The 144,179-nt window shown below is 43.7% G+C and overlaps 1 protein-coding gene across 4 annotated transcripts; it reads left to right on the forward strand.

Annotated features, from left to right (window-relative positions):
• Positions 1–39,024: 39,024 nt before the first annotated feature.
• Positions 39,025–114,004, forward strand: VRK1 (VRK serine/threonine kinase 1). Of its 4 annotated transcripts, none has more exons than XM_059373932.1 (13): positions 39,025–39,122; positions 74,139–74,303; positions 76,978–77,033; positions 85,155–85,224; positions 86,040–86,127; positions 88,384–88,492; positions 88,611–88,703; positions 91,178–91,310; positions 92,089–92,209; positions 92,507–92,565; positions 96,895–97,073; positions 108,809–108,896; positions 113,562–114,000. In XM_059373932.1, the coding sequence occupies exons 2-13, from the start codon at positions 74,144–74,146 to the stop codon at positions 113,591–113,593; spliced, it is 1,188 nt and encodes a 395-aa protein (XP_059229915.1). In that variant the 5' UTR covers positions 39,025–39,122; positions 74,139–74,143; the 3' UTR covers positions 113,594–114,000. The 4 variants fall into 4 exon arrangements, with proteins under 4 accessions (XP_059229915.1, XP_059229919.1, XP_059229918.1 ...); XM_059373935.1 differs by lacking the exon at positions 39,025–39,122 and adding an exon at positions 39,470–39,565 and having other exon boundaries at positions 113,562–114,004; XM_059373934.1 differs by lacking the exon at positions 39,025–39,122 and adding an exon at positions 70,841–70,945 and having other exon boundaries at positions 113,562–114,003.
• Positions 114,005–144,179: the final 30,175 nt, after the last annotated feature.

Below are 144,179 nucleotides of genomic sequence, written 5' to 3' on the forward strand. Positions count from 1 at the left end.
AGCACCTGCTCTGTGCCAGGGCTGTAAATTCCTCAGCGAAAGGCGGTAGACTCACCCAGCACGTTGACTTTGCTTTCTTTCGCTCAATCCATTCTTCATTGCAGGCTGGCCCTTGGTAAAATTGGGAAGTCCAGGAAGTTTCTTTTAGATGACCTTGTCCCTCCTGTTTTGGAATTTCTCTTCCGTTGCTGGGGACTCACACTCACCCTCCCTTCTATCCGACAAGCCTTGTCCAATAGGACATTCTGTGATGCTGGAAACATTCCGTAGTCTGAGCTGTCCGGTACGGTAGCCGCGAGCCACGTGGGACTACGGAGCACTTATGCCGTGTCTAGTGCCACGGAGCGACTGAATTTTTAGTTTAATTTAATTTTAATTAATTTAAATTTAAATCAAATAGCCACATATGGCTAGTGACTGCAGTATTGGACAGTGCCGCTCTATAAAAACCTGTCCTCAGTTCTGCCTCTGGTCTCACTCAAACTCAAATCTATCTTTTATAACCACATGGTATGAGCTCTCTAAGGCTCAGCTGGATGCCGCGTCCATGGTGTGCTGGAGCCGGCTTGTCCTGGCCACACAGGCCTGTCCCAGTGCTTGAGAGCTGGGACTTCTTATTATAGCTTGAAATCGGTTGTCGTGGGAGTCTTTGTACCACAGACGTGGGCCAGTGCTGTACACGAGGTCTGTTCTCTCCATGGGGCCAGTTGTTTGGTATTTACCAGCAGGTGACAGGGTAATGGCTTGCATGCTCCAAAGAGCCAGGACCCCCTTGAATTTTGCTCGCTGGACATACCGCTGCTCTGGCTCTGTTGAGTAACCTCTCGCCAGCTTCCCGGGGCAGATGGAGCCCATTGTCTGGGAGCCAGGGACTTGCAAGGCTTGCATCTCTCAGTGGACTGTCCCACGGCATCTTTTTGTCTGTCTCCTCCGTTAGATTCAGAGTTCCTTGAAGGCAGGTAGTGGCCGTGTCCTGCGAGATGCTGAAGCTCCAGGGCCTGGTGCACAGAAAGGAGTTGATAAGTGCTGGTCGGAGTCACAAAAAAGCTTCATGGAAGGACTTTGGAGCCCCAGTTGGAGTCTTCCTCTGGCTCTTCCCAGCTCTGCGATGTTGACTCTGTCCTCTCTGAGTCAGGGTCTTTGTGTGTTCCTTGGGCATAATGAACGATCTCTTTCCTGCCAAGCATACTGTAACAAGGTTGGTAGCATAGAAGGAGCGCTTTGAAAAACCATGCAAATAGATAACTTGCTTTTGAATGTCCTAGGGCACTTTGAAGTCTCTGTGGTCTTTTGCCTTCTTAGGTTTGTGGGCAAAGAGGACCAAAGGGGTCTGTATTCTTCCCCTGGTTTAAATGAAATGGGCCCAGGGCAGCAACCCACCAGGGAGGACCAGGACTCCGGACGCAGGCTTGCATTTGCAGCTCAGCCGACAATGCTCTCCCGGGAAAGGTTGCAGCACGTGGTTTTCTCTCCCTCACCAGGGAAGGTAAACTTGGCTTCGACCGGAGAGCATTCTTTCTGTTTGTGGACTTCCGTGAGGAGGGGCGGGGCATGGATGGTGAAGGCTGAACTCTCGGATGAGAAATAGTTTTCTTCTGACATTTAGGGAAGAAGTTCTCTTTTTCTAAAGCCCACAAATATTTGTCAGTTATTTTTCTCTTTGAAACATGTTTTTCTCAAATCAGCAACGCTAAAGACCATCATGGGCATTTCAGCTTCTGCGGCCTGTGAAAGTTGACTGCTTCCCAGGGCTGCTCCAAAGGGGTTAATTGCATGTAAGCATTGGAAAGTGATTATCTAATTAAACTTTGAAATGGAATGGTAAAAACACTGGGTGACAGACTGTCTGTAGGAGGGTCCCCTGAGGTGCTCTCCATTTATTGCTAATCATCATCCCTGCCCAGGCTGTGCCTGTTTCCAGTTGAGCCCAAGCTCAGACCTCGCTCTCCGAGCTCAGGATTCACTCAGAGATTTGCCAGGCAGATTTCCCACCTCCATGTTCTGTGCCCTGCCTGCCCTCTTGCTGAAGTGCCTGGCTACCCCGAGACTTCCATCACTGGTCTTTGGCTCTCTGATTCCTATTTCAAACCAAAAGCTTATTTCTATACTTAGGAACATGAAATCAAAGAAATTGGACGTGTTCACAGTTAGTCTGGATATTTTTGGACACTGCCCAGGGAATGGGGGTCCAAGACCAGAGCGTACGTGTCGTATCCCTCGTGTTTAAAATCTGCTGGGTATATTCAGTCCTGCGGAGCGAGGTCCCTGGAAGGCACCTGCTGGATGCAGGGGTGACTCAGAAAACCGCGTTCTCGAGCAGCTTGCAGGTGGGAGGGAGACTGGCTGGACAGGCAGGCATTAGGATGGTCATTGTGGCTCAGAGAACTAGTTCGTCCGCTCCTCATTCCTGCCTTGTGATGTGGTTATCTGCAGTGCTGAGGTGGAAACTGAGGCTCAGGCTTCTTCCCCTGAGCTGCTTCCTCAGATGCCTTCCCCGGGGCCCTCAAAGCAGGGTTTATGACGCTGGGATCCACGTCTCTTCACCCACCGCCCAAGATCAGCAGCAGCCTGTGCTGGTCCAGACCTTGAGAAGGAGGGGGTCATCTCCCCTGGGGGCGAGGAGGAGAATGTCATAGAGGAGGTGGCGTATGAGGACAATTTTCACAGATAGGGCTTGGTCCGTAAGAGGGGAGTCACGGAGAAAGGCCAGTGGCATTCAGTTTGGGGACCAGCAAGTTGGCAGGAGTGACCTGAGACTTTGTGCTTTGTTTTGATTTCTTATTTTTGAATGATCCCTTTATCCAGCAGTGAATGCTTCCTGAGCACCTGTCTCGTGCCACATGCGGGGGCTTTAGAGATAAACTGAACAGTCAAGGCTCTGCACCTTGGGGGGACAGTGGCCGTGTTTTGAGCACGGGAAGGTGTGCTCAGATCTGAGGGTTAGGACCATCACCTTGGTGGCAGCTGGGGGGAGGGGCTGGCGGTGGTGGGGTTAGAAGCTGGGAGACCTTGAGGAGACTTCTGTGTGATAGGCTAGGGAGAGACGGGGACCTGCCCTGGGGCCATGGCAGCCTGGACAAGGAGGAGGGGACAGATCTGAGAGAGGCTTAACTTCTAGACAAATTCCTTTGTCTAGAATCAAGGCGCTTGAGTGACTTAAATTCCCCTTTAGAATTGCGTCTGTGGACCAACACTTTAACATTCTGTCCTCAGCAAAGATTACACGATGGTGTAAGAAGAGCCACCCAAGGAACATCATTTCTTTTTTTTGAAACGACTATTGGGGACATCACTCATTACAGTGCTCAATGCCACTTATGCAAATGTCCCTATGACAAATGCATCCTAGGGCACTGGGCCAAGGAAAATCGGTCCTCCTGCCATGCAGGCTGGATCCTACCTCTCGACGAGAAGGACCCCGGGGTCGGCCATCCTACCCTCTAGACTCCAGGTGTCGGGAGCTGAGAGGGCAGTTTGGGGCTTAATTTCTTCAGTGTCACCTGGACTCTTGTAGCCCGCGCTCCATTAAACTGCATTCTTTTTTTTTTTTTTTAAAGATTTTATTTATTTATTTGACAGACAGAGATCACAAGCAGGCAGAGAGGCAGGCAGAGAGAGAGAGAGAGAGAGGGAAGCAGGCTCCCCGCTGAGCAGAGAGCCCGATGTGGGACTCGATCCCAGGACCCTGAGATCATGACCCAAGCCGAAGGCAGCGGCTTAACCCACTGAGCCACCCAGGCGCCCCCATTAAACTGTATCCTATTTGTATTGTAAGCTGCCGTTTGGAAATGGAGGTGGAGAGAAAGCCCAGTGATGCAGGCCGTCAGCACATGGTTTAATACACCTTCTGGCAGCATTAAACGGAGTTTGCGAACACCATTTCCCAAACTCTGTTCCGTGGCATACGAAGGTTCCAAAGGAGGGACATGATCACGGCTGGCGATGTTTTTCATCTTCCACTTATTTTAAAGTAAAATGTTAGAAAAAGGCTAAGCTTATCGACAGAGCTGTTCTAATGGTTAAACAAGAGAGGCTGGACGGCATGACGGCTCCGAGTGCAGGCTCTGGACCCGGAATCCTCAGGCACAGCCTGACCTGGGAAGTTCCTCGACTTGTTCGTGACTCAGTTCCTTCATCTATAAAATGGCACCAGGGGTGGGAGCTGCACCCGAGGACTAGAACAGTGCCTGCCCCTCAGCGATCCTCCGACTTGGGACAGCTGTTCTTGCTAAGCGATCATCTACCTTTGGGAAGGAGTCTGCATCACCTGGCAACCCCTGGAAGTCCCGTGGCAGATGGCCGCAGGAAGCGTGAGTTTTGGGAGCACGTTGTGTACTTGCCTCCCCGCTGCCAAGCTGTGTGTTTTCTATTTGACAATTGCTGGTCTTTCTTAGGCATTTTATCTCATAATTTTAACATTTATGGGTGCAATTATTCAATGTTTACTTTATTTAAGCATATGGATCACATTTTGATCATTTCTTACCGCAATTAATTCAACTGCGAGACCATTTTGGTGCTGTCGACTTTCATTTAAAAGATATCGCGGGAACTTCCATTGGCGCCCCGACAAAACAGTATGATTTGAGTCATCTTCATGGTCAAACAAGTTTGGGAAATAATGCCTGAGGTTACATCTTTGTTGCGTATCATAGTCTTTGAGCAAGAGTGCTCAGGTACATGACTAGACAACTTGGACCTTCAAAGCCTCACTGCTCTTCATCATGAAAATTTGATCTATCTAAGCCATGGGTGTTCTTACCATGGATTTGATAGATCAGATTTTCACCACCTTTAAAACAATGCCTTTGTGTTTATCACTGGTTCATTCACTTATTTAATAACTATCGAGTCCCTGGGAGGTGCCAGATGCCATGCTATGCATTGTTTTCTATCATCCACATTCTAGATCTGTATTGTCCAATATGGTAGCCATAAGCCACACAGGGTATTGAGCACTTGAAATGTTAGAAACACATAAAACTTCGAAGACTTCATGTGAAAAGGGATGCAAAATATGTATTTTTAAAGATTTTATTTATTTATTTGACAGAGATCACAAGTAGGCAGAGAGGCAGGTGCTCGGGTAGGGGAGGCAGGTTCCCTGCTGAGCAGAGATCCCGATGTGGGGCTCGATCCCAGGACCCTGAGATCATGACCTGAGTTGTAGGCAGAGGCTTAACCCACTGAGCCACCCAGGCACCCCTGGAATGCAAAAATCTTTAAAATAATACGTAGTTCATGTCATATTGTTATACATTAAATATATATATAAGTATAGTTTAATATCAGTTACATTTTGAAATAGTAATATTTTAGGCATATCAGGTTAAATAAAATTTACTATTAGAATTAATTTCAGCTGCTTCTTTTTACTTTTTGAATGCAGCCATTAGTTAGCTCACATTCTCTTTCTACTGGACAGAGCTGGTCTAGAAGGTTTGCAGACATGAAACTGGTTGATTAGAGAACAAGGGGAGTGCTGTCATTTTCCACACCTCCCTGGAGCTGGAGCCTGACATCAAGAGGCTTCTGAAAAGGCAGGCAGGGGAGGGCAACAGAAGCCCTAGCTCTGTGAGAAGCCTCGAGGTGCTCACTGGGGTTGGGGTGAGGAGGTTGGAATTGTAACCCACGGTGCGGAGAATGAGCACCAACATCCTGGGATCCGATGGTGCCTTGAGAGTATATATGTCTGCTTTTGCTGTGTAACAAACAGTCACAAAACCCTGAAGACATACAGGATTATGCATTTTCTTCTCATTCATGGGATTCGACGGGGCTTCTGCTGATCTAGGCTGGGCTTGGCTTCTCCCTGACAATTGGGCTCAACTTCAAGGCCGTTCAGTTCAGGGCCCAGGCTGAAGGGGCAGCAACAAGCCGAGAGAAGCAGTCACATGATGGTGTAGGTTGTGCAAGTGCTTCCAACCCTCAGCTCAGTCACACTGGCTAACATCCCATCAGCCACAGCACGTCACATGGCTGTGGCCCAATGTGGCAGCAGAGAAGAGTACTCTGTGCCTGTGTATCTGGCAAGGGCAAGTCATAATGGCCAAGTCCTACACGTGTTGAACAAAGGAAAATACTCCTTCCTTGATGGTGGGGGTGAGGCGGGGAGTGCATTCTGTGCAACTATAATCAAATCTCTGAATGTGGGGTCACGATTAGGGGTGGGGTTGGGCAGGTCTGTTCTGAATGGCTGGGATAAAAGGGGCAGAGGACTCAAGGTCCATGGGAAGGATGACCATGTGGTTCACCAGTCCTTCTGAGAGTGAAGGGGAGCTATTAGTGATTCCACTAGGATAGGGATAAACGGGATGGTCCCAGGACCACAGTCACTATGAGCCAGATCCCCAGCACAGATGTTCTTTGCTTTACTGAAATATTTTCATTTTTTCTTTAAGAATAAATTTGAGGGGCATCTGGGGGGCTCAGTCAGCTAAGCGTCTACCTTTGGTTCACATCGTGATCTCAGGATCTAGGGATCCAGCCCCTCATTGGGCTCCCTGCTTAGCAGGAAGTCTGCTTCTCCCTCTTCCTCTGCCCCTCCCCACTGCTTATGCTTTCTCTCTCACCCACCCCCAAATACATAAATAAATAAATGAAATCTTAAAAAAAAAAAGAGAGAGAGAGAATAAATTTGAATGTTCTTTAGGGAAGCCTGTGTTCTCAAGCTCCACACAGCCCAGGCACTCTGCTTGGTCTTCATCAGATCACCTGCCTGGCTGGCACCCGAGTTGGGGCTCCCGATGAAACAGCCGTGGCTGCTCTTAGCGGCCACACTGCGCAGTTCCCGCATTGGATCCCCAGGGCTGCTGTACCAATTACTGCACATTTGGTGGCTAAAACAACAGAAACTCATCTTCTCCCAGTTCTGGAAGCCAGAAGTTTAAAATCAAGGATGCCAGCAGGGTTGGTTCCTTTAAAGGCTCTGAGTGAGAATCCATTCCATGCCTCTCTTCCCACTTCTGGAGGTGGCCAGGAATCCTTGGGGTGCCTTGGCTCATGGCTGCATCTCTCCCATCTCTGCCTCCACCTTCATATGGCCTTCTCCCTGTATCTTCCTGTATCCCCGTGTCAAATTTTCCTCTCCGTTCTCTTATAAGGACACCAGTCTTTTCTCAGGAGCACAATTCAACCCAATACAGGTGGACTGCCAGGTGCGCTGGGGGGAGCACAGCATGTGCAGGGGTGAGTGTGAAGCAGGATGGTGGTGGGAAGACTGTCGGCTCCCCTGGGAGGGCTGGGGAGAGCTCTCCAGGAAGAAGCCCTTGAGATGGGTCTTGAAGACTGAATGGAGTTTGGAGGCCGGAGCGAGAGGTGGTGGCAGCAGAGGAATAAGCAAACCACAGAAGGGTGGAAAGGCCCAGGGGGCCACTGGTGCAGGGTGTGTGTGTTGCGGGCGGAGGGCTCCTAACTCGCTTGCAGTCCTGGAGCAGAGGGTGTAGAAGGGAGAACTGGAAAGGGCAGTTGGCCAGGCAGGGCTTTGGGTGTCGGGTTATGGTGTTTGGCCTTTATCGGGAGCACGCAGAGGACGTGAATGCCTGACTCTACGTCCTCATTGCTTTACATACAAGGTCCTAGATGGAAGTGGCAGAGACCGCGGGTTGTCCACCCACGGAATCTTGTTTCCTCCCGGGCACATTAAGTGAACTACAGGCCCCAGGCTCCCTTGCTGTCTGATGACCGTGTGAATTCTGGCCAATGAAACATGGGGGAAGCCATGTATGCCCCTTCCAGACCTGGCCGTGGAAATCGGCCACGCAATCCTGCATCCTCTCTCCCCTCCCTCGTCGGCCTGCCAGCTGCAGATACAGGGGCGTCTTGGAGATCAGACAGAAGAGGCCTGGGTGGCTCACAGACTGCACGAGCCGGGTGCCCCACCAGCCCGTGCTGGGCTGCACTGTGGGTACAAATAAACCTTATTCCGGGAAGCCACTGACATTTGGGAGTTTATAACTTCCGAGTATTCCTAGGGCACAGTCCCCTACAGACGACGGGAGCCCGTGAGCAGAAATCCGCGGGATTCAAGAACGGGGCCAGCCGGGGGCTCGGAGGGGGCGGCCTTCAGACCCCTTACTCCTGCCCTGTTTGGACCAGGTGAGCTCACCTGGTAAGACGAAGTCTCTAGGGACTGGCCACGGCAGGCACCCTTCCCAGGGAGGTACGTGGCAGAAAGACCAGAGGGGCCAGAAGCATTTGGCGGGGCGTCGGGTCCGCAGGGAGGGAGGCCCCTGCCGGAGGGCGCGGTTGCTGGAAGCACGAGCAGAAGCCAGGGCTGGAGGCCGAGGCGGGGAGCTCAGCGCGGCTCAGGTGCACAGTAGGACCGTGAGGAGGGGCCGGGGCTGCATGCGGGAGTCCAGCCCGCGGCAGCACCTGCTGGCTGCGAGGCGACGGCGCTGCGACAAGAGGTGTGCCGGGGGTCCTCACGACACGGGACGGACACGGCGCGGAGCCCCTCCGGAGGCAGCCGTGGTCTCGGCGCTCATTCACTCACTCACTGATTCCTTCCACCCGTGAGCCGGCGCGGGCCGCTCACACAGCCGGGCCTCGGGGCGCAGCTGGTCTGGACGGAGGCTCACAGGCCACCGGGGGGGGGGGGGTCCTAGAGCGGAGCATGCGCGCTGCCCCGACAGAGGGCGGACCGGGGTGCGGAGGCGGCTGTAGGTGGCCCCTGTCCAGAGCCCCGGGGCAGGGCGCTTCCGGTCACGGTGGCGGAGTGGACCCCGCCCTCACCTCCGGGATGGCGCAGGGGGTGCTCTCCAGGAACAGAACTGTGCCTTCCTAATTGACCAGTGAAAGCCTCCTCTGTCCCTCTTCCTTAGGAAGGACAGTGTCATGGTCTGGTCCCCTTGTGCTCAGGGACCGGAAGGCTCTTGGTGGATGTTAAATGCAGTAACACCCACTTATTTTAGCAGTGTCTGCTTTGGTGCCCACTGGTAGCTCGAGAGCTCAAGAACACACACACACACACACACACACACACACACACACACACATTTTAGCAGTGTCTGCTTTGGTGCCCACTGGTAGCTCGAGAACACACACACACACACACACACACACACACACACACACAGCCCGTGGGGTCTGGCAGATGCAATTAGCCTCTGGGTCCCTCAGAATTAGATGCAGGTGGCTAATTGTCCATGCCAGGAGGCAACTGTGGGCACAATTAGTCATGTCTCTCCCCCCACTCGGGGCTAATAATGGGTGGGGAATCTGAGGGGGGAGGGAGAAAATCCGATGGGGCTCGGTCTCTCTCTTAGCCCTGGGCTCTGACAGGCAGCCTTGAGTGGGAGTGCTCATCCTTTGGGCCTGGGGAGGAATAGGGTTTCCAGGGCAGGGGAGGGGGAGGGAGGCAGCTCTTCTGAGGGTGCAGGGGCTCCTCACCTCCCCTTCCCCGCCCTGCTGGGCAGACTGGAGTCTCCACATCCCAGTCTGCTAATGATGCCAACCCCCTGCTTTTGTGTAGCTTGTTAGGGCTTTCAAAGCCCTTTTGCATACATTATTGCATCCAACAACCCCATGACTGGGAGGGGCTGTGATTATTACATCCCACTTTACAGATGAAGAAGTGGAGGTTCACTTGGCCATAGGCAGAGCCTCGGGTAGAACCCAGGCCTGGGACACTCTGCCCCCGAGCTGCCTTTGTCATTCTCCTTTTTTCCCCCAATGGGGGCAAAGAGGCAGCTCCCCAGGGGCCAGAGAGAGCTGCTTAGAGCCAAGCAGGCTGTGGAAATTCCAGATGTAAAGTTCTATAAATTTTAAATGATTGTTCAAGCAATGAAGGTCTTTCCTGTCCAAGACCTGTTCAAGGAGCCATGGGGGTCTTGAGATGGGGCAGGCACAGTTCCGGCATGTACGGTCCAGCAGAGAGAATAAGATATGGGCATCATATCCATCACCCCAGCCTGAATGCTTCCCTAATGAGCCCCCTAAACTGCGGGGTGACTTTGGTCACTTCTTCTTGTCTCTCTGGGCCTCTGTTTCTCGAGTTGCTAAAGTAGGGTGTTGAACCTCAGTAATGTCTTGGGCTCTGACCGGTTCTTCCAACTGACTTCTAACGGTGCAATGCAATCAAGAAAGATAGAATTCCTATGACTGGGGAGGAGAAACTGGAGAAGGGGGTGCACTGAGAAGCATATTCCATTTGGTCTTGGCAGGTAGGATTTCAACACGGAAGAGGGCAGAGCAGGTCTGTATTCTAATTCAGGCTCTGCTCAAACTTGCTTTTGGTTGCAAGTAGTGGAAATTTAACTCAGAGGGCATCAAAGGGAATATATTGGCTAGCATATTGTGGTAACCAGTGTCTAAAACTGTGGTCTCAGCAAATCAAGCCTGTCAGCACACATGCCTTGTGTAGCTCCTCCTGTTGAATCTAGGTTGATCCAGAAACTTGCTTGCAGCCAGAAGTGGCAGAAAGGACACTGCCTGGCTCCTGAGACTGAAGTGTTGGAGCTTCTGCCTTCTCTTGGAACCACTCATCCCAAGGAAAGCCAGACGTTGTATGAGGTTCACCTCTGATGATACTTCCACACTGTGATGAACCCCAAACCAGCCACGTGGACAGGCTGTGTGGAGAGAGATGTCTGACCAGCCCGCAGAGGTCCACCTAGCCAACAGACATGTTGGTGAAGATGCCATTTTACATATTAAGTTTGCTTGATATTTGAATACAACAACATGAATGATTCCGAATCAGAACCACGTAACTGAGCCCATCAACCCACAGAATCCTGACAGTAATGATGAATTACTGTCATAAGCCACTAAATTTTGGGATTGTTTCTTAAGGCAGCAATAGATGACCAAAATACGTATGTAATGCAAAAGTCCAGGGAAGTTTGGTTTCAGGTATGGCTAGATCCAGAGGCTCAAATAATACTGCTGGATCTTGTTTTTCTCTCTTTTTCATGTCTTTTTCTCTTCCATGATAGCTTCTTTCTAAAACACTTCTCTCCACTGATATTGTCCAAAATTTTCAGACTTGTATCATCCCTGCTTCCAGAAATCCCAGGAACACACTTGTTCTGTCTCAGTAGGTACATGAAATTCCTGGAAATACATCCCATCAGCCTAGTACGTGATCTTCCTTCAGGTTAAGGGTGCAGAGGGAGCATTCTCCCCCTCTAGAAGCAGGACTAGGCAGCATCCAAAGCCAAAACCATGCTTGAGCATGGGGGGTGACACTCTCTAAAAGGATCTTTAAGGGGAATATTATCATGGGGGAGTGGGAAACGGATCCTGGATAGGCACAACATAGGTTTCATTTCTGTCATCTTGTGTAAGATACAGAACTTCCCTACATCTTTGTCTCCTTCTGTTTTAGAAAAATTCAGGGAATAATTCCTATTCTGCCCAAGTTATGGTGAGGCTCTGGGTTGGGAACCATGTGCTGGTAGGCTTGTGAAAGCTGTCCATGGAATCTCTCTGGAAGAGGTGACCATCAGCACTAGTGGCAACCTAGGGATGCCTTAAGAGCTGAGTAAAGCAGGGCAAGATGTGGCTCTCCCAAACCCAAATCCTGTTTCTAGATCAGAAGGCAGATGTTTGTGTCACCAGACACTCTGCCTTTCAGGAGTCTTTTACCCCATGTTCCTTGGGTCATGCATTTCTTTGCACTAACCGAGTCTGTGGATTTTCTGAAACTGGGGTCCCAGCTTGAAGTAGGGGTGAGGAGAGGTCCACCTGTTCAGGTTTTCCCTAAACCTGAGATCAGAGACCCAGCGCAGGAGGCCCCAATCTAGAATGATCCATGTTACCTGAGAACATATGTACTCTCTTCTCTCTAGCCATCAATATCAAAAGGCCAGGAACATACCTAAAGAAAAGAGACTTTTCCATTAGTCAAGGGCACAGGGCGAAAACACAAGGCAATATAAAAAAATAATAAAAAGAACTGAATGCTAGAAGTAAGAAAACCAACACTCTTTCTACTATGAAAGCAATTCAGTTCTTACAATCTGGTGTGCACTCAAATGCTATCGTGCGTTCATCCATGTGTTGATGTGTTCACGCATCTGTCTTTCCCTCTAGCCTTTCACCCTTGGCTTTTTTAACATGGTCAACTATGCCCCTAGTCATATCCATACTAGCCTCAGTCAGAGAAAAACTCCAGTGCCTGGTAGAGGCCTAGAGAGAAATTGTCAGAGCAGAGAAATAGTTAAAATAAATCAAAATAAAATCGGAGTTGGCTGCGGTGCTTATTCTTAATGACACACAGGAAACTATAAACCAGCCATGCTACATAATTGACCACTGAGGATTTTTCGCTCTCAGTCAGTTTGAGATGTACCGAATCCAATATCATATCAGTGATTTGATTTGTTAATAATCAAATTGCAAATACCTTTTCATTTGGCTTCAAAAAGCAAACAGCCATTCGGAATAATTTTTATGGGTCTCGGAAAGCAATATAAACTTAAAATATTGTGTTTGCAAGTCCTATTGGCATGACCATATTATAATTTCTATTGGCCTATTTTGATGTACAGTGGCATAATGAAACTTTAAAAAATATATTCTGCAAAGCTGCCTCTAAGCCCAAGCTAGCAGCACAGATTAGTGTGAGAACGTCATGGGGATTCTTTGCATATTTCCTTAAGGAGATTTCTAGGGAATGATGGTTCTACTCACCAAAATTCTAACTGAAGCAGAGATTGCAAAGTGTTTCAGAGTTTTGCCTCTTGTCACCTTTTCAGACCCCCTGTCTAACACTTCTCCTCTTGCCCTATGCACCTGCACCCCTGCCCTACTACTTGCTTTTTCCTGAATGTATTGTATTTGTACATTTCCATGTTCAGTTTCCCGTTCCCTCTGTCTGGATTGTCCTTCCCCTCTTCTCTGCTTGGAGAATATCTCTCAGATATTCTTCAGCTCCTGGGTACAATGTCGTCCCTGCTGAGAACTTTTTCTTACCCTCCCCATGGTTATTACTTCCATTCTCCTATAGCAATTTCAAGGGGACTCTATTATAGCACTTGTCACAGTGTGTTATTGTTATCTGTTTACACACACAAGTATCTTGACCAAGATGGATTCAGTTTGAAAGCCCCAGTGTCTACCACTGTGGTGCATAATACATGCTCAGTAAGTGTCTGTAGAATGGTGCTGTGGATGGGTAGATGGGTGAATGGGTGGCTGGGTGGGTAGTAGGTGTGGGGGTAGGTAGATGAATGGGCGGGTAGATAAATGGATGCATGGGTTGGTGGATGGATTGAAGGAACAGATCCTCCTAGAGGATAATGTTTTCTTTGGCATTGGAAGCATTCCAGCACAGGTTGTAGAGAGCCTTCAGGAACTAGATGCGTTGTCAGACAAACTAATCTGTTAGATTTCTTCCACCCAGAGAGCCCCTGATTCCATTATATTCCTGTAGGGTTTTGCCTCAGCACAGAAATGCAGTAGAGACTTACTTCCCTTTCAGAAACTTAGAAATCTCCTTTTGCTCTTGTAATAGATAGATGTGTGGGATTCCCGATTATAGCTGAAAAAGAAAGAAGGGAAGGAATAGAATTTACTGAGTGCCTACTATATGTCAGGCACAGGGCTAGGCATTTTCCAGTCATTTTCTCATTTAATCTTCATGAGAATCCCATGAGGAACTATTATTCCCATTTTGTAAGCAAGGAACTGAGTCTCAAAATCTCTTATATTTTAGCACTTATAGAAATCTCTTACCATTTCTAGTCGTTCTTAGTAGGAAAGCAGATAATGTTGCCCACACATAATGGAAATCTTACTTTTCCTTTCTAAGAGTTATTATTTTTTCTCACATAATTGCTAGGACATGGCTAGGACATCCAGCAAAATGTTGAATAATACAGAGAGCAGGTATTCTTTTCTTGTTCCTGATTTTAATGAGAATGCTTCTATGATTCACGACTTAAAATTATGTTTGCGGTGACTTACAGTAACTACTGCGTTCCCATGCTGGTTAGGGCCTTGGTTACCAGGCACAACAAAGCGAGTCTAGACTTCTGTGGCTTAAGTAAGATAGACGCTCATTTCTCTCCTACGTAAGAGTTCACGGTGATGGTCCAGGTTAAGCAGCCCAGGGCTAGTTCCTCCAGTCTCCCTAAGAAGCTTCCACACTCTCCAGGAAGTGACATTTTTCGGCTAGCTGGAAGGGGAAGGGGAAATTCAAAGGAAAACAGACAGTTCCCTCTTTAGGGCCATAACCTAGCAATTGCAGGTATCACTTCTACTCACATCCTATGGGCTTGAAGTGAATCACCTGATCACACCCAACTGCAAGGAATGCTGGAAAATGTAGTCTCTGACACAGTGGCCATATTGCCCTCTAACACTGGGGGGTTAGTTAGGTACAACTGGTGAAACGGAGAATGTTTGATGGGGGACTAGAACAATGTCTGCCACAATACCTTTTATCTACTCACATAAATCTTCTTCTATTTCTAGTTAACAAGCAGTCTTGTTTTATTTTTTAAATGTAGGATTAGATGCTTGGTTTCACCTGATGATTTTTCAGTAACTTTTGAAGCGACCGTATGAATTTCTACTTTAATCCAGAAGTGAGGTGGACTTCCTCATGTTGAACCATATTTGCATTTCTAGCATCCGACTCTACTGGATTAAACTGCATTGCTCTCTTAAGAGACCACTAATCATGTTTTATTTAGGATTTGCTTCTGTATTCATAAGACATATTGACCTATAGTTTTAATGCATCATTCTTGGTTTTAGTATTGGGACCACCCCATCCTGAAAGGTCGAACTTGGAAACTTTCTGTCCTTTCCCACACTCAGTAACAGAGGACTCTGGAGAATGTATCCCGAAACACTCTATTTCTTAAAGGTTTGGGATAATTTGTTCATAAAATCATCCAGCATGGTGTTTTAGATTTTGTTGTGGTTGTTTGTTTGTCTGTTTTTAGAGAAAGATCTTTGGCTCCTGTGGCCCACACTGCTGGTTGTCCACAGTATGTGTTCTCTCATTTTTCAATTTTTAGCTGGGTATAAATGCCTGGAATGAGACAACTTTTCCTAGATTCTCTTAATGGCTGGATGTGACTAAGTCCCAAAGTTCAGGTTGGGGGAGATTTCAGAATCCAGGTTGTAAAGGAAGTGAGGTTTGTGTGCAATTCCTGGCACGTGCCTTTAAATGTGGGAGTGTTTACCTTCTTTCCCCAATGTGCTGCTTGGAAGGGCCACTGAGAGCTGACAAGGAGCTGAGATGAGGATCAATAGAAGGAGCCCAAGGTGAGACCTTAGTGATAAAGCCTCTTTGTTTTTTGCTACAACCACTGACCCATATCTAATTAATATAAGCTACATTTTCAAAAGCTTCTATTTAAAAACAAAAAACCAAAAACAAAATAAACCTCCTCTTTGCCTCTATGTTGTATATTTTTTCTCGCCCCCCTCCCGCTCCCCATCAGTATCTTTCTTGCCTCCTTTGCAAACATACCAGGTATATGCCTCCTTGAGGGTATTTGCACTTGGTCTTCCCTCTGCCAGGAATAGTTTTCCCCAGATATCTTCAAGGCTTTGTTCCCTCCTTCCCCCTGGTCTTTTCCCAAATGTGCCTTCTCAGTGAGGCCTGACCATCCTCTTTGTAATTGTGAACCGACCCAGCCTAAGGTTCTGTATCTTTATTCCATGCCTTTTTCCTCTCTAGAACATTCATCCTCATCAGACATTTTAAATTGACTTGCTTATTAATTTATTGTCTCCCCACTTCCACTAGAGCATCATCTCTACAAAGGTAGGGGCTCTTTGCTCTGCTCAATTTCTTTTCCAGTGCCTAGAACAATACCTGGTTCAATCCCTATGTTCCAGAATCTTCAGTGAATCTCTGATGAAACATACTTGCCGAAAGTATTTCTATTCCATCTGCCTCTCTAAGTGCAAGTGTTTGTTTTTACTGACTGCCTATTTTCCGGTTTTCTATTTAACTAATTTCTGCTTTTGTGTTTATTAATTTCTTCCTTCTGCCATTTTTTTGGTTTATTTTCTTGTTTCTCCCAGCTCTTCAGTCTCCTGAGTTAAATGTTTAGCTCATTTATTTTCAATCTTCCTGATAGAAGGATTTTCAGATAGAAGATTTAGGACTATAGGTTTTCCTCTGAGTATTAATTTGGCTGCAATCCATGGGTTTTTATATGTTGTGCTCTCATTATTGCTCATTTCTTAACAGTTTTTAATTTTGGTTTGCTTTTCTCTTTTATTCAAGAATTACTGAAAATGACATTTTAACATTTTGCAGCAGTTTGACTCTATTTAGCTATCTTCATAGTTGCTGTTAATTTCTAACGGTATTGATTTGTGGTCAGAAATGTGTTTGTGTTCCCCTTTTTTTTTTTTTTAAAGACTTTTTATATGGCTTACTATATGATCACATTTTATGAGAATTCCTTGAAAAGAACATGGGTTCTCTGCCTGCTGGTTCAGATTTCTATGCTTCTATTATATGAAGCTTGTTAATTGTGCTATTTGAATCTTCTACACATTTCTTTCTTCATTTGATCCCTTCATTTTTGAGAAAAGTATGTTAAAGACTTACAGTATGATTTTATAGGAGTAAATTTCCTGCTCTGCATCCGTCTTTTAAAATACCGTTGTCAGGTGCAAAAAAAAGTCGTCACTATTAACATTTTCTTGTAAATTATACTTTTTATTAATATGAAATATTGATTTGGCTTGTGTTCAATGTAGTCTTCTATTAACATTATTACCACAATGGCCTTCATTTTTGACTCGCTGCTGGTCTTATGTCTTTATTTCAGTCTTTGTGTGCCATTTTTAAATTGTACCTCTTGAACATGATAGGTATTTGCATCGAAACAACTCATTCTGAGCTTCTGACTTTTAACGTAAGAATTTAATGCATTTACATTTCTTTTTCTGCAGACAGGATTTTATGTTTTTGAGTTGCCACGCTCCTTTCCGCTCTTTCCAGACTTTTACTGAAAAGATTGGGTTTTCTTTGTTCCATTCCTTTTTCTTTTCCTAGCATTTGGAAGTTCTGTGTCTCATTCATATCTAATAACTTTCACCCTTTAACCGCAGTGTGTATATTTAAACATATAGCCCTGGCATCACTAGAATGGATATTTTCCTTCCACACAAGACAAGAACTGCTGTTGATTTGATGTGTATCCCCGCAGAGCCTTTCCTGGGCATTTATAAACATGTGGATAGTCTCCTACAAGGTAGACAGACGTCTAAGAATGACCGCTAATCACCCTTTTCCTATATGCGCCTTCTGGCCTGTGATTGAAACCCGCCAATATGGTGAGCTACAATTGTGTCCCCTTCCTTGACAGAGGGTGGTTACCAGGGTGAGCTTTTAAAAACAGAGTTTTCTCCGGCCAGTGGCAGAAGACAGATCTGAGGCACAAGAGGAATTTAATTTGCTGTAGCTGATTTGAGAATGGAGGGGACCCCTGGCAAGGACCAGAGAGCGGCCGCAATAAGCTGATGTGACCTCCCAGTCCAAGACAATAAGGAAATATGGGTCTTGGACTAAGAACCATAAGGAACTGAATTCTGCCAATAACAGAAATAGCTTGGAAGAGGACCTGAGCTCCAAAGGAGAAGGCAGCAGACCAACACCTTCATTTCAGCCATGAGAGACCCTGAGCAGAGAGCCCAAGCACAACATGTGTGACATCTGACCTACAAAGCTAACTCCCTCCTTCCTCCCCACTTCCCTTTCTCCTTCTCTCCTTCTTTTCCTTCCCTCCCACCTTCTCTTTCTTCTTTCTTCTTCCAAGGTCATATTACACAAGACACCATCTACATATGCCATTGCATTAGACCCCAAGGTGCTATTAAAATGCTCACAGCTTGGGAGGGAAGGCCCCAGAAGGCACACTCAGGTGCCTACATTAAATGGTACAAGACAGCATCCTCCAGCTTCAAAGCAGGTGGGCCTTGACTAACCGGGAGCGGGGAATGAAGATTCTGGTCCATTCAGTGACCTGCCTTTTGGGTGTATCCTTCTGGTAGGGCCACAATACCAAAGCACTGCATGCTGGAAGCTTAAGCCACAGAAATGATGTCTTCCCGGTTCTGGAGGCCAGAAGTCTCAGATCAAAGTGTCAGCACCAGCGAGGCCTGCAGGTGCTCTGGGATGGCTGACACTGCTTCCTGGGGTGGGCGTTCGGTGCCGTGCAAAGCTATTTGAGGTATGGTCTCCTGGAAGTCACACGGCTGACCCGTCTGACTCTCTGTCCTGGACCCCCGGGGACTGGCTTTTGAGTTGTTTTATGGTCCCTTCTGTTGATGAAATACACACAATGTTATGTCCTTAATAAGGATGCTTCTAAAGAAAGCTTTGAGTAAGGACATTCTCCTCAGATCTGAGCTTCCTTCTCTCCCTGTCAACTTCAGCTCTTCAAGTAGGTGGATAAAGGGGGTTTTCCTGAAAGGACAGGACTCTATGAAAAAACAAAGCCACTCTTTGAACACTTTGAAGATCTGTCTGGGGCCAAAGGCAAGGCTCTATCTTGACGTGCACACACAGAGGTGTGTATGTGTGTGTGTGGGTCATGGCCAACCCACCTGGAAAAGTCGAAGTCCCAATTTTACAATTTCTCTGGTGCAGGTTTTACTTTTGAGAGTATTATACGTGAATAAACTGACATACAGCGAGGAACTAATAAGGAAAATGAGGTAAATTAACATAAAAGATCAATTCATAATAGGCCTCCATTTCACAATAATGTCTATGCACAAAGGCCCCAGGTTAGAGCATTCATTTTGAATTTGTTACTCAAAAAGAATAACATAGATGAGGCTTGAATAATTGAAAATTCCCAATTACAGTTCCGACGAGTGGGGTTTTCCAGCCTCTCGTGAGTGACGTGCGAGACAGTCTCTCTAAGCCCAGTCGTCACGGGAGAGGGAGATGCTATCCGTCCTACCTTTCTTCCTGCGAACAAAAGCCATGATGGCTTTGTCAGGTCCCACTTGGAAACACAATATCAATCTTGCCTGATCCATGTTATTGATGGGTTGTGGGTATTCTACTGTAATTATGTCAAAAATGAAATATTTCAACATGTGATTGGCAGGCTGATTACAATAATGCATGTGATTAAAGCCAGGGCTTGCTTCTGTAACTAAAGGGAGAATGTCAGTGGCAATTAACTGTATTTTCTTTAAAGTTTGCCAAGATTTCTCTTGTTTTTCATTGTGTCGTTGGGAAATAACCCACCGAGGCACCTGGCGGTAGACACACTCAGTATTCTTCCTCGGAAGAGCCAATGGGATTGGAGGCAGCGACAAAGGGACTCCTTAGCTCCTGTCTCCGTCCGGAAACTTGGACAGCCTCAGGAAGGGACTAGAACCAGGGACAAAGACCATTCAAATTCCCTCTCCAACTCTCTCTCTCTCTCTCTCATTCTCTGTTTCTCTCTTTCTCTGGGTCTTCATTTCTCTCTTGGGCTCTCTTGGAGTCCATCTGTCTCTTTCATTATCTCTTTTCCTCATCTCTTTAGTTGGAAACCCTTGGAAAATGTACTCCCTGGGTTTATCAGTGAGTATAATGCATCAGGTCCAGCTGCCCGCCATTTTGCATGATGCACCATCTCCCTCCTACTCTCGTCCATCGCATTGGCCACGGATGCGTGGACATGATGATTAGGTCCACAGCTGGCAGGAAGGAGCAGGTGGTCTACGTGAGCTGTGCAGACACTCCTAGGCCCCTTGGAGCCCAGTGACCCCGGGAATGGGCTGGCCTGGAGTTCAATTCTGCTCTCATTTCAGTTCAGGAAACACCTTCAGAGAACCTACCATGTGCCAGGTTCTGATCTGAACGCTGTTGGGCTTAGAGTCCATGTGCTACAAACCTTCCCTGCCCCAGGGAGTTCATATGGAATCGTGAAATCACTAGGAGTCCTCACTGACCTTCTCCAAGCTTCCAGCTGTTCCCTCTGCTAACAGGAATCCCTGTGTAGAAAAAGGATTCTTGGCTTGGGTACATCTTGCCACTTGAGGTTTTATCTTGAGATGGAAGAGCATGAATGAAGTGCCAGAATCCTCCAGGGGAAACATAGCAGTGGGGCTTTTCAAGTGGGGAACCTGTCCCTCACAGCCTGATGGGTTCCTCAAATCTGCTATGTCACTTCCTCGCGGAGCCTGCCCCGACCCCCTGGGCTGGGGGAGGTGCCTCTTCATGGCCACTTTTGCTCCTGAACTGGTTTTGAACTTAGTGTGTGGCCTTGGGATGAGGTTTTCTCTTTGGAAGGCCCTTGAGTGCAGGGAAAGGGGTGTGTCTTGGTTGTCTCTGTGTATGAGACCTGATGTGTAGAAGAAACGGGGAACACAAGTTTATCAAATGAATGGCCCATTGTATGCATTTCCTCTGGCTGCCATAACAAAGTACCACCCACTCGGTGGTGTACAACAATAGAAACTCACATTCACGCTTCTGGAGGCTGGGGCTCTGAGGGCAAGGTGTCTACAGGGTCATGCTTCCTCTGAAGGCTCTAGAGAAGGATGTGTTCAGGGCCTCTGTCCCAGCTTCCTGTAGATCCTTGGCTTGTGGCAGATTAACTCCACTCTTTATGTAGCATTCTCTGTGTGTGACTATGTGTGCATATTTCTGCTTTCTTTCTTCTCTTCCCCCTTCTCCTCCTCCTCTTCCTCTTCCTCCTCCTCCTCCTTCAGTAAGTAGGCTCCACACTCAGTGGAGTGTGAACTTGAACTCATGATCCTGAGATCAAGACCTGAGCTGAGACCAGGAGTCAGATGCTTAACTGACTGAGCCACCCAGGCGCCCCCATACTTCTGCTTTTCTGCAAAGATACCAGTCACATTGGCTTAGGGGCCCACTGCGCTCCAGTATAACCTGGTCTTAGTGTAACAAATCACCTCTACAATGACCCTGTTTCCAAAAAAGGCCATCTTTCTAGGCACTGGGAGTTGGGACTTTAACATGAATTTTGGGAAGATGCATTCCAGCCTGAACAACCCTCAAGGAAGATGATCTCAAGGCTCCTTGTCCCGGACAGAGGGTTTGCAACCTTGCCTCTTTGCTATGTTCCCACAATATCTCCGAGACAGGTAAACAGCTGTCATGTTACAGAGACCCTTAGGTTCAGAACCAGAACCTGAATTCAGCTCTCTTGATCACAGAGCAGGGCCAGGGCCTCTCTGGGTTTGGTCTGGTAGGGAGGATGCTCTCTGCAAGGTCCTCTGGGACTATGCTTCTCCCTCCTGCAGAGGCCCCCCCCCCCCGCCCCCAGTCCCAAGGCCTCTCTCAGCCCCTGCATTTCCAGTACAGAAAGCCAGGGTGAAGCTGAGCTTTGCCTTTGGCTATGCTAGGCTGACTTTGAGCCTTGGGAGGAGATGAATGGCTTGAAATTCCCCCAAATACCTTCCTTGAAGGGAGGTTTTTGCTGGCTTTGCACTGAGGTCTTGGATTTGACCCAGGAACATAAGAAAGTGCTGCAGAGATGATCTCATCACCCCGACTGACATGCTGTTCTTGCTGGGCTCCTGGAATTGCACTAAATTCTTATCAGCGAGACCCACCTACTAATAACACTCTCCATATTTACATTGTGTTCCTTGTCCAATTGGCCACGGTCCCTACACCTTCAGAATTGTGGCCACAGAGAGACTCATGCCGGAGTGGAGGTCAGAGCAAGAAGGAACTATGACATAGGAGCTGTGTCTGAGAAGTGTGAGTACATATGTGTGCACGTGTGTGTGCACATGTGTGCACTACTTCCTATTTGTTTCAGGATATATATACATGTACATATATATACATGTATATAGTATATATACACACATATATACATGTATATATACATGTATATATATCCTGTATATGTATGTACATGTATACATATGTACACATATATGTATACATATACATATATACATATATGTGTGTGTATGTGTGTGTGTATATATATATATATATTTATTTATTTATTTTACTAGATCTGATGCTTTGAGCTTGTCCAGTGCTCTATTTAGCTCTTGCTGTATAACAAACCACCCCAAAACTTAATGGCATAAGACAATAGCCATTTAATTAGATGCACAATTTTGTGGGTTAGAAATTGGGGCAGAGAGGCATGCAGGACAGCTGGTTTCTGCTCCACGGTGGCTTGGCCTCAGCCCAGAGGACTTAAGCAACTGGAGATAGCTGAGCAGCTCGACTGGGGCTGTGGTGCTTGGCCTTGGTCCTCCCTGCTGGCTGGGTTCCTTTGGTTCTTCACATTGTATTTACTTAGGCTGGATTATCCAAGATGGCATCTGTCCTCACATGTCTGATGACTGGGCTGGGGTGACTAGAGCAGCTGGGGAGGCCGGCCATCATGCTCTCAACACACAGCTCCCCACATGGCTAGCTTGGGCTTCCTTACAGCATGGCTGTCCTCGGGGAGTTGGACAGCTGGTCTCCCTCCAGAGTGAGTATTCCAAGAAGGCTAAGTGGAAACCCCAAGGGCTTATACGACCTAGACTTAGAATTCACATGCTGTCCCTTCTTCCATGTTCTATTGGCCGACAAGTCACTACGGACAGTCCTGATTCAGGAATGTAAATGCACCCCACCTCTCAGTAAGAGGATCGACAGTGAATTTGCAGCCATCTTTAACCATCCAAGCACACCCTGCCTGTTAGCCATTGTCCAATGCTTTAGTTGTCTTTCCAAGCCCTTCTCCATGGGGTTTCAGAGCTATCTTTTTTTTTTTTTTTAAGATTTTATTTATTTGACAGACAGAGATCACAAGTAGGCAGAGAGGTAGGCAGAGAGAGAGAGGAGGAAGCAGGCTCCCTGCCGAGCAGAGACACCAATGCGGGGCTCAATCCTAGGACCCTGAGATCATGACCTGAGCCGAAGGCAGAGTCTTAACCCACTGAGCCACCCAGGTGCCCCAGAACTATCGTTCTTAATCACAGATCTAATGATGCTGTTCCCCTGCCCCTTCACACACACACACACACACGCACACACACACACACACGAGCACACACACTCATAAATATGCAGCTCTTTACTTCCTCTGAAGGATTCCCACGCTCCCTGGCACACATGCTCAGAAAATTCTTCATGGTCCGGCCCCTCCTCACTTTTGTACTCCTTTCCCCTCCTCCTCTATTCTCCATCCTAATTTTATTACTTGTAATTCCAGAAATCCCTTTATCTTCCTCCTGGGCCTTTGCACATGCTGTCTGTGCAGTATTCCTGCCTCCTCTGACTGTTTCTTTGGGCAGCAACTCGTTCAAACAGCACTTTCCTGACATCTGCCCTGCGCCCTATCCCACCCCACAAGGTGCACATTTATCCCTGGGCCTTGTCACTCTGAATTATCTGTCCAGGTGTCTGTCTTCCCTTTTAGACAATGGGTTCCTTGCAGCCAGGAGCTGAATTTGGAGGGTGTTCTCTTTGCCTCGGAGACACATGGGAAGCCGAGAATGCTCTGTAAATATGGAATACATGCGTGAAAGAATGCTTTGGGAATGGACGGGTGGTGTGGCCCAAGGAATGGCTTCATTGCGAAATACCTGAATGAAGTATTGGCAGGGATAGCACAACTATGAAATAGCAGGAAAATTCCGTTTCTGCTCCTGAAATCTTGGAGCCTTGTTCCCCAAGTGTGCTCTGCCCTCCATGAGTGCTGTGGATCGGTGACAGATGTTCCATGGTGGAGTTTGGGAAGCCCATATTAAACAAAATGAATTTTTTCCCTTTGACTATAAAAGCTAATTGGAGATCTCACAGAAAGTATGGCATGCCATGCTTCCCAAACTTATTTCACCCTGGAACCCTGAAAGGGCCACTGGTCCGTGCTACATTCTCCGGGAAATGTTGTTCAGTTGCTCCGACTTCTCGCTGCTCTCTGACCACAGCTCCTCTCGGGGACACCCCTGCCTTTAGCCCCTGACAACCAGGGAGTGAGCCAAATGTCCCTTGTGCTCAGCTATTAGCAAAGCTCGGTCAGTGGCCGAGAAGTACTAATCATATTCCTCGTTTCCATGGCAGGTGACTGAGCTGGAGGCTCTCATGGAGTCATGGTTGCAAGTGGCCATATTGGCCCATGCACAGCATGAGTGACCATCACAATTCTGTGACATATTCGACTGTCCCTTTACAACAAGGAAGGGGGGGCTTAGAGAAGGGAATGACCTGCCCAGGGTAAAGCTGAGAGATGGGTGGTCTCTGGGCTCCAAGTGTGGGGTTCTTCCCACTACACCACGGCTCCTGGGGGGGACTAGGGTTAGGGTTAGGGTTAGATGTTGAAGAAAGCCTCAGTTATTGAAGAATCACACCCACCGGGACAGGGACCCCACATTCACAGAGCACCTATCTGTACCAGGCTTCTTAGCAACTGTACTCAACTGACCCTTCACGGGGACACTGGGAGCTGGTCCTGCTAAACTTACTTTGTAGATGAAGTGACCCGGTGAACACAGGGAGTGAAGGGGACTGAGAACTGGAACTCTGGGCATTCCGCATGGCTGGGGGTTTTTAGCTTGAGCACTGTGCTTGAAGAAGCTCATTACGGTCCAGCCAAAATGGCTTCAATATCTGCAAACAGGTGCACGGGAAGTGTGTCTCACTCCCTAGCTGGAGGTCCAGCTCCGCCATGGGATTTGCTACCGCATGGGCTGCTTCCAGAGTGGTCTTCTGGGGAAAAGGATCAATGGCAAAATTGGTGGATCCAGCAAGGCATTTGCAATAAAAGCTCTTTATGCCTCTTGTTCAAAGCGTTTAAGTGCCTTTTAGATCACAGATTGAACCATCGACATTATAAAGTGGAGCCTTTTAATACCAAAATACACTTCCAGAGTAAAATTCCATTATGGGAAAAAGCATTTCACGGCACCGGGCTAGATAATAATTCTCTCACGTGTAATAGGATGTATGAAATGTTTGATGATAAACAGAGTTTCTCAGCATTGTAATAAGACGACTCACACAGCAGTGTGTGTGTGTGTGTGTGTGTGTGTGTGTTGTATACACATAACAAGACACGTCTCATTCTGGATACCATTTTCTTTATCTGTAAAGAGTGGAATTGGACTTGATGGGTCCTGAGGTGCTTCCTGCTGTCAGATTACAAGGAAAAGCCACTTTCCACTCCCAGCTTCCATTCCTCATCCTTAAAATGAAGGCTTTTGTATCAATCAGGACACTTAGTTGCAATGACAACTTAAAGTGGCTTCAGACACCACGTGGGGACTAAGCAGCTATTGTAACCACGAATCTCGGAGGTGTTGTGGGTTCAGGCAAAGGTGTGTCAGATGCTCCAACAGGCTTCCCAGGACTTGGTTTCCCTCCCTCTCATGACATCTCCGCTCCTCAGACACACAACTTTGTGCTGCCCTCTCTTCGCGTCAGGCTCACATTCTCACGCGTGGCAGAAAGAGAACTTCTTTCTCTCAGTATCCAACCCTGGGATTGGATCTACTGGCTCTGATAGAACCACACTCCTGTCCCTGAACCGCTCCCCGTTTTCAGGGTGCAAACTGCTCCGAGAGGTCAGACCTAGGTCACAGGCCCACTCGGGGGCAGAAGCAGGAATGGGGTCAGTCCCTCCCCACCGTAAAGTCAAAGTTACAGAGAGCAGTTCCCCCTTGGAAGAGAGAGGGACTGCTCTCAGTGGAAGGGTGGAAAGATGACATACCCAACACCAGACATCTACTGGGGGATTGAACCAGGTCTATTTGGCCCTGAGGCTTGCACACATTCTAGAAGCTGATGAACAACAAGGCAATTTTGAGATGATTAAATTCAACATTTTTGTTTCAACTTGAGGAGACTGAGGGAAGACGTGACCTGCTCAAGGTCACTTGATTTTTTTTTGTAGCAGGCCTATCCCTAAGACTCAGGTCTCTAACCCTCAGTTCCCTGCTCTTCTCCTCTCTGAACTCTGCAGGGAGGGAGGCCTTCTGGGAAGGGTCAGCCCAAGGGAGCCTTTTGGCCGAGTCTGGCGAGGACCTCGCTATTCCCACTTCCTTCCACCAACAGCGAACCTTTGGCACAGCCAACACAGGATATGCCAACCTGGATGATGTTTCCAGGTTTTCTTGTGCAGAATCAGGACTCCCGGCTGTGGTTTCCGGTTAGGCTGCTGAATTGCTGCGTATTCTTGCTCAAGTCACTTAACTTCTTTATGCATCGGTCTCTCAATTTGCAAACTTACCCTCCTCCATAATACCTCTCTCCCCACATACACACTCTGGGATCTCTTGTGTTCTTAAAGAGGTGAAATATGCATCTCTACAATCTGGGGTTCTACAAAGGCTTGTGTAACTTCTGTCAGGAAGTGTCTGCATTTTAGCAAAGGGGTTTAAAGAATATGGCGACTCTCAGGGTGCCTCGATGGCTCAGTCGGTTAAGGTCTGCCTTCAGCTCAGATCATGATCTCAGGGTCTTGCAATTAAATCCTGCGTTTCTGGCTCCCTGCTCAGCAGGGGGGTCTGCTTCTCCTTCTCCCTGTGCCCCTCCCCACTGCTCATGCTGTCTCTCTCTCTCTCTCTCTCTCTCTCTCAAATAAATAAATAAAATCTTAAAAAGAAAAAAGAGTCGGGTGACTCTCTAATAATGGGAGTGTTTCAGGCGGTATGGTATGGAATCTCGCTGGCTTTGGAGAGGACATACCTAAGGTCAACCTTGACTTCAGCATGTGTGTGACCTGGAGCAGCTGATTTAACCTGTTTGGCCTCTGTTTCCTTCTGTGGAGAGTGGAGACCTTGCAGAGTGGAGGTACATGAGCCCCTCCAATTTGGGGAGGATGCGTTGCAGCAGAACATGCCCAAAGCGCCTGGGGGTCAGTGGGCAATTGTCAGAGCAGGCTCCTGTCTTGATTCCATTAAAGGGACTGATGGCAGCGACCTTGGCCATGGCTGTTGTAGTGGGTTCAACAGTGTTCGCCCCAAAGATATGTCCAAGTCCCAATCCCCTCCTGGGATTGTGACCTTGTTTGGACATAGGGTCTTTTTGCAGGTGTTACCAAGGTAAAGATTTCAAGATGAGATCGTCCTGGATTTAGGGTGGCCCTAGGTCTGATGACTGGTGTCCTTAAAAGAGGAAGGAGAGGCCGATTTTGTAGACACAGAGAGAAGGCGGCCATGAAGACAGATGCAGACATGGGGTCTATGCAGCAGCAGGCCAGGAAATGACTGGGGCACTGGGAGCTGCTAGAGACGAGGAAGGATTCTCCCCTGGAGCCTCCAGACAGGAGCACAACCCTGCGCACACTTTGATTTTGGACTTTGGGCCTTCAGAACCGTGTGAGAATAAATGTCTCTTAGGTCACCAAGTTTGTGGTCATGCACGTGGCAGCCACAACCTGTTTATGATAAAACAGGAACTTCGGAAGTTCTGTAGCATTGACTCAAACTGCCTTTCTGACTACCAAAAAAAAAAAAAAATTCTTATCTCTGTCTGTCTCCCCCCCACTCAGTCTCAGCATGCCCTATCTTTATGTTCAGTCTGATTACCCATGGAAATTTTCCCTACTGAGCTGATTAATCAAAATACTGAGTCATTCCTATTACGCTTAGAAATTCCTGATTGTGCTTAAAAATAATTGGTAGCAGATATGTACAAATAAGCCCAGCTACAAACCAGAGTGTTTATTGGTGATTTAATTCACTCCAGGATCATAAGGGGGTGTGTGAAATTACATGGCAGGAAGGCATTTTTAATCATATGTCTTCACTAATAACAAATATATTAATGCATTATACACATGCAGGCTTTGGTGAGTCATTTATGTGTTCCACAGGTACGTGTTGGACAGTGTGTCAGGCGCCTGGCTTGTAGGGAGCTTTGGTTCCGTGTGAGGGATGCTTAGCAATGTCATCGGGTGTTGAATTTGGTGACGAGTGCCTTAGAGGAAGGATGTGGGCTGCTTGGGTTGAGGGTTGAGGTGGAGGGCTTGAGTTCTGGAGCCGGGGCCCCTGGGTTTGAATCCCAGCCCTGCCTGGACAAGCAGGGCTTGTGGGGTCTCTGTTTCTTAGCTCTCCAGTCCTTGAGCCTTGCCTTTCTTCTCAAGACACGGTCTTTTGTGAATTTCAGTGGGGGGACAGTCTGACATGTTGATCAAATGCCGCCAGCTTGGTAAGACTGGAACCCCTGACTCAGTCTCCCCTGTGGTGGGCAGCAGCTGAGGTACCTGCCTGTTCTTCCAGCCTGCCAATTGTGCCCCCCCCCCCCCCCCCCCCGCCGCCTTGGGCTTCTTGGAGTCTTGCTCCTGCAGATGGAATTCATTAATCAGCCAAAGATTTCAGGGGTCTTTGTATGGGAGTCTTCGGGCTGCCCCTGGGGCTCTCTTCTGCTGTCCTTCCCCATTTCCAAGTGCTCCAGCATCCAGATCCCATCTTCCGACTCCTCGGGCTCGTGAGATTGCAACTTTCCTTTGGAGTTCTAGCCACCTCGTGGTGTATAGACCGGGGAATGTCCTCAGCGGAAAGGTCAGAAAATAAACACGGATCTTCCTTTTCTTTCCAGGATCACATCCCCTTCAGTTTCTGCGTACTTTGGCTGCCATCCCGTGGGAGGTTAGTATGCAACAAGCTCCTCCCCATTACCAGCAGGACTGTCTGACTTCCTTCAGTCTTTACCGGCTCCTTAGGTTAGTTCCCCCATCCTCACAAATAACCCATTCTCATTTCTAACGAGCCAACTATGTGCTGGTGACCTCCAAGTTTTTATCTCCACCCTCTGAAATCGGTGTGGATTTGAACAGAATCTCCTGGAAGACTCAGAAATTGGAGCCAAAGAAATGCTAGCAAAAGGCACAGAAAAGAAGTTTTCAGGAAAGGAAACAGAAACCAGGGCCGAAGTGTATTCTAGACACCAAGAGGAGAAAATGCCTCAAGAAGAGGAGATGGCAGCTATGGGAGCGCTGCTGTGAGGAGGCCCAGTGACCTGAGCAATGGTCACCATGATTAGTAACATGGGGTCATTGCGACCATCACCAGGATGCTTTTGGTGGCATGAAGGAGGCAGAGGGCATCAGAGAGGGGTCAGAGAGAGGGTCAAAAAGGAGATGAAGGAGCAAAGACACAGATGTAGAGAGAGGGCCACAGGTAAGGAAGGTGTAGCCCATGGAGCATCATAAGACAAGAGTAGCTTTTTGACTGTTTCTCAAAAGCACCAAGCCTCATACTCCCATGCCTTTGCATATGTCCTTCCCCTGCCAGGAACTGCCCTTCCCAGCACTGTCTGCTTGATTCATATCTAAACCTCCTTCAAGACTTCATTCAAGGATCCAGGTTTGGCTGCTCTCCTACTCTCCCTGCTTGGTTAGATATTGCTATTCATTCATTCATTCATTCATTCATTCATTCATTTTTATTCTCCTTCAGCTCCTCCTTCTTACCCCTGGTCACAGCTACTGGAGTTCAGGAATCGAGTGAACGAATGCCCCATCTCTTTTCTTCTGAAATAAATTAGAATATAGACTTAGGACCAAACAGATGAAGAGCAGGGTGCCACCTTTACAATTGGTAAAGCTTCCCTGGAGAATGCGGTTTCACCTGGGGACTTGTGAGCTTCCTTGAGACTTTGGTCCCCAATCTAAACCTTAGCTTGAGCTCGCTGAGCTGCAGAGAGCCAGATGCCGGGGTGGGGGGGTGGTCTCTAGCCCACACCTGTTAGCCTCAACAGAGAGGTTCGTGCTTCCAGCCCTGAGTCAAGAAGGCAAGGCCAGCTAGGACCTGAACCTTCTCCCTCATTGGTGGCAGGAGCAGTCAGATCAGAGAGAAAGGCCCCGAGCCCTATCTTCGTGCTTAGCGACTTCTCAGTCTACCCACCCGATGAGTCCCTTCTTATTTGCGAGGAGTCAGTTGGGGAGAGGGCTGAAATTCCTTCCTATTGCTGCTTTTCCTGGGATGTGGGATGGAATTGTCCTCGTGGGAATTTGAGGGAAGGAATAGCAACCTCATTTCCTAATGTAGCCATCACTGTCCTGTAACAGTCACTTTGTGTCCATCCGCCCCAGCAGAGCATGGCTTCTTGGGGACAACAATCTCATTCTGTTCCTCCCCATCCTGAGAACCAACACTGTGCCTAGGGCATAATAGGAGCTCAGTAAACTTTGTTCAACAATGCGTGTGTAATATTAAGCAGGCAGTTGCATCAAAGGTATGCTACAAATGGACGCCAAATGTCCTGAGTCCTCTTAAAGCTGCTTGACAAATTTTTAAAACACCTGAGTCCTTATCATTGCGCTCACCTAAGACCAATGACAGTTGGGGGGAAGAATGATCACATTCACAAATTATCCTTTGGCTTGTATTTTCATTCCCAGAGATAAATGTTACCACAGTTAAGTCATGCCTTATGCTTCTGTTGCAGGTGTTAGCTTATGAAAATACTGGCTGAGCTCAGCTCCCTGGTGTGAAATGCAAATCCGGGGAAATTCAAACATACTGGTGGATTGCAGCCCGAGCTTCTTTTATTAATGGTCACTAATGGTCTGCAATCAAACCACACCTGCTGGCACAAAACGATTGGCTTGTTTGCTTGAAGTGAGTATAATCTATCAACCTGCTGATTCTTCATCTCTCTCACGGCATCAGCCAGAAAAAGAGATGAAAAAAGTCTACTTACCTCGTTTCAGTGGGCGGTGTGGAGTTACCATAGTTCTGGAGTCAGACCGTCCTGAGTATAAAGCCCCATTCGGTCACTAACTAGCTACAGCCACAGTCAACAGGTCGGTGCCTCATGTGCCAGGTTATGATAATCACACCTGCCTTTCAGGGTGGAGAGTAAGGATTCAAGAGGTCAACACCCTCTCAAAGTCTCCCTTAACAGACATATGGCGCAGAGCAACAGGAGAAGCACGGGCGCTTGGGCTGGTGGTCAGCGGGGTTGCTGCACCTGCTGGTGCCCAGTAGAGACAGAGCGCTCAGCCCAGAGCCGGGTCCTGGAACCTCAGGAACGGGCAGGAGAAGTACCCTGGTGCTGCGGGATTGGCAGCCCAGCTTTGCAGCTCGAGGGCTTGGTTACAGTGTGTATTCATTGGCTTGAGCTGCTGGAGCAAAACACTGCAGACTGGGCTTCAACAGAAGAAGTGTATTTTCACTGCAGGTTCAAGATTAAAGTGATGACAAGACTGCTTTCTTCTGACGCCTGCCTCCTTGGCTTGTAGGTGGCCCCCTTCTCCCTGTGGCCTCACGTGGTTGCCCTTCCGAGCTTGTCTGTGTCCTAACCTCCTCTTCTTACAACACCAGTCGTGATGCCTGGGTAGCTCAGTGGGTGAAGCGTATGCCTTTGGTCAGGTCATGATCCCAGGGTCCTGGGATTGAACCCTACGTTGGGCTCCTTGCTAAGCATGGAGTTTACGCTCCCTCCCTCTGCTGTTTCTCCAGCTTGTTTATGCTCTTGCTCTCTCTCTCTCTCTCTTTCTCCCTCTCAAATAAATAAAATCTATAAGAAAAAGAGGACACCAGTCACATTGGGTCAGGGCCCACCCATATGACCTTATTTTAACTTAATCACCTCTTAAAGACCCTATCTATAAATAAAGGCATATTCCGAGATGCCAGGGGTCAGGATTTCCAAATATAAACTTTTGGGGGACCCCCAAATCAGCCCAGCCCAGAGCACCATGGAGGCAGTGTCCAAGATCCAACAAGCATCCCAGGGTTTGGGAGACAAGGTGGGCTCCCATGCTTTGAGGCACATCAGATTTGTCCCACATGGGGTTCTAACACACTCACTGTCTGGGGCAGGTCTTGGGAAGGGGCAGGACACGCACAGGACCCTTCTCGGGGACACCTCGGCACCTCATCCTTTCGCTTTCCTCTGCCTTCTCTGCTTCCTCCACCCTCAGTGCTGGTCTTACCTCCGAGACCTTGACCTTTGACACTAAAAAACCCAACCTTTTGAAACTCACAAATCTTTTCTGAATTATATTGCCTCGGCCATGAGTTTCAAAAGTTAAAATTTTAAAATTAAAAAGCTGAGAATTGCTGTCTCCGTTCTCTGGCTCCCTTCCTTGTGACCTCCTGCCCCTGAGGCAGCGGGTACAGAGAGATTAATGGGGGGAGGGAAGAGGAGGAAAGGAATTCATATTAACAACATCCAGCCCGCTGTACTCGGTCTTCTCAAAGAGCCCTGGCTCACTCAGATTTCTCCTGCGGCTGACCTTGACATTTACCTCAATGACCAGATCCCAGATTTCTGAAGGTCAGGGGCCCTGTGCCAGTCTACACTGTGAGATCCCACATTCCCTTTAACATACAGGAAAAGCACAAGCATTGACATTGTACAGCTGAGTTCAAATGTGCCTCCATCACTTACCAGCTATATGACTTTGGGCAAGTGGCCCAACTTCTTTCTCCAAGACTCAACTTCCTTGCCTGCAAAATGGGTTAATAATGGTACTTACCTCACAGAGCTCCTGGGAAGACCAGATGAGATGGATATATATCGTGTACTTAGGACCATGCCTGGCACAGGGTAACTGCTAAAATCTTTCAGTTATTTTTTTAAGGATTTATCTATTTTATTTTAGAGAGAGTGAGCGAGCACATGCGTGTGTGCGTGTGTGCAAGTGGGGGAGGAGCAGAGGGAGAAGGAGAGAGAGAATCTCAACAGGCTCCCCACTGAGCACAGAACCCAATGCGGGGCTCGATCAGGACCCCGAGATCATGACCTGAGCCGAAATCAAGAGTTGGTTTCTCAATTGATTGAGTCTCCGAGGGACCCCATCTTTCACTTAATATTATTGAAAAATATTTGCCTATAGATTAATTGACAGGCTATGGGTTTAGTTAAAGCAAGGTGGTGGTGATGGTGATGATGTGTGGAAAATGGGAAAAAATGCATTTTCCCGGCAACGACTACATTGGGAAACAAGTCTCTCCAATTCTTTGTGATAAAATGATTTTGTTTTGCTCAGGGCCCCTTTGAGTCTCATAACAATACTCACAAATAGTGTCTTTTGTTCCGGAATCTTGGAGCAGCCCTGAAATCAAAACATAATAAGAGTTGGATGTCTGAAAAGAAAAGCAACAATTTGCTTTTGTATTGGAAGAGCACTCCTTCCTTTCCTCGTTTGCAACCTGGCAGCTGATATGAACATGTATGTGTATTGGACTTGAGTCTGTGGCTAGTCACCGGCAATCAATGATGACAGCCTCTGGCAGGGGTTCCTGGAGGTGTACCTCCTGATGTTTAGAAGGAGAGAAGTAAGAGAGGGATGAACAGGAGAAGGAAAACAACTTTTAACGAGTGGCCAAGGAGACATGAATTTGGCAGGCACTGTCTCATTCAATCCTGACAACTACAAGCAGTTCCAGAAGAAAGAGGCTCAGTGAGGTTAATAATATCTACAAGGTCACCCAGCAATTAAATGGCGGAAGGAGGTTCCAGACTCCGCTCTGTCTCAATCACAACACCCATGCTACTATCATCTTACCACCCTGCTTCTCTAAGGACATTTGTCTTCACTTTCAGAAAGTGTGGAGTGGAGAAAGGAGGAAAGCTCATGCCCCTGAGTGTTTCAGAGTGTCAAATCTAGTGTGCGATGTGGGAAGTGGAGTGATCTAGAGAGAAGTTCTAATGAAGCAAGCACCGGATACCCTGGAATTTATTCAAATCCACCAATCATAACATGCCCCATTATTTTATATGGAACTGGTAAAGAAAAAGATGAAATCACTGCCAACTACAATTGGCATTGATCATGAGACATATTCTGGTTTCAGAGATGTTAAATAGTGAAAAGCCTTCATATTAGAATTGATAGGAGAGGCCCATTACCAAGGCCAGCTCCTGTCCTGTCTTTAAGTCTAACACAGGACACAACAACCATTCAAGGTATTTTAAGCACAAAGCGGTTTTTAAAAAAGATTTTATTTATTTATTTGAGAGAGAAAGCACAAGAAGGGGAAGGGTCAGAGGGAGAAGCAGATTCTCCACTGAGCTGGGAGCCCAACATGGGACTCGATCTCGAGACTCCAAGATCATGACCTGAGCCGAAGGCAATCGCTTAGCCAACTGAGCCACCCAGGTGTCCCAGCTCAAACTGATTTAATACAAGAGGTTAGTGCTTTATAAGATTTTGGAAGGGGTGGACTAGCAGAACTAGCTGGAACTCTGCAGAACTGCCTTGCCAGTTGAAGAGGGGGAAGGATGAGGAAGATGCCATTGGGGCTTGCAAGTTTAGATAAAGTTGTGAGAGTTCTAGCCAATTCATGGTATACTCATGGGTAGGATACAGATTAAAATTGCCAAGGGAACGAGCAGAGCCCAGGATTCCAAGTGTAGAGCATCAGTTATCCTCTTCCCATGGGGTTAGGAAAGCATGGCTTCCCAGCATCAATATGGGATCATACTGTTAGTTTTGCCCACCAGACATCCAAGTCTCAATGTCCAGAGTTCTTATTGGGGCTCGGCCCCAAAGTGTGATCGATGGCCCACATGGCTGATCTCGGTCTCTAAACCTTCTGGGGGTTGACTGATATTGCATGACCCAAGGCACCTGCCGTAAGTTGTGTTGTTGGTACTTCCAACATGGCCCTACCCTAAATCATATTGTTGGACCATCTGGTGACCCAAGGCTCCCAGGCAAACAGAGACACTCCTATCAAACATGGCAATTCAAGGTCTTCAAGATCACCTCCCAGAAGCTGGGATGAAGGTCAGAGCTCTTTTGGGCAAGGTTAAATTCTTTACTACACATACTCAGAACTGTAGCTGCCATCCAGGGATCAGGAAACTGCTCCTGCCACCAGAGCAACCGCCTTCTGACACTTGTGAAATAAGACACGTGGGATTGGAACGCAGTGGCATGAAATCCCAAGACTCCATGACTGGGTTGATGCCTCACTCTTGTCCTCCAAACCTTCTTGAGGAGTTTCGCCTGGTAGAGCCTAATACACATTTCGAGTCCTAAACACTTAGGGGGTTGGGCAATGCAGGTTTGAGCTTTGCAGCCTCTGTAGTAAGAAGGGGCCACAGATGATGGTAGATGTGTCTGCTGAATGTCCGTGACCCTATTTGTCACTCCTCCCGAGTAGGCAGACAGTAACGCATCTACCAGCGTCCTCCACTGAGAGCTGGTGAACCAGGACACTGAGAACAGCACACATTAAAATCTCCTGTACCATTAATCTCTCAAAACTTGGGGAAGACAAATAACTATGGTGTCTTGAAAACTGGCTGAAGAGATAGAAGCACATGAAATAATAAATGGTTGGTGCGCTGCAGGGGAGGTGGTTAAACATCCAGTCTTCTGAGTTGGTTGAAACCTGGCTTAAAGTCCACTGCATCACTCACTAGCTCTGTGAGCGTGAGCCAGTTGCTTTCCTTCTCTGAGCTTTAGTTTCCTTATCTCTGCAGTGGGGGAGGGAGGGGTAATACTAACATCCAAGGGCTATTGTGAAGATTGCTTAAAATTTGGTTGGGAAAGTATTAGCACAATTCCTGGAAAATGCTCAAAACAATGCATGGAAACGGTCATCCTCACCATCACCTCCATCGTCATCATCATCAGGATAAAGACAAGGAGGAGGAGGAAGCAATTTCCCAGGCCTTTAAACGCTCCCTTGTCCACTTCTGACCTTGGAATAATATATAATCATCAATTATTGTGTCATTAAATCCAAAAGGACCTGTTTCTACTGTGGTACTCACCAGATTAGTTCAGTAGAGTAACTAGGTCAGTGTCTGTCACCTTGTTTATGGAGCTTGGCAGAACAACGTGCCCTTCTTCTGGGTTCTCCCTGCAGAGTCTGTGTGCCACCCGTAGTTCGTCCTTACATCATTACCTTTTCCAGTACCAGCAGCTGTAACTGCTATCAGGATGAATATGGAGTCAGACCGCTCTATTGGTCAGCAGCAGTGACCTTGAACAAATCAGTTCATTTTTCTGGGGCTTTGTCTCCTCACCTGGACACTGGGGATCGTATTATGCACCTCTCAGGGTTATTGGGAGGTAGTTTTCCCACACATAATGCATGCTCATAAAGACTCATGGCTCCTAGAATTTGTAGACATGTCTGGCTTTCCCACTGGATTATAAATTTTTTAAGGAAACATGTGCCTGGCACATGGTAGATGTTCAAAAGCCCTTGACAAAATGGAAATAATGGCTCTGGGAACCTGGGATGAAAGGAGACATGGAAACCAGGGGCAGGGGACGCAGAAGACCCTCATACACGTTCTACCCTTCCCTCTTCTCCCTTTCCCCTCCTCTCAGGAGGTAATATTCCCTGGGGTTGTTGTTAGGTTGCCTATATTAACTAATGATGCCCCAGCAGCTTTGTTCCAAGTAGATCAAAGTCCTCTCAAAGTACTGGGGAAGGCAGAGAACTGGTTGGCCCAGGATGATTATTCCCATCCTACAGATGAAAGCAACAAGGACCAGGACTCATGAACTGACTCATGAGCAGAACCAGCGACTGCTGGGCAGCCTGCCAGGGCAATGTTTCCTCTTGGTGATTATATTTGTTTGAACTTTGCAGACCGTTTCCACCATGATCTAGCTAATACCAACGTTCTCTCTCGTTGTCAAAGTGCTCTGCTCTATTGTTATCTTTCTATGCCTTTGTACCAGGGTTACAGGGGCTGGCAGGTCTCCTGGAAATTTAAAAAAAAAAAAAAAAAGGGCAATCTGGGGCATGGCTATCTGGCAAATCAATAAAGATCCCATGCATAGATTTTTGGCTGGTCTCCCTTTGCTAGGACGCTGGAAAATTTTTATTCATTGAGCTAAGCCCACTTACGGGTCACCCTGCTTTATCTATGATGATCTGTGAGCCAGGAATCCTATTAACTGACTATGACAGCTTTTTGTACAAATCTCTATTCCTGCATTGAAAATATTTCTTTCTAAGAAGTTTCCTAATATATACTGGGGCTGTGCATAAGGAGGCAGTGAAAACAATACTTAGTAGATTCAGGGGACCTGGAATAATTTAAAGTCTTGGAGATATTTTTTCCCCCTTTAAGAACTGAAATAATGGATGTGAAAAAGCACAGTGTCTAACAGGTGATAGAGGCTCCTTAAACATTAGTTAAAACAGAATCCCTAGAGTCCCCAGAGGTTATCTCATACCCTGGCTCAGAGTAAGAGCTCAGTAAGCATCTGTTTGGACTGTAGATGATTTTTGCATAGATGGGAGGGTTATATTCATGAATCTGTCCTCTCTAGTTCAGTTCTGAAGTTCTAAAACCCAGCCATACCAAGTTCTCATGGGTCGACTTTCTGCGCAGCCCTGATCTTGTTACCAAGCTACCAACTCCTCAGAATTCAGTGATGTCCCAGGGGTGTATCCCCATCTATAGAGGTATATCCCAGGAGTGTATCCCTGGGATACCTATGTCCCAGGGGTGTATCCCCATCTACAGCATTTCAGACACACTGTCTCCATGACGGCATCTTGGACTGCTCCCTTGCCACGCTCTGCACTGGAAGGACATCTCAGCATGTGTGGGTGGTGTTGGAGGTGTTAGCAACTGCCTTGGAACACAGCTGCACTAGAGTAGCATTTAACAGTAAGCCATCCAACTTCGGGTGACGTAACTACAAGCTCCAGAATAAATATATTCCATTCTCACCTTGGAACACTCCAGACACTGCTGCTGGCTTAACTGTGCTTTAAGGCCAGCCAGTTGTGAACCCAGCATGGAAGCAGGGACAGTCCTTCTGTGTGTGTATGTTGAAGTTAGGGGAACATGGTCACAGTGTGACAGATAAGTCCTCTTCCAAGTCTTAGCAGAGGAGTGCATGTGCGTGTGTGTGCAGAGTGTAATTTTCTCAATAGATTCTGAACATATTGTCTTGTTGGGGAATTCCACACTCATGAGATGTGTGATCTTGAGACCTCTTTGGTGACAAATATTTGAGTGCTCACCTTGTACATGTGTTTCCTTTGGGGTCTCAACAGAAAGCAGATGACACCTTTGAGATAAGATGATCTGAGGAGGGTTTATTTGCAAGGAGACTATTAACAAAAGTGTGGGTGTGGGAACCACAGGGGTGGGACAGTAACTTGTGGCTCAGAATAGTTGTGGTGCTTGTCTGCAGATCTGAGGTACAGAGGGAAGAAGCTGTCATTGTAAGCTGGAGGGGAGGGCTGGGGATCAGTGACCTTCCACTGAGGCACCCAGCCAACTGGAGGTGCCTTGCCAACAAGGATCCAGGGGAATACCCACCCTCCTCAACAAACCTCCTCACCAATATCCTTCTGCCTATGGCTTTGGTGATTTTGAGCTAGAACATTGTTCCAGTCCGCAGTGAGCTTACAGCCGCATGGTTGATGGAGGTTTAGACAATTTATTGTAAATATAAAGGAAACCATGGCCTAAGATAATTATAGATGAGATGATACAGAAGGTTAGGTAGACATTGAAGTAGGCTTTGAAAGACAGGATTTAGATGTTTGACAGTCGCTGGGCAGAATAATATTAATACTATCTACTATTTATTGAGCACCTACTATGTGCAAAATAATGTCTATAGATCATTTAATTTAATCCTGACAAACAGGAAAGCGAGATTTACAGGGGTTAAGTAACTTGCCTTAGGTCACAAAGCTACAAAGTGAAAGAGCTAGGGTTTGCATTGCGCGGGCTGTCCTCTTCCAGATCCAGGCCCTGGTGCACTGACCCAAGCTGGGGAGATGAGATGGTGGCGGGGGACGAGTTTTCCAGGGTGCTGGAGCAGAAGGTGGGAAAACACGCGCGCAAGTAGGCAGAGGAGACCCTTAGTCCACGGGACTATAGGGCTTCTTTTACATCCACCCTTTGCAAACACACTTACTTAACAAATCAAGCAGCTGCGAACACTGGCAATACTTATATCGATTCCAACAGCATTGGAGGGTACAGTATCTGATCAGGATTGACTCCCAAGCTGTAAACCACACTTCCCGGAATCCCAGGCGCGCGAAGGGACCCGGATCGCCTTGGGCCTGGGAAAGACTCCATTTCCCAGCATACAGTGGGAGCGCCGGCCCACAACTCCCGGCATGCATGAGGAGGGGGCACGGGCTGGCGCGGGCTCCGCCCCGCTCCGCGGCTGCCCCGCCTCTCCCGCTCGCCCTCAGCCAATGGGAAGGCTCTATACTGCAGGGTGTGACGGGGCCGACGCCGCCGTGGAGTTGCAAGTCGGCGAAAGCGGCGGGAAGTTCGTACAGTGCAGAAGGCGACGCATCTCCGGCCCGGGGTAGGGAGGCCGCGGGCGGCGGGGTCCGAGAGCGCGGGCGCCGAGCGGGGGCCGCGGAGGGGCGGCCGGAGGCTGGGCCGGCGCGGGGCGTCCGGGCGTCCGTGACCTCGGGCGGCGCCGCGCGGGCGTCCCTTCCTGCCGCTTCCCCTCAGGCCCAGCGGCGGCCCCGGCTTCGTGCACCCGCCAGGCTGCCCTCTCCCACTCCACCGCTCCGCGCCTGTTTGCTCGCTCTCGCGCGCTCAGACCCGCCTCGCGTCCTGGGCACTGGGGGCCCGGGGTCAGAGCCGGGGACCAGGGGCCGGCAAGGACCGAGGAGGTCCCGCTGGCATCGTGAAGTTCACATTCGGGAGGGGAAACACCGAATGGAAGCAAACGCTGCAGTTTGCAGACCCCGGAATCTCCTTTGAAACCAGGACAGGCCATTGGAGGCCAGAGTGGTGGGGGTGAGGAAGGGCAGCCCAGAGGAGCCGAGGTCTGACCGGAGAACCGAGGGCGGGGGAAGGAGCCTGTTCCCCTGAGGAGAGCGTTCCGGGCTCGGGACACTCAGGGTGGGGGACGGGCTCCTTAGCACCCAGTCAAGGTCCGGGGAGGCCGGGTAAGAGCTTGCCTGGGGGGCGTGGGGCCGGGCGCGGAGCTCGGTGGGTCGTTTACATTCTAAAGCATTTCGTGGGCCTCCTGCCCTGGCCGAGCCGGGGCAGCCTTCACTGAGGCGGTTGTATCCGAGGGCACCCCACAGTGTTTCCTACCGCCGAAATAGGGTTTTTGGTTGTAGCCTCAGAGCGCTTCGGTGCTGCAGTTAAATCCCCCGGACAGTGCCAGAGTCGTTGGGCTGAGAGGTAGAGAGAGGCAGACACTGGGTTCCTCTTGAGGCCATCCATTTTTTTAAACCTCTTTTTTTGTCAAGTCACTCATTTTTTGTCTTTCTTTGTATCGACTCTTCCTTTCCTCCCCCCAACTCCCTTTCTTGCAGCAACTTGGAAATAGCAGTTTTGCTGTTGGAGAGGCGGTTTTAGGGAGCTGTCGAACGGCCCTAATCCACCCACGCACCCACCCACCCATCCTCTCTCCCCGACTCCCCCTCCTTCCTTCCCTCCCTCCCCCCTCGTCCCTCCCTTCCTCCCCGAATTGCTCGTCTGTTGAGTCTGAACGCACAAGAGGGGGAAAAAAAGATGTCATGATTTATTTTTCAGAGTTCAGAATCAAGACACCTTTTTACCATATGCTGAGCATCTCTTTGGGGAGAATTTAATCTACAACGTTAAAGCAATTTCAGAGGAAAGCTAGGGTTCTTTATGTAATCATTTTATTTAGATTATGCTGTTCAAAATGGTGTGTAGTGATAGGAATTAAATTTCTGGGTAGATAAGGTTATGTTCATGCACCCATAGAAGGAATGCGACTTAAGTAGTCACCTAATAAGAGCTTTCTCTGCTGAAGCGATCCCAGATGGTTATTCTCTGTGCATCTCAAACATTGCTGATCCGGTTCTGTTTTAATACAGTAGAGCCACTTGAATTTAATAACAAAAAACTTGTGTGAAGTATCACTGGAAATGTCGTGCTAGTATCTGGTACAGATACCAGGTTCATAGTGTAGTGGCTTCTTGTTTAGTACTGCAGCAATTATGAGAGAGTATTTTTTTTTTTTTAAAGATTTTATTTATTTATTTGACAGAGAGAAATCACAAGTAGGCTGAGAGGCAGGCAGAGAGAGAGAGGGAAGCAGGCTCCCTGCTGAGCAGAGAGCCCGATGCGGGACTCGATCCCAGGACCCCGGGATCATGACCTGAGCCGAAGGCAGCGGCTTAACCACTGAGCCACCCAGGCGCCCCTGAGAGAGTATTTGTTAAACAAATGGGATAATGGAGTAACGTGTGGAGCATAGAACCTGGCATAGAATAAGTTACTAAGTGCCCAGGAAATGGTTCTGTGGAAAGCTTAGGCTACGTTCTATTCCAGGAAGCAAGTGTATAAATAAAACCAGCAGTACATTCCAAATGTTGACAGACCCTAACATTTCTTAAATAGGCCACTTTTTTTTTGGGTATTTGAGAACTAATATGAAATAATGAATATATAAGTGAATGCCTAAATGTCTAGAAAAGAAAAAATAAACGATTTTTATTTTGACAACTGTGTATTTTGCCTTAAAGTCATCGTAGTAACAGTGTACTATGAATAGAATTTTGAATTGAACAGTACAATTTTGAAAGGATTTTTGATTTGAAAAATAAACCTTACTGGAAGCTTTAAATTTACCTTATATCAAATGAAGGGTGATTCCTGAATTTATGCAAATGTGCAAATGCTGATAACACCATATATCCGGCAGTGAACCTAATGGGAGTTAGGTGTGGGTGAGGCTTTCATGCAAATTGGTCTTCTTGGGTTATGAGAGTGGATTGATAACTGAATAGGACTGGAGGGTAGTTTTTGGAGTTGTAGGGTATTTTCCACACTTGCCGAGGTTATTTTTCAGAGTGAGCGGAAGTGGACTCATCAATTCACCTGACATCCCGTACCTGCTCACTGTATGTCGAGAACGGGGCTAGGAACAGCCTGTTCTTGTCATTGGAGAGTTGTGTTTAAACACTTTATGTTTGTTTAAGTTAATAGAGGTCATTTTTTCATTTCAGTTGTCTAGCATCCAGCACACAAGAAGTTATATGTTTAGGACATATTTTAAAAACTACATTCTTATTGATAAATTTAGAAAATATGCAATTTTTAATAAGGATATAATTTTAGTTTAGAAAGTGGCAATCTTGACAAAGCACTTAGCTAGGATGTGTTTGTAATCTAGAATACGTTTGTCCCTTTGACTGAAACGCCTGTGAATATGTTCTTACTTGGCACTGTAAATATGAGAAGAAGGCCAGACCCTTTAATTTTTTCCCAGCTTGGTTCCTGAATGCTGTTTACCTAGCATTGAGCTTGCTGTTTTGAAGTAATTTCATTCACTTTCCCAATTCCTTCTGCCCCACCTCTCCCAGTGTCGTCTTTCATCTCCGCACTCAAACCAAGCACAGTCCACTACAATTCTTTTTTTTTTTTTTTTAAAGATTATTTATTTATTTACTTGTCAGGGAGAGAGAGAGAGAGAGAGAGAGAGAGCGAGCGTGTGCCAGTGAGAGAGGAGACACAAGCAGAGGGAGTAGGAGAGGGAGAAGCAGGCTTCCCGCCAAGCAGGAGTCCAGTGCAGTGCTTGATATGGGACTAGATGTGGACTTGATCCCAGGACTCTGGGAGCATGACCTGAGCCAAAGGCGGATGCTTAATGACTGAGCCTCCCAGGTGCTCTAGGACTTACTACCCTTCCTTCAAAAAGGAACGCTCTCTAGAGAGCCTAGAGAGGATGAGATGTGTCCTTCCCTCCCAGTAGGAGTTAGAGTTTTAATATTCATCAGTAAATACTAATGACAGAAAAACTACTTAATAGTAGCATTCTCCAGTAAATTTATTAAGACATTTGTTAGCCACAGCATCTTTCTCAACTTGGGAAAATACAGTGTGAATCATATTGTTTCTTTAGTCTTCATGTAGATACATGGATTTTGATGATTCTTTGCAATAATTCCTGTCTCTCCATGGGTTTCTGGCCTATTGGATGGGAACCAGTACTCTAGGATTAAATTAAGATTGACACTGTTCACACTGGCTGATATTTAGGAGGAATATTAAACATACGCACATACCAAGATATTAACCAATAAAGCCATATACATTAAATGCGATGATGTCGTAGGTGGAGTCATATAATTAAATTGCAGGGTTCTTAGGTGGGAGGTTTAGGAGTGTTCCAACCTCTACCTTTTAAAGAGATAATACACTTTATTGGAAAGGCACATTTGTCTTAGGACCTCACTATCTAGTTGGTCCCACAAGGGACTGAAGAACTGGATAGTCATTAGGAATAAGGACAACAGTCCCCCCCCCCCCCCCCCCCCCCCCCCCCCCGCCCCATCTCCCACTCTTTCAGGGGAAGTTAGAGTTCTTTCTGGGCACTTTTTTCATCTCTTTGCAGGCTGGCTGTCTTGCTGCTGTTTGCACGTGGATGTCTGCTCCGCAGCTAGCTCCTTGTTTTAAGAACCCAAAAGAGACTCCATTATCCATCTTTGTCAATTATATTTAAAATTTTAAAAAATCATGAATTTGGAAATTTTACAGCTAAGATAACTTTAGCTTTATTTCAGATTAATTGCTTTTTCTCAATTGTTTTACCAAGTAACAGCTGAACAAGTGCCATTGTTTGATGATACTATGTATAAATGCATTGTGAACACATTTCACAATACTAAGAGTTGGAAAGTGCTTTTAAACCTTCAGTCTTCAAAAGCTATGTCTGGAAGACATAGAAGCAAACTTGTACTGTTTCTGTTGGCAATCTCGCCTTTTTTTCACTCCTTATTGCAGCTTACTATATAATATGGCAACAGAGCTTGCTAGCAACAAAGGGATTTTATCTAACTATGAATTTTTTTGTGAGAGGTAGTAAGGAAAAGCCTTTTATTTGGGAATCAAGATAAAAGTTTTAAAAATTCATTTTTTACAAACTAAGCTCAGGTTAAGACACTTTAGAGGCTTAGTCTTCCTGGTTTTTCAGGAAAGTATTTTAGAAACTGTGACTTTGCAAATTTATGTTACCTTTCATGCTGCTGGTAGGAATGTAAAATGGTACAGCCGCTCTGGAAATGAGTTTGGCAGTTTCTTAAGAAGCTAAACATACACTTAACAATTGCATTCTTAAGTATTTATCCTAGAAAAATGAAAACTTTTTCACACAAAGACCTGTACATGAATGTTCATAGCAGGTTTTCAAATAATAGCCAGAACCCGAGAACAAGTCCACCTGTCCTTCAGTGGGTAAACGGTTCATTAAAATGTGGTCTAGCCATATAACGGAACACCCACTCATAATAAAAAAAGGAACAATATTGTCGACATGTGACAGTTTGGGTGGAGCTCAACGGGCATTGTACTACTGAGTGACAAAAGCCAATCTCAGGACTGCCTGGATGGCTCAATGGGTTGGGCCTCTGCCTGCAGCTCAGGTCATGATCTCGGAGTCCTGGGATCGAGTTCTGCATCGGGCTCTCTGCTCAGCAGGGAGCCTGCTTCCTCCTCTCTCTCTGCCTGCCTCTCTGCCTAGTTGTGATGTCTCTCTGTCAAATTAAAAAAAAAAAAAAATCTTAAAAAAAAAAAATCTTAAAAGAAAAAAAAAAAGCCAATCTCAGAAGGGTGTGTGACTGTATCATTTTGTTTATATAGTATTCTTTTAAAAATTTTTTTTAAAAAAGATTTTATTTATTTATTTGACAGAGATCACAAGCAGGCAGAGAGGCAGGCTGGGGGTGGGGGGAAGCAGACTCCCCACTGAGCAGAGAACCTGGTGTGGGGCTCGATCCCAGGACCCTGAGACCGTGACCTGAGCCAAAGGCAGAGGCTTAACCCACTGAGCCACCCAGGCACCACTGTTTATATAGTATTCTTGAAGTGATAAAATTGTAGAAATGGAGAACAAATCATTGTCTGTGGGGTCAAGGCTGGTGGGGTGGTGTGTTAACTCTGAAGAGGTGGCACAGAGGAGTTTCTATGTAGTAACAATTCTGTATCCTGATTGTTGTGATGGTTACAAAAGTCTTTACACATGATGAACTGTTCTAGGACTATATATACACTCAGAAAAAGAATGTGAAAACTGAAATTCAAATAAGTAGTTTAATCACTAATACTGTATCAATGTCAATTTTCTGGTTTTGCTAATAGTACTGTGTGTGTCCAGTGTATGGCTCAGTCACATTTCATTTAACTGTTAACCCACTGAAGGAGCTGTGGATTGTTTCTGGTTTTTCACAATTAAAGATAAAGCTGCTATGAGCACTTATAAGTTCAGGGTTTGGTCCGCACCCCCCCCCCCATTTATTTGAGTATAATTGACACAATGTTACATTAGTTTCAGGTGTACAAAAGTTGTTGGACATATTATGGATTCCACTGCCTGCACCACACATATAGCTACCATCTGTCAGGATGCATCGCTGTTACATTATTAACTATATTCCTTACAATGTGCCTTCCTGTGACTCATTCATTCCATAATTGGAAATGTGTATTCATGTACAGGTTTTAGTGTGAATTTAAGTTTTTATTCTTCTAGGATAAATGCCCGGGAGTGCGAGTGTTGGGTTGTGGGGTAAGTGAGTGTTTAACTTAAGAAACTGCCAAACGTCTCCACTATAGCTGTACCATTTTACAGTCCTATCATCACTCTATGAGAGATGCAGTTTTGTCACATTCTCGCCAGCATTTGGGGTTGGCAGTATTTTTTATGTTAGCCATGATGATAGGTGTGCAGAACTATCGCATCATGGCTTTAATTTGCATTTCCTAGTGGCTAATGATGTTGAACATCTAGCTTTTTTGGTGATTTGTCTGTTCGTATATTTTGCCCATTTTTTGTTTGGGTTGTTTGTTTTCTTACTGTTGATTTTATTTTATTTAATTAATTTATTTTTTAAAAAAGATTTTATTTGTTTGACATTACAGAGATCACAAGTAGGCAGAGAGGCAGTCAGAGAGAGAGGAGGAAACAGGCTCCCTGCTGAGCAGAGAGCCCGATGCGGGACTTGATCCCAGGACCCTGGGATCATGACCTGAGCCAAAGGCAGAGACTTAACCCACTGAGCCACCCAAGTGCCCCTTATTGTTGATTTTAGAGTGTCCTTTGTATATTGTATATTCTGAATACGAGTGCTTTGACAGATAAGTGATTTGTAAATCTACTCTCTCAGTCTGTGGCTTGTCTTTTCCTCTATTAATATTGTCTTTTGTAGTCCAAAAGATTTTAATTGATGAGTTCCAACTTATTGATATATGAATTGTGTTTTTGGCATCATGCATGTGTCAGAACTCTTTAATCCTAGGTCAGAGAGATACTTGGAATTTGATGTCTTACATTTAGATCTGTGATCCATTTTGTATTAATTTTTGCACAGAATAGGAGGTTTATGACTTTAGTCTTTGTTTTTCTTTTCCTTTTGCCTGTGGATGTCCAACTGTTCCCAAATCACGAGTTGAAAAGACTACACTTGCCCCATTGAATCATATTTTACCTTTATGAAAAAAAATCAGTTGGCCATACACAGTAAGCTTCATACCAAAATGAAGATAGGGAGTGTGCAGTGAAGTATGAAAATTGATACAGATTTATATAAGTATGGCATGGCTTGAGTCTTAAGTATGTACAGGTTTGAGAGGAGTGGGAAAACGCTCTGAGAATAGCATGAGCAAAGACAAGTCCTAGAAAACATAAGAACTGGCTGTTTTCGGGAGTAGGCAAGTGAAGGGGAGGAAGGAAATGGATAGTTTTTCAGGAATGTAACTGTTGGCTAGATTATAGTGTCGCTAACTGGTTTCATTTGATCCTGTGGGTTCTTGAGCAGGAAAATGGTACAGCAGAAATGGCATGCATAGAGGTTGTTGTAGACCCTATGTGGCGATAACAGGTTCACAAAGAACAGGGTATAACCATGGCCCTTGGCTTAGTGCTTTGTGTCACAGCTGTCTACTGGAAAGCTCGAAAAGTGGTGTAATGTCAGAGTATGAAGTCCCTGGAATTTTCTGGAAGAATCCTGGTAGATTTCAGACTTTTGCCACTGTCTTTGGCAAACAGAACTCTGCTGCACTTCCAAACTCTTTCAAATTAATGCTACTTTCGGTACATTTCAGTACACGTGGGAGGAAGAGTAGTTTCTATTGACTCATTGTTGACATGGTTGACATTTCTTATCAACCTGAGGGTCCTTGAGGTGAGCAACTGAAATGGTGAAAACAAAGAGTTATTAATAAGTTGGCCTAATGAGGAGAGCTAATGGCACTGCCTTTATTTCATCACGGCTGAGAGGAGACTTGGTTTATTTGGTCAGTGTGTCCTGCCGCTTGTATATGAAGAGCTCTACAGAGAATGAGGGCCAGCAGTCCTAAATTACTGAAGGCTAAACAAGGACACGTTTCAAATTGCAGCATCAGGATGAGTTATAGGTCAGAATCTGGAAGAATTTCCAGACGATTAAAAACATTAGATACTTCATAAAAGCGACCCGACAGCTCCTTAAGGTCAGAATAGGAACCTCCCTGTACTTCGGGGGCGTTTTCCTTGAGTCAGAGGATGTGACAGGGACAGGCCGTGAGTTCTCATTTGTTAATTTGTGACCCAGATTACTCAGTTTCTGTTTCTTAGCTCCCGTTTCCTTTCTTGATTTCTTTATCTAAACAAATTATAGCCCCCCACCCCCTGCCATTCATCTGATGGAATCTCTTTTGGTTTCTGCTTTCTTTCTTGCATTTAAAAGATTATCTTGGATATTGATTGGACTTCTGTCATTTAAAAAATAATCACCGAACAAATAAATCTTAATCTCAGGCAAATTGCCAAATATCAGTGCATTTCTGCTTTTTTTTACTTAGAACATGGAAAAGCATGTCATCCCATTTTCTAAAACAACGATGACTTCTTGAGCAAGAATTTACTGCCTAAAAGATCACTGTGACGTGTGTTAATGAACGATTGGCAGTGTGAAAAGCTTTGGTGCAACCGCTTGTCTTCAGAGTACCTTTCCTGTTTGATTTAATTTCTTTAGTCTGATTTTTTTCTACCAGTCTAGATCTTTTTCCCATTGATGTGTTGAAATTGACCAAGAATATTTCATTTGTGATTGCAGCCCTTCAGTATTGTCACGGAGGTTTTTTTTTTTTTTCCTCCTCCTTTTTCTGCAGAAGAGCAAGCTCTTACAGTGCTATGCAAGCTGCCCATTTAAAACTATCATTGCTTGGCACCTATGCCCTAGTGACAGTTTGACCAACATGTGAGCAGGCACACTGCCATCCTGACAGATGGGCGGGCGTATAGGCAGCCAAGAAAACATGTATCTGCATCTAGTGTATTTGTTAAGGGCAGGATTCCCAGTCGGGGATGTTCAAACGTCTGTCCATCCTGAGCTTTCACGCCTATGGATAAAGGGATGTCATCATTAATTTCAGCTTCTGACTGAGATTCCATGGGTATATAAGAGCTTCTTGGCTCTTACAGAAGTAGGCAATTGGGGACAATCAGGATAATTGTTCTCTCCTTCATCATAGGACTACTACAAATAATCCTTTCCTCTTTCTTCTGGCCAGCTAGGTTTGCAGTGAGTACAAACCTGTTCAGTCCCTATACTTCTAGAATATGTGCTATTTATTTATTTTCTAGAGAACAAAAGCTTTGAAAGTCATTTAATATTTGTGCTTTGGACAGCAAGGTATATGATTGAAGTCAGGTAGATCTGGGCTCAAATGTTAACCCTGTATGACATTAGGGCCACCTGATTTTACCATCAAATCAAGGTAAAATAATACCTGTTTCAGCCTGGCTGTGATCATGAACTGTGAGATGTGTAATTGAATTACTTGGTATACGGTCTGGCCCACAGTGTGTGTTCAGTCAGTGTTCATCATCACTACCATCATCGTTGCTTTAACATACCTGAGGGAATATTTCTCTGGAGAATTTTTTGGAAACAGGAAATCTTTTTTTCAGCTTATCTCCCACCATTTTTTAAAGTCATGTATTGGATATTAGTAGATTGGTCTATAATGGAATGCTTCCAATGACAGGGAACTCACTACCTCTAGAGCAGGTTATTCACCCACGGCATTAGTGACATTTTAGGTGGGTCATTCCTGGTTGGGGCAAGGGGTTCTTGGAATTGTAGGCTGTTTAGCAGCATCTCTTGCCATGGGGACAAAATCATCCCAGGTTGAGAATCCCTGCTCTAGAGACAGCCTATCCTGTTTTTGTTTTGTTTTTCTGAAGGTTTTATTTATTTATTTGAGAGAGAGCAAGAGAGAGGGAGAAAGTACAAGATGGGAATCAGAAGTACAAGATCAGAGGGAGAAGAAGACTCCCCCCGAGTGGGAGTGGGAGAAGCCAACGCAGGACTGAATCCCGCGACTCCTGGATCATGACCTGAGCCGAAGGCAGACACCCAACAGACTGAACCACGCAGGTGCCCCAAACTGCCCTGTTTTTAATCAAGTTAGCAAGCTTTTTCTTATATTGAGTGGAAGTCGTCTTTCTGATTTCTGCTACCCAATTCTGTCTTGTGGAGACACTAGAACAAGTGGTGTCTCTGTTCTGTGTAATGTCTTTTCAAATACTTGAAGATGGTCATCAGGTTTTCTCAGTCTTCTTGAGCTGAGACATCTCTAGCTCATTAGCTGTTCCTTACAAAGCATGTTTTTGTGTCATTTCACCCCATTGGTGGCTTTCCTTTGATTTAATTCCATTTTTAGACTCTAGTGCATAGGATTGAATGCAGTACTCTGGGGCTGGTTTGATCAGTAAAAATAGAGTCGTATCTCTTGTTTTGGATATAGCATTTCTATAAACTTGTATTACTGTGGGGAAGAATAATACCTTTCTTCTACATACTGTGTTCTTATTATCAGCTATATAATAGCTTTGATGACCACATCATCGAACTTGGGTGATGTTGAGTAGATAGATCTAAGCTGTATCTTTAGCCTTTTCTCAGGCATTAGTTTTGGGGTCCAACACGGGAGCTTATGTGTATCCTGTTAATTTTTTTTTTTCAATTGGATTTAGCTAACTACAGTATTAATTCTTGGTTGACTTGGAAGTTTTTTTTTAAAAGGAAGTAGGTGATGATGCCATCAACTAAGATTGAAAATACAGGAGCAGGGTCTTTGTGTTCGCATGTGTGTGCATTTGCGCATGGAGATTGAAAGGGGATTAAGATGGAAGCCTGGGGAACCCTGATACTAAGAGGCATCTGGGCGAAAGGAAGGAAAAAAGGCTAGCAAGGGAGAGGTGGGTAGAAGGTAGGATGAAAATGAGAGGAGTGTCTTGGAGGCTGGAGTGACTGTGTGAAGGACAGTGATAGATACTTGAATACAAAATGAATAGGAGTGGTCTGCTTTCTCTGCGCATTGGTATTTGCCCTGTCATTTAACTGTTCAGTTAATGGCATTACCTAGTCAGTTATAGCTGGAAAATTAGACTCATTCTTCATTTCTTCTTCACACTCTTGCATCTATTTGAGTTACTAAGTTCTACTGATTAAAAAGAAATTTTTTCCCCCTGAAGTATAATATACATACTGGAAAAAGCACACATATTAAGGACCTAGCTCAGTGACCTTTTTTTTTAAACAAAGTGAACATACTAAAATCACCACCACCCAGAGCAAGACGTGCACTCTTCTAGCACTCCTCATGCCCCCGTTGTGCCTCTTTCCAGTAATTGCTCCCACCCAAGTCAAAACCAGTAGTCTGACTTCTGTAACTATAGCTTAGTTTTGCCCGCTAAGGGAAATCTTACTGTATGTAGTCCTTTTTACCAAGCTTTTTTCATGCAGCGCCGTGTCTGAGGTTCATCTTTGCTCTGTGTAGTTTGTTGTTTTATAGCTCTGTTGTTCTGGTTATCTTTTACTGTACAATCATTAGTTTTGGTTTTTGATTACTGCATAATGCACCACTCCAAACTTAGTGGGGTGAAACAGCAGCCGTTGTGTTGGCTCATGGATTCTGTGGGCTAGGAATTCGGTGGGCCTAGCTTGTCCATGCGCTGCGGTAGAAGCGCATACACTATGTTAGAAGCTCCTTCACTGACATGCATGGTACCTTGGCTGAGGTGTCTCAAAGACGAGGTTCATGTGGGATTGTTGACCACAACAGCTGCACATAGAATTCTCCACCAGGCCTTGGGTTTTCACAGCATCTCGGCTGGGTTCCCAGAGGAAGCTTCCTGAAAGTGACTTATCCTTGAAAATCATACAGTGTCACTCTGCTGTACTATTGGTTGAATTAGATACAAGCCTGCCTGGATTCAAGAGGAGGGAACATAGACCTCGTGTCTTTCTGGGAGAGGTGTCTGAAATTGTGGCCATTTCTAAAAGTTATCACAAATTATATACTACAGTTTATCCACCGTTTTGCAGATGAATTTGAGTAATGACTACTTTGGAGCAGTTATGGATAATGCTGTCTTAATAATTCTTACTCATATCTTTGGGTTCACATATATATTCATTTTAGTTGGGTATGTGAGAGCAGAGTTATTGACCATAGTGTGTATGTATTTCAGCTTTGATGAATATATACTGCTGACAGTTTTCCAAGGCGGTTGTACCTATTTATATTCCTACTGATAATGTATGTGAGATCTAGTTGCTGTGCAGTCTTGCCTCTACTTGGTATTGTCATTTAAACATTTTAGAACTTTTTTGAACCGTTCCTTGGTTGTGTAGAAGATCTCAGTGTGATTTTAATTGGCATTTCCTTGATAGGCATTTTGCGTAATTTTCCTATACTTGTTACTCATTTGGTTATTCTGTGTTGCAGAGTGACTGTTCAAGTCTTTTGCCCATTTTAGATAAGTTGGGTTGTCATTTTCTTATTGAACTATTGGAGTTTGCATATGTTCTGCATATAAATTCTGTGCCGAATACATGAATTGTAAAAAATCTCTTCCCATCCTGTGGCTTGCCATGTCATTCTGGTAATATGTCTTTTGATGAACTAAAATTCTAAATTTTAATCAGTTCCATCTTACCAGTCTTTTTTTTGTGGTTTGTGCTTTTTGTGACCTGTTTACTTTTGCCACCCAACAGTCGTGAAGATTTTTTTTTTTTAAAGATTTTATTTATTTATTTGACAGAGACAAAGTGAGAGAGGGTACACAAGCTGGGGAATGGGAGAGGGAGAAGCAGGCTTCCTGCCGAGCAGGGAGCCCGATGGGGGGCTCGATCCCAGGACCCCAGGATCATCACCTTAGCCAAAGGCAGAGGCTTAACGACCAAGCCACCCAGGGGCTCCGAAGATTTTTTTTTTTATGTTATCCTCTACTGGCTTTATTATTTTACCTTTCATATTTAGATCTGAGTCTCCAGGAATTGATTTTTGTGTGTTATGAATTAGGGAGGTCAGGATCCTCTACCCTCCTCCCCCTGTATATTTAACCATACAAGTAGTAGCCAGTAGCATTGGGTCAGGTGGACACAGCTGGGAATTAGGGTTTCTATATTGCTAGCCTTAACCTACCTTTCATACACCTTCTGAACTCTGGCTTATTATTAAACCCTTCTGGCCTTAGCTTCATCTGTAAAAGGAAGGATTTGAAAGAAACGTGTTCTGATTTTTGTTCTGACTCTGGTTTATTAGATCATTCTGTGTAGTTCTACAGTTTTATTTAGGCTTGTTAGACTCTTAGATCTGAATTCTATCTGATGTGTTCCTGGTAACTCCCAGCTTTCTGCTATTGCCAGTAGTGATGAGTATGCCATTTAGAGCTTCATCTAAGCTACCGATGAAACACAGATTTTTGATCATGTTGGCAAGTCACTGCCCAGACATGGTCTTCTGATCTTCTTGGTATTTTTTGTCCCTTGCCAGGAACTCATTATTCTGTTTTAGTAAGCCATGGTTCAGGACACGAGTTCAATTTTTGAAAGCCTTTTGCATATACTATTCCTTATGCTTGTCCCTTACTTCGGTTTCTACTTGAACTTCTAAGAGTCACAGATATGGTGTAGAGTTTCATGAATCATCAGAAGTCATTTGTGACTGGTGAGTTCTAATCTCAACAGTCTCCCTTCCGAACATCTTGCATATGTGCTTCTGGAAAGTGGTGTGCCTTTGAATGTCAGGTTTACGCACTGTAATTGTGTCCTAAGTAGAGTAGTCAAGAACCACCTGGATGACAGAACAGGAAATCTGTCATTTGCTGATTCCTTTGTGTTCTTAGGGCCCTGCTTTGGGGTAACTTCTACCCTTCTTTCAGGAGGTCAAGTTCTGTTTCTACAAAACAGTATAACTCCAGTATAGATATATTGTTCCTTCCTTCATTATCCTTGATACTGCATTTTTCTTCTCATTAACTTCTTTAAACACCTTTACTGAGATGTAGTTCACATAACCTATGATTCCCTCATTTAAGGAGTATTGTTCAGTGGTTTTTAGCATCTCCCCAGGACTGCAACTATCGTCATAATCTAATTGTACAATATTTTCATCAACCTTTAAAGAAACCTCCTACCCATTAGCAGTCACTCCATTCTCTCCTCGCTCCCCACAGCCCTAGGAAACTGTTAGTCTGCTTTTGTCTCTGTAATGCCTATTTTGGAAATCTTGCATAATTGGAGTTGTAAAATACGGGGTCTTTTGTAACTGGCTTCTTTGACTTCATATAATGTTTTCAAGGCGCATCCATGTTGTAGCAGGTGTCCGTCTTCATTTTTTATTGCTGGGCAGTAGCCCATTGTATGGGTGGAGCACGTTGGTTTATTCATTCATCCACCCAAGGACATCGGAGTTGTTTCCGAGTTTTGACTATTATGGATAATACTGTTATGAAGACTTATGTACAGTTTTTTTGTGGATGTATGTTTTTATTTCCTTTAAGTTATGTGCCTACCAGTAGACATGTAGTGTCATGAGATAACTCTGTGTTTAACATCTTCAGAAGAACTGCTGGAAGAACTGCCGGATTGTTTTCCAAAGTCAGCTGCACCATTATACACTTTCAGTAGCACTGTAGGTGGGTTCAGATATCTCCATATCCTCACCAGTGCTTGTTATATTGTCTCTTTTTGTTAGAATCTTTGTGAATATGAAGTGGTATCTCATTGTAGTTTGGTTTTCATTTCCCTAATGACTACCATTGTCCAGCCCCTTTTTGTGTGCTCTTGGCCATTTGAACATCTGTTTTGGAGAAATGTCTGTTTAAATCCTTTGCCCATTTTTAAATTGGGTTGTCTTTTTATTATTGAGTTTGTTAGCCTTTTAACATTTAGTTTGATTTACTTGCAACTAGAAATATTCTTTTGCCTTGGTTTTCTTTCCTTTGTTTTTCTTTCATTTTGTTAAGGGACCATTCATTCTTTTTGTAGTAAGGGGAGAGCGTTAAGAAGGTTTTCAGGCCTTTTGCATTCTCTTGGCAGCAGCTTCCCTTGGCAACCTACAGAATTGTGGAATACCTTAGACTGGAAAATGTACATCTCCTGATTATTGGAATAGATCCTTTATAGTTCATACTGGTTCTAAAATGAACCATGCTTCTTTCTGTACAAATCAGTAGGTACAACTCCTGGCTTAGATTTTAATCCAAGTAATTTTATAGGTGAGGAAAAAAGACCTGGAGAAGTTGGATCATGTCTAGGTTCACAGCAGATAGACCTGGAGCATAGCTTTAATTCATTCCGTTCTTAAGAAAAATCTGTTGGTTTCTCACAAGGTGACACTTCATGTTAGACTTGGGATACCAGGGCTAGGGTCTTTAATTTCCAGATTCTCACAAAAAATGTCAAAAGAGCGTGACATATATGCAATTAATGGTAATATAGTATCATAGTGCTGTGAGATGTGGGGTTAGTGCTCTTAACACCACTCAGTGCTGAAATTTGCATTTTACTTTCCTTTGCATGTAGGTAAAATTAGATTTTTGAATTGTTGATTTTGTCTGGACCACCTAGTAAAGAATGGTAACAAGAGTGGCCGTCATTCAGATGCTGAGTTTGCGGGAGAAATGGACTTTAGAATGTTTTGGGTTTTACACTGGAACCTGAAGATAGTCTCATCAAGTACAGTGTTTCTATACATATACCATTAACTGTTTTTTTCAAATACTCTGCAGTGGTTTATAACATTTTTTACCCCCTGAGTTTATGTCAATATTTTATGTTAAAAACAACAACTAAAAACTTCTTTTTGAAGATCTTTACATCAGTGATTTATTTCATTACTACTTTTGTTCTTTTGATCTTTGGAAGTCATTCTTTTTATTCAGAGTTGGGCTGGGTATTTATAGTAACGTGAATATATTTCTGTTTAATTTTTTATATTGTTTTGATGGTGTTTGTAATAGTATTCGGTTGTAATATTAAAGCAAATATTTTACTACCTTAAGACTTTTTGTTTTGCAAATGATTTATTCCGTGGTATGTGCTCTCTTTTAATGCTTGTGTTAAGTAACTAAAAGGCATTTTTGCAAAAATTTTATTTTTCATACACGTGTTTTGAATCTCGGTTGGCCCTCTTAACTTATTGGTTGAAAAGCCATGGACAAATTATTTAACTTTTCTTATTCCCAGTTTTGTTATATGCAGTCAAGATAATGCCACCTTTGTTTTGTGGTTTTTTAAGAGTCAGAGATCATGCATTTAAATTAGCCAACACAGAGCCTGCCATATAGGTGCTTAATATTGAGGGAAGCTGTTGTTACATGTTAGTTCATTCATATGTAGGAACTGTAATTAATGGTTAATTCTTTCTCGTATAGATTCAGTCATCTATATTTTTACTCATTTAGGATTACTTGGGCAAAAGTAAATGATCATATTAATGTAATAACTTCATGTCCGTATTCACTTTCAGTCAGTAGTCTTTCAGATTGTGTTGCTCTTTAAAGACTGACTTAGGCTTTACCTCAAAACCATAAGGTATTGTCTTGTCTGCTAATTTAGGCACTGAGAGTTGTTTCTCTACATAGTCGATTGCTCTGTTTTTAATTTGAAGCCGTGGCTGGGCTGACTTAGGCAGATCTGAGTACAGGCAGATTCCAAAGTAACAACACTAGAGAGAGCTACTTGGTATTTTATGTAATACAAGTTCTTTCATTATTCATGAAGAATGCTTTAAAAATATTTTAATTGAAAAATAAATGCAGAGAATGAGAAATTTAGACAATATAGGAGGATAAAGAATGGAAATTAAACCTACCATGAAAACATCTTTCCCTTATTGATTATATAGGGTACCAGTAATATGCTGTCCCCAAGCATGGTGCGTTGTTGCACAATCCTGGGAGTGCTGGTCATATATATTCAAGCATATGCAGCATACATTTTTCACTTAACTGTATCTTGGAGGCTGTTCCATACTGATGTATATAGGTTTACCTCATTTTTTAAGTTGCATGTTCATTCTGTGGATATGACATCATTCACTTAATAAGTTCCCTTCTGATGTAAATTAAGGATGTTTCTAGTCTTTTGTTATATTATGCTGCAGTGAATATCCATGTACATGTTAACCTTAAAATAACATTTATTTTACTAGCAGAAATGGATTCTTTCAGAAATAATTGTAATTCAGGACTAGCAAACTATGGCAAAACCAGAGGGTAGTTCCACAAAGGAGAGGAACATTATTTTACGGAGAAGAAAGAGGAAGCTGGCAGAGGTTGTTCTGAATGAAAGTCTGCTGGAGAGAAGCAAGGATTCTGGGTGCTGAGGTTCCTCATTGGCTGAACTGGGCTGGTGACTATTTCTTGTGGGAGATATAATGTACGTCTATTCCTGTGGGGTCTGTAATTGATGGTTTTTTCTGTTGACCATTCTTTTGTTGGGTCTGTCATGGACAATTCTTCTAGTAATTGGTGTTGAGTGGTATGGCTCCCCTTCTAACCCCCTGACTCCACTTCAGTGAGATTTCCCTTCACTAATTTTCACACACATTTGACAGGATGTGAGTGTACCTATAGGACGAATTGCTAGAAGTGGACTGAGCCATAGGGCTGTGTATGTAACATTTTGGTAGCTAATGCTGTAAAGGGATGGGCCTCATACTTCTTGTCAACCCAGTGTATTTTCTAACTCTTTGAATCTGGCTAATCTGATAGCTTAACAATGTGATTTTAGTGCTAAATTAAGTCTTACTGTAATTTTATTTTGCATTTTATTAATGAATGATGCTGAGCCTATTTGCTATTGATCTTTAGGATATAGTGTTAGTAAAAGAAATCATGATGGCAGACAAGGTATATAATATTTTGTCTGTTAACCTAAGACACAGGTGATACAGATAACTGTATTTTACTTGCTGCTTAAAAAGAAAAAATGAAGGATAAACTAAAAACTAATAAAAACAGTTACGTGGAGGGAAAGGACAGGAAGGCTGGGGAATGGAAGAAGATTTCTGAACACACCTTGTGTTGTTTTAGTTTTGGAAATGTAAATGTTTTACAAAATAACAAAAATTTGAAAGGAAGAAATGTGTATCAGTTAAGTATTTAGGTTAATGTTTGGAATGAAGAATTTTGACACATGAGAATAGAGACAGAAAGACAAAGAAGTTATGCAAAAACCCTTTAATCTTAAATTTGAATAGAATATATCAATATAAACTTGTGAGGTGTTTTCTCGCTGAAAAGAGTTATTCTAGCTTATTCCACTAAAAAGATCTAGAAATAATGACAACCTGAGACCAATGAATATTGTAGGGCCCAGATTTTGGTCTCTAATCCATTTTCCACTAAAAGGAGACAGGCTTTTTGTAGAAGTGATTGATTTTAGGTTTGGGACAGGAAAATGTGCATGAGGAACCTGGAACATCTTATTCTAGAAAGCAAGGAAAATATCCAGGACCGTTGGGGTTGAATCAGAAGGGTACAGTGGCCAGCCCAAAGGGCTTCCATTGTTCAGTGCAAAAAGGAAAGAGCAGCCCTGGCTGCAGAAGCTGCCCGACATTCACAGACAGGCCATGTTGTCCTTGGATTAAATGTAAGCAGTCTCACAGAATACCTCAGACAGGGTTTCACTCACGTTATGATAAAATGAAACCAGGCACAAAGCCAAGGTCTCTGCGTCATCCACAAACTTCTTGACCAAAATGAGTGATGGCTACCTCTTTACCACTTACAGCTTTATCTTCATTCTAGTGTCCCCTCCCTGACATAGGATTTATGGAGATACCTTTCATAGAATTACCCCACTTTCTGACATCTAATTTAGGGAAACTCCTGCTTCCTCATATCCTTCCCCAAATTACCCAACCAAAGCCTGAATCCTATAATAGATTCTTTTTTAAAAATTATTAACATATAATATATTATTTGTTTTAGGGGTACAGGTCTATAATTTACCAGTCTGCCGCAATGCACAGCGCCCAGCACAGCACGTACCCTCCCCCGTGTCCGTCACCCAGTCACTCCATCCCTCCCACCCCGCTCTACTACAGCAGCCGTCAGTTTGTTTCCTGAGATTGAGGCTTACGGTTTGTCTCCCTTTCTGGTTTTATCTTGTTTCATTTTTTCCTCTCTTCCCCTATGATCGTAGGTTTCTTTATAACATAATCTTACTGAGCCACCCTGGTGTTCCCTGTGGAATGTGTTCTCTCACCTTGTTTCACTCTAGGTGTGTTCCTGGTGTTCTTTTACCGAGGGGCTCTGACATCAAATAGATGGCAGAGCAGTTTGTGCAAAGACAGTAACAAAGGAGAGGGGGAACACATTCAGTGACAGTAGAGGGACCTAGTTAGCAAAATTCACAAAGGGGGAAATTTTACAAAACAAATGACAAGGGAAGGAAAAGAAAATAAAAGAGGGAGGTGGCATTTGTCCATTAAGGAGATTGAAAGACTCGTTTGCCAGATGTGGCAAGTAAAAAATAGCTATACGAAGACACTTCTTGGGGCACCTGGGTGGCTCAGTGGGTTAAGCCTCTGCCTTAGGGTCCTGGGATCGAGCCCCGCATCGGGCTCTCTGCTTAGTGGGGAGCCTGCTTCCCCCCCACCCCCGCCTCTCTGCCTACTTGTTATCCCTGTCTGTCAAATAAATAAATAAAATCTTTAAAAAAAAAAAAGACTTCTTGAGACAATTAGAGAGTCTGAACTTGGTAGTAGATCATATTACAGAATGATTGTTAATTTTGTTAGGTGTGATGATATTTATTGACTATATTTTTAAAAAGTAAGTTAGAAGAATTTGCGTATGAAATGATGTAATGTGTGGGGTTTACTTTGAAACTGTTTGGAGGGGCGAGTGGATTGGGTAAAGGGAAGAAACAGATTGGCTGTGTGGGTTTAGTTGTTGAAACTAGGTGACGTGTATGCGGGAGTTTATCATACCCCTTCTCTGCTTTGTATGAATTTGAAAATTCTCATAGTAAGGAGTTTCTAGAAGTCTTTTGTATTTGTTTTTCTGTGAATTTCTGTCTGCACCTCACTTCTCCATTTTTCTCTTGGATTTTTGTCTTTTTTATTCTTCCTTAGAAAGTAATCTTTAAATACTAGGAAAGTTAGCCTTTTTTCATGTTTTACAGATTTCATATGTCTTTCAGGTTTGTTTATGCTATTTTTAACCTGTGGAGTATTTTTATTTTGTCAAATATATAAATTTTCTTTATGGCTTGACTGTTTTATTTTGTTGTCTCAGAAAATCTTCTTGTCTCTGGGAGTCTTTAAAGTTTTTCTTTCATGTTTTCATGAAGACTTTTTAAATGACTGGACTACACTTCTGAGATGCTTGTACTATTTGGTCATCCTAATTTCCTTTCTGAGTATTTAGAGCTATTCTCCCCTTAAGCCCTGCTGCAAGAATATATAAGGAAAAATGTTGTGCAGTTGCTATCCAGTGTAGATTTAAATGTGAACATCCAGTAAATTAACTCTAAACAAAGCTTGGTTGTTAATTTTGCCCCCAGACCAGAGAACTAATGGGAAATCTATCATTTACAAAATTCCCAAACATGCTAAATGCTGTATAAACATAAACACTATATAGTTCAACATTTCCAATTTTAGAACAGTTTCAGTGTTGGCTTAACATATGGAAGCATTCCTTTTAGTTCCTTTCTTAGGGCCTATGGGTCACCTACCTTTGAAGTCAGCGTCTTCACACTTGCTCCCCTCTTAGATGCTGTGCTTTATTATGGGCAGAGCAGGACGTTCCCAGCATCTGCTCTCTGTAGGATGAACGAGTATTACTGTAAAGTCTTCTTCATGATTGGTTCCTGGAGACCTTTTAGGACTCCCAGGGATGGATCTTCTAACCAGCACATCTAAAGTCAGAAAGAGAGGTACACAGCGAGACCTCACCAGATCCTTTACTTTTCCGGGTAAGTGTTGACAGCAAGGCTTCCTGAACTTGTGTTTGAAATTGGACCGTCCTGTGTATTCTCACTTGAAAATTAATTCTGCAGTTCGTGCTCCTCTTTTAGAACTTCTAGAAATCATTTAAAGGAAATAAAAGTTGAGGAAGTACACTTGATATACTGTATTTTAAACATTTGCTATACCAAAAAATGTTATAGTGTAATGTAAATCAGTTTCACAATACAAGTAGAAAACATTCTGACTAGGAAGAAATTTTTCTTCTCTGAAAATACCCACTTTCTTTCTCAGAATTAGAAGCGTGAGTCTTCACCTAGTTCTTTCCAGCGTAGGTGTGAAAACCTGACTAGTGTGACAATTGCTTCCAAAGATGGTGTCACAGTTTGAGTTTAGCTTAATGTTTTTCAGGAATAAGTCTATGAATTTATAGGATCATTATCTCTGGAGGTTCACTTCTGTACGCTCATGGATTGTTGTGCTGTAGTTGACTCTTGTTTTGTTAATGTCCTTACAGATACCATACAGCGGTGAATCCTTTTGCAACTTAAGTTGATATGCCTTGTTTTCAGAGTGAGACCTGGGGACTGATTGACTGAGTGTCCCTAATAGGAACTCAACAATGAGCTTTTCTTTGTCACAGGTTTTTATGTTAAGTGGTATTGGTAATAAGTATAATTTTATTCCATGGATATCCTTCCAATTCAGTCTCAGCCATAGGATTTGTGGAAATAAAAAAAGTAAGTATATGAAGACCATTGGTATGATTGGGAAGGGGCTATATAAACTCAAGATGCTGTATTTTAGTTTTTAGATGATTTCTTCATGGTAATCAAATGTATTAATCAACTTCTGATTAGCTGGCTCATTTGTAAGAGAATTGTCTTTAAATAGATTGCTTTGAAATTGTTCCTGAAGTAATTTAGCAAAAGAGGTGATGAAGTTCTTTGTTGACTGATTATCTGTTTGCTTTTATTCTTTGACTTACTGTAGTTTGGCGGGAAGCCATTTATACCAAAACATGTAATTACTTTTTAATCCCAACTAAGTTTGAAGTGTAAATGAGTGATCTTTGATTTGGGATGTGATGGGAGGGGAAAAGGGTGGTCTTTTGGGGAGCTCCTCTTGAGCCCTTCATTCACTAATTTGTATTTTTTTTCCAACGTCTGAAATGACTAGAGGGAGCCTTTATTGACATCCTCTAATTCGGTAGAGTTGTGTGTAACAGAGCTAGTATGTTGAAAATGAGTGACTGAATGAAGAAAGGAACATGTGCTGGCGTATCTAGATCGGTGGTCCAGTCTGTGCTTCACCTCTTCTGGGTGGCATTTCAACTCACAGACTCACAAGGGCTCTCGAGGAAGAGGGCCTTTCTGGTTTCAGAGTTCTGCTGGTAATTACCATGCGCAGCCAGGACTGAGAGCTACTCCCTCAGACCGTGATACTTACGTAGTTTGAGTTGATAATTTTACTCTGAACTTGCTGGCACTAGTTGAAAAAATGAGAAAACAGGTTTCAGAGCTCTTAGTGTCTTAAAAACTTGGACCCTACTGGAAGAGATACTTTCTCCCTGCCCTGAAACCAACAGAGTTTGGTTCTGTAGATGTCTATGACTGCTCACTGTCTCTAATAAATAGTTTTATCAGAGGATTCAGAAACATTCTTTACCCGGAGGGCTTTTTATTGATCCTTGTTTGAAGCTGATATAAAAATCCTAACTGTATGAAGGAGTTTCTGCATGAAACTAAGTGCAGCTTCTTGAAGCCAAAGGTTGCATTTTATCCATGTGCATTTCTAGCTCCACACATCAGTTTTGGAGGTGTTTTGTAAATGCCTTTGGAATAAAGGAGTTCAGATATTTGATATTCTGGTGAACTACTTTGTTGTAAAGATCGAGCTTAGAAAATCTAGAGTAAGAGATGATTAGCATGTTTCCTAGACCATCTGTCACTAATATCAATTGTTTCTACTTGGCACTGAAGACTTGTTTGGGGGTTGGGGGGTGATTGCTGGTGTAAAGTTTAAAAAAATCCAAAAAATGTCCTAGGTTATTCTGGACCCCTCTGTTTGGTGGTTAAAAGTCAGTGCAGTGTTTAAAAAATTGACATCCTTATTATCCAGGAAGGATTAATGCAGTCATTGGTTTTTCCAGTAGCAAACCATTGTAATAAGTGGTAGATGTTTCTGCTTTGCCCCCTCCCTATCGGTTTGATGGATTCACCAGAGTGAGCCTTTGGAAAACGTAAGCCAGAGCATGCCACTTCTCTGCGCAAAACCTTCCCTGGATTTTGCATCTCCCTGAGAGCTAAAGTGGGTGTCGTTACAGTGAGTGACCTGTGTGTTGTGTGTGACCACCAACACTGTGCCCTTGTATATCTGTGACATCAGCTAATGCTCCCCCCTGGTGGATTCTTCTGCAGCTGCCCCCACCTCCCTGCTACTTTGGCTTCCAGAACAAGCTAGTCATACTCTTGCCTCAGGGCCTTTGCACTTGCTGCTCCCTCTGTGTGGGGTGCTCTTCCTCTAGATCACTGCATGGCCAGCTTCCCTCACTGTGTTGCAGGTCTTTGCCCAAGTGTCATTTTCTCCTAAGGGTTTACCAGATCATCTTTTAAATTTCACTCCTCTCTCTCATCCCCTCTCCTTACTTTATTTTTTTTCCTTAGCACTTATTACCATTGGACACTGAGCACGTTTTAATTTTTAACAAGTTATCTTAAATTTTAAAAAGCTTAATGAGGGCTGGATTTTTAAAAAAAGATTTTATTTATTTATTTGACAGAGAGACATCACAAGTAGGTAGAGAGGCAGACAGAGAGAGAGGGGGAAGCAGGCTCCCTGCCGAGCAGAGAGCCCGATGCAGGGCTCGATCCCAGGACCCCGAGATCATGACCTGAGCTGAAGACAGAGGCTTACCCCTCTGAGCCACCCAGGCACCCCGAGGGCAGGAATTTTTATCTGTTTTGTTCACTGCTTTATCCTTGTGTTCTAGAACAGTTCCTGGCACATAGAGTATGCTCAACATAAATATTTGTCAACCAGATGAATTAATGAAGCAGGCACTATGCATTAGAATAATACAGAATTGCATGGAACTCAGTATTATTTTTATTTGAAATTAGGAGGTGTAGCATGGTAAAAATTTTTGTATTTCCTGTCAGAAAGTTACAAACCATTGACTCTAATAGCACTAGTAAGTTACTTAATGTTAAAGGTAAGGGGAAACTAGGGCTTTGTCCTAGGCTCTACTTTATAGGAACCCATTCCTACCTTGAGGTGACATTAGTGACAAAGGCACTAAGATTTTGAATTTATATCGGGCTTACATAGTTTAGCCTATGGATAGAGTGGATTCTGAGAATGGAATAACATACATTAGCAAAAACTATCAAACATGAAAACTTCGGTGAGAAATAGGTCAATGAGAGAATTCTTGACTCGTGTTCAGAATGTGATTTTTATTTTGATTGAAGTATTGTGAATTAAAGTGCAAGCATAATACATGTCCCCAGATCTTGAAGAAGTACGTTTCCCCTTTTGCTCAAGTCGGAGTCCTGAAGTGGACTGCAGGGCTGTGTTGGAAGCGTTGCTCCCGGGATACCGGGCTATCCCTCCTCCCACCTCCTCCCCTGTTCCGGCGTAAGCCACACCAGAACCCTTCTGTGTTCGTGTGGCCTGCTCTTACCTTAAGATCTTGGCCCTGCCTGTCCCTCTGCCCACTGTATCCTCCCAGTCATAGCTCCTGTGAGTCTGCTCGGATCTCCCTGCCTTCCGAGCGAGGCTCCCGTGCCCCTGCCGCCTGCCCTCCCGTCCTCTACCCTCCTGATCTCTCTTACTCCCCTTCCCTTTTCCCTCTAAAGCACAGCACCTACATTTTATAAAATATTATATAATTTACCCATCATGTCTGTCTGTCTTCCTTTCCCTTTCTTTCTGTCTGTCTGTCCTTCTGCTAGAATATGTGTCAAAAGAACAGGACCTCTGGGGCGCCTGGGTGGTTCAGTGGGTTAAAGCCTTTGCCTTCAGCTCAGGTCATGGGTGAGCTCTTGTGTTGGGCTCTCTGCTCAGCGGGGAGCCTGCTGCCTTCTCTCTCTCTGCCTGATTGTGATCTCTCTCTGTGTCCAAAAAAAAAAAAAGAGCAGGACCTTTGTTTTGTTCCTTGAGGTCAAGTAAACATCGAGAACAGTGCTTGGCACATGGCATATATTCAATAAATAATCATTAAGTGAGTGAATGAATTAATGCAATTCATAGGACAAATTCATATGATTCCCAGTTAGCCTTTATTTACTATTGTGGTAGCTAGTAGATTTCGCTATAGGCATACCATGGAAATACTGTAGGTTCGGTGCTAGACCACCACGGTCAAGTGAGTATTGTGGTAAAGCAAGTCAAATGAGTATCTTGGTTTCTTAGTGCAAATATGAATGCTACATTTACACTGTTCTGTAGTGTTTTAAGTGTGCAATAGCATTATGGATAAAAAAAAACAATTACATACTTTAATTAAAAAATCTTATTGCTAAAAAATGCTATCATCTGAACTTTCAGTGAGTTGTAATCACTGATCACAGATAATAAGTAAAATAATAATGAAAAAGTTTGAAATACTGTGAAAATTCCAGGATTACACAGGAGACATGAAGTGAGGAAATGCTGTTGGAAAAATGGTGCAAATAGACTTGCTCTGCCGAAGGTTGCCACAAACCTTCAGTTTGTAAAGAAACACAGTATCCCTGAAATGTAATAAAGCAAAGTGCAGTAAAGGGCGATAGGCCTGTAATTAGCATCTGTAAGGACAACCTTTGAAATCACACCACTTGTAATGCTTTTCCAATTCTGAGTGTGCACGTGCAGGGGAAGGGTGATTTCATAGTCTCCAAGAATATATTGGGGTTGGACTATGTCTGTTTTACCTTTTGTGTCTATAAACTCTTCATTCTTTTTTTTAATTGTGGGAGGAAAATAACAACATAGAATCACAAAATTTACCGTCCTATTTTTTAGTGTACAGTTCAGTAGTGTTAGGTATGTTCACACTCTTGTGTAACCAGTCTCCCGAACTCTATCTTGCAGATTGGAAACTGTACCCATTAAACTATAGCTCCCTTCTTCCCCCTCCCTCAGCCCTGGCAACCGTTCTATTTTCTGTTTCTTTACATTTGATTTCTGTAAGATACCTCATATTAGTGGAATCCTACAATATTTGTCTTTTGGGGATGGGCTTATTTCACTTAGCATAATGCCTTCAAGATTTCACCCTTACTGTAGCAGGTGTCAGAATGTCCTTCCTTTTTAAGGCTGAATAATACCGCAATGCATGTATACACCACATCTTGTTTATTCACCTGCCCACAGACACTTGGGTTGCTTCCACCTTGTAGATCTTGTCAGTAGTGCTGCTGTGAGCAGGGGTGTGCAACTCTCTTTGAGACTATGAAGTGTTTTCTTGAGATCTGTTAGCTTATAGGAAAGGCCTATCAACCAGTTCTGTTTTTGTATTTCAAAGCCTTAATTTTATTTCTAAGATCTTCAGTTTATTGGGCTCCTGGGTGGCTCAGTGGGTTAAGCCACTGCCTTCGGCTCAGGTCATGATCCCAGGGTCCTGGGATCGAGTCCCGCATCAGGCTCTCTGCTCAGCAGGGAGCCTGCTTCCCTCTCTCTCTCTGCCTGCCTCTCTGCCTACTTGTGATTTCTCTCTGTCAAATAAATAAATAAAATCTTAAAAAAAAAAAGTTCTTCAGTTTATTGAATAACATGTTTTTTCTTTTATGTAATTTACATTCACATTGTAAAATGTGTACTTTGGTGTAAGGTAGGGAAGTGTAGGTGGTCCGCTTTTATAACACGATTCCTCCTGGAAAACTATGTCAAAAAGCAGGACAAACTCCCTGAAAAAACAGGCTGTTACTCATTGTTGTGTTTCCCAAACTACCTAGACTGTGAGTGGCCTAAACCATAGAACGAGCCCCAGGATAGTATTGTGTTGTGAAGCAAAGGAAGAGATGGTTTCCGGAAGGAAAGGATGAATAACAGTGTCACACCTCCTGAGCAGGCACATGGGAGGGTGTCCTGTCATTTGCACTCAGTGCCCTTAGCAAGAGCAGTAGGAGCAGATCCTGAGGACACAGTCGGCAGGGATGGAAGTTTTGCCCCAGGGAGGAGAACAGAGACGGGGTAGTAGGGCCGCATGATCACTGAGACATTTGCGTGAGAGGAAGAGGAAAGTTAGGGTGATAATGGGGAGAGACTAGTTAATAGTGTAAGTCCTGAGAAGATTGGAGGCCATGGGATACAAGACCGAGGTGAAGGGCCTGATGTTTGGCAGAGGAACAGAGCTTCCCTGAGTTGCGATGGGGGGACGGAAGATACAGAGGAATGCCCGGGTGGGCCTGATGTGGGGGCAGGTGGTAGGCAGGTTTTGGTCTTAGAAAGATGAAAGAATTCCCACTCAAAGCTTCAGTTTTCTCTCGGAACTGGGAGATGAGGTCGTCTGTTGAAATTCACAAGTTCAGAAAGGGAGAGATGGTTATGAGGAACCTAAGCAGTGTTGGCATAGTCATTGTAGGGAGTGGGAAGAGATGTCTGCTGCCAGGCTTGTGGGAGGGGGGCAGTGTCCATTGCCGTTGAGGGAGGTACAGTAGGCATAAAGTTAGACATCAGATACTTGAGAAGAAAAACCCTTTTTGCTGTTTAATTTGACACATTTATTGAATTCCTACCTACTGCATGTGTTGGAAGATAGTTCTTGTACCTAGGGAGCTTAGAAACTTGCAGAACATTTATTACAAAAAAGAAGAGGTGACAACAGTCCTGAAACTTCAGAGATCAGATCTGATTGAAGAAGAGAGAGCTCTTTGGGTTTGGAAAAGACTTGAGTCAGTGTCAATGGGGGAGGGTGAGGAAGAGCTTTCCGCTGCTGAGTGGAGAGAAGAGTCCTTAGGTACCGCGTTAATGGACGGAATAGTGAATAGTACAGTTTGTGCAGAATTACCCCTGAGTCAGTGTGTCTCTGTGCCGTTTAGAAACATATCAGAGAAACTTATCATTTAGAGAAGGTTCCGTAAAAGTGTGTGACACCCTCCCCCTGCCACCGCTCCAGGGGAGCTTCTGTGCATATCTGTTGTAAGGGGACGAATGACTAGTTGTCCATGTATGGCAGGCTCTGTTGCTGCACTGTCAGTTCGCAGTTTGGATCGGATGAATTTGTCGAGCTCATCAGGTGTAAGCGGTACTTTTCCATCCATTCGAGCTTTTTTTCTGTCTTGAAAATTCCAGATTGGAATCCAGGACTTGAAAAATGTCAGTTGTCTAAATACAGTACTATATTGTGATAAATATAGCTATTGAAATTAAAAAAAAAATCTCTTCACAAAACTTTATTTTAATATTCACAGCAGAACTTTTTTGGGAATGTTATCTGAGAAACAGGACCATTTTATTATCAGAGCTGACTATTAATTAGGGTATTGTTTCAGATATAAAAGTTGATCTGCCACTGAAAATTCTATTTGAATATGTATAGTTCCAAGCTTGCTTTGTGTATTTAATAACTTTAGTACCATAATTACTCTGTTTACAATTAAATTTTGGTGAATATGCTAATACAGAATGCGGCAGTGATTTCAGCAAAGGGCAGGGCTGATTTGCATCTTGATGTGCTTTTCACTTGCATCTGCATTTCATTTACTATCACTGGGAAGAGAAACGGTCAGATTATGTAATGGATTTTGTGACAGTGAAGTTTTCCTTTTCTTTGAAACCTCCTGTAAGCTACCAGGGTAGTGGATTTGCTCTGTTCTGAGTGGGCAGAAGTGATGCCGAAGGGTTGAGTCTGGTTGAGGTTTGTGCCCTTCAGCGAGTTGTTTAATAGAAACCTAATGTAGGTGCGGGCTGCATCATTAGAAGGAACCTGTAACGTATTGAGGTGATTGTAGAATTCACATTCGTGTTGTAAGTTCTTCAGGAAAGTCACTGAGGAGCTGAGGCAAATGCTTATGGTTGTAAAACTTAATAGTTTTTGAGCAGGGGCGTCTGGTTTTAATACCTAAAACTCTCTTCTTTTCAGAAATCACCTTAAAAGGAACAAGGAGATTGAGAAACACAGCTCTCATATTCTCTGAAACTAAGAGACTTCTGTGACCCTGAAGCAGGAAATCAGAGGGGTGGCCAAACGCTGTGCCAGTCAAATGCGGGTGTGGCAGGATGTGGAAAGGGGGTGCCCTTGGGGCTGATGAGACCCAGATCTTGGACCAAGCGGGTGGTAGAGGGGTGTTCTTCAGAGTGAGTGGAATACAACCGGTTGAGGCACAACCAGTAAGCCTTTGTTTAGAAGAACAGGAAATGGGTGTTGGCAGAACAACTTTATATGAAAAAAAGAGAAAGGAAAAAACAATAACTGTGTATGCGCTTTTTTTGTCCTTAGTTTACTTTGGCCGTGTGGTATTTTTAAGTGCCTCGAACCCTGTGGATCTCCCTAATGTGCATGTGTGACCGAGGAAAAGAAAAGAAACTGGATAACCATTTGGAAAATCCAGGATTCCTACCTCTGATCATCTTATACAGTATAAGTGTAAACAAATCAAAATTTTACCAGCAAAATATGAAATAAAGTGCAAAATAACAAAACCGTAATAAACCATACAATAACTAAAAGAAGACATAATATTTGCAAAGAATAATTTGGGTGGGGACTTTCCAAGGATGACAAAGTCCAAAAGCTAAAAATAAACAATATCAAAAGACAAACAGGGAAGACTATTTGCAATATCAAGAGCCAATTTCTTCACTAGAGAATATATAAGAAGTGCCTATAAATAAAGAAGCAAAAGGCAACCGGTAGTTCTTAGAAAATGAGGTACAGATTTTACTTAGGACTGTGTGGGTGTGTGTGTCTGTCTGATTGGACAAGCTCATAAAATATGAAAAGGTTCTCAGTTTTGGTCCCTTGATGATTGTTAATTATAGGAAAGGCAGTTTTTTAATGCTTAAAACTGTAAAATATTTCACAATACAGAAGACCTTATTAAGCAGATACAGACTTAATGAATTATAAGGTACTGTTAGAGCCACCACCCATGTCATGAAATAGAACCACTGGCCTGTCCTCATCACAACTTCTTTTACTTCCTGAAAGTAACTTGTCTTTTACAGCAATCACTTCCTTTTTTTTATTGGTTTACCACGCAAATGTGCATCCCGAAACACTGTGGTACACATTTGCCTGATTTTGTTCTGTTTGGGCTGTGTTCTTTCCAGTCTTTCTGCATCGGGCCCTCTTCTCCCCCATCTCTTCTTTTTTTCCCTTTATCTGTTGAAGAAATGGGATTCTGTGTACTCCAGCGGTTCTCACCCTTGGGGCTTCGCTGACTGCATTCCTGTGCCATAGTTTATCATGTTCTACTGTTCTTTTCATATCCTGTGAATCAGGACCAGGCTTGATCAGATTCGGAGTCTATTAATTTTTTATTTTTCTTTTTTGGCAAGATTACTTCATAGGTAATGGCATGGTCTTTTATCAGGAGACGTATGATGTCTGGACATCTCTCATATTTTGATGTTAGTAACTGTCAGTGCTCAGTGTCTAGGTCCACTAATTCATTAGGAGGGAAATGTGTTACCCTAAAACCATCCTTATTCATTTATTAGCTGAAATTTTTCCATAAGGAGATTTTTCTCTTCGTCTAATATTTGGTTACCCAGTGGTACAATTCATGTAAGAAAGAGGGTAAGTGCTTGATTCTTTTCCTTCCTTTTTTCTTTTCTTTTTTTTTTTTTTTAAAGCAGCTTTCAAAATTGAGTGGTTTCCTATTATTCTCTAGTGGTGCCCACTTAGGTTTTCTGGCTATTATAAACTCTTGGATTTACGTCCATTTTATGTGTTTTAATCCATAGTGGTTATTATTTTTATTGACTCAAATTGGCCCATCTTTGGTCACTGGAAACACCTAAGTTGGCTTCTTAGACATATCTGACATCAGTAGTTTTTGATAGCTTCTTTGACACCTAGAAATGACAAGATGTTCCAAGTCTGTCTTGTACGTTTCTGGTTTCACATCTGGAATCAGTCCTCTCTTCAAGGAGTCTGGTTTCTTTTACAAGAAACTGTAGTTTTAAGAATACACTTTGTTACTAGAGGTACTCATTACTACTAGGTTGGTTGGTTGTTTCTAAGCTTTTTTTGTGGTTCGGGCTAGGAAATGAAAGTGGTGTGTGTGTGCACGTGTGCGTGGCGTGCATGTGCATGTGTGCTTTTTTAAAAGATAAAATAACTTCTGAATTAAAAATATTTCCGAATAAAACATTTTTAGCTTTAACTCTTCTTTCATTTCTTTCCCCTTTCTTTTGTATTTGAATCTCGATTTCTAAGGATACAAGGGGGTGCCTGAATTAAAATATCACGGAATTATTCACTTGTATTATTGCACAGATATGTGTACAGTACCCTTAGTTTACAAAACCAAGTATCACTTACAGTGTGATTATTGGAGAGCTGGGTTTTTTGGGCATATGTTCTCCCATTTTTTACAGTCGTACTGTATCTACTTCGTCAGAGCATCTACCCATGATGTGTTCTGTCCTCTTAGAGTCCTTGTTGAGTCTGATTCTACAAACCAGTGTCTGCTTACTGCCCACTACCAGTTCTCATGGTGACGTTTCTTTAGGCATTTTGGATATCTAAGGCTTGTTCTCTGATGGATTCTTAATTCCCTTTTTCTATGTTGAGAATGCTCTGGTCTTTATACTTGAAATTTGACTGCGTATAAAATCTTCCGGTTCTTGTTTTCTTTGTCTTAACTATGTTACTTCCCCTTTCTTTTCTGGCATAAGTGTTGCTGTCAGAGTGATGACAGTCAGATTTATTTTCCTTATAAAAGATCTGGTTTTGGCCTGGATGCTCAAAGAATACTTCTTTTCCCTGGAGTTCTGTAATTTTACAAGGTGGTATCAGAGCATGGGTTGTCCTGGGCTGATTTCTCTGTGTATGGTGTGAGATTTGAGCTTTCATTTTGTAGTTTTGCTTTTTTATTTTGTTTTTTAAGTTTAGGAAAGTCTTCTTAGATTAAAGCATTTTTAGTATTTTGTTCTCTTGCTTTGATTTTCTTTGTTATGTGTTCACTGGCTTTTCTTTTTCTGCTTTCTGAATCTATGATTTTCTCTTGAAATGTTTATCTTTTTCCACCCTTTTTGATTTTTAGAGTTTTTTCCTTTACACTTTCTATTTCTGTTAAGTCACTGTTTCAGTTGCCTTCAGTCTGATGTTCTTTCTAGTTTAGTTTTCCTCTCTTAAATGATTGTGACTAGTTATTTCCTTTTACCGTTTAGTCTCTGAGTTTTTCTAATTCTGATCTGTTAATCTTTCTATATAAAAAATTTAAGCTTGTATTGAATTATTGGTTCAGAGCTCTCAACTTTTTGGCAAGCCTGTTTCATGTATTTTTCTGCAGGAACTTTTAAGAAAATTTAGTTTGCACGGGACTAGGTTTTGTTCCTTTTCTGTTGCTGAGTTCTTCAAGCAGTTATTTTTCTTTTATGTGCAATTCGTTCTAGATGGTATAGTTCAAGTTGACTTTATGCCATTTTCTAGAGCCTCCTCTTCTGTTTTGTTTTGGTGTAGTGTTCCAAAACATGGAGGCTAACTTGACATATCTACCTTTGTATTTGAACCTTCTTTTTCCTTTCTTTGTGTTATCTTTGTGATTTTCATTTTGGATTCTGTTCCCAGCCCTTTCTCACCCACCCGGGGAGGTTTTGACCTGAGAGCTTTTCCACTGGTTGGTCCTGCGAGCAGTGGAGGGCAGCCTGCTCCAGCCCCTCCAGCAGAGCCCCACACAAGCTCAGCTGGAGAACTCACGGCTGGATGTGCACGGCCCTTCCCGGCTTTGGCTACTGTTCCTACGTTCTCTCTGTGCTTCCGAGAAGTGACTTGGGGTCACTTGGGGATTCTCAAATTCACCAGAGACACCACCCTTGCTTCTGCTGCTTCCCTCACCGCTGCCGGTAGCACGTAGGTCATCTTGCTCTCTGCGACCTCTTCACCCACTCCCATTTTGCAGTTTTGTAGGGAATAGTGTCGCCTAGTTTTGTTGTGGTTGCTGTCCATTGGGTTTGAATCCTGCTCTCCAGTCGTCCTGTTTGGCTTTATGGGGGAAATCTAGGGAGATTAGACGTGGGAAAAGCCAGCCCTACCATCTTCAGTGGCAGCGAGATTTTGGACGCAGTGGTGTGTTCAGGGATTCGGCAGACTCACAGTGAGGGCCGACTCTGTGGGGCTGCTTTCAGGAAGAAGGAACAGGTTTTCCAGACTGCATTAATTGTAACAAGTAGGCTGTAGCAATAAAACTCAGAGTAAAAGGTAACCACTTAATTTGGAGGAAAAACACACTTTTTCTTGACTATAGTTTATATTGAGTGGAAGGTGAGCTAGCATATTTCTTGAAATATGGTCACTTTGGGAAAGAAATTCCGGTAAAACCCAAAAGATAGTATGGTCACTCTCTTGAGTTACAGAAAGAGGGAAAAGTTTTTTTTTCTTTTCTTTTTTTAAACGCATTTTAAATTGTCTTGGCTTCATCAAATAGGAGATTACTCTGATGATTTGTTACAGTGGGGTAAATTCAGAAGGCATCCGTTTTATATTTAGAAGTGCTATGCCTTGGTTTGTTCTTTTCTTCTTCTTCTTCTTCTTTTTCTGGTCTTGGTCATTTCTTGCACTCAGTCTACAACCATAGCTATAAAACTCACCTTGTCTGGTGTATTGAGTCTGGTCTGTTGTGGTTTACACTGAAACTCCATTCAGGAAGATTTTACAGTGATTAAAAATACACATTAAGAGAACTGTTTGATAGGAAGAAATAATAGCCATACTCATTTATTTTGGAGATTTGTTATTTATTATTTATTATTGTTAGAGAAGATTTCAACAATGAAAGAGGATTGGCATTCTATAGGAAAAATTAAATTTAAAAATCCCCAATAAGTTAATAAAGAGCATTTGCATGTATGGAGTTTATGTCTGTGGTGTGATAGCGGGTGGATATTTGCTAACAAAAATCCGCATCTAGTATTGTGTGTATGTACTTAGGGTATCCAGGCTCCAAAGCAAACCACCTTACATATTGTAAGTTGTCTGGTCTTAACAAACCTGTCTTTCACCTGAAGAGCCATTTCACGTGTTGCAGGCTATAGCCTCTGAGAAAAGTATTTGTTTCAAATTATTTATTTGAGAGAGAAAGAGAGAGTGAGAGACAGCGCGAGAGGGGGAAGGGGCAGAGGCACAGAGAGAAGCAGGCTCCCTCCTGAGCAGAGAGCCTATCCCCAGGACCCTGGGATTATGACCTGTGCCAAAGGCAGGTGCATAATCGTCTGAGCCACCCAGGTGTCCTCGAGAGTGTATTTGTTTTAAATCTTTTTCATTTAGTAGTTGTAGAGCTGAGAGTTTGAGCCCCCCTCGCCCACCCCCCAGTGTTTTCTCTCAGTGAGGTAAGCTACGGCTCAGGGCAGTTAAAGCCCAGAGAGAAGTGACTTGGTTACGGTCACCAGACTAACTGGTGTCATAGCTGCCCTGGAATCTGGGGCTTTTGATTCTAGCCTGGGGCAGTTTTCACTACAAAGCACTGCTTTCTCTCAATGTTACGTTCAGCTTGGCCGTGAGTGAGAAAGGTGAACCCAGATTCACCGCCAAAAGCGTAGGGGTGAGAAGGGAAGCCTGGAGCGCCGGGTGTCGCCAGCTTTGCCTTTTCTGTGAAGCCAAATGACCAGACAGCCACCATTCCCTTGTCGCTGTCCTCTCCTCCGCTGTGGTGACTTGTAACGGTGGCCCGTGGCGTTGAGCCTGTGGAGTCCGGTTAGTCCTCAGAGCAGATTACTGTTGCTTTGCCACCTTCTAGGCACAGAGCCTCGGACAGCTTGCTAAGCTCTGCCGAGTCTTCATTTCCTCATCTGTGAGGTGGGATGATGATGTGATCTTCACGGAGGTGTGAGGTGGCTCGGGGGCTGTGTATAGAGTAGCTGCTCTTGTGTCGTCCGGCCTCTTCCACATTTGAAAAGTGCCTTCGTGGCACAGAGCTTTCCTTAGTGTTTTCAAGCACTTCGAGGAGTGTAATTCCGAGTGTCGCTTTCTTTCGTTTTATAGTGAAAATGCCTCGTGTAAAAGCCGCTCAAGCTGGAAGACAGGGCCCTGGAAAGAGACGACTTGCGGAAAACTTTGCCCCTGGGGAGGTGATCACTGACATGGCGAAGAAGGAGTGGAAGCTGGGCGCTCCCGTTGGCCAGGGCGGCTTTGGTTGTATATATCTCGGTAAGCGTAACCAATTCTCGAAGTAGTTTCTCAGTTGGGAGAGGTTCCTAATGATCTACATTCAACTTAATATTGTATGATTTGGCAAAAATGTATCAATGACACAGGAGTGGCCAAAAAGTTAGTTGATTGAGTCACAGTAGAAAAAGAAGGTGATGTATCTGCAGTATTGTGCTTTAGATTTTAAAGATATTGTGTAAACCTGTCCTGGTGCCGCTCATTTTCAGGCTCATTTGGATCCTCACCGCGGCAGAGACTCTTCTCTGCTGGGTCTTGTCCCTTTGCATCCCGTTGTCCACGCTGTGGCTTGAGTCACCTAGCCTAGTTGAATTTCCGGAATGGCTCCTCCCCCGCCCCCCCGGCCCTGGGGATAAAGTGGCAGACACAGGAGAATGGCATAGAGACCCCCCCCTCTCGTTGGTCCCTCACATTCCCTCAGGGTCTGCGCTTTGGCTGTTCTGCTGCCCTTTGCCTCTTGATCTCCATACGTGATGCTTCTCTGGTCTCATTTTTCCCAAGCTCAGGCCAGGGCAGGGACTGTCAGTTTATAGGCCCTTCGTGTCAGCCCTTTCACAGTCCTTTCCACGCTGTGCTGAAGTGACTTTTCCGTCTCAGCAGTAGGACATCTCTTCTTACTGTGTTCCTTGTGCTGACGTATTTTATAACATGACGTTTGAATGAATTATCAAGCTTCCTTTTACCCCTTTCCTCATTTGAACTGTGCAGTGTTATTGGGATACTCTCCTTATTTTGTACTCTAAATGCTTATTTAAAAAGTTCTGATCTTGCTGTGTTACTAATCAGCCTCTGAACGATGTGTCTTGGAGCTCACACCTTTCCATTTGCCCATGGTAGTTGTTTTTGCGACTTGGTCTTCCTTCTTCTCTCTGAACTACTGTAGCTGCCATTTCTTCACAACCCTTCTGTTCGCAGTTGGTTGGTGGTTTCTTGTTTTCCTTTGCCATTCTCCGTCTCTCCACATCTAATGGAGAATGCCTTAGGGCTCGGGCCTAGCCTGTCTTCTTTTCTCTGGTACACTCACGCCCTAGGGGCTCTTCCAGAGTCATGGCTTTAAATGACTAGTGTTTCCATGTCAGTGACTCTCAAACTTCTTTCTCCAACTTGGGCCGTTCTTCCGAACTCAAGACTTGTATATCAACTGCCTCTTTTGCACGTGAACTTGGATGTTTACCGAGCATTTCAGACGTAAGGCTCGCCAAAGCACCAGCTCTTCCTGCAGCTTCCTCCATCTTAGTAAGTAGCAACTTCCTCTTTCCAGGTGCTTAGGCTGTAAACCTGGAGCCGTCCTTACCCCCTTTCTACCTTTTGCCCTCCTCTCCAGTTGATCAACAAATTCTGTTGGCTCTTCTTTGAACGCATGTCCCCAGTGTGGCCGCTTCCCACCACCTTGACTGCCCCCATGTGCCGTCGGGGCCTGGCTGACCTCCTTGCTTCTGCCCTTGCCCTCTGCACTCCGTTCTCCGCTAAGAAGCCAGAGGATTCTTAAGTCAGAGTCCCGTCTTGCCAGTTCTCTTCTTAGAACCTTCCTGTGGCTCTCCAGCTCAGTCATAGTGACAGGCTTCTGTCACCTGTCATGCTGGTGCTTGGTCCCTGCTGCTTTTCTGATCTGTCTCTTGTTACTCTCCACCTCACTCGCTTTTCTCCAGCTGCTTTGGCCTCCTTGCTTGCCTCAGACTTGCAGAGGCTTCCACGTCAGGGTGTTTGTGCTGGTTTGCCTGGAACGTTCTTCCCAGGTGCTTATGTGGCTTATTCCCTCATCGTCACCTCACTGTCACAGGGTGTCAGCTCCAGGCACACCCTGTCACATTTCTCTTCGGAGCTTGCAGCACATCGTCCGGCCTCGTTTTCCTGCTGTAGCACTTACTACACCATCAAGCATTCTTTATATTTTAATTGTGGTCTGTGTCCTACCACTGAAATGTTAGCTTCATAAGAGTAGTAATTATATCTCCTTGCTCGTTACTAAGTCAGTTTCCTAGAAACTGGCATATCATAGGTACTTGGTAAAAATACGTGTTTTATGAATGTGGGCAGTCTTACGTTACTGACTGGGAATACTGATTCCAGAGCACCTGTGCTTTATTTGTGTGAAATAAAATGACAGCCATGTGACAGTTATGGTGGGCACTTCAGAGTTCTAGTGCCAACATCCTGAACTATTGATACATCCTGAACTATTGAATTTCCTCTCCCAAATTAGTGCTTCTGGAACTTTAGCTCCCTTTTACCTCCCCCCTGCCCCGCCCTTCTTAGGAAAGTTCCCTGGTTTGTGAAATTTAAGAAATGTCATCAGTTACCATCCTCTTTGGACTTCACAACCTACATTAGCATATCAAAAGCCATGAGTACGTTTAAATTAAGGAAATCTTTAACTCAGAGTTTTCCATACTTAATTGATGATCGGATTGAAGATACCAGCAATTATAAAAATGCATTCCAATTTCAGACATGTTAAATCATGAAAAAAAAAAAGTCTTCAAATTGATGAAATATACTGTAATGATATGCTGAGACACATACTTGGGAACTGAAATTTATTCTATCAAGGAGTTGTAGATATACAAACCTAAAGATTAACAAAGGGTTAGTAACAGACTAATCAAAGTAATGCTACTTCTTGTTCTGATATTACGTATGTCACTTTTTCAAACAGCTGATATGAATTCTTCAAAATCGGTGGGCAGCGATGCACCTTGTGTTGTAAAAGTGGTAAGAAAATATTTTAGCTGACTTTCTTTTTTGTTGAATGGGTGTAGTGTTTATTTTATAAGGATAAAGGATATTTTATATCCTTTTTGATAACTAGAATTAATTAAACATACGGTACTACATTTTTAACAGTGTTTAATAAGACACAGAAGTATCTTAATAGTTTTAAATAATTTGAATTCAAAAAGTTCATTTCCTCTCTTTTAAATTAGAGTGACCCTAGTATTTGGGGAAAAAAAAATGAACGTAAGTATGGAGGTGTACCAATGTAGAATAAAAATATTCAGCTCATTCTTACCATTTCAACTGTATTTACAATAGGTGAGATACTTTCTTACTTACATCCCACAAGACCCTACTACTTTAATGAAACTTTACTGTATTTTATCTAGCATTTGCTTCTGAACTTCCACTCGGTCAATCTTTTTTCATTTTATTCCCAGTTTTCTTCCCTTTTACATCCATTTTAGTGAATTATATATTTAATTGTGATCACTTTGAACCTTCTTTTTGCTCAACTAATGTTGAAATTGGTTTGTAATGAGTAAGGTTAACAGCATCCCATCTGATGTGAGCATACTTACACACTTACACAGCTTAGTCACTGGTGCGCTAAAAGGCATTTTAACTACTGTTTTTTGTTAAGAATATATTATGCATCTTTCTGCTTACAGACTTCCATTTCTAACTCTTCTCTCAAAGTTCTTGTGTGAAGAACATGTTTTTGTTAAATAATAGGAGAGAGAACAGGGTCTGTTATTGGGGCAAATTACTATCGTAAGTTCCCCATTTGCCCTTTTTTTCTAAGAACTACATAAGTCAGAATTATCCTGAAGTTTTGTGTGTTGGTTTGTTTTATTTCACATTCTTTTAAATGAGGAATAGATTTGATCCCTTGTGAATTAACTCTTTTGGATCTGAATTGTTTTAGTGATTGTTTTTAATCCTTTTTTTATTAAGCCATAGATTTTACAAGGAAAACCATAATAGATATTAAATAATTTGAATACTTTTGACAGGTGCATATACCTGTACAGCTTCCACCTGTATCAAAATGTACAGCATTTCTGTCAACCCAGAAAGATTTCTTATATCCTTTTTTGGTCAGACCCCTATTTCAGGGACACTTTGAGGGTTTTGTTTTGTTTTTTTTTTCTGTGCTGTGGATTAGTTATTCTTGTCTAGAAGATCACATCATATAAATAGTATTATACAGGGTATACTCTTTTGTTTCTGACTTCTCATGCTCTGCAGAATGTTTAATAGGCTCATTGGTATGGTTGGTATATCAGTCACTCATTCAGTCTTACTTGTCAGAATATTATATAGACATAGTTTTTTTTTCTCCATTTCCTGTTGATTGTCAGTTTTTGGCTATTATAAATAAAGCTTTTATGAAAGTTTTTGTACAGGGTTTTTATTTTTCTTGGATAAATACCTGGAAGAAGAATTGCTGGTTTATAGGGAAGGTGTATATTTAAATCTATAAGAAAGTACCAGACAGATTTCCCAAGTGGTTGTGCCATTTTGTACCTCCGCCACTGACGGAGGAGAGATCTGGTTGCTCAGATTCTCTGGAGTGTGTGGTTGTCCGCTGGGTTGGAATGTTTAGCCGCCATGATGTTGTGTGTGTAGTAAGGTCTCAGAGTTTTACCTGATGGCTCACTTTGATTAGTTTTTCCAAGTAATTGTGCGTATTGGCCATTCATGTATTTTCCTTTGTGAAGTGCCTCCTCAGTTTTTGTTTGCTTGAAAGACCTAGGTAGTTTTACTTGTTATAATTGAGTAGTAAGAAAGTTGTTCTGGATGTGGGTCCTATTCCAGATGTGTGCATTGTGAATATTTTCTCCCCGTTTGTTGTTTGCGTGTTTGTTGGTTGAATGCTTTTTGTGCACCTTTTGAGGTTGATCATAGGATTTCTCTCCTTCATTCCATTAATGTGGCAGTAATATCGACTGGTAATTTGAGTGTAAGACTTGTATTCTTAATATACACACCACTGAGTTCTGATGTCTGATACTTTATACGTAACGCTGGCATTGAATTGCCAGTATTTTGTTAAGGAATTTTCCATTTTCGATCGTGAGGGATATTGGTCTTGGTTTTATCTAATATTTCTAAATTTTAAAAATGTCCAATCTCATTGTTTGGTTTTGGCATCAGGGTTATTGGCGCCTGGTCTCCTTTTTGCCCTGTAGAACCCTGAATCACCTCCTTTTGACTCCTTGTGCCTCTGTGAGGAAAGCAGAGGCTGGTCTGGGGCTCACTGTGTTGGTTCCCCCTGCCTTTTTAAGATGTTATTTATTTATTTAAAGAGCAAGAGAGAGTGTGTGTGCAAGCGGGAGGCAGGGCCAGAGGGAGAGAGTCTCAAGCAGACTCTTTGCTGAGCGCAGAGCCTGACTCCGGGCCCAGTGTCGGGACCCTGAGATTGCGACCTGAGCTGAAACCAAGAGTCGGCTGCTCAACTGTCTGGGCCACCCACATGCGCTGATTGGTTTCCCAATTTTTATTTTATTTTTTATTTTTATTTATTTAATTTTTAAAAATATTTTATTTATTTATTTGTCAGAGAAAGAGAGAGGGAAAGCGAGCACAGGCAGACAGAGAGGCAGGCAGAGTCAGAGGGAGAAGCAGGCTCCCTGCAGAGCAAGGAGCCCGATGTGGGACTCGATCCCAGGACGCTGGGATCATGACCTGAGTCGAAGGCAGCTGCTTAACCAACTGAGCCACCCAGGCGTCCCTGTTTCCCAATTTTTAGAGGTCACAGTCTCTACTGCCTGTTCTGTCTAATGTCTGAAAGGAATGATTCCATCTGTTTTGTCCAATTTTTACATTTGTTTACAGCAGGGGGCTAATTGGCTCCCAGTTACTCTGTCAGGCCCTGATGGGTGTGTCCTGGCATTTTGCTTTTCTTTAAGCCCTTTCATTTTGGATTTTTCTTTCTCTTTATGGACTAATATTTCTTTTGAAATATTTACTTGCTGCTCTATCAGAGGAAGGAAAATTCTTACTATTAAATTGGATTGTTTATATGGAAATGCAGAATGTTATCTGCATTTGCCTTTGATATGACAGATTAAAATTAAAATCTAGGGGCAAGACCACGTTCTTCTTAGGATTTTTAAGAAGTTTCCATTGTGAGAAGAGAGCAAGTCCACTTATATATCAATGACTTCTCATAATCTTGAGGTTCAAAACATGTGGCTGGCTGTGACCACCTTCAGCTGGCTAACCTGCGCTGCCCTCCCCAGGGCCGCACCTTATGGGTAGGACTGGTGGGGCACGGTCTTTGTTCTGGAGAGCCTGAGGTTCTCCCAGCCATGGTTTGGTTTAGAATGATGATGCTCTTCTTTATTATGGGTCATTCTAAATTTCTTAGCTGTTATTTAATGTAACGTCACTTGTACTACCTGTCTTACAGAGTTATGAAAAAAATGGGTAGGGACAAGTATTTTCTAACTGCTTAATAAGGTAGTAAATTACTCTCTATTTCTAATTTTAAAGGCTTTTGTTATCAAACCTAGTTTAGCGCTCTGCATCTCTCCTGTCTCCTAATTTAGTTCTGTTTCCATTGGCTGGTATTACTCCTTCTCTTTGTAATGAGGACAATGATAAATATTCAGTCAATTTCTCTTTTGCATTTAATATCTCAGTAACATTTTCAGTGCGGTAGTTTGTCTGTGATCCTGGAAGAATGCCATAAACAAATCAGTGTTACTGACGCTTCCTTTTCTCTCTCAGGGAGAGCCCAGTAGCTGCTAGTGCTGATTCCTTTCCGGATCCTCATCCCCTCTGAACTCCTTGAAACTCCAGTAGCATTCATTCTGTTTACATTTATTTTTACCATTTCAGATGTTAATATCCTTCCCAGACCACAGTTGCTTTTAATCTTGTGTTTTTTTCCTTAGCTGGATTTCAAGTTGTTTTGTTTTGTAAATTATTTTATTGTTCTTGTGGTAAACTTGTTTTCTTTATGACGTTTATAAATGCCTGCTTAATTCTGAAAACGTTGTAACTGTAATTTCCCAGCACCTTTTGATTTCATGGGGCCACCCACTTTCATCTGTGGTCTGTGTCTTTTCAAGTAGCATCATTTGCCTTCACTTGTGACGTGCTGTGACTTAGCTCTGTCCACAACTACTCTGTAAGTCTTTGCTCTCAGAGCTTTATAATATTAAAGGTGGAAATGGTTTGTCAAACACAAACCTGTAAAATGAGTGTCAGTTCTTTCCAGGATGAAAATCAACTGCTTATGAACATTTGTCATTTGAAACATTAGGGTCTATTAAAAATCATGTTTACAAAGAACGGGTACTACTCTTTGGGGACATTTCATAAGTGATTACTGGGAAAAAAAAGCAAAATACAAAACTATATGTAGTATGGAGGTAATTTTATAAAATAGCCATATATGTGAAGAAAATATGTCAAAATATTTCCAAATTTTCTAGCATAAGCACATATATTATCTTTGGAGGAAAATCACCTTAGCAAATGTTATTTTAAAAATAATGGAAGACTGGGGCACCTGGGTGGCTCATTTGGTTAAGTGTTTGCCTTCAGCTCAGGTCATGATCTCGGGGTCCTGGGAGGGAGCCCAGATAAGCCTTCCTGCTCAGCTGGGAGTCTGCTTCTCCCTCTCCTTTGGTGCATGCGTGTTCTCTCTCTCTCTCTCTCTCTCTCTCTTTCAGATAAATAAATAAATAAATCTTAAAAAAATAGTTGAAGGCACGTTGATTTTTAATGTGAAATTAGACTTAATAATGCAGTGGCATATCAAATCAAACAGTGGTTCTCTACTGAGAAGTAGAGTGTATACCGCAGTGGTAGTGCGCTATAATCAGAATCTCTGAATGCAGAGCCTGGTTATTGGTATTTTTAGTAAAGCTCCCCAGGGGATTCTTTTGTGCCTCAAGGTTGAGAACCGCTGGTAGAGTGTGGTGCACAGAGCACCTTAATTATTTTCTGTGGAATCATGCGTGCTCCTGTGTACCTTTGGGGATCCTTTCTTTTCAGTGGAGATGGCAGGTAGCCTGTGCTTCTGTTAGGGCTTCCCCTTCAGGTGGAAGATTTGTCAGAAGACGTGGTGCTGCTAATACGGGTCCCTGCTCTGTGAAAGTTAACTCTGGTTAACCTGCAGATTCCTACATTTGGTCTGGAAATGAAGTGATGACAGACATATTCAAGATAGATATTTAGGTACATACTAAGTATTTTCTTTCTCCTACCAAATGACCACTCTGGTTTTGCTTAGGGCCTTAGTCTGTGTTGACTTAGGGAACAGCCTCAGAGCCATGGTGCTAAGGTCACCAGAGATGGTAAACTTGTATACTTTGCCTTTAGATAACTGAGACACCCTGTCTGTATTTTCTCTCAGGAAAGATGATGTGCCCCGAGAAATGGGAAATTGGTAATAAGTTGGATAATGCAAGAAGAAAAAAATACTCTTGTGTTTTCTTGTTAACAGCCTTGATAACAAATTAGTTTTCAGTTATACTCTCCTTTTGCAGTCATGTCAGTGAGCTCAGAGCAGAACTGAGGGGGAGGGCGGACTTTTGGGTCTTGTACCCCAACAGTTCTTTATATTGTGGTCACTTTGAATGGACATAAAGTCTTTATTTCAAAGTTCCCTGGCAAGAAGTTTGCAGACTGATGTTTAATTTCTTTCACTGACTTTATGAGAAGTGACCTGAATTTTCAATTCATATATCATAATTTTTTGGTAGGAAGGGGAAACTTTATACAGCTTCATTTTTAAATGGCAGCCAGTTGCTTTTAGAGGGTGCCATTGAAATATATCACATTTTAATTTTTTTCTGTTGTCATCTTCATTTTGACACTTAGAAGTCTTAAAGAAACGTTTAGTGATATTCTAGTTAAAATGTCAGTCCCAATTTCTTTTCTAAATCTTGGCTATTATAGAGTTGGCAAAGTATTTTAGATTTGAAATATGTTAATAAAATTTTAGTTATGAGTTAAGGTATTTTTCTTCCACAGAAATAGCGAGCTTTGGCCAGAGTGCAATGCCAAGGAAGTAGCTCCTTTATTTTGTTATAATGGAACCTTATTGGATTAGAAAAAAGTATGAAATGAGCTCAAAGAGCCTTCATTGTAGTGGGGCTTTCATTATAATAGTCTGATTTATATAGGTTGATTCTTATTATTATAAGTTTAATAAATTATTGCCCAAAGGGAAGCTTGGAAATTAAAGTTGATATGACATAGGTTGAAACGGAATGAATCAGAATTTTATACTGATGGTAATAAGCCAGGATTTGTCTTAGGAAAACCTCTTTCAAACCTGAATTATATGAATAAGCTATTCTAAAAGTTAGCCTTTGGAGAGTAACTTCACCAAAACGTCTTCTCTTGAATTTCCACTACTTTCTTCATTTCTTTCACTGAGACTGCTGCTCCTGCTGAAGGCCTGCTTTGGGTCCTGAGCAGGAGCAGGTGTCTGTCCAGAGAGCATCGATGCCAAGGAATGAGCCACAGGTTATGGTGAAGCTTGAGGTACTGAGTCCAAAGATGAGGGACTTGCATTCATAGCTTATGTGTAGGTTAGTTTCTATTTCTTAAGAGGTGATGAGATGCCAAGCCCTGTGTACCATTCTGTTTCAAGGCTGGGCTGACAAGTATACTCACCTGGAACAAGGCACGTTTATTTTCAGGTTCTGGTCCATGTGTTGGTTATGCATGTTGCCTGTTTGCTGTTGACTGCTTTTTCTTAGCTAGTTGCTGCCCGGTTCCTTGCAGATTGGCTGACCCGTCTTCCTATATGCACTTTAACTGGGGATTCCTGAAGCTAGTGGGCCTCATGGTCATTTCTTCTAACGTTCTGCTGACCTTGCAACTCCAGCTACATGGCTCTTCTGTCCAAGATAACTTTCTTCCTATATTTCCTAAAGGAAAAGCAGTCCTATAATTAGTTTAGAAATGTTAGCTTCCTCGTTCAAAGGTTTCACTGCTTTTCAGAATTTTCCTTGGGTTCTTGATAAACAAGATAATACCAACAGAAATGATCAACGTGACATACAAACCACTTTTTTTTTTTTTTTTTAAAGATTTTATTTATTTATTTGACAGACCGAGATCATAGGTAGGCAGAGAGGCAGGCAGAGAGAGGGGGAAGGGAAACAGGCTCCCTGCTGAGCAGAGAGCCGGATGCAATGTGGGGCTTGATCCCAGGACCTTGGGATCATGATCTGAGCCGAAGGCAGAGGTTTTAACCCACTGAGCTACCCAGGTGCCCACAAACCACTTTTGATTCAGATACAATTTACTATTTAAGAAGTCCACAAAATTGTAATATCTTTTTTATCTTTCCATGTCTATTTAACAAGGCGCAAAACTCCCAGCAGGCTGATATTTCTTGTTTGTCCATGCCTTTTTGTGCTATATATATAATTCTTTACAAATCATTTTAACTGTTAGTAGCCTTTAAAATGTAAAATGAATGTAGTCCGGTAAAGTTGGTGGGAAACAGTTATTACCGAGCCCTGGTTTCCTCTTGTCTTTGAATTCTCACGTGGGAAGGTAATCGTGGGGCTCCTTAGTTTGAAGAAGGCAGGAATCAGCGTCAGCAAGGAAGAGATGCCACTAAGTGCACGGTGCTTGCTTGGGGCTCTGGAGTTCCAGAAGATTCCCTTTGTGACCAGGTTGGTGTCTGCCAGTCCTGATCAACTAGATACAACTGTACTGAGAAACAGGGAATAGCGTTGGATTTTGCCACCAATTGGCTAAGTCAGGTATTGGAATTTTATTGGATCTCAGAAACATCTGGTAGCCCCTTGGTTCACATGGTTGCCAATCATTGCTTTAACAAAGATGAAAATGAGTTTAAAGATTTTTCTTAAACTTCTGCAAAGACGGAGCTGTTTATCTGATTTTGAACATGTTATCACTTACAGAAATGGACTTTGAGAAAAATATAAGATTCACGGACTCTTCTGAGAATATCTAAAATGTTTTGAAAGAGTGTGTGCCATAAATATAGTTACAAACTTAAGTATCACAATTACATTGGAAAGAAACATTGACGTTAGTGTTCTTTGAAGTTTCATTGAAAATGACTCCATAATGTTAATGACTGCTAGCGCCAATAACCTCTTATGTTTTAAGGAGCCCAGTGACAACGGACCTCTCTTTACTGAACTGAAGTTCTACCAGCGAGCTGCCAAACCAGAGCAAAGTAAGGAACACAGCACACATATGTCTACCTTGTTCAAGTGACTGCTACTTGTTGTGTGAAGTCAAGACAAGAGCACTGGATCTGATATTATGATGCTCTGTTATATTTATTTTTCACTTTTTAAGTAAATTTCATTTTAATGAGATTTGTATGAAAGAATTTTGATCTCTTATTGGGTTTGATATGATAAGATTTCATGTATGTTGATATAGAATAAAGTTAGTTATAGGATATAGGATTTAGGAAATATCATAAAAATTTGAGAAATAATCCTAATTCATGCACGGGACTCCCAGTCTTTTTAAGAATTTTTTCTAAACTTTGGAGAACCTAACCTGGGTGGAGGGGAGATGCTGTAATCCATGACTTAGAACAGCCCGCAGGGAGGAGGGCAGGACCTCTTCAAGCTCCTACCACCCCTTGAGCATCATTTCCCGGTTACTGACCTTTAGAAATGAGGTAAACAGCTTCTAGGTTAGGTAAAAAGTAAGTCTTTCTGGAGAAGTGAGTAACCATTTACATCATTAGAGCTTGTATCGACAACTGGCATGCTGTGGTTGGATTTTCTTTTTTTTAAATGTCTATCGGAGATTTTTCATTTTAAAGACAATGTTTAGAGCACGATAAAATTTTATGTGTTAATAAAAATGCTTTGATTGAAAGGTACTTGTTATTTGTTATTATAATGTATTGTTCACGTTTTTATGAAAAAAAGATGAAATCTTATTACATGTACAAGTACATTCTGCTCTTAATGATTTAAAAAATCATGTAGAAGAAAAGTGAAATCACAGGCCTGTGTTTTTAACTTGTAGTTCAGAAGTGGATTCGTACCCATAAACTGAAGTACCTGGGTGTTCCTAAGTATTGGGGGTCTGGCCTACATGATAAAAACGGAAAGAGGTAAAAATTTGCATGCTTTATGTTTCTTCTCCCTCTTTTGAGCACTCACTGTCCACGGTTTACTAAGCACCTGCGTTTCTGCTGGGTCTCCCTCTGGGCTGTGGGGCACGCACTTGGCAGAGACGAACAGGACATGAGCCCTAGTCCGGAGGACTTGTGTGGAGCACTGGCACCTGCCTGGAGCCCAGCTGACGAGCAGGAACAGAGCAGATGCACCCTGCATTTTCTCCTCTTACAAATAAGCAAGCAAGCAGACAAGAACTCCCATGTCATTTATGTATGGGAAAGGGAGCCCTTCAGGCTTCAGTTTGGCCTTTTGTATTAGATACATGATCTGCCCACAGCAGCGTCCTCTTTGTGATGTTTCAGTGTAGCTGGTGAGAGAAAACAAAACACGTATGAGACAATTACAGCCACGAAGTGCTACTAAACTCGGTGACTCTGATTTGTTCATGTCTTAGGAGTTCTGAGATTGGAGAGAGAACATTGCTGGCACTGCTGAGTTGGAGAAAACCTCCCGTGCTTTGGTGCATGATTGACATTTTTAAAAATACTTGCATGAATGAATGGAACTTCCTGGAGTAAGGCTGGCAGCCGTCCGAGGAGTAGATTTAGTTCGGCCCTGGGGGTGTATTGGTTAGGGTGCTTTCAGCTGTAAGTAAAGGAAAACTTTGATTCTGCTCTCTGATGGGACTCTCGGGGGCCCAGGTTCCTTGCCCTTTTGCCCTCCTCCTCTTGGCTTGGTGCTGTATTAATTCTCCACTGTGTGGCCTCAGGTGGCTGCCCCATTTCTGGGCATCACATGCAGACAGACACAGCAGCCCACGGCAGTAGGAGGTATTGCTTGTTGTGTGTTTTCCTTTCCTGGCAAAGGAACTTCCCTTCTCATGTTTCTTGGTCTGGGTTTTATCGGTGCTCATTGTTAAACCTGCCACGGGCAGGGGTTGAGCGATCAAGTGACTGGCACGGTGAAGCACGTGGCCGTGTGGCAGAGGATGGACTGCTTGGGTGCAGTTGCTGCTCCGTTGGAAGGGGTGGAGAGGAGAGGTAGTTGCTGGGTGGGCAGCCCACGCTATTTTATGTTTGGAAGTTCTTATCCTGTATTTGTATCTCTTAGGAAATAGGATGAATTTACTGAAATGACAGCTTTTTTTTTACATATGGTTTTGCTGGGACAAGTCTCTATAGTTTTTATGAAAATTTCTGGAGAAGTAGGATAGAACTGGGAATAATTACACATATAGCAGGGGTTCTACATCCGAAGTAATTAGAATAGTGCCGTGTACAGAAGGCTTCAGTCCATGCTCACTGTTGTTATGATGGTCATCACTCATCTTAGCCCAGCTGGAAGGGACATTATGAATGTGGTCTTAGTTTTTACTGATTTATGGAGTGATTTAACCAGACGAGTCAGAATCTGGAAAACCAGATAGAGATAAAAGTGATCCTCAGAGCATACAGTGAACTGTGTTACTGGAGTGAGGTGTTGCTCTTCGGATACTCATAGAAATGGCACTTATGATTGTCGAATGTTGGAATTTGAGTGCCAGAAAAGACCTCAGCACGCATGAGACCCCACGCTGTCATTCAGTACCTATGGGAATTGGGGCTTACAGAAGTAATGTGACTCGGCCAAGGTGACATAGTGGGTTTGTGGCAAAAGCAGAAATTTGCCCGTTTCCCCAGGATATTTGTTCTTCTTCCTTTGAGTATTTAACATACAGCCCCTTTATACCTTTTACATAATTTTATGGAATTGAGTTATTGTGACGGCATCTCTTTATAGTCTCAATTTTAGTAAAATGTTAGTACTGCCAAAATGTACCCTAAAAGTAAAGAAAAACAGTCACAGACAACGAGCTAAATACAGAAACATAAATTAACTTTGGTTTGGGGAAAATCTGTGATACCAGTCTTCCACGGATTGTTTTATCTTTCCTGTGAATGAATCTGCCAGCGTCTTGTCTGTGGACTGATCACCTCCTGTTGACCAGTGTCTCAGGAAGCTCCCTGGCTGCCACCAGGAGGAGGCCCTCCAGGCAGCACCGGGAAACACTCCCAACTCTTGAGCTTTCTAGTTGGAAGAAGGGGTTTCAAACATTTGTCTTCTTTCCTTCTCTCTCCTTTCTTTCCCTTTCATTCTGCTCTCCCACTAAACATGGCCTTGGAAAAATTACTGTCAAGGGAGACTGGTCACCGCAAAGTAGGTTTTTTCGAGTTCTTTTTAGTTCATTGACTTTTCTTGTTTGTCTTTAGTTACAGGTTTATGATAATGGATCGCTTTGGGAGTGACCTTCAGAAAATATATGAAGCAAATGCCAGAAGGTTTTCTCGGAAAACTGTCTTGCAGCTAAGCTTGAGAATTGTATGTGAGCTACATTCCTCTTGTTTTAATCCAGTAAAGGCGAGTTGTGTTGAAGCTCGGTCCTCTGCTGGCTGGTGCTAGGTACTGCATTAATTTATTCTATATGATGCTTTCATAGCTGGATATTCTGGAATATATTCATGAGCATGAGTATGTACATGGAGATATCAAGGCCTCAAATCTTCTTTTGAGCTACAAGAATCCTGACCAGGTAGTTTTATTAACTTTAATTTCTACTATTTAAAAGCTGTTGTTTGAAAACAAATATGGTTGCTTTGAACTTTTGAACTTGTGCAGAAGTTTTACTTTTTGGAGTAGATATGGTAATAATAATATTTCTTCTTGACACTTTTATCTAGTTAACATTCTACACTTTTGATGCGATTTGTTGGCACTTTATCAAGTTGGCTATTTTGCCCTAAATAATATTCAGAAGAAGTGCTTGTGATACAAAATGAATTTCAAATAGCTATTTGGGGGTGGAAGCTTAAAATTATATAGTGCACCGATGAATTATGTTTGCTTGTCTGCTTTGTCATTTTTTTATTTCCTTTGTTCAAGAAATCCATCAAATATAAGTGTTCTGTTACTTGGAAAATTTGGTGTTTAACATGTTGATTATTCAAATCAATTGGTTTACAGAAATATCTTAGCTGTCTAAATTTGTATACCCTTAGTGTTTAGAATTCAAATGTGCATTTTTTTTAGTTTATTGCATTCACTTTGTAATTTTTACTTTTTAAGGAAAAGAGAAAAGCTAGTGTTATTATACCTTTATTCAGATCAGTTGAGTTGGAATAGAGGGGTTTATACAATTTTCTTGAAGCTGTTTGCACAATTTTGGTTAAAGTAAGGTTTGGTTGGCACTCCTGGTCAGGCCACTGCATGGGATCGCTCCCATGTGTGTTCTTGCGTCTTATTGATGCTGTATAAGAAAGGGTTGTCTACATATTTTAAGTGTGTTTATGTTGACATTCCATTTTATTTTTTTCCCTCAAACCAGTCTTTAACTTTGTCTCGCCCAGCTTGCCCTTTTTCCTTCGCCTTCCCTTTCATCCTGCCGTCTCAGGTATTGCCCCATCCCCTGTCTCTGTCATGCTGGCGGTCAGGATCTCCGTGTACAACAGAGGAAAGTTGCTTACCTCTAGCATGCTCACAGGGAAATCTTACAGGCGCTCAGAGGACTCCCAGATATCTTGTGGTAGATGTTTTTAAAAAGGTTAAAAGCGAGCGAGCAAACAGGACACACTGAGAACCTGAACCAGGATTCCATTAATTGAAATGAACTGGAGGTATACAATGTAATAAATAAAAATATAGTTCAGTTTGCAGTTAGCTAAAATATGCTGCCTCTTGTTTATAGGAAAATATTTTTGCAGCTCTGTTATCTTTCGGGCATATGCTTTGGATGGGATTATTTTTCTGGTGTTAGATGTGTGTGCTAGATCCGTCCCCATATTTTTACTTCAGTTTCCTCTTGTGATCACATGCATACATTTCTGAGACAGTTACCCAGAATTGGAGATGTGGTATGTGACTATGGAGTTGAAGAAAGCCAAATTTACTGGCTTTGTATGCTCATCAGACCCACACGTACATGCCCACAAATATGTGCTATTAAATATTAAAATTTAGTTTCAATTATGAAACTTGACTTTTTAAAAAAAAATTATTTATTTATTTATTTGACAGAGAGACAGAGAGAGAGAGAGAGATATCACAAGTAGGCAGAGCAGCAGGCAGAGAGAGAGAGGGAGAAGCAGGCTCACCACTGAGTAGAGAGCCCAATGTGGGCCTTGATCCCAGGACCCAGGAATCATGACCCAAGCCAAAGGCAGAAGCTTAACCCACTGAGCCACCCAGGCACCCAAAACTTGACTTTAATATATAATATTTAAATGGAGATAAGAGCCTTAGCTGAAGGTTATTCAGATCATTATGTTGTCTGAGATATTTTTGTGAAATGAATTGGTAAACTGATTACTTCATAAGTGGAGGAGCAGAAGAATAGAAAATAATTAATGTATCATGTGTCATCTAAGTCAGTAGTCTTATACTTAGTGTGGGGCTGTTTTGCAACAAGTATTGGTTTCCTCTGTGCTCAATTGTGTTTTGGACTCTGAAGAAAAAAGTATAAGATTTTTAGTCTTTGCTCAAGTTAAGGAAACGGGATTAATTACAAGTATAATATATTTACCTTAAAGAAGTATACAGAGTCAGGTGATATTATCTGGACTGTAGTGATGTGGGCATTCAGCATTTTTCTTGAAATAAAAGGTTTTTCAGAATTGGGGCACGTGCGTGGCAAAGTCAGTTAATTGTCTGATCTTGGTTTTGGCTCAGGTCATGATCTCAGGGTCCTGAGATCAAGCCCTGCATTGGGCTCTGCACTCAGCATGGGGTCTGCTTAAGACTCTCTCTCCCTGCGCCCCTCCCTGCCTAGGCACTCATGCACCCACTCTTTCTCACCCTAAAAATAAATAAATAAATCTTAAAAAAAAGAAAGTCTTTCAGGATTAAGTATTTGCTATTTTTAGCATATTGGATTTCACCTGTTCGGGGTACAATGTTGTGGTCCTGCAAAGGAATCCACCCTTGAACGAGAGTATTTTGTCTCTGGGCCATAAAGGAGTGTATGTGCAATCATTTTGACTTTGATTTTTCTTGGTGCTTGGACATTTGTAGGTGTACTTGGTAGATTACGGCCTTGCTTACCGGTATTGCCCAGAAGGAATCCATAAAGAATACAAAGAAGACCCCAAAAGATGTCACGATGGCACTATTGAATTCACCAGCATCGACGCACACAAGGGTGTCGGTATGTCAACAGTGCCTGACCAAGAAATAGGCTAACATTTCCCTTGAAGTCCTACATAGTTCTTAATTTTGTACAAACAAACAAGCAGATAAATCAGAATTGCAGAGGCAGGATAGGGTGGGGCAAGGGTGGGGGCAGGAGGCTGGACTCCTGGAGTTGCGTAATAGGGCCAACAGGGCCTTTCCCTGGTGGTCTTCTGTCCTCGCCTGTAGCAGGAAAGGTGGTTCGGTCAGCTCACTGAGGATTTCTTTTTGGTTCTGTTTAGCTTAGTCAAATGGAGGGTGTTTTTTTTCCCCCCTTAAAAGTCTGTCAGTTTCTTATGCAGCCACAGTTTTGTAGCAGACAGACTGACTTTGTCACCTCTGAAGTCAGCCTGTTCCTTTAGCAGGTGTTTTGCCTTTCTGTGCCCAGCACTGTGGAGGAGCCAAGACCCCCAGCTCTCTGGGCTTCTCTGTAGCTTATAGCATTTTGGTGTCTTTGAGCTTTCCAAGGACAGTATTAAATGTGTCTCTGTATAATAATTTATTTCCTAGACCAATAGTCTTAGTTTGCAACTCTAGAGTTTGCTAGTTGGATTTTAAAGTAAGTTGTTAGTTGGATGTAAATTCATATTTTCATATTGCCCAATATTTATTCAATACTTTTATTAAATACAGTGATAAGTTTTGATGGAAAACAAGACTGTAAGATTGACTGTTTTACCTTATTGGTTTATATATATTTGAGACTATACCTCAAAGTGATTTTGGTGTTTAACCCGTTTCTTTTATATTCATAGCCCCGTCAAGACGTGGTGATTTGGAAATCCTTGGTTATTGCATGATCCAGTGGCTTAGTGGCCATCTTCCTTGGGAGGATAATTTGAAAGATCCTAACTATGTTAGAGATTCCAAAATTAGGTAAAGGAAAACTTTAATAGATTATTTTGGGCAAAATCTTGATAAGGTACATGTATTTAAGGCAGAATTTCTTGATGGATACTATAGTTTTAACTGCTCCTAATGTAGAAATAAGAAAGTACTTGCTACATAGGAAGAGTCTTTGGTCTTCTGTTCAGTTTGTTTTAGAAGAAAGTCTGTAAGCAGATTTAGGAGGTAACACAGCACTGTTTATTGTGCTATTTGCTGTTATTAAATATTAATAAATTTCCATGGAGTAAACTTTGAAACAGTGACTCATTCTTTAACTTTTAACAGATACAGAGAAAATATTGCAGATTTGATGGACAGATGTTTTCCCGAGAGAAACAAGCCAGGTAGGACTTCTTAAATGCTCATACGGGTTTCATTTTCTGTGAAAAAAAGACTAAAAGTCATGATGTCTACAGCATTTCCTATAATGTGAAAGCTTAGGTATTTGCAAGTGTGATCATTGTAGTGGAGCTGTTCTCATCACCACAGCAGTTCCCTTTCCAGAGTTGGGCTAAAGGGGTCCTTGAACTTCCTTAAATTATTATTCAGCTTTCAGGAGAGAAACCAGATTTCTTTCATTCATTCAATGATTTTTTTTGTTGAGGCTTGATTGTGTGCCAGGGAGCATTCTAGGCACTAGAGATAGACCAGTGCGCAAAATAAAGCAAAATGCCTGTCTTTATGAAGCTTGTGCTCTAGTTGGGAGCGAGGGACAGTAAACACGTGAGTGAATCGTAAAGCATGTTATGTGGTTAGTGCTACGGAAAAAAAAGAAAGCAGGGGTTAGAGTTAGTGGGGTGTGGGGATGAAGTGAGGAATAGAGTGGGAGGGAGTTGGAGTTTTAAATACAGTGGCCAGGATGGCCTTACTGAGGAGGTGACTTTTGAGCAGTCGGAGATAGGGAGTGAGCTGTGTGGAAGTCTGGGGAACAGTGTTGGAGACAGAAGGCATATAGGTTCCTGGTGTGCTTGCGGGGTGCCTTCTTTTAGGGCATCCATCAGAAGAGCTTTGGTTTTTACTTTGAGCAGGAGTGTAAGGTTTGGAATAGAAGAGTGGTGTCGATGTCTGCCTTTAAGCAAAATCTCAATCTCCTGTCCCGAGCATAGACTGCCAAGGGAGGAAGGCAGGTATGAATAAGAGCAGGCTCAGAGGGCCCCCCAGTATTCCAGGCAACGGGAGTAGCACTGGGGGTCTCAAGAAGTGGTCACTTGGCAGATTTTCAATGTGTTTTTAAGCCTTTGCTCATTTGTCTCCTTTTCAGGGAAGTCCACCCTGACCTCGTGCTGTTTAAGATTACAGTCCTGCCACCCACACAAGAAATGGAACCGTATTAGGCTTCCCAGAGTCCCCCCTTGTGCCTTCTCCCAATCACAGGCCTTTCCCGCTGGCTTAATAAATCACCAGCCTAACTCCCAACCCCAAAGATTTGTTTTTGAGCTATGTAAAAATGGAATCATAGAGTGAACAACATAGAAAAGAATCCCTGTCCTCGTGACATTAACTTCTAGCTCTGTTAGAGTCCTGTTTCTTTTACTCAGTATTGTATTTGTGAAATTCATTCCCATTGTTGCATGGCTTTTTAAAAAAAATACTTCTATTTATTTTTTTTAACTTTACTGATGAATATAATTGTATACATTTAAAGTGTACAGTGTGATTTGACTTACATTTATATCGTAGAATGATTCACAAGATCAAGATAATTAACACTTCTGTTATCTTACAGTTAGCTTTGTGTTTGTGTGTGAGTGTGAGTGTGTGTGTGTGTGTGTGTGTGTGTGTGGTGAGAACGCTCAAGATCTGTTCTCAGCCGCTGTCCAGTCTGCAGTACCAAATTATGAACTGTAGTCCCCATGCTGTGCACTGGGTCCTCCTGGGACCATGTTGTTGCACGTTTAACAGGGATGAGTTCGTTCTCATTTCTAATAGTATTCTGTTGTATTTATATCTTATTACCTATTCTGTTGTTGGCTGTTTCCAGTTTTTGGCAATCACAGACCACCAGTTACACATATAAGTGTATAGTTCCCCCCATAACTGATTATCACGCCTTACATGAAGAGGGGCCAGATTTCTTCCCCATCCCCATATTTATAAACAGTTGTTTATAAACAGTTCCATTATTTATAAACAGTTGACCCAGTAGCTTTTCTTGAAAGAAACAAAAACAAAAACCCGCTCTTTCCATATGGTGCTACCTTTGTCTTAAATCAGCTGTGGATCTGTGGATTGGTTTCTGGACTCCTTTCTTACTGTTATTATTTTTGTCCCTTCTTGGGCTGCAGTGTCAGAATGACTCTGGCTTTACCGTGAGTCTTGACCTCTGGTCATGTAAGTCCTCCAGGACTGTTGTTCTTTTAACTTGACTTTGCTGTTTTGCAAATCTTAACCCTTTGAGTATCTGTATACATTTTCCACGCACATGCCGTCCCTTTCCGGGTTGCTGGAATTTTGAGTGGGGTTGCACTGACTAGATTGGCTGATGTCCTTACGCTGTTGAGTCTTCTGATTCACTAATGGGGCATATTCTCCACTTCATTTCTTTCACTGCGTTTCGTAATTTTGTCCGCAAAAAAATCTTGCCCGTTTTCATTGTATTAGTTGCCAGGTATTTGATGGTTTTTCATGCCATTGTAAATGATCTGTTATTTTATTTTAAGATTTTATTTTATTAGAGAGTGCATGCGCATGAGTGAAAGGTGGGACAGAGGGGGTGGGGAGCAGACTCCCTGCTGAGTGTGGAGCCTGCTGTGGGGCTGGATGGATCTCATGATGCCGAGATCATGACCCCAGCTGAACCAGGAGTTGGGGCTTTTTTTTTTTTTTTTTAAGATTTTATTTATTTGACAGAGAGAGATCACAAGTAGGCAGAGAGGCAGGCAGAGAGAGAGAGGAGGAAGTAGGCTCCCTGCTGAGCAGAGAGCCCGATGCGGGACTCGATCCCAGGACCCTGAGATCATGACCTGAGCCGAAGGCAGCGGCTTAACCCACTGAGCCACCCAGGCACCCAAGAGTCGGGGCTTTAACTGAGCTACTCAGGTGCCCCAGAATTTTTTTTTTTAAATTTTATTTTCCAATTGCTTGTTGCTAGTACCTAGAAAACAATATTTTATTTTATTTTATTTTTTATTTTTATTTTTATTTTTTTTAAAGATTTTATTTATTTATTTGACAGAGAGAAATCACAAGTAGTCGGAGAGGCAGGCAGAGAGAGATAGGGAAGCAGGCTCCCTGCTGAGCAGAGAGCCCGATGCGGGACTCGATCCCAGGACCCTGAGATCATGACCTGAGCCGAAGGCAGTGGCTTAACCCACTGAGCCACCCAGGTGCCCCGAGAAAACAATATTTTAATGTTTACTTTGTATCCTGTGACCCTGGTAAATTTACCTATTATTCCCACTAGTTTTTTATGGATTCCTTAGGATTTTCTGCATACATTGCTGTGTTTTGAATACACCATTCCACTCTTTATGCCCTCTCTTGCTTTCTTTTCTTGTCTTACTGTACTGACTATTACACTGAATGGAAGTGGTAAACGTGGATATGCTTCCCTCTCAGAAGGAGACTTTTCCATATGAGACCACATAAGGTGATGTTTGCTTTAGGTTTTCCATAGATTCCCCCTTATCAGGTTAAGAAAGCTAAAGGGAGGGATTCTCATTTCTTTTTTCCCTCATCTTTCTCAAGTACCTAGAATTGTGCCTGCTGCTGAGTAAGTGCTAGTCAGTGAATGAATGGAGGTGTGTGTGTGTGTGTGTGTATGTAGCACTGACACGATCTCTTGGTTTATTGCATGTGGGGTATGGGGGGAGATTTCTGGTTTGAGGAGCCGGAAGAATGGAATTCTCAGTAACTGGGGTAGGGGAAACCACAGGGGAGCAGGTTTAGGGGGAGGTCAGGAGTTTGGATTTGCATCTGTTGGGATTCCAGAGGACAGTTAGAGATCCAGGAGTCCGTGTCTGAGGCCATGGGCGCACAAGTTCCTAGAGGCTGGTGGAAGGGGGAGGCTGGGGAGTGTAGGAGTTGTTAGCCCAAGCATGGATTTCTGGTGTCCAGGAGAATCGATCATGACTAGTAAGATTTCTTTTTAGGGGAGTGGTCCTGCCTCCGTGTACAGTGGGCCTTTCATCATTCAGAAGCTGATTTTTCTCTTTTATGGGAAAACTAGGTCTTGCTTCTTTCTTCCTTTTTCAACCTGGTTTTGGTATGTTTTATTTCCCATTTATACAAAGAATACAGCTGTTTTCTATAGAACTAATGGCTTTCATGGCAAAAAAAAAAAATGGACTGTGATATTCCTTGTACTTTAGTATCTTTTACTTTATAATCTATTTGAGGTCCTTTCCTGTTTTGTTTTTGTACCCTTAAAAGTACAGCAGTTATTTCGTGCCTGTTTAAATTCTAGTATGTCTCTTATCTTTTGTCCCTTTTACATAATATCTCTTATATCTTATCTTTTGTCCCTTTTACGTTATATCTCAAAATAAGTTTCTTATTTCACTTACCTGACAATTCCTGACTTCAAAAGCATACTTTCCATTGAAGAAGTGATTTATGTAAAAAACATGGTCTAACAGGATACACATTTGCATTCTAATGTTGCTATAACCGTGAGTTATTTTCTTCAAAGAGATAAATTAAAAAATTACAGAATAATTGTGTTACTCTTTTAGATGAGATTGCTAAATACATGGAAACAGTGAAATTACTGGACTATGCCGAGAAACCTCTTTATCAGAACTTGCGAGACATTCTTCTGCAAGGACTGAGAGCTATAGGAAGCAAAGATGATGGCAAGCTGGACCTCAGCCTCGTGGAGAATGGAGGCTTGAGAACAAAGTCAATAACGAAGGTGAATTTTGTCCCTCAGTTATCCTTTGGCTTCCTGTGATGGTAATTGCAGCAAACACTAATTTTAGGGAAATAAATGAGTAAAGAAAAGTGTGGCAGATTGCTTGGCAGTTACATATCTGTCACCGTTAGGTAAAGGAACATTCTTTATGAGACATGAAAGATGTAGACGATTGTAGAAGAATAAATAGATATCTTTTTCTTTTGTCTGGTAGCAAGTTTGTAAATTCCTGGAGGAGTCTAACTTGGCATACTGACATCTGGCAGGGCGAATTGGATAGGGCACTCGATTCATAGCGTGGGTAATTTTTCCTCCCAGGCGACCTAGAAGGGATGGTCTTGTCTCTTACCTCTTCCTCCTTTGTTGGTGGGCTCAGAGCGTTTAGCATTTGAAAATTGGTATTTGAAAGTTACTATTTGAAAGCTAGTGTTTGAAAGTTACTGTGTGAAAATTAACATTCAAAGGTTTCCTTGTTTGGTGGTGTTTACCATTTGAACGTTATTTTGCTCTTTATAGAAATATTATATAAAGCTTTGTATCTGCATATAAAGAGGTTAATTTATCCGAGAGATAGGTTAACAGTGAACTTTATGGGCAAATTATGGTGCAGGTGTAAATAACTCCTGGTATCCTTTAAAATTTAGATTTTACAGGTATGCATTAACTTATTGGTTATTATTAATAGTTAAATTATTGATTAACTCAGAGATTTCCTTGATAGTCTGAAATTATTGATAAAACATGCTATCTGCTTTTAAATGGGAAAGAACTACTTTTAGAAGAAAAAAATATATATATTTTAAAGATTTCATTTATTTATTTGAGAGTGGCAGTATGAGAGAGAGAGAGCACAAGCAGGGGGAACTGCAGAGGGAGAGGGAGAAACAGGCTCCCTGCTGATGCGGGGCTCAATCCCAGGATCCTGAGATCATGGTATGAGGAAGAACAACTGAGCCACCCAAGTGCCCCAGAAAAATATTTTTTCTACAATATTGACTATTTTTACTGTCATTGACTTTGTAAATTCCAGTAGATTCCTTTGGAAATCTTGTATTCTGAACTATGAGAAAAAAGGTTTAAAAACAAATTTTCTGTCTTTAAAATAAGAGGCAGCATTATTAAAATGTTTCTATAATTCTTTTTAACTTAGAAAGGAGATCGGAATTTTGAAATTGTATTTTGAATTTTACTTTTTGGCAAATAATAGGTATTTTTGTAGTTTCGCTCCAAAATCTGAATTAGACACATACATCTACATATACATTTTTTTTTCTTTTGTAAGTTTTGTCTTAATTGCATCGCTCCATTTTTGTGGTCAACAAGTGTGCTGAGAGCCACATCCAGCTCTGAAATGAAGAGGATAAAATGGCAGCCCGAGTGGAACTTTTCAGTAAGGTAGTGGACTTAGAGTTTGCATGTATGTATAAACATACAGCATGGGTCTTCGTGCTCAGGACAGACTTCTGTGCATTAATATTTATAGATAGCTTTTGTGGTGTTTTCCTTTAAAATTTTGCTGATTGAGCCATGAAGATCTCTGTTGCAGTGAGAACTTGTCCAGTGCCATACCCCCTTACTTTGCAGATCACTGTTATTTGGACTTACATGCTGGAGAAAATTTGGTTTCTGCAGCTTGGCTGACTTTATAGCTGAATAGGTCAGTCTGCTGCAGAGCTAACATCTGTGACCTTACAATTCTCCTGTGTCCTTGGGTAGTTCAGAAGGCTGAAAATTTCCTGCTGGATCATCCCCTATGTGTATAAAGCTTTATTTAGAGGGGGAAAAATAAATAACAAGTGAACTATTAAATTTCCTTTATTAGTTTACTGCCCTCCCCCCATAGCTGACACAGGGCTATTCTTTGTATTAAAAAAAAGTTGATAAAAGTTAAGATCAGGTAAGATCATGAAGCTGCTTGATGGTTATGTAACTGGTGGTGAGTTGGTAATTTGGTGGCCTTTTGTCTTGCATTTTAATGTGGAAGAGTTGGACCAGGCCAGTTTTCATTTTTAAGATTTAGTTTGTTTGTTTGTTTCTTTTTTTTTCTTCTTCTTCTTCTTTTTTTTTTTTTTCCAAAAGCCCCAGAACATTTTCTTCGAATAAATTGTAAATACTCCACATTTAAAGCAGGTAAAAGCAGAGCTCCACCAACTGAGAAGTCAGGGGCTCTCTGCAAGGAAAAGCTTTTCCTTTGATAAGTTAGTATTCCCTCTCTCTCTCTCTCTCTCTTTTTTAAACAAGGGGAAAATAATCAAGATGTCGTTTTTTGCTCTGGTTGCTAGGAAGCTCAGTTCATTATGATGCTTAATCAGAAATTGTATTAATCTTTATAATTAGCATATATTCTCCTTTCCTTTTGTTATGATTTCTTAAAACTTTCTAAGTACATGTTCTTTGTATTTATGACACTCAAATCTCTTTCAGAAAGGAGGGATAGTTTTAATCAGTTCAATAATTATTTCTCTTTATGTTTCTGAGTGTTGTCCATTATGGTGAAAACCTATGAGAATTAATTAGCAGTGGACTGAAACAAGGTTTCTATCCATTTTTAAATAGGCATGCTTGCTTATGGTACAGTAAATTTGGGAACTAGAGTGAACTACGAATTTACAACTTGAGAATATTTTCAGCCTCAGTAGCCCAAGAGTTTTATTTAAAGCACAGGATCTTGGGATGACATAAGGCTGAAGCAGAAAAAAACTAAGTATCAGTCTACCCTTGGGAAGTACATAGCCAAAGATTTTCATTGTTGATTAGAACTGAACACTTGCATTAGAATTGGGCAGTCTAGTTCCAGCAGTTATTGGAATCAGTGTGTACTCTTAAACCAACATTCAACAATATAAAGGTCTAATTTATGTACCTGGTCTAGGCTAGGTCCCTGGGGCTATAAAGATCAATAGCATGTAGTTCCATCCTTAAAGAATTCCTCCCTGTCCCATCTGGGTTAAGAACAGCTTAATTTACTGGAAAGAACTCAGCAAGTTAAAAGGACATTAATACCTCCATTAGCTATTTTCTTGTAAGGTTTTGATTAAGTTGCTTGCCCAAGCCAACAAAAAGGGCTGTTCATTAGAATTTCTCGAGTCTCATCCCTGGAGATTCATTGAGTAGGTCTGGAATGTGGCCCTGCGATTTGCATTTTTTATTTTCAGACAGTATATACTGTTGTTTCCTATGAATGACTCGCACATACACTTCTCTCCACTCCCACATTTTTTAGTTCTTTTAAGTTATATTATGCTAGTTGGCCTTCCTAGAGTTTCTCTGAAAAATGATTAACCATTAAATAAATCCCTGCTGGCACTCAGCCTGGAACATGGTACAAAGAGACAAGTAATAGTAAAGGCCTTCCCTTGCCAACCAGTGGCCCGCAGCTGCTCTGGTGGACAGCTTCCTGTCTCTTGAGGAGACGGCACCCCATGCAGCCGGTAGTTTCACTTAGATAGCTCCAGATAAACCTTACGAATTTGGTGAAAGTCTAACTTGGTTAGCACGCTAGAATAATAGAATCAGTATTTTCCTTAGATTAATATAGATGGTTGAAGTCAAGACGTTTCTTTCTGTTTTCTGATGGGGATTTAGCCTTCGTTTTCTATGAAAGAGGATTCATTGTTTACTAATGATTCTTTCCTTAGGTGCTTGAGCTCTCTATTTTAAAGCTTGTTTTATTTGGCTGGATTTTGTCAGGTGTCTTTTTTCCTCTATGTATATATATATTTTGAAAGATTTTATTTATTTGTCAGAGAGAGAGAGAAAGCTTAAGCGGGGGGAGCAGCAGGCAGAGGGGGGAAGCAGGCTCCCTGCTAAGCAAGAAGCTTGATGTGGGACTTGATCCCAGGCCCCCACAATCATGACCTGAGCCAAAGGCAGATGCTCATCTGACCAAGCCACCCAGGTGTCCCTTTTCTCTATATTTTTAAGTAAGATTATGACATATGTAAGAAAAATGTACAAATAAGTGTGCAGTTTGAACTTTACAAAGTGAGCGTACACATTTAAACATCCCCCAGATCAAGAGCCCCAGAAACCTCTCTCAGGCCCCCTCTTGGTCTTATCCCTTCATTAAGAATAACTAGTGTTTTAACTTACAACACTGTAAATTAATTTTGCCATTTAAAGAAAATTCATAGTGGTAGCACCATACAATGTGTACTTCTATTGGGTCTGGTTTTTATTCATTATATGTCTGAATTTCCATGCTGTTGTGTGCAACAGAAGTTTTCTATGTCTTGTTACTGTTTAGTATGGCACTCCATTATGTGAGTATGGCATAATTCCTTTATCTCTTCTGTTGGTGGATGTTTATACTGGTTCTGGTTTCTGACATTGTCGTAGTGCTGGTTAAGAACATTCTTGTAATTTCTTTTGGGAACTGCATGTATTTATTTCAGGTGGGCTATATCCGTGACAGAAGTACTGGGGTAGAGGGCTTACTTATGTGTAGCTTTCGTAGGTGCTGCAAGCAGTTTCTCCCAGCAGCTGTCCTAGTTGATGCTCTCACCACCAGCTTATGAGAGGTTCATTGCTTGTCAACACTAGATGTTGCATTATATTTAATTTTATCCATTTTGATAGATGTGCACTTGTGTTTCTTTGTGGTTTTAATTTAATCTCCTTTATAATATTGATTTTGAATACCTTTTCATATGCCTCCCCGTCTCCATCGCCCTTTCTCTGTAAGGTGCATTTCAATTCTTTTGTTCATTAAAAAGGGGGAGGTTGTCAGTTCTCTTTTGATTTGCCAGACTTGACTACTTTGTATATATATAATCTGTGTATTATACATATATATATTTTTTTACAGTTGGTAGTTTATCTTTTCATTCTGTTAATGTGGTAATATCTCTTGATGAACAGAAAGTTCTTTGATTTAGTGAAGCCTGATTTATCAGTCTTGTTTATGGTTAGTATTTTGTATTCTATCTTGGGAAAATTTTGTCTACCAAGATCGTAAAGATATTCTGTTATTATCAAGAAATATTATCTTTTGTATTCAAGTCTGTAATTTCACAGCAGCTGATTTTGTGCATGGTATAAGTCTATGTTTATTTACCTCCTATGGATAACCAGTTGATTTGAACCATTTATTAAAAAGTCTGTAATGTCCCCACAACAGGGAGCAGACTTTCAGGTAACCATATGTGTTTGGGTCTGCTTTTAGAACCTCTGTTCTGTGCCACTGGCCCACTTATCTTTTTTGCCAAGCTGCACTTTTTGAACTACTGGCTTCATAATGATACCATGATGATGGTGTAAGTCCTCCAACTTTGTTCTTCCTTTTTTTAAAAAATATTTTATTTATTTATTTGACAGAGATCACAAGTAGAGAGGGGGGCAGGCAGAAAGAGAGGAGGAAGCAGGCTCCCTGCTGAGGACCCTGGGATCATGACCTGAGTTGAAGGCAGAGGCTTAACCCACTGAGCCACCCAGGTGCCCCTGTTCTTCTTTTTGTCTTAGCTATTCTTGGCCCTTCAGCTTTCCATATAAATATCAGACTCAGCCTATTAATTTCTATACAAATAGTTCTGGGATTTTGATGGAGATTGTATTGACTCTATCAATTTGGGAAGAATTGGCATCTTCACAATATTCTTTTCTGTCCATGAATATGGTACACCTGGCTGTTTATTTAGGTGGTCTTTCATGTATCTCAGTCATGTTTGCAGTTGTCCCTGGCTGTGTAAAGATCATACGCATCTTCCATGGCTATTTTCTTGTAAGTGCTTAATTCTTTTGTATTATCTGTATTTACCACAGAACTTCCCTTCATGTCATTTGGTCGTCAGCTCTGTCTGCTGTTTTTTGATGTTTCTAATATATTTATGAGTTCTGTATTGATTATTATTCTATTTATTGGCTGTGCAGTTTCCTTGTAACCTCTTCATTTTCTTTTTTAAATTGTCATTTCTCATTTACTCAGTTTTTAAAATCTTTTTCTTTTTTTTTTTTTTTTAAAGCCTCCAGTGCATGTTATAAGATTTTCTTCTTTTGGGGCTATTGTGTTTTCTTTCAGAGTGGAATCTTCAGCTGTCTTTTGCATGCTATGACCATTTATTTCATCTTCTCTTTTTGTCCCCAAGGACAAATTGTATTAATATTGTATTAATATTGAATTAATATTGAATACTATTGTATGCTTTACGTGGGCTTAACAGATTATTGTATTTGTGAATCCTTGGGTTTGCCATTTGATGAAACTGTTTTGTTTTTCTTCAGAGATTGGGTTTGAGGGTTTGGCATTGCTAAGGGACTTTCCTTGCCTGTAGTTCATACTCTGGGAGGATCTGGAGAGCCATGGCTCAACTGGTACTGCAGGTCAGATTACGTGTCTTTCCTCAGTACCTGCTGCATTCCCTTCCTGGCCAGACGATGCCAAAATTTGGTAAAATCTAAACCCAAAGTAAGAGAAACCCCGTTGGGGATTCTTCTCTTAGCTATGCTTTACTCATTTTCTCTTTTGTAATCTATTTTGGTAAATCATTGTTTATTGCTGAAAATAATTAGTCTTGAATGATTGTGGTTATTTGGCCCTCTTTCTCCAGGCTTCTGCTCCAGGGAAGAAATGGAATCACAGGTTCTGGTTTCGTGGAGGGACGGTGTGGGCATAGGGAAGGTCTTTTCCAGGGGCTCGTCCAGTCTTTCTTTTCAAGCTTCCTGTTTACATTCTGTAAATTGAAGGTCAGTGGTGAAAAATTTCTGAATGGTGTTTGCTCATGTTCTTTTCCCCAGTATGGTTCAGGGGTGCGTCGGAGCCCCATGTTGCTTTCTAGCAGTGTCTGACTCTTCTTGGCCACCAGTTCCCAATGGTAATGGTGAGAGGCTCTGTCACTGTTGCTGCTGAAATATTACTTGTTATTTTGTGTTCATTTCTTCAGAGTTTAGGTGAGGCAGAGGTTGAAATACTAGCCCCCAGATGTCCCTTATTTTTACACACAGTTTAGCTAGTTTGTGGGTGTGACATCGGGGCCACTGGAATCTATGCCCTTCCCCCACAAAAGACCGCGCGTGTTTGTACTGTTACCTTCTCAGCTCCTCATAGACCGTCTCCCACATTACAGTCCCCTGGCAGTTCACTTTTGTACACGTGCTAGCATTAATTCATTGTGGGATAACAACAGTAAATTCTTCATTCCTCGTGGTATCTTAGGAGTGGAGAACTTGAACCAGTGAAGAACAACGTGTTCCAAACTTTGTTAGTTACATGTGGAAACATTGTCTTTGGCTAAACCCTTTCCCCAGACCTGTTAACAGTCAGCGGAATTCACGAGTTGTGCTTGCTTCCCTACCTCCGGAGTAGACGAGCTACACGTGTTGACAGGACATCTGAACGTAAGCAAATAGCAACAGCAACTGCAGATAAAACGAAGTCCCGCATGGGCTCCATTTACGGTGTGTCGATGCTGCGCCACATGGCGTTCGTGCACGTGGGCTTCCCTTGGACGCTTCCGTACGGTGATTTGCAGAAGCCTGAAGTGATTTCTTCCAGGACTTAACAGTGTAGAAACTTGACGTGTGTGTGTTTAATATTTTGATAAAAACTAAGATTACTCTTTTGCTTGAATCTGTTTTTTAAGCATGTATTTTTCAGCTTGAGAATGCAGCCCGTGACCTTGCCAGGCACACAGTAGGTGCTTAGTAAATATGTGGTGGGTTCTCTGCCCTGGCAACGTGAAGGCCTGTGTCACTGCGGAAGGAAGTTGTAATAGTCATGATTCTTGCTACAGCCTTTATCACTAGAGCTCATTTAAAATAATAAATCACTTTAATGCATTCTAGCAGAATATTTTTAGATTATTCTCCAAATTAATCTGCTCTTCTTTTTAAGAAACTCACTTCCTGACCCGCTTCCCATCTTTTCATTTCTCCTTTTTCTGATTATGTCTGACCTTTTCCTGCTTTTTCTCAAAATATATCTGTAATGACGTCATGTGCACTTAAACGTCACACAGGCTGTAGAAGGCTTGGTGCGAAATAGGAAGTCATCTCTTCATTGTTACAACACTAGTCGAATGGTTGCTCGGCAGCTGCAGCCCCGTAGGTATTTCTGTGTAAACTACCATGCTAGGCCCCATGGAAGCTGCACAGAGGAGGAGCCGTCTCCCTGCCGGCTGGGAGCCCGTGCAGAATTGGGAAGCAAGAGTGCGGACGAGGCTCTGCTCTGTGGACTCTCCCTCTTTCGGAAGCGAGGCACTACCGTGAGAGCACAGCCGCCAGGAACTGTAAGGGGGCGGCGTCGGGCTGAGATGGCCCCTGGGGCAGGAGCGGAGGACTCTGAGTCCTGGTCTCTCCCACCGCAGCTGAGAAACACTGAGCCAGTTCTCTTAGGCTCCTGCTGTCTCCAGCCTCGGCGTTTTCTGCCTCCATTGTGAATTCTAACTAGCTCCACTGGTTTTGTTAGTACCGTGTAACACACGTGTCTGCTCTGCTTTCATAGAAGATATGTGTTCTGTGCTTTTTTAGTTACTGTCGAGTAACAAATAATGGTTTTTTGGTTGCTATTAATGAATGTAGGAACTGAAGTAAATAATGCTATTAGTTTATAAAGCATGTACCGTTTGCACGGTGACTTCAGGTGGCCTTAAGTAAATAAATAAGACAAACTGGTGCAGTCAGTCTCTAAGTGATTGTATTTAGAGTTCTCTGTTCATTGACACACGTACAGTACCAAACATTTAGAAATTTTAGGCTGTATACTCAAAGTTTCTATAATAAACATTTGTGATTTTTTAAATAAAGAGTTAAAAACCAACAACAGTCCTAAATACTACTCACCTTTGATATAGCCGTGGATCTGATTGGCTTTTCTTAGAGGCTGTTGAAAGCATCTAGAGGTGATCTTTTGATGTGTGACCTGGGAAGCAAAGAATGAATGGGTCTTTGGTTTTTGCTTCACAAGATTTTTATTCTTTGTCCTGTTAAAACAGCTTTAAGTCTCTAAGTGGTCTCTAGTCAGTGTTTAGACTATTAGTAAATTATCAGTCCAAATGCATCTAGCTGATTTGTCTTCCTGTTTCTAAGCTGGAAGTGAGAAGCTGCTAATTAACTAAATTTTAGCCTAGCATATCTGAACACTTCAGAAATACAATGTGTAATACATACGCTAATACCCTTTGAAATAAACCTCATTTTCTGCAAATATTTTAGCTGTGCTGAATTAAAAGAAAACTCTATTGTAAGTTTATAAGTCATTCTGGTGTGTCGTATAATGTTTTGATTTCATTTATAAATGTAGAGGCACTTTGTGGGACCTGGTGTGGAACATGACAGAGTCAGATTCACGTAGTCCTTTTCTGAAGCCGTTTTCTGTTAAGAAAGAACCAAAATATGCACGATCTGAAGCCCAAGATGTTGACAAATAACAAAATGAAACATTAGGAGATAATCAGGAGAAAGAACCTGCCAGTGGATTGTTTGGAATTTTACTCATTGCCTTATAGAATCAGTAGCACACTTAGATGCTTTTAAACATGAAGGGTTTTTTTGTTTTGTTTTGTTTTTTTAAACTGGTCTTTTCCTATAGACATGGGCCCCTTTTGTCAAAACTAAATACATTCTTAGAAAAGTTGGGCAGGAGATACCCAGCTGGAGTGTGGTCTAATGAAATTCAGTGCTTTACCTATTGCATGGATGCTTAAAATACAGGTGTTTTGTTGTTGTTGTTTTGGTTGGTTGAATACTGGCTGATTTTCATTCCTATGTAATTTACTTGCATGGAGATTAAGATAGCTCTTTTTTATTAAATAAGCTTGAGAACAAGATGAATGCACTAGGTTCTTAGGTAGAATGTATTGGAGAGCTCCCTTTATAATAAGCATTTAAAAATCTGCCTCCTTAAAATCGGAAAATGCATTCTTTCCTGTATGGAAAGCAATATAGTAGTGAAATAGTCCTCCTTAATTTTGGTCCGAATGAACAAAAGTGTCTGTGTTTATTCCTGCCTAATGCATCACAAATCTGCTGACATGCTAACCTTGGAGTCTTGGCTGGCGTTAATCAGGCCTGTGCACCGGCAGGAAAGATGTACCTAATGCACTCCATCAGTGCAGTTTGCATATGGAAGTTCTCACAGGGGAGCTGCCCTGTGCCAGCTGAGGGTTACCTGCCCACTGCAGTTATTGTATGTAATTATCGAACCAATCTGTTCAGCCCAGCAGGGTCTAGATGGTAATCATGAAGCAACACTTTGGAAAAGAAAGATGTAAGGCACTCTCCCCTTCTCTCATCAGTTATATGAAGTTACAGCCACTCCGAACAGCTATTCTTGAGAGGCAATACCTCCATATACAAATCTGCTAAATGAATGCCTTTGAAGGTTTCTTAAGGGTTAGTCAAGTTATTTTTGTCTGGGTGAAGCGTTTTCTTAAGGAGCATGGCGGGGATCTCGGAGTTCTGGTCTTTCCACAGCCACCTTAAGCATATTTTGAAACAGTGGGATTATTTGTAATATGTAGATAATAACAGTTCTGACCATTTGGGGGTTTTAAGGTAATGCGGTTTGAGTAGAGTGGAGCTTTTCCTTGCAGCTCTCTGTGGAACAGAATCCGCGGTTGCCATCAGGCAGGAGAGCGGTGCGCGGTCAGCAGGCAGTGTGCAGAATGGCCTGAAGCAAGGGAGAGTCTCAGATGAAGTTCAACTTAATATCAATTGTTAGAAATAGAAGCGAGGACTTTCTGGTGCATTGTGAATCTGAAATTTGGGACAGATGAGAGGATTTCCTAAATGAAATCTGGGCAACCCAGGGAAGCTTTGAGTTATCATTTGGATTTTAACACATTTAAATTTGAGACTACGTGGGATAAAGCTATAATAGGAGAAATGCAAAGTTGTAAAGTTATTACTGAGTTCTTCCGTAGTCATTCCTACATGTAGATGTGTTGAGTAATTTAAAAACTTCACACAGGACTGAATTAGTTAGAAAATGTCGTAGTGGTAGAAAATAATGAAAAGAAACTGAACGAACGCTTGGGAAGGCTGGCTGGTGACAGACTATAAGCATTAACTCCTAAGTAGCCCTTCACTAGAAAAATAAATAGAAAGTTGGAAAAGCTTGAGGGGATGGTGGAAAACCCAACCTGTTTTTGAGATTTTAGGAGAGCTGTGTACTTTTAAGACTCTTCCTTTACAGGAAGGTGCCCCCCCCCCTTAAACTTTTAATGAGAAGTATACCCAACGAAGACATTTATTGGAAGTTTGTCTTTATTGATTCATGTGTAGAATTTTACCACTGATTGATAGGGTATAACCAGTGATACACTATATGGACAAGGTGTATATTTTCCCATTATCAAGTGGATTACCATGCCTCCCCGCATATGCCACACACATTGTAAAATGGGGAGAGTGAGTGTCATTGGCCTGAGCGGTGAAACCAAGTTTGTTACATGGTTTGCTTTTAAAAGAGAGTTTCTGTATCATCAGTTCTGCTGGTTAGGCTGTCCATGATGAACTATAAGAAGGGAAAAAAGTTTGAGGTGATTGTAACGAACAAGCTGATGTTCAGACTAACTGTACAGTTGAAGACTCTCTTTATCCCATTTTCTTCATCCACAGTCCCTTCCCCTAAGGTAACTACCGCACTGTGGTCGTGTGTATTCTGACGGTATGTTTTGTTATACCCACCCCTTGACAGATTTGCAAATATACTAGTATCTGGCAAGTTTGTGTATTTACTTATTTGACCATCAGCCCGTATCTCTCTTTCTCTCTCTTTTAAAAAATCTCTGTGTAACAAGCGCAAGAAAGGAATTGAGGAGAGCACCAAATCCAGTGTCGAAGATATGGACTGCTCCAGTACACAGACAGAAGAGGCCACAAAAACCCGTAAGCTGAACAGTCTTGCCTATTAGCTTTTTCCATATATAAACACACATTACATTTCCTTCTACTAAGTAAGAGGTTAGCTTATAGTCATAACATTTTGATTTTATAATAAAATATCCTACAAGAAGATCTTCTATTTTATAGTATCATCACATGTTCTTTGTACATACATTGCACTGTTTACTATTCACAGTAATCACAAAGTTGGGGTGGGGAGCTACTCTGATCTTGCATCGAGGGAGCCCAAGACACAGAGCCCTTAAATGGCAGAGCCGGAGCTCTTAACCTCTCAGGCTGCCGTCTCTCCGTTTCTGCACATTGATCCACTTGACAGGATCTGAGGGAAGGTTCGGATCAGGCGAGTAGTATCTGGGCTTATGTAGCTGCCGGTTCTACTGGCCTGAGCCACCCCAGTGCTCCCCACTGAGTCTGCAACCTCTTCTTTTCTCTCAGCAAGTTGGGACTCAAGGAATTAAAGCCTCAATCATCACTTTTCCAAGCCCTTGAAGTAAAAAGCAGAGTATAAAGTAATTTATGAGATGGCTCGTAAACTGGTGGTGAAGCCTCTTACAGTATGGAGCCGAGGTGGCATTGACATCAGTAGGGCCACTTCTGCGAAGGCCACAGCGGGGCTGGGGCTGGGCTTCCTGCCGTGTGTGTGCTCCTCTTAGGAGATGGCCAGTGCGGGACGTGTAGGTGCACCTTTGGGTGGCTCAGAAAAGGGAAAACAGTTGCCAGGTTTCCTAGGAAATGATTTCTTTGGCGTAATGAAGAGATTCGGTGCGGGCTGCAGTACCATGTTTTTCTTTTTCCAGATTTCTTTTCTATCTCACTGCCTTTTCGTTTATTTATGAAACATTTCCCACTTTGTAATAGAGACGGCTCATTTTTGGTAAAAGTTTCATTGAAGCCCAAGTGCCCTATTGAATCAGGCTAGGAAGGTATTTTCCCTTTCCTTTGATCGTGTCACCTGTGCATGTTTGTGGAAGACTAACATTTGACTTTCAAAGAGAATCTTCTGCACTCAATTCTGTTAGTGTTGTCTTTCTTGTATAGTATGACTAGAACATCCTTAGGTTTACATGAATTCACCGCAGAGAATCCTGGGGGTATCTAGAGAGGGAGGATCGAACTTTCCCCGGGAGGCTGAAGGTTTTGAAGAAGTTCCTTTTTCTCTCCTGCAGCCATTTCCCGAGCCCCACAGTTCTCCCGCCTCCCTTCTTGTCCGTTTTGTTACTAGGAAGTGAGGAGTCCCGAGGAGCAGTGCATGGAAGCCTGTTTCAGCCAGAGGCTAGCAGCAGCAGCTATGACAGTGAGTGGGAGCAAAATTAAGGAGCATTTGTAAAGATAGAGCAATATTCTTACTTTAAAAAAATCCCTTATATTTTAAAAAGGGCAGTTTTATTTCAGCAAAAAGCCCACATTGTGGTAGTAAGGTTGATACCCATTTAGATCAGAGTGAATTTACAGCTGTGCATGGAGAAGACTCATGCTTCTTTTGATGCCTGAAGGTCATTTGTTACCTGAACTTTGCTTTAGTGAGCATCAGTTATTTGTTTTGATACATCAATGATTTTAAAACTGGACTATAATTATGAAAAAATGCTTTTTATACTTAAAATTTTAATTTAAGGTCCTTACATTTCTGGTTTTTACGGGGAAAAATATATTAGTATTTCCATTTTATTTATTAATAACAAAAGAAGAGTGTGGACCCCATTGCATATTTAAGGAGAACAATCCAGATTTTTTGTTTCAATTTAAACAAAAAGAAGATAGAGAATAATTGAATTCTCCCTTATTCATATAAACTCCAAATTGCTCTACTTAAATGCTGTTTCTCTTCTTATTATAATTTTTCCTTTCTCCTAAAGTTCAGGGCTAGTTAAAGTATTTTACTGTCTAAATATTCATAAATGAGAGAAATATTACCTGAGATGGTAAAATGTTATTGCTTCTGGGGGAAAAAAAAAAGGCCAGTGTTCATGAAATTTATATTTGTATTCATCATTTTAAAGTAACTTGAAGGAGGAGGCACATTATTATGTTTGAATTTTGTTTTAAGGAAATGTATAATACAATTCAGTGACTTCTGTGTTCTAGAGCTTTAAGATTTTGTGTCATAAACGTGTTTCAAGAATGGTTACCTCTAACAGCAGCAGCTTTAGAAATGTCAGTTTCTTCATTAACAATTTTATTTTCAAACACAATTTATGGTTTACAATATGGTAAGAGATTTTTCTCACTGTGTGATCTTTCAGAATGCTGTGCCTGGCAAAATGGGAGCAACTTTCCTTTAATATCTATTTAGACCATTTTAAAAACGCGTATAATTTTCTTGATACACCTAAACTCATTTTGACTAGTTGGGGGTCTATTGTGTAAGAACACATTCTGAAAGCTTTCAAAATGTGTATTGTGTAGGTTTTCTCAAAGAAAGAGAGGGGGTGACGGGGTGGTTTTCAAGAAGAACAGAGGCCTCTAATCCTTTTATTTTTATGCAAGGCATAATTTTTACCAATTGAGAAAATTTGGTTATTTGCTGCAAGTAATTTTTTCCCCCACAAAATGATAAGCCTTAAAAACCATGCATATTCTGGCATTTCAGAACTGTCCCAGTACTTCAGAATTGTACTAAAAATTAGTTAATGTAGCCATGATATTTATGGCTAGCTCCTTTGTCCCTCCCGTTCATAAAATGGACAGTAATCCACAGCCTTCTCTTGTTAATGTTATATTTGAACGATCTTGAATTTTGGCCCATTCTTGAGAAATCTGAGGGAAGCAGAATTGACAGTTACCTCTCGAAGATCTATGATCCGGTCAAAAAAGGGATCTTTTTAAGGGCACACTACAAAGACACTTCCCACTTGTTCTAAATTTTTGCATTAATAAAATTATACAAGAGTATCCAGACTTATACTTTTCCTTTTTCAGATTTTAAATTTTACACATTAGTCTTTTACATTTTTGAAATGGGTACATTTTACATTTATGAAATGGGTACATTTTCATAACACGAGAAGAGGAAAAATATTTTTTCTGCCACAGTTAGAATTATTAGAGAAAATACTGAATTGATACCTGCAGCAAAGACTCCACATTGTAGAATCCTGATTATATAATAAATTCCAGGTAGTGTTTTTAGTTGCAGTGAAAAATTTTAAATCTAGATTGCAAGGTATAAGCAGCAGTGTTATTTAAGAGTAAAATGACAAATTAGGATGTTAATGAGAATAATACTCCTTGAACATAGTGATAGCTATTGTTAAGTGTCCTTTGTAATGTGACGATAGATTTCAAATTTTATTGAAAGGAAGATGTATTATAGTACTGATTACTGATCTGGAATTTGTGATACCCTACTACACCCCATCTTAGGCCACCACAACATTCCTAGTTTTCTGTGCAAAATTAATTTCAAAATTCTTGAAATAAAAAATTAGAAGTCTACCTTGGGATATATTTTTATCTATCACAAAAATTGAAAAAAAAGCTCAAAAGTTTAAACCATAGTATAGGCTATGCATATCAATGGCAGGAAAAAAAAATATCCATGTAAATTTTAAGTTTGCTTTAATTGAAGTCTATGGCAATTAAATAAAAACTGGAACTTGGAAAAATATAAAAACACTAATTTTTAAACTGATCTTCCACAATGTAACTAAGTCTGTAAACAGGAAACCTTTAGAATTTATTATTAGATGTACGGTAAGTATTTTGTCCTAGATTCAAAAAATGTTTTGTACGTTTCAGGAAAGAAGTATTGATCCGTTGTTTAGTGCATTCATTGATTAATTATGGGCGACCATGCTGCCCCTCACCCTGGTACTGTTGCTCTTTTCCTGACCAAGGGAGTCATGAGGCGGTGGGAAGGCACACTGTTTGCCAGCGCGGGCAGCCGTGATCAGGCTTACACATACTCTTCCGACTGCTGTGCTTGCCTTGAGGTCAAGTGGGGGTGCTGGGTGGGAACAGTCTCCCTGGTGAGGTAGAATTCCCGTGTGGAATCCCCATTCAGAGCTCTGTCCCCAGTGAAGAAGCACTGATTTATTCCAACTCAGGAGTACTTGGGTAGAAACTGTCGTAAGGTACTTAGACCAGGATCAGGTGTGATGTTCCTTTAGAAGGCTACTCAGTTGGGGTCTCTTTAACTCCTAGTGGAAAGACTTCATGTCTTGGAATGGCCCAGTGCTGTCCTGCCTAAAGAGTATAGGTAACAGGCTTTAAAAAGCAACACATTTTATTCCTTGCTTCTCAGAAATATGCATTACTTCATCACTTTCCTCCCAGAAATGAATGCCTGTCTTGTTGCTATAGGTTACATTAGGACTTACTGTTTTAAATTGCAAATAAAAATTTGGGGGAGAAATATTTCAGTGCCCTTGTAAATTGGATGTGTTTTTCACCTTTGGTAGAGTTCTGTTGTGACTTAAGACTGAAAGGTAGATGTTAGCATATTTTTTGACATATTAAAAAATTGACACAATTTCCAAAGATTTTCAGGCTATTAACCCTTACCTTTGTGTGTGAATTTTATCTCTACCAATCATCATAGTTAATTAGATTTTTAAATACAAATAAGTATATATGGAAATGCTTATATTTTTCTTCTTTAGCTTTTGTAAGTTAATGATTGGAATTTCTTTGTTTTTTCTCTTCAAGGTTCAAAAGCCAGAAAGAGAGTCCAGAAGTAAATCAAATGCTGTAAATCGACTTTTCTTCCTGTCATTTGACTTACTCCTCTTTTCCTATTTTAAATGTTATATTTTCATGTGAGTCTTTGAGGATGGGGCTGACCATGAAATAACTATGTCTTTGAAAAATATAAACTTTTTTTTTATTAAGTAAATACTGTGTACAATTTATTAAAGGCTAATTTATAAAATTGAAATATCTTTAGATCATACTCTTTAAGCTTATCCTGAGCTGTATGTGTTTGAGGCTCTGCAGTAGCTACAAGAAAAACCACCATGGTGTTACTTTCTGATCACTGTCCGTTGTCCCGAGTGTTTAGAAATGCTTGGCAAATTCCACACCTTTAAGCAGATATACAAACCTTAAAATAAAAGTCTCTTTTTGTGTGATACAAATACACCATTTGTTGAGGCCATAAGATTTGGATTGCATTGGTTCTGGTCAGTTCCACAAGCATTTACTGGGCACTTGCTGTATGAAGCAAGAGGAACAAAGAAGGGAAAGGGTTAAGAAGGCAAAAGCGGGTTAGTAAGTAGGTAGTGAGTAGGTCCGTGGGAGAGCAGACCCAGGTATTGTAGAAGGACCACGTAAGCGTGCAAGTGGCATGAGATGAAAACAGGTGATAAGGTGTTGGGGGGCAGTGTGAGTGCGGATTTATAGACTGGCTTCGTTTAAGGCGATCCCGTGAAACAAGTAAAACAAAGCGAGCTCACTGCTCATTCACAGGAGGTTATTAGAAGTGTTGGCTTTTTGTGGCATATGATGTCTGTGCAGTAAGCCAAGCACTCGAGAGTTTTAATGATCAGACATTTTTAGATTTGGACTTTTTATAGTTGCCTGACAATAAAAGCTTTGGATTTAAACCTTTTTGAACAATTTCAAGGTTTACTTTGTTACAGAAATTGAAATTGGGTTGGATTTTCTAAAGGGCCATCCCATCTCACCGCTTAATGGCATGTTCCATGTTTGTAGATGGTGTAGAGACGCACTTTTATTTCAGTATTTAAGCATTAAGCATGTCTTCTAATATGTATTCAGAACCCAAGTAGTACAGGAAACTAGTGATTTCTCTTTTGCTTAGGACAAGCCTCAAGTAGGTATTTCTGTTTTTAAAAAAATGCGTTGATTTAAAGAAAATGGTAAGTAATAGTGCAGGTGGGACGTCGACATACCCCAAATTTGTCAAGGTGGTGCCATGTTTGAGCAGCTCTGAGCCAACACTGGGACTCGAAAACTTTGGCCCCTAGTGCGGGTGTTTAGGTGTCACGTGCATGGAACACGTGTCACTGCCGTGTTCAGATGCTGAAAAGTGCAGACCAGATCTGCAGACTTCCCTTTGAAAGTTCATCCTTAAAAGCCTCCTGAAGTTCTCGAGCGTGTGTCTTTGCAGAAGCGAGAACTAGATTTTGGGCAGAGCCTCCTCCTGTTTTCTGTAGAATGTTGGATTTCTGTGCTCATCAGTGTTATGGTCCCAAGTTTATTTGTAACACCTAAATCAACTCTCAAGTTCTGTTTCAAACACATTGATGCTTAAAATAGGATAAAATGTGTGTGGTGTGTTTTTGTGTATATGCCTTAGCCTTTTTTATTTTTCAGAACACAAAAACATAGCAAAACCTGTTGGTTAAATATTAAGAAAACAAACATTTCCTCACATATTGTTTTTAATAAGTGCTGGCATCTTCGCGAATGTTACTCTGTTGGCAGGGCTGCAGAAATTAAAAACTAGTAGCCAGAGTAGCCAGTTGGATTCATTGGCTGCATCTCCTAATTCCGCTGCTCTTCTCCTTCCTACCTACACTAGGCTTCGTAGGCTCCCTTTGTTTAAACCAGTGATCGAATGGCCTTGTCATTCGGAGTTCTGCTTTTTTTTTTCTGGCCATTTTCAGTTTTGTACTTACTATTTTTATTTTGCATCATTTCTGTTTCCTTTCCAGTCCGTGTTTCAGAGGACTTGGCCAGTCTCTGTTCCTTCGTAACCCAGCGTCCACGTTGTGACAGGTGTTCCTGGCACCACGCGGTCCTGCCTTCTCTGCCGTTTTCCTCGGTCGTTAGTGAGCTGAGATGGTCTGGTCTCTTGAGGATCGACATCTGTGCCAGGCTCTTGTCCTTCACACTGTCGGGCAGTATGTGCTCTAGATGTTCTAGAAAGCAACCGATACATCTTTGGTAACCAACTGAGCCCTGAAGTAAAATAGCTTCTAGGTAGTCTTCAGTGGTGATCTCATAAGACAAATAAAATGCTAATAGACCAGAGCTATAAAACTCCAGTTATTTTTTTGAATTACTAAATTAAATGTGCATATAAAGGCCCAAGTTACATGGCAGTAAATTAGTGGTGGAAATACAAATAAATTATATGTATTTATGTGTACGTGTTTATATGTGGTGGAGCAATCTGTGCTTGATTATCCCTTAAAATGCTGTTTTGTTGGCTATATTCTTGTGATTACCAAAGTTTATTCATAATACCTGGTCACTGTAGGAAATTTGCAACACACAGAAAAGTATGAAAAGACAAACTAGCCATATTACTCCCACTCACAGGAAACCACTGTGAATGTTTTGACACATTTTCTCCCAGGCTTTTCTATGCGTTTTTATCTTAAAATAATTATTATACTTTATATAAAACTTCATAAATTGCTTTTTAAAGCTAGAATTAAATACTTTCCATGTTAGTATAGATACTTTATGGATATAATTTTTATATTTCTGTAATATTTTGTCTTGTGGCCTTATGACACTTTCCTGACCATCTCCCTAATGGTCATTTGGACATTTAAGTTGTCTTTGGTATTGATTACAAGTAATTTTTTAAATTAAAAAAAAATTTTTTTTTTTTAAAGTTCATTCAGGTAATCTCTACACCCAACATAGGGCTCGAACTCATGACCCCATGATCAAGAGTTGCCTGCTCTGCCAGCTGAGCCAGCCAGGAGCTCCTATAAGTAATATTCTTGATTAAACTAGGCAGGAGTCTTTGTCCACATGCATGAATATTTCCTTAGATTTTCAGAAGGCAACCACTGGGTCAAAGACTATGAAAATGGAAGATTATTGATGCAGATTAACAAGTTGCTTTGCAAAAACCCACCAGCCAGCTCTTTGCCCAGAAATCAGAGTACACAGCTTAGATTTGTCATCCTTGAGTGTTACTAATTTTTATCATTTGATAAGGTAAATTTTTTTTTTAATTGTTAGTGAACCAAAGCAATTTTTTATTTATAAACAATCACTGTGTTTTCTCCCTGGTGTATTTGTTTGTACTGTTTGTGTAGTGATGATCTTAATCCTTGGTTATGTTTGTTGCTGAGTTTTTCCCATTCGTTTTTTGTTGATGGTAATGTTTTTTATTTTTGTGAAATTTAATATTTATGGTTTTAATCTTTTGATCTTTTTCATTGTAATTTCTACTACTTTTTAAAAAATATTCCCCATCCTGAAATCAGAAGCATTTACCATGACTTTTTCTAGGCTTTTTGTCTTAATGCTCCTAAATTTTTCATCCATATGGAATTAATTTTGGCACATGTATTCCAAGAGGTAAGGATCACAATTTATTTTTTTTCCAGGTAGCTAACCGGTAGCTCCAGTACTGTTGTTAAATAAATCTTCTTCCCCGGCCCCTTATACCCTGGTTTATGATGCCTGCCTTATTCTGTATTAAGTTATTTTACCAGGGTCGGTTTCTGCACTGTCTGTTCGATTTTATTGATCTGTCTGTCCTTAATGCCAGCACCACCCTGATTTAATTAATGCCATTTTACTTATTTATTTTATTTAATGCTATTTTACTTATTAATTCTTACTGTTTCCCAGGTTGCATAACAGAAATCAAAATGAAAGAAAAAATTCACTTACGAGCTTACTGCACTACAGAAATCAGACTCGTTCTTTGGCTATGGTATCTTTTAAGTCCTGCTATCATGCCTTTGTTATTTCTCACAATTACAACAGTTGAATAGATGAGGTTTTGTGAGTTTTGGTTTCTTTTAAATTTCCACGGGTATTCTATGCCCCTCATTCATTAAGCTTTGCGTAATGAGGATAAGGCACTCTGAAGACTCAGTACTGGAGAAGGGGCTCGGGGTACACATGCCGCGGGCTCGCTCATTGGATCAGGGATCTTTGCAGTGTACCGCTGACCGGATGGTTTAGGCAACTCCGTATTCCTTGGGTGTGATCTTGCAAATAAAATGCTTACCATTTCCACTATACTAAGTGTGTTATTCATAAAGTGGTGAGTCTTCTCTTATTATGACAGAAGTTGTGCAATTTATGAGTAGTGTTCCTGAATTTTTCTCATTTTGGCTCAAGTTAACCTATAATCTTTCTGCATTGAGCAAATTTTTGTTTTATTTAAGTAAGCCACCATAAATGATCTTTGAAAAATTCTTTCCTCTTTTTGATATAAAGTGCAGCACTCATTAGAAGTCTGAATTGTCAGAAGGATGACTGGAGATGATCTGTAAGGTAACTTTTGTGCCTGGTGCTCGGCAGTGGGAAGAAGTTCTAAAGGCCAGTTCAGAGTTTGCAGGGGGAGGAGAGGGGACAGTGCTCTGAATCTGTTTCTGCTTTTCTGTAGGTTGTCTTTCTGCTGCTAGTACCTTTTAGAAGTGAGTGAGGAGTGATCATAGTTATATACATGAAAGCTTTTTAACATTCAGGCTAGTTTTTTTAAAAACTGAAAAATTGCTCATTCAGTATTCTTTCTGAACTTGAGACAAGAGTCTTAGTACAGAAGTTCACATTGATCCTTCTTGGTATATTTCTGATATGGGAGCAATGCCCCGACATGCTCTCGCAAACTTTCTTCATGAGTCCAGTTGGTGAGAGTACTGTCTAAATGTCCGAGTGGAGCCACTGAAGGGTCTACTAACTGAACACTGGAAAGTTCCAGGGTAATAGATCACAGGGAAGGTTACGGTTGGGTAGTACATACTGATTCTGTTGATTCTGTTCCATTGCCCAGTGAAAAGAGAGGAAGAGTTCTTGTACTTCCCTAGATAGAGAGATGTGCCTAAGACCCTAAGGAGAGCTCATCGCCCCCCAAAGTGGGGTAAGGAAGTTGTGTTCTTTTGTCTTCTTTTATTTCGTTAACTATACAGAACATTTTGGGGCTAAGGCATGAGCCCATTGAGCTGGAGAAGTATTGTGCACATCCCAGTGGGTTTAACACTAGTTGCAAAGCTGTGTGATCTTGTCTCCCCGGCCCCTGCTTCTTTAGGCTTCTAGTTCAGAAATCCTTGGCAGAGATTGAAGAGCTTAGGACAAAGATACGTAATTTGTCCTACCATTTGTAATTTAAAGAAGAATCATTTAGACATTTCTTAAGATACATACATAGTTGTGGTGGGCTTCCCCCCCCCTTTTTAAAAAAGTTCCTAACCAGGTTTTTGAAAGAAGTTGTCTGTATTCCAGGTGCTACAGCCCCCAAATAAGTCTTTTTGCTCTGCCATGCAAAGTGTTCAGAAAGCAAAGGTGGCTGAAATTACATGAAAATGGTTCCAAGGCCCTGTCTGTTCCTGTAGAGGTCAGAGAAAGCACAGCCTGCAGGAACACAATTCGAGGTCAGGAAGCCCAGAGCCCTGCTGTTCGCAGTGAACTGTGTGATGCACACAGAAAATGTTTGGAAGCAAGGGTCGAGCTAAGTGAACAGTCATGATAATACCTGGTTGGTCTTTTAGCAGCAAAATTGGGGGGAAATATGAAACTTTTTAAAATGGTGGCTTATTTTTTATTTTTTTGGTGTTATTGTTGATATCCGTATTTGAATGTAAAGTCCCTAACAAAAGAAGCAAGCTGCCTTTAGACTGCATTTACTGCTCTTGATGACTCCAGTTGTGTGTAAATATTAGAAAACAGCAGGGTCCTACATTCCAAGAATCACTTGAGCAGTGCCACGAAGACAAGTGTCCTTACTGGTATTGTAGTCATACTCCCAAGCTCTCCCGCTGTTTCTAATCTGTGCGCACAGCCGTGAAAAAACTGGACTGACATTTACAGGCACAGCAGGGAGACACTTGACTAGGGAATGTTAAAGACTCCAGTACCTCCGATTCAAAGTGGCCACCACACATGATAAATCTTCACAGGAGAGCTAGTCTGCACTTCAACTGATGCCATAATGAGGGTATCTGTAATGAAGCAAAGAAGTAGAACGGTTTTTTTTTTCCCTTAAGCTCAACTTTTTAGCAGTCATATTTATTGTTGTCTTTTTCAGACCTAGCCATCTACAGGGAGACTCTCCTTCTGGGTCGACGAAGGATCTTTTCCTTTCGAACTGTGCTTTTTGGAGGGCCTCTGCCTTCATCCTCCGTCCTCAGTCCCTGCCGGGGCTATACAGGAACTTCCCTCAGTGAAACGGCACTTACCCGTCAAGTGTGAATAATAAAAAAAAAATTTCGCGGAATCTGCTCTAACTGGGATGTAAGAGAGGGTCAGTTGCTTTCTGCCTCAAGTTGGACAGACTTTACTCCCGGTTTTGTCCCAGGGAGCTGCCAGATTTGTATGCCGTAATACCAGTAATGCAATTAGGTTTGCTGCACATTGTCTGGTTGACTTCTCAGTTAAGAGTTTCTTTCCCTATGGGAATAAGACTAGACAGACTGTCATTTGCTATTACTAATTCTGCTTAGCATTATCACTGGAGCTTTTTTTTGTAATTAGCTATCTTAGTTGGCTCTTAAATTTTAATAGCCAATTGAAGCTACGTTTTAGCCAAGTTCCATATCTAAATTGCATTCAGTCCATTAACAAAGTTGGTTAAAAGGCTATTAAAGCAAAAGCCAATATATGGTGGTTCACATTTCCATCTCTGCAGCCGCAGCAATGCCAGCCTCCCGCGCCTTCTCTGAAGGAATTCTCCTCGAGCGAAGTTACGCACAAGCTGGACTGAACTTGCAAGTGGCAAGAAATTAATGTCGACAACATTTGTGTTACGTTCACGTATTCAAAAATGTCACCGCTCATACCCGGTTCCTTATTGTGAGGGTTCTTTGGGGGTTGGGCTTTCTTTGCTTGGAGGCTGGCGACAGAGGGGGAAAAAGGGGGCATTTTGTATTGCAACTTAAAATTGACAGTTTTTGAAAGTGAATAATTGAAATGGTGTTTTTTTCCATTTCAGCTGATCAAAATTATTAGCAAAACCATCTGAGGCACCTTCTGGTAGAATTGTAGTCTTGCTGGGTTTAGTTTGTAAAACATTCTGCCAGACATTAAAAAAAAAAAGAAATTGTAGCCGAGCCAGCACATAGGCTCCGAGCGCCCGTTGCCTAATTGATAGTCCCCATTGTCATTATTTTTAAATTCAGAGGACCATTTCTAACCCTTACAGCCCGCCCTTCGCAGAGGAGTTTATGGTGATTTTGGTTTCTACATGGACTCTTCCTCCTTTCCGATCGGAACGGTGGGTCTGTGTTCCGTGTTCAAAGATGCTTGGTTTCAAAGATGTGTATAATTTGTGAGGCAGGCTGTTAAGAGGAATTAGACTGGTATGGGGCGTGTTCAGTTGACATTTCGTCTCTGAATCCTTGGAACCCCAGAAACGAAGATCTGGGGAGAAACCAACAGGCAAATGAGTCTGTCACCTTGACTGAGCCAAGTGCGCCGGATGCGCTTCTCCACCCCCACCCCGCCCGTTCGGCCAGTGTCCTGGTTTGAAATGAACAGGTAGTTTTTCTGCTTCAAAAACATGTATTAAGAAAAAAAAACCCCAACAACTCCAAATAGCGGCCGTTCAGAAGGTATGGGGAGTTGTAGTTTAGCTTTAAATTTTTTAAAGCAGTGAGTGGGTTTGAGAACTCCATTTCGCAGTGTCTGGCCATTCTCCTTGGCTCTCTGCGGCCCTCAGGACTACTGTCCGGCTTCCGCTTGGCTGGTGCCGCCGTCCTCACCGGAGGCCGCCTGGCAGGCAGATTCTAGCGAAGGCCAACTGCTCCTCATACTTGGGTTTCCGGGTGAGAAGCCCCAGTGGCCCGCCTCACATAGCCGCTTTTGTCCTGACCTGCTTCTCCAGCCTTTGGCACGGTGGCCGGGGGGCCCTCCGTGGAAGTGTGGCCTCAGTGACAAAGTGAAGAGCTCCACTTGTCCGAGCAAAGGACAAGCCGGAAATGCTGGAGGGCCTCTCCGGTGGTTTTTGTTCTCTGCCAGAAGCTGATGGAAGAAGGCAAGAGAGGCCATTTTGTCCGGCGTTAGATTATGTGTTGAAGTGAAAATTAACACACTGTTCAAAAGGTGTATGTGACTAATTAGCCTTTAATAAAGATGGAACTGGCTCTGAAGATTAGATCACAAACGCTCTAAAAGGTCAGGGCCCAAGGGCCTCTCCCTTGGAAGACTGAGGTCAGGACCAGCCCTGCTGCTGGCTTTTCAGGAACTCCTCTTGCTATTTATGGGTGAACTTTGAGGGCTTTAAGCGAATGTCTGGAATGTATGTTGGACCTCACCTGCCCATACATCATTTGAAACTAATCATTAGGAAATTCCCATTTTTGGAATAGGTAGTACATGTATGTGATACATGTACACCTGATACAGAAATCAGTAGGGAGAGAGCAAATAGACATCTTCCGTTGAAGATCATGGCGCTCCAAGGGGTCTGGATGGAGAATAATCCTGTCTTACTTGTTGCATTAAAAACTGTGAAAGAATCTATGGCAGAAAAATCAAGACCTTTTCCTTCCTCCTAGGACCAGCTGCCCTCTGTTACAGGCTTGGATAGTTTTCCAAAGCCACAGTCCATATATCTGTGTGTGTGTATGAGAGAGAGACAGACCGAGACAGAGGGAGAGAGGCAGGGTTGGGGTAGATGAAAAGTTCTTATATTTTCTATATAGTGGTTTATTGGAGAAAGCCTTTGAGTCGGGGTATAGGGCCAAATGCCAGATTTTAATGTAACTCCCCGTGATGTTAGGGGACATAATTGTCTCATCATTTGGTCTCAGTTTTACATCATTATCTTTGAAGATCTCTTAATGACCTGTCAACAGAGGTGACTGGCTTGGCCTGTTCACACTGTCACACAAATGGCTCTGGCTCTGGAGCCCAGTGCAAACCATGGGCAGAGAGTCGCAGAGCCACCATGTCGGTCTGCACAAGTCTTCCTGGTCGCCTTCTCCCCTACCTGGGGCTTCCTTTGCACATTCTGTGTGTGGGATCTCCTGTTTCCTGGTCCAGCGTGTTCCTCTTTCTGGGTTTACTCCTCTTAGCTGGTGGAGCACTTCCTCCATTAGTCGCTTGAGGAAAAAGATGTGTGGGCGGTAATTGTTTTGAAATCTTCAGGTCTAAAAATGTCTTTGTTCTCTCCTTCCTCTTGACTGATAGTTTGACTCACATAGAATTACAGATTGGAAATCATTTTCCTTTGGTGTGTTGAAGGCATCACTGATGATTTCTGGGTTCCAGGATTGCTGTTGAGCACCTGTCTTGTCCTTCTGGAAGTTCTGTTCTGCAGATGTTGGGAATCCTGGGCTGATCTCAGCCCGTTTCTTCTCCACATGCCCTCCCTCCCCCTCACCTGCTTTCTGTCGCTTTTGTCTTTTTTCCTCTACTCCCTGGGAGATTTCTTCAATCTTTTCTTCTATTCTTCTAGTTCTTAAATTTTTTCCAGGCACTCCTTAGTCATCCTACTTTCTTTAAAATGTCTGGTCTTAGTTTATAGATGCAGGATCTTCTGACTCTGAGGACACTAATTATAAGATCTGGAAGCTTTCTTGTCCTTACCTAGTCTCTTGTTCTCCCAAGTTGCATTCCCACTCCCCTTGTTTGTTTGTTTTGGTCTTTGTCTTTCGTTTGAGATGGTTTTCTCAAATGTCTGGTTTTCTTGGTTGTCTCTTCATATAGAGCCACTAAAAAGGTTATTGGGAGTCCGAGTCTGTGTGATGGGGAGGGGTTTGGAGCTGTCATTTATTTTTGGCTTCCCTGTAGCGTGGGTTGTTTTTAGAAGAACCCTGTTTCTTAACATGGTACCTTCAGAAAGCCACCCCAAGAGAAGGACTTCTGTGCAGGTGGTTCATTGTGAATGTGGTCCCTGGGAGCGGTGAGGGATAGGCAGGAAGGGAGCCCAGGTACAGGGATACATCATCGGGCTGGCTGTGAACACAGAGTGATTGGCACTCAGACTTCGTAGGACCTTCTAAATAATGTGGTGAAATGCTTCTCACAGCCTTTCTTTGGGTGCTAACTTCCCACAATTCTGAGTTGCATAGGTGGAATGCCCACTGTGCCTGGAGGTGTTCCCTGCAAATTCCAGAGAAGGAAACAAGAGGGGCTATCAGGTTCTCCCCGGGAGCCATTGGAAGCCTGTGCAGAGTCCATGCCTGGAGCTTGGGCTGGAATGAGAGGATTTGAAGCAACACAAGAGGGACCCCATGCCCTGCCATCTGATTATCTTAGTCTTTGCCCTTGGACTGGTCAAGGTTCTCTGGAGAAGATTCTTCCTGTCCCTTGCTCAGAAGGTTGAAGTGTTAAGAGAGCCAAACTGTCTTACCTGAGGCTGCTGTGACAAAAATGTAATAGACCTCAGTGGCTTATAAACACCACAAATGTACTTGTCATAGTTCTGGAGGCGGGAAGTCCGGGATCGGCGGGCCAGGATGGTCCTGGTAAGGGTTCTGGGTTGTAGGCTGCTGACTACTATCCTCCCATAGTTGCAAGCAGGGAGGGGAAATAAGCAATCTGTCTCACAGCTCTTACAAGGGCGCTAATCCCATTCCTGAAGGTTCTACCCTTGACTTCATCTCGCGCTCGTTTCCTCCCAAAGGCCCCACCTCCTGGTACTACACACTGGGTGCCGTGAGATACATTTCAGTGGGGGTAATTAAGGGCCCGTGAGATTTGTGTGCCAGAGTTCCAACATGAATCTGGGGGACACAAACATTCACTCTTAACACCCATCCAGTGTATCCATTTTTGCCTTGAATGCATTGTGCCATTGGTGTCAAGTCTAAGAACTCAGCCCTACATTGAAAAGATTTTCCATTTTTCCTAAAAGTTTTATAGTTTTTTTTTTTTTTTAATGTACATCTGCCATCCATTTTGTTAATTTTTGTTTAAGGTCTGACACTTAAGTCAGGTTTCAATTTTTTTGCCAATAGATGTCCATTTGTTCCAGGACAATTTTTTGAAAAGGCCACCCTTTTCCCATTAAATTGCTTTTGCACTTATGTCAGAAATCAGTTGGACACATATGTAGGTCCTCTGTGTAAGGATTTTCTGTTCAGTTAATCTGTGTGGCCGTCCCTTTGCAGCTGGGATTCTTGTAGCTATATGTCCGCCTTCACTTTAGGTAGAGTGATTCCTTCCACTTTCTCCCCCCCCCCCTTTTTTTTAAAGATTGCTTTAGTTATTATAGAACTTTTGCCTTTTTGTGTAAAATTTATGTATTAAAGATTTATTTATCAGAGAGAGCAAGAGCGACTGCGGACAGGTTGGGAAGGTGCAGAGGGAGAGAATCCTCAAACAGACTCTTCACTCACGCAGTAAGGAGCCCGTTGTGGGTCTCAGTCCTGCAACCCATGGGATCATGACCTGAGCCGAAACCCAAGAGTTGGATGCCCGACTGCCTGAACCAGCCAGGACCCCTGTAAATTTCAGAATAAACTCATGTATCTTCAAAAACAACGTGCTGAGATTTTGATAGAAATTGCATTAAAACCATAGATCAATTTGGGAGAATTGCTGTCTCTGGTTTGTTGAGTCTTCTGATCTGTCAACACCATATGTCTCTCCATTTACTTAAGTCTTGATTTTTCCTTCAGATCTAGAATACATATCCTCTACTTTCTTTAAGTGTATACCTGGGGCTTTCCCCCCACTCCCCTGAAGCAGTTGTAAATGTTGGTGTGTATTTACTTTTGGTTTCCACATGTTTATGGTGAGTATAAAGAAACACGATTGAGTTTTGTGCGTTCATCCTGAATCTTGTGACATTGAAGAGCTTACTGTCAAACTTAACACTCTTGTATTGTCTTCTTGTTATGGTAGAGGAGCTCTTAGGTCTTTTCCCTCTTCCATCCTCTCAACACAGTTGCGTTGTTACATGAATTGGTACTTGGTGTTTATATTATTTTGGCGAGGTAGCTATTATTTGTTTCAATGTACTGGGATAGTTCCTCTTTCTTTTGTAGAACTTGTTGTCTCTGTTGGCATTAAAAAGGACCTCTCTAAATTTTGTTATTTTCAAACATTTCTACATAGTTTTGATCCTTTACACTTATTCCATCGACCCATCATAAGATCTGTCACTGGTTGTTTTCTCTTCTATGCTCAGTCATACCAGAAAATCCATCAATTTTCTTTATTTTCCTTTTTTATATTGGAGGCTTCCTTCCTGCTCCCTCGAATGTCAGTGAGTCCTGGTCCCGCACTGCCCCCCACCCAGAGCTCCTCTCCCTGCACCACTTGCTCCTCTTTACCACTTGACTGTATTGTGTCTCCTGTGCCTTACTTCTGTAGCTTCTTTCTTTATTTCCTCTTTTGCTTCCCACTAGTATATCCTCCAGGAGCTTCCTTAAAAACGTGCATGGGAGGTTCTTAATTTTTTAATCCTTGCCTGTCTGAAAATGTCATCTTTAGTCTACCGTCCCATCTGAGAGAAAGTTTGGCTCGGTATAGAAGTCTGGGTTGAAAATTCTTTCCTTTCAGATTTTTTTAGTGTTGGACCAGTATCCGCTAGCATTTGATGACTGCTGAGAGCAAGCGTAAGGCATCCTGATGCCCTTTGCTCTCTGAAACTCTTAGGATCTTCTCGTTATCCTTGCCTTGGTGAGGCTTCTTGTCATTTGTTATACTGGGAACCCAGATGTTTGTCAAATAATTGACTATTACTTTGTCCCAGGTGCTGTTGCTGGAGCTTCGCAGTGGGCAGAGCTTATAATCCAGCAGGGGGTAAAGATAAGAAATGGGAAAATAGCTCAATAATTTCAGATAGCGACAAGTACAATGAAGAATACAACACAGAAAAGCGGTGTCGGAGGAGGTCTGTTGGGCAGTGCGTGCTACGTCGGGGCCCAGGGAGGCTCTCTGTGAAGAGGTGATGTTGGCGCTGAGGAGTGGAGGGCGAGGAGGAAGCCCCCCGGGGAGCAGTTCCAGGCAGAGGCACAAGCTAGCGCAGAGGCCCTCGGAGGAGGAGCGGGCGTGGAGTGTGGCCAGGAAGGTGTGCGCAGAGGAAGCCGGGTTGCAAAGTGAAGTCGCCGAGATCCGCAGAAGCCACAGCAGAAGCCACAGCTCGTGTTCAGGACGGCGGAAGGAATAAGGATTCTGTCCGGTTTGCAGGGAGAAGCCTGGGAAAGGGCCGTGGGCTCCATTTTGCCCTCTACAAGACCCCAGCTGTGCTGGGAGGACAGGCCGGAGAGGAGCAGGAGTGGACTGTCCCGGATTTCCGCGCGGCACGGCCTGGTGGCCCTTTCAGACCAGAGGACTTTGTTTCTCGCTTCCGAGAAATGTTCGTGCATCGTCCATTTGTTTCTTCCCTCCTGATTTCTGTTCTGTTGTTTCTGAACCTCTTAGCCCTTGCTTCTGTTAGACCTCTGTTTTATCTTATTTTTTTTTTTTTTTGTCTTTATTTTGAGAAATTTGTTTTAAACTTCAACATGTTGAGAGACGTCTTTAAATCTGGGGGGAGCTGTTAGGCCATGCGGAGCGGGGAAGGCAGGCCAGGGTTTCCAGCCCCGCCCCTTCCCTCGCAGCCCCCGGGAATGGGGGTCCTGTGCTGAGCAGGGGGGCCTCTGCTCTGCTGGCTCAGTTACCGCCTTTCATCCCTCTTCAAAAACTTCACTTACGTAACAAATGCTTGTTTCATACCCACTGTCTTTTCCAATGAAAGCACAAACAGAACTATTTGTGTGTTAATTCGTTTCAGTTTTCCTGCTGGAAACTTTTCCTAAGGGATGCGCCACGCTGAAGAGAAGTACGGACTTGCGAGGCGTACACCCCAGATGAATCCCAGGCACTGCCCTGTTGTCCCCCAGTGGGCAGTGAGGATGTCCTAGTGTGTGTGGCAGAACCAATGTTGGTGATTTTTTGAGAAATGGAAAAAGTGAAAAACGTCAGAGAGTTGGAATGGGCGATTCTCCAAATTTGGATCTAGTTATTCAGATTGTTGGTGCTAACCTCTTCTGTTTTGAAGCAAGTTTGCTTTCTGTCCTTTGTTCCCTCCTCCTTCCTTGGCCGCTGGAAGGAAAAACAGAGGGAAGCTCTATTTTAGCAAGGGAGAAGGTCCTGGGAAAAGTGCAGGAAGATGGGCCTTACACTGTCAGAAGGAGTCCTGGCGGGCTGACGGAGCTCAGCCGGAGTCCCCTCCATCCTGCTGTGATTCTCAGTCCTTCTCTCCACATTCTAATTGTGTTTTATATAAAGACATAAAAATCTGCTTATTGTTTTTACAGATAAAATAGTTGACTAGGACTAGCAGTTTATACTTTGGATGATTCCAAGAGTGTAAAGAGTCGGGGCAGTACTGCTGATTGCTGAGGAGTCCCCGCAGCCGCCGGGGAGCATCTTGTCGTCGTGGTCATTGTAGCCCCCGTGCCGAGCACAGTGTTTGGCACATGGCCGATGGGGGATGGATATTTGCTGAACGCATGAATGAGTGGTTGGAGGACAAGGAAAACCGGGAAGTGAAATTAATCCAGCAGGCATTTGTATTAAGGGGAGCAAGTACCCGTTACCTAAGAGCAGCACGAAGGAGACATGGCCCAGTAGCAGATGCCGGGGAAGGGCAGGGGGTTTAGTTGATCGCCATCCCCTGGGTGAGGTCAGCAGAGCGGGATGGCCACTGGGAGGCTCCTTTATGACCCACTAGTCTGCACGTGGTAGCATATCTTGGTGCCCCAACCTGCGTGGCCCTGGACAGATCGGGGGGCTTCCAAGAGAGGGTCCGTGAGGAATCGCTGGAAAAGCCAGGACTGGACTGTTCACTCTGGAGAAGACAACAGAAGTGGTCACTGGATGTGGAGGAGAAGGTCCGTGTGCGCAAACATGTGAAAGTCTGTGCTGTGAGAGAATAAGACTTCACTGAGTCGCCAGAGAAGCAGAACGAGGGCCTGAGGAGGCGGGAGTTAAAGGGAGCTGGCCGCGGGCAGAGAGGTGACCGAGGGACGCGGTCCAAAGAGCACCAGCAGCCCCTGGCGGCTTCCCGTCGCGCCTGCCAAATGTAGTGCGTGGGGGAGGGTACTGTCAGACCCTCGTCTCGAAACGATAAATACGAAGACATACTAACAGCTCACTGTCACTGAACGCCTCCCGTGTTCTGTGTACGGCGTCATTACCCTGTAATCTTCGTCTTTACGAAGACGGTGCTGCCACTTTCCAGGAGTTCGATGCTGAGGTCAGGCGGCTCCCAGAGGCACAAGCAGGACTAGTACAATGGGGTATGAGGCGAACCTTGTCCAGAGCTACCCTTGCTGCTACGGCTCCCGGTGGCCAGCATCTCTGTGAGTGACCCGATGCCCCATGCTCAGCCGTTGTGCCCTGGCCTTGCGGCCCCCAAATATTTTCAACCCTGCTTGTGTCAGGCAGTGCGGCAGAGGTCATTCTGCAGCAGCAAACCCTTCTGGAATTCCAGGGCCTTAAAAATCACAGGGATTTGTCCTTTCCCATGTTTTAGGGCCCAGGCTGCCCTGGAAAGGACATCTGGAAATACTTGGTGACCGACAGAGGCTCTCACGTTGGCCAATAGGAAGTTAAAAATAACAAATGATTGGTGTCAGAGCGCGACCTAAAGGTCACGAATATCACGTAACGAGACTTGACGTGAGGCTCCTGGAAGGGGAGCTTGTGGTTTTGTCGGTACAAAGGGCCTGTGGGGACTCTCCTTCAGCAGCTGCCTGCGGTGTAGGCGTTGGCGGCTCATGTAGTCGGCAGAGGTGTGCACACTCGCGTCTGCACCCAGCCTCTCCCCTGCAATTTGGTCTGAGAACACTGGAGGAATCAAGGCATTTTCCGTCTGCCGCGGAGGGCAAGTCCTGGGCTCCACTGGGTTTCCGCTTTCCCTCCCCTACCTGCCCCGCCTGCCCAGGTGTGGCTTAGTCCTATGGTGCTCCGAAAGGAAGGCACCAAACCCAGAAATACACTGCCTTGTGGAGGGACAGAAGTTCTCATCTTGACTCAGGCCCCCTCCATTCTCCGAAGGGCGTGGAGAGGGTGCACGTAGGGGCAGGGCTCGGGCTAACCACTCCTGGGTCAGGAACTGAGGTCAGTTAGAGGACATTCCAGACGGCCCATGCTGTGTTCAGTGAGCGGTTTGGGGCACGCTTTCCTCTGTTTATTCCCCACTGCTCCGTGATTCCTCCAGAATTTATGATTCGGAGCTGGGAAGTTCAATTCCGAGTTGAGAATATTGCTGTACTCCGTCTCCTCCCACTGGCCGCAGGTGCAGGGGTTCCGGTGGGCCAGGGGGACCGCCGACGATGACGCACATCTCCGGTGACATAAAATAAGGGGACGGATGGGCACAGCTTTGTGTTGAAGCTCACAGATTTCTCTTACTCTTCTTGATTTCTGAAAGTTCCCTAAAATTTGGGTTGCCAGGTAAAACAGGGTGCCCAATGAAATTTGAATTCCACATAAACAAATAATTTTGTAGTATAAATCTGTCCCAAATACTGCCTGGCGTGTGCTTTTCCTAAAATCATTTTTCATTATTTATCTGAAATTCAAGTGTAACTGGGTGTTCTGTGTTCTGCTTGCTAAACCCCACCCGAAACACAAGTGCTGCTAATTCTTAAATACTCCGAGACCATTCAGGCAAGCACATTGCCAAAGAGCTACACGGATGCAGTGTCTCCGACTTCATTCCCGGTACACGTGGTTTGAGTATTGGTAAGGCACACGAAAGAATGCTGAAGACAAGTGGCTTTCATCTGCTTCCAAGAAGGCATGAGTCTACGTCTTGGGTTACTGGAAATCCCCCTGCTGACCCTCCCCAAGGAGGGAACTCTGTAGCAAATGCACGGCGAGGTGATGATCAGCCCTCCCCGGAAGCTGGACGAGGGTAGAGGGGGCAGAACGAATCTTTTACGAAGCCAGAGTGTGACACCGAAACCCAAGACCCTTCCTGACGGAACAGCCAGCAGCCTAACGGTGGGACACACAACAGAGGGGTTCTAAAGATGAGGTCTGATTTAACTATCTGTCCGTTACAAGCCGCTCCTAGAATTCTCGATTGTCTTCTGTTTCTGGCGGCAGCCGAGGAGACTGGTGCGTGGGGTAGCTGGCTGGCCTTTCTGTCCATGCTGTGTGATCACTGGACACACTGTTGAGCCACCAGGTCCGGGTGAGTAAGGAACCCTGCTCTCGTGGGAGCACCGTCCGGGAACTCTCCGCTTGTGTGCAGAGAGACTATCTCAGGCTGGGTGCCAGCTTGGAACCTTTTGTTCACTGGTCTCATTTATTCCTTGTGACAACCTGAGATGATCTCCACATTCCACGTAGCACGGTCCAGACTCACATATGTAGGCCAAGCCTCTCACTTGAGATGCAGAAACTAAGGCTCAGTGAGATTAGGTGAAATACCCCAGTCCCTGAGGTGGAGGCAGGGCTGGTTTAAAGAGGGGCCCCGCCTGAGGTCAGCTGGCGCCTTCAGTTGGGTCCCCAAGAAACAGACCCTGACATGGGGAGGAGTCTTGAGCTCAGGAAGCTCAATGAAGCATGTCGCGGGGCCGGTCGCATGGGCAGCCGTGTGCTGCGCTGGTGAGTGTTTCCTAACAATTTCTTGGTGGGGAAGAGTCCTGTCTTGTGGTTTGCCAATTCCATGGTGTCCGTTTTTCTACAGTGGCTGATTCCTCATTACCAAGCTGCCCTGACGGCCAAGTTGCCTAAGACTGGCTCCTGGCAGCCTGCGGGGGAAGAGATGGACACTGACGGGGCAGAGGGGACGTTCCACTGCGGTGCAGGCACCATGGAGGGAAGCGGGACCATCCTGCAGGGTGGTCCCACACTCAGGTGAAGGGCTGTGCCTCTGTCCGCCCTTCTCCCACTTCTGCCTGCTACTGGGTTTGGGCTGCCCACGGTGCTCCGAAGAGCAACCCACAGCACCTCACCTGTGGCCCTCGTGAGTTCCAAGGCTGGGTGGCAGTCACATCCAACGCTCTTCTTACCGTTCGTTGGCAGGAAACACCTGGCTTCTGATTCCCCTGTTCCCCCCCACATTTTGGGACATGTGGCTAGTGCTTGGCGAGCACTGGATGACGAGAGATGGGGGAACATTGTTCAGTAAAGGTCTGCTGACGAGATCTGTTGAGCACAGGCTCCTGGCTGAATTCTGTTACGTGCTCTTGACTCTTGTGTGCAAAATCTTGTTCTCCCACAGGAGACTGTGAGACCCTGGCCCTAACCCGAGCCCTCTGCTTCTCCTGGGAGCCACAGAGCAGCTCGCCTCCCTAGCAGTGCTTGCTCTCAGGAGAGACTGGGTGAGTCTGGGAACCAGGGCCTTGGCACGATCAATTTACCGGATCAGGAATTGCCCTTGGGCAACTTGACTTTTTGGAAGCATTCTGGTTTTATATTTCACTTTGGAAAAAGATTGGGAAATTAAGAATTTAAGAAAACAGCTCCACGTTCCTACAGGGTTACGGGATCCCAGGGAGTGGAAAAAGCCCTGGAGGGAAATTGCGTTGTGTGTTGTGTTGGGGGAACTGCGGAGAAGCAGCGTTTCTGGAAGGCTGCAAGAGGTCGAAGTCGTCTGCTCCCCCACAGCCACAGACCCTGTCCCTCCTGAGTGGACACGGGGGGTCTGGAGGATTCTCTTGAATCTGTGACTGGTGATTCATGGGACGCAGACGACTCTGGCTCTGCGGTCACTCCTTTCTGACCAAGCGTCTGCCTTTATTTCTGGGTTTTCTCGCCCAGGCCCCTCAGTCACTACTGCCGGTTCCATCCACCCGAATAAGTGGCCCGGAGCCGTCCCAGACAGCCTCTGGTTTTGTGTGCGTGGGGCACCTGTGCGTAGGCGCACGCCTGCGGGGCGGCGGGAGGGCAGAACGGAGCCCTTTGTAGAGGTGGACTTGAGTCTACCATTTCTGCCTGTGGCCGTCAGAGGCGCTTCCTGCGGCCTGCGGACCCGCGTTTCACCGGGATGTCCGAGAGCCTCACGGCCCTCACTCCCAGCCGTCTCTTCAGAAATCTCTGTCACCCTGGCTTAGGGATTTCTCTCTCCTACTGGCTCTCTTCTAAAAAAGTATAGACTTATGGCACTGATTCATGGTCCTACCGAGAGAAAAAGAAGGAAGACCTGAGGAGGTGTCCTATTTATTGTAGAGGAAAACCAAGCTGAAGCAAAGGGCTGGCTCGTCCTGGTCCGTGTTGGTGCCGGCATCGTGGAGGAGCACAGCGCAGGTCCTCCAGTGAGCTGCCCTGTCCTGCCTCCCTGTCTTTGCACCCAAAACTGCCTCTGCTCCAAAAGCCCTTTCTCCTCTTTCCCCTTTAACTACTTCCTATTAATCCTTTAAGAGTCGGTTCTGCTTCCTCCTGGAAGCCTTCCCTGATACCACTAACCTGGTTTAAATATCCTGCTGGTTCATTGTCTATTAAACAGCTATTTTTATATTTATATCTATAGGTTGTCTTTTTCTAAAAGCTTACAGAAATACTGAAGCAGTAATTGTCTGCTGACTTGATCCTTAATGCACAATGTCTGGAACATAAGGGACACCCAACAAAATAATTTTTACTGGGGTAAATGAATTACGGTTATTTTAAGGGAATTGTAGTTGTCTTGCTTCCAAAGGCATTTGATCCTCGAATGATAAAAACCCCTATTTGCAAAGTTTGGGGCACAGAGAGACTGGATACCAGGAATGCAGGAGGACATGATGGCGGGCGTGATGTTCCCCCATCTCTTATTTCAATATCTGGCTGAAATAGAAGTCAACAAAATATAATTCATTCAAATAACACACTATGTATGCTTCCAAGCCTAATGGGTGAAAGTTATACCTCCTGAATTTTCATAATGAAATTCAAGGACAAAGAGTAAAAAACAATGATTAGTCACATTATTTAAGTATGAAAGGAATACAAAATATTCTAATACAAATGACGTTTTCATGCTATTTTTACGGAGGCGGCCTTATAGGTAATAATGTGGTGGGGGTGGGGGCTAAAGGTTTTGCTCTTTCCTATGCAGCTGGAGCCAGCCGAGGTCTGGCGGGTCTACACAGCTCCGCGGTGTGCTCCCCCTTGTGCGCAGCCCTCGGGTTAGCTGCTCAGAGCAATATATGCTCTTCCATATCTTCCCAGTAATTAGGCAATTTTTATGTACGAGGTGGTTTATAACATGCACACCTACATCATTCTGACCTTTCTCCCGTTTACCTGCAGCATGTGGTATTTTGGGAAGTGAACTTTTCTCGGTGAGTGACGGTGTCGCACTGCTCGCCAGCTCCCGGGGAAAGCAGGGCAGCCAGCCGCCCTGGTCGCCCTCAGGAGCAGGAGCCACAGACCCCGCCAGGGCACCTCCATCTGTAATTCCCAGCCCAGAAATGCCAGTCCTTCTCTCGGATGCCCTGTGCGAGCCCGGGGTTTTGTTTTCAATAGTTCACAGCATGTAATTCCAAGAGCCGAGGTGGATGCCGTAGGACCGCGGCGTCCTCCTTGAGGTGATGGATCTGGGCCGGGGACCCCCACCACAGCCCGCGGGGGGGGGGGGGGTGCCCTGCGCATGAGGACAGGCCCTGAAGGAGAACACTGTGACTAGCGTTCTGGTCTGTGAAATGGGCTCTCCGTTCCCATCATCTGTCTGGGTTCAGAGTCATGCTCCCTTGAAAAAGATTTTGCCGACATTTCTAATGGAAAATGCTTTGCTACCCTCCTAGCATTGACTGCGTGCGAGGTATGGCTTTTAATTAATCATCAGAAGTTTTGAAACAAACATTCCACATTGTTTGTATCTTAATGAGTATGTTGTCTCTCAAAACAAGCGGAGCCTTTTTTTTAATTTTAAAAATTTTGTTAGAGTGAGCAAGAGAGGGAGAGAGAGCGAGAGAGCGAGCGTGCACGCACATGAGCAGGGGGAGGGGCAGCGGGAAAAGAAGCAGGCTCCCCACCAAGCTGGGAGCCCGACATAGAGCTCGATCCCAGGACGCCGGGATCATGACCTGAGCCAAAGGCAGATGGTTAACTGACTGAGCCACCCAGGTGCCCCAGCGGAGCCTTCTATATTCCAAATCTCAGGGTCCGTGGTGGGTTTGCAGACAGGGTGCTACCCATGGGTTTTCAGGGTCCTTGGCCTCTGGGCTCCTGGTTCCCTGCCCAGAGTTGCCCAGCCCGTGTCCTGGAGCCAAGGGTCAGACAGAGATTCCTCCCCCCAGGCAAGGGTGAAGAGGGTGACCCACAGAGGGACGTCTTATCTACAAGAGTGGGTCTCTTTGAACACAGTGCAGAGGCCATCCCCAACCTTTGGGGCCAGATTTGACTTTTAGAGATAGTTCAGACGCTCTGGAGGCAGATCTAGCAATGGAATGAGCAGTGGCGCTGAGGAGTTCAGCGCTGGAAAATAAAAAACAATGTATGGCCATAAAAACAAAGCCATTATATGCTTTACAAATGGGCTCCAGTGGCAATTCTAAAATAAGAATCCAAATGAGGTTGGAGCAGTGACAGTCCCAATCAAACTGTGAGTATATGGCTTCTCCAGGGGACATACTAAAAGGTCCCAGGCAGGCACAGAGGGGGATGTATTTGCCAAGCGATTAGGTAGCCCACAACCACAGAAATGACGGATGTTGAATCAAGGCCAGGGTCTTGCGGTCAGTCTACACTCTGCCATGCCCCGGGTACACGGTCCTGGAGAATCTCTTCCTCCCCTGCAGCAGGCACTTTTTGCTGCTCTAAGTCGGGTGCGTTTTACCCCCTTGGCCACCAGGTTGGCTCCTAGACATCCTTCAAGACTCAACTTGACTGGGGCGCCTGGGTGGCTCAGTGGGTTAAAGCCTCTGCCTTTGGCTCAGGTCATGATCTCAGGGTCCTGAGATCGAGCCCCGCATCGGGCTCTCTGCTCGGCAGGGAGCCTGTTTCCCTCTTTCTCTGCCTGCTTCTCTGCCTACCTGTGATCTCTGTCTGTCAAATAAGTGAATAAAATCTTTAAAAAAAAAAAAAAAAGACTCAACTTGACTATCCCTGCATAGTCCACTCTCTGCCTCATTTCGCATTTGTGTACATCTCCATTTTGTAGACTCTCCCAGTGCATTGTTAAAGTTTGTTTGCGTTTTGTCTTCCCGAACGCCCGCCCCCAGACCAGGCCCATCTGAAGGCAGGTGGCGGTTGCCTTACTCACACCTGTATTTCCAATGCTTGGCCTGTAGCAGATGTGCAATAAAATGCTTTCTGAATGGCCGCTCCAACTTTGGTGAACCCATTGCCTCATTTATCACGTGTCCTTCTAAACTTGCAGGATCTTGTAGAATGAGAGAAAAGCTGTGGGAATTGTGTGATTATGGGTGTGGTTGCTGCGTGTACACGCACGGGACCCCGTGATTGCTTTACACTGATACTTGTGTGAGTGTATCCCATGGGCTTGTGTTTCTTGAGCACTGATGTGTGGCAGGCACTGTTGGGGGTGCCCTAGATCTACAGAGCTGGTTCCCCTAATGAAATCCACCTCTAGATTTGATGTGCAGCTCAACCCTGCCAGAAATAGTCCCATTTAAGTGCGATATGTAACAAGTAGTATTTGAAAGTCAATTACCAAAAGGATACCACTGCAGAATAAAAAAGAACTAACCGTGGAAAATTAGAAAGCTATGCAGAACAGTCTTTAGTCTCAATTAGCCACATTTCCCCGTCTTCCAGCAGCTGAACTTGGAGTGTCATTTGAGCGGGGGCTTGGGCCTGGCAGCTCGCGGCACTCTTGCTTCTGATGTCCCCAATTATGCAATAATGGTAATCACGGATCGAGGGCTCAGTTGAGAAATGTCTGTTTCCCCGTGTCTAGAGCTCCGTAATCATGGGGGAGGAGGACGTCGGAGCAGAATTCGCTGATTTCAAATTATTGTTTGAGAAGGCAGCCGGGGAGACCAGGCTTTCACCGCCAGGACTGTGAGGTCTGAGGGGTGGGAACGCCACACTCAGAAGGATGCCGCGGGCAGAGCTCTGCCCGCCTCCTGAAGAAGTCGGCCCTAAGCCGGGGCTCCCTTCCCATCCTCAAAAGTTCAAGGACCATTGGAGATGGAATGTCTGGCATCGTCTCACTTCCTGCTCGAAATGACTGGTTTTTGTCAGCGAGGGCTGGAAGCAGGAACACGGGATGGGGCAGGCTGGTTTTCCGTTACTCACCCCAGGAGGGCTTCTAGCCTTTCGGCAAATCTGGCCATCAGCAGAGGCTTTCTGAATTCCTGTGCGATGTCTTTAGCATTTCTGAAAAACTCCAGGGCCGTGGTAGGTTGTGCAAATGGCCACAAGTTCTTCCCCTCTCATCAAGGGGGGAGTCCACCTCTCTCCTTGAAGTGGGGTTGGCAGTGTGGCCAGTTGTGGCCGGTAGGATATGAGCAGAACGATGCAGGCCAAAGCTTGGTGGTGCTTGCTCGTCGGGGGTTGCTTTCACTCTCGCTTTTGGGGTCACTGTGACTGCCACCAGTGCAAACAGATCCGAGCTGGCCTGCAGAGAGGTGGGGAACTCGTGGTGCCCGTACCCCTGTCACCCCGGCGACATCCAGCTAACTGGCACGTGAGCGAGGTCACGGACCACCAGCACGCACAAGAGTGAGGCCAGCGCAGACCAGAAGAAGACCCTGTAGCGGGGGTCAGCCCAAACTGCCAAAGGACAGAATCGTCGGCCGGACCAGTGACTGCCACTTTAAGTCCCTAATTGTGGTGGCTTTGCTATGCAGTGGAAACTAACTGGTATGGGGCTAACACACAGCAGTTATTCTGTTCTGGGCACTGTTCTAAACACCGCAGGCATGAGCTCCTTTCATCCTCAAAACCCTGGAAGGACGTGCTACTGTCATCCCCGTATTCTGCACGAGGGCGGCGAGGCTAAGCGGCTCACGCGGGATTGCACAGCCGGCCTGCGGCTGCTCCTCTGCGGACCCGGAGCCTGTCACAGCCCGGCTCAGACTCGCCAGCTCAGGGAGGAAGCCACTGCACTCCTTGGCGTGGGATGGAAGACGTTCTTGATTTCATTCGTCCAGCAAAGCTTTTACCGGGGTCTGCGGGATGCAAGCACCGTTCTGGGTACCGGGGTGCAGGAGAGAATAACGCGGGCAAAGCCCCCGCCCCCCGTGGAGGTTACATTCGGCTGGGGCGGAGCGAAGAGTAGGTTGGAAGGAGAGACGTGCCAAGGGCCTGCAAAGCTGTCTGCTCGTCACTTGGTTTCACCGAGGGAGTGGGAACCTCACCCCCTCATCGCTGCAAGTGGAGCAGGAGACGCCAGGAGGGGAGAAGGGCTGCGGTTCCCGCGGGGCGGGTGGGGGGCCTTATCAGAGCCGTGAACACAGCCCGGCCCGCCATGGCCTCACTTCCACCCTCTCCCTCCGAGTTCCAGCCGGAGGGAGGTCTGCGGTTCTCCCAGCCCGCTTCCCTTTGGGACACCACCTTTGCCGCAGGGGCTATTCTGCCCCATCTCTCTCCCTAGACTGGGCACAGATGCGGCTCTAGGAGGCTGGAAGGAAGGGCGGATGAGGGTTCGGGGACGGATGCTCGGAACCTCGCCTGGAGGTCCAGGCGGAGGAAGAACATGGGAAAGACTCTCTTGCTGGTCTGGGTACCAAGCCTGCCCTTGTGGTCATTCCTGCTTCGTCCAGGCGAGTGCCACCATCCGACAGCTCAGAGCTTCGTGGTGTGAGAAGAAATTTGCCTCTTCCCTGGCAGGTGCTCCCCTGTCCCCTCCTCGACAAGGTACAGAGCTGGCTTGGCTTTGGGCTCCAAGTCTTCCGAATTTCTTCTGCCTCCCTCTCTTGGATGGAGACTTTCAGGGGCATGTGGGGGAAACAGGCAAAGTGTGGGAAGACAAAGTTTTGGAGTCTCAGCCTGGTCCTTCTGAGCTGTGTTTCCCCAAGCTAGAGAGCTCCCTCTCTGAACCTTGGCTTTTGCATCTGCAAAGCAAGGGCAATCATGCCTGCCTTGGCAGGTCGTCATGAGGTCCAGCGAGTGCTGGGTACACACTATAAATAAATGGGAGTACCCCCTCTCCCCAACCCCATTCTCCTTCCCACTTTCTCAGAGCCTCCTGGCAGTGGTCAGAGCTATGAGGACTAAATGAGCTCAACAGCCGACGTCTCAGTGTGTGCGAGGCCCGCTGGCTTTCCCACTCTAGCTCACGTTGCAGATTTAGCGAGCTGCTCCACTTTTCCCCACTCCCTTTGTCCTTCCCTCCGCGTGGACAACCATTCCCACAATGTAACAAGAACACTGCCTTGATTTACATAAGCAGGTGCGTGTGCACACCCTGTCTGATGTTCCTAGGCACGTGGCTCTCCGTGGTGCCTGTGTCTCGGTCTTCCTGTTGCTCCCAGATGGGCTCCCCGTCCTCAAATACCGTCTGAGGGACCCTAACAGGCATGTTCTTAGTTATTCTAACATCGTGAAGTTGACTGGTCCCTTGTGCCTGCTGTTGGCCACTGACACGGTGCCCCCGCCCGCCTGCCGTGGACGTCACAGCACGGGTGCTGGGACCACCTGTGTGGGCGGCTGTGGCCTGGGAGAACGTTGGGGGCAGAAGGCCAAGCGCTCTTTCAAGAAACGCTCATGATTATTGCTGTAAAGGTAACGCTGTTTAGGAAAGATGAGCACTGCCAAACGCCAAAACCTGGCACATGATTACTGGGCCCCGGCGGGAAGGAGAACTAGGAAGACTAGTTCTAGACTACGAATCCTCTCTTTCTTCTGTGAGCCTACGAGCAGAAAATGTTTTCTTAAAAAGAGCTGTGTCTAAACAAATCAAAAAGAACCCTTTCGATGAGTATAAAATTCCTAACTAATAAGAAAGCATTTTGCCATCAATGGCGGCCATTTGCCGGTTCTTAGAGAGACCCAAGACTGGTTGGTGCTCCTCGGAGTACCGTGACACTTGGCTTCGGGAAAATACTGTAAGGCTGCGGCGGGTGCCCTTGCAGGGTGTGTTTGTGTTGTGGGGCTTATAATCTGCCACAGCCCCATCTTTGCCAACACCTGGTGTGACTCGGCATTCTAATTTTTACCAGTCCAGTATGTGCTATGTGCTGTTTTAAATAGCACTTCTCAGATGACTACTATGTTCCAACATCTTTTCACATACTTGCTGGTCCCTTTCTTTTCTTCCTCTGTACGTTGCCTGTTCTTTCTTTTTGCCCGATTTTCTATTAGGTCTGCTCTCTTTTTCTTCTTGATCTGTGGGAATCTCTTGCACGTTCTCGCTGCTAACCCATTCCAGGCTCAGACCTTAGGAACATAGTGTGCCCCCTGTGCCCTGGAGCTCTTTGGAAATGGTGGTTGTGCCTGGTCAATTAGAGGTCTTCACTGTCACATTGAAATGATGACACTCAGCTTTCCGAATGACCACTTGGCCATGGCCTGGCCCTTCAGTGCACCTCACCTTCCTCTGAATCAGCTCTTCCAGGTGCTGTGTTTTGAGGGAATACTCATGAGACCCACTTGCAGCTGCAGAGACCAATGCCACCTAACTGCACAATTACCTTTGTCTGTACCCCCGGCTGTCTCAATCAAGTCACTATTTTCTGAGCATCTTCGAGTAGAAATTAGGCTCTGGGCTTTCAGGGACAAAGGAGGGGGGGCTCAGGCATAACCAAAGCTTACAGATCCACAAAGAAAAATGTGAGAGAAGCTGCTCATCACGTGCCCCCAGGGGACAGAGCAGGGCTGGGGAGACCAGGAAGGCTTCCTGGAGGAGACAGAATTGGGATGGTGCCTAGAGGATCAGAGGCATTTCTCGACTTTCTTCCTTCCCAAACTGTAATGTCCTGAGGGCAGTGAGCACGTTGGGTAGTTCTGCTTCTTCTGAAGATCAACCATGACTCCCATGTAGAGAGAGCCCTACCCTTTAGAGGTGGCCAAGCACAAGGACAGGAGAGACGGAGGCCCACACCCAGCCCTCGGAGATGATTCTGCAAAGATCGAGCTGAGTCTCACTGGGGCTCTCTTGAGATCAGTGACTTTCCTAAGGTCACTCACTCAGAAAATATACTCTCGGGGCACCTGGTTGGCTCAGTGGGTTAAAGCCTCTGCCTGCGGCTCAGGTCACGGTCTCAGGGTCCTGGGTTCGAGCCCCGCATCGGGCTCTCTGCTCGGCAGGGAGCCTGCTTCCTCATCTCTCTCTGCCTGCCTCTCTGCCTACTTGTGATCTCTCTCTGTCAAATAAATAAATAAAATCTTTAAAAAAAGAAAAAAAGAAAAAGAAAATATACTCTCTGCACGCACCCCCAGACTCGCTGGGGTGCTGGAGTGACCCCTGCTCTCTTGGCCAGAGCAGGCCTTCTCTTCAATGGGTCTGAAGGTCCAGTCACCAAACCCCTGAGCAGGCCTTCTCTTCATCTGGTGCTGAGGGTTCAGGGTCACCACACCCTGTCTGTCCTGAACCTGAGCACACACAGGCCCCGAGACCCAACACTTGGGATAACCGTGAAGACTGAGCCTGCGCTCTGGCCCCTGGGGGACCTGTTCCCCTTAGGCATGTGAGCAGAGGAGAACTGGGGGTTCAGAAGGTCTGAGCACAAACCTAGGAGAAAGAATGAACTCCATCCCACGCTAGTTTTCCCTTCTGAGAAGTCAGACAGCTTGGAGTTTAGCATGCATGCCGTCTTCTCCTGTAATATCGTGGTAGAGAAAAATTCATTCACGTTTAAAAAAAAAAAAGTTCCAGAAGATACGCAGTGATAGAAAACACAATCCTGGGAATAAAAAGAAAATAATGAATAACATTCCACATAATAGTGACTAAAAGCAAAATAGTCTTCAGCTGAGGTTACAAGTTGAGTTCAAATTGAAGGTGCTTGGTAATACTGATAAAACAGCTGTCCTTTCTGAGGGGAAAACATTGTACTGTATTTTATCAAGTGGTCCAAAGAGGGGGAAATTAAACAGGAGGAAAACAGCTCCCGGAGGACGGGGATACGGCAGGCGCTTGGACAGAGCCCTGTGCCTGGGTCAGTGTGCTGCTGACTTCAGACAGAAGCCACTGCAGAAATGCAGGGTTTGACCTGAGGGACGGTTCTTCACAGGCATCTGCTTTACTTCCGTCCTCGCACTTCTTCCGATGGCGAGGGGAGCATCTCTAATCTGACCTCCTGGGCTGGCTCTGGGACCTTCCAGCTCACTCCCCATGTGGCTGAGCCAGAGGTACTCTCTTGTGGTGTGGGAAGCTGGTACGCAGGGCCCATTTCTAGTTCTCTATAAGCCTCATGCTGCACATGTCCCTTCTGTCCTTGCCTGGCGCCCCTCTGAGGTGGGCCTGGACATCTCCATCATGCAGCCTCCAGGATATCCCACTTCAGGGTTGGTTTTGAGTAAGGCTATGTGGAAAGCCTATTCTATACTTCCCTCACCCTTGCTTACCTTCCATGCTAGAGGCTCAAAAATCCCGTTATTCCCTTTGCCAGACTCCCTTGTGTTGTATGTAATGGAGTAGTTCTATGTTCCAGTTTGGGATTATGAGATGGACAAGAAAGCTTCTGGGAAAGATTTTCCTGTCTGACATGAAGAGGGAGGTATATATGAGGAGTTCCTTTTGCTAGAGTCTCCTTTTTGGCTTCTTGCTATGGCTGCTGCAGTATGAAGATGTAATGGTTGGGGCTATGGCAGCCATTTTGCAACCATGAGGAATAATTCTAAAAACAAAAGCCAATTCACTGAGTGTGCTGAATCCCACACTTGGGGATTCATGCCTCCTAAATTTCTGTCCTTATGGAACTTGCATGTGTCCTTGTAGGGGCGATGGGAAATAAGCAACCCCTTCACCTACACCCATCATCTGAGATATTCCCCTTTTGGCAAATGTGACACAGTTGAACATGGAAACATTGGAAGACTCACATTGAGGGCAGAATAGCCCCAGTGTGGAAGGAGCCTGAGTCCCCAAGTCACACTTTGGAGAGGAGACATCTGCCAGCCAGAAGCTTGCTGTGGACTTTACAGGACTAAACAATAAGCCTCTATTATACTTGGATCCATGAGTCACTGTGGGTTTGCTTTTGTTTGCTGCTAGGATTTCTTTAACTAATAGAGTCTTCCTGGAGTTTACCTTTGAGATTAAGGCCATTCAAAATGGAGCTTTGGTTTAATGCAACCATTAGCATCCCAAGTGGTTGGATTTCTAGGATCTTCCATTAAGACCCTTGGGGAGCGATCTTAGTGAGCAGTCCTGGGAAACCAGAGGTCTCCCACCACCCTCCCTCCACCCTGACCCCAACTCTCTGATTCGAGGTTGGTATTTGAAAAGCAAAACGTAAGTCCTTGTGGTCTCAGTGAAGGGTGTGGCCATGGGAGTGCAGGACCCTAGGCTTGGGCCAGGTGGCCTGGAGTAGCTGGAGGGGCAGCTGTCAGAGTGCCTCCAGAATCAGAAGGACTGTCCCCTTGGGTCACATGCGTGGCTCAGTTGATTAAACAGCGACTCTTGGTTTCCTGAGCTCCACGCTTAGTGGGGAGTCTGCTTGAGATTCGCTCCCTCTCCCTCTGTCCCTCCTACTCCCAATCGTGTGCGTGCTTGCTTGTTCTTTCTTTCTCTCAAATAAACAAATAAATAAGTAAAATCTTTTTTTTTTTTTTTAAAGATTTTTATTTATTTATTTGACAGACAGAGATCACAAGTAGGCAGAGAAGCAGGCAGAGAGAGGAGGGGAAGCAGGCTTCCTGCTGAGCAGGGATCCCGACATGGGGCTTGATCCCAGGACCCTGGGATCATGACCTGAGCCGAAGGCAGAGGCTTTAACCCACTGAGCCACCCAGGCACCCCATAAATAAGTAATATCTTTAAAAAAAAAAAAAGAAAAAAAAAAGACTGTGCCCTCAAGCCCCAGTCAACCCAGGAAACACAAAACTTCCCTAAAGCTCAGATGGCTTCCTGGCATTGCCTCGTAAGCATCCCTATTCGGGCTTCAAGGGTGATGGATCTCACTTTGCCTCCTGCTGGTGCAGGGGCCATTCCTCCCCAGCTTCTCGGGCCATCTGAGCCAGCTCCATTCCTGCTGTAGGTCCGGCTCATCTTAAACTCTTCAGGGGCTCTCCAGGCTGAGCTGGTCAACCCCAGAGGGCATGGATTAGCTTGGGAGGGTCTGCAGACCAGTGACTTCAGGTCCCTCTTCTCTCACCTCAGAGTTGGTGACAGATTGCCTTTTTCAAAGGTGGTCACTGCAGTTTCTCCAGTCTCTGTCTTCTAGAACATTTCTACCTTCATTCTGGAGATGAAGTCTAATTCCCTTCCCCTTGAATCTGGCTGGGCTTATGTCTTAGTTTTCTAGAGCTACCATCAAAATTACCATGAACCAGGAGACTTAAAACAACAGAAGTTTATTCCCTCATTGCTCGAGGTTGGCAGGACCGTGCTCCCTCTGTGGGGCTCAGGGTGGAGCCTTTCTTGCCTCTCCCTAGCTTCTGGTGGCTGCCAGCAGTCCTTGACCTTCTGTGTAGCTGCCTTGCTCAAGGCTCTGCCTCCAT

This window comes from Mustela nigripes, chromosome 13 (assembly GCF_022355385.1).
Source record: "Mustela nigripes isolate SB6536 chromosome 13, MUSNIG.SB6536, whole genome shotgun sequence".
NCBI classification, from domain to species: Eukaryota; Metazoa; Chordata; class Mammalia; order Carnivora; family Mustelidae; genus Mustela; species Mustela nigripes.

What these genes read in the sequence shown, in the direction of transcription:
- VRK1 (XM_059373932.1), top strand. Translation starts at nt 74,144, where the DNA reads ATGCCTCGTGTAAAAGCCGCTCAAGCTGGAAGACAGGGCCCTGGAAAG. An exon ending in GTTAGAGATTCCAAAATTAG is followed by an intron (nt 92,210 to 92,506) that starts GTAAAGGAAAAC and finishes AACTTTTAACAG; the next exon opens with ATACAGAGAAAATATTGCAG. An exon ending in GAACAAAGTCAATAACGAAG is followed by an intron (nt 97,074 to 108,808) that starts GTGAATTTTGTC and finishes CTGTGTAACAAG; the next exon opens with CGCAAGAAAGGAATTGAGGA.